At 40.5% G+C, this 125,366-nt stretch overlaps 2 protein-coding genes across 3 annotated transcripts; both read right to left on the reverse strand.

Moving 5' to 3' along the window:
• Window positions 1-61,310: 61,310 nt before the first annotated feature.
• On the reverse strand, window positions 61,311-105,560 carry STK31 (serine/threonine kinase 31). Its single transcript, XM_067470259.1, has 24 exons — window positions 105,359-105,560; window positions 101,708-101,749; window positions 101,575-101,627; window positions 101,255-101,353; window positions 98,723-98,797; window positions 94,555-94,713; window positions 92,275-92,615; window positions 91,730-91,907; window positions 89,203-89,309; window positions 88,375-88,534; window positions 87,709-87,831; window positions 85,007-85,189; window positions 82,101-82,217; window positions 81,026-81,145; window positions 80,176-80,307; window positions 76,640-76,741; window positions 76,110-76,190; window positions 72,288-72,413; window positions 70,543-70,668; window positions 68,616-68,702; window positions 68,247-68,396; window positions 65,874-65,999; window positions 65,304-65,372; window positions 61,311-62,100 (listed from the first exon to the last, which is right to left on the reverse strand). Exons 2-24 carry the CDS (start codon window positions 101,736-101,738, stop codon window positions 61,783-61,785), a joined length of 3,063 nt encoding a protein of 1,020 aa, XP_067326360.1. The 5' UTR covers window positions 101,739-101,749; window positions 105,359-105,560; the 3' UTR covers window positions 61,311-61,782.
• A 3,070-nt stretch (window positions 105,561-108,630) lies between these two features.
• On the reverse strand, window positions 108,631-121,361 carry FAM221A (family with sequence similarity 221 member A). 2 transcript variants are annotated; one of them, XM_060782086.2, is made up of 7 exons: window positions 121,134-121,359; window positions 118,576-118,749; window positions 116,695-116,885; window positions 112,786-112,992; window positions 110,737-110,850; window positions 109,950-110,038; window positions 108,631-108,727 (listed from the first exon to the last, which is right to left on the reverse strand). In XM_060782086.2, exons 1-7 carry the CDS (start codon window positions 121,196-121,198, stop codon window positions 108,665-108,667), a joined length of 903 nt encoding a protein of 300 aa, XP_060638069.2. In that variant the 5' UTR covers window positions 121,199-121,359; the 3' UTR covers window positions 108,631-108,664. The 2 variants fall into 2 exon arrangements, with proteins under 2 accessions (XP_060638069.2, XP_060638070.1); XM_060782087.2 differs by lacking the exon at window positions 110,737-110,850 and having other exon boundaries at window positions 121,134-121,361.
• Window positions 121,362-125,366: the final 4,005 nt, after the last annotated feature.

Raw genomic sequence — 125,366 nt, forward strand, 5'->3', positions numbered from 1 at the left:
AGCTTCCTTCATATTTTAGAGAATGGGAATCCCCCCCCCCTTTCTATATCCATGTGCCTACATTAGTATGGCTTATGTGACACTTTTAGTAACACACTACTGGAGACCCTTAGCAGAAACTCACAATGTTCTACCTGAGAAGCAATTTTAAAGGTGTGAATAATAACTTAATAATAATAATAATAATAATAATAATAATAATAAGGGACTCGGGACAGCTTACATATGGTACAAGTGCCCAAAACAGAACATAAAATAAACACACAATACAATACAATAAAGTAAAATATATAGCATATAAAACAACAATTTAAAACTCAGAACAACTCCCAATAACCTTTGGTGACAACTATCGTAAGGCATGGCAAGACTGTAAACAAGACAAGGGAATGGGATAGTGCAAATTGTAACTAACAACCAAAGGCATGGGTTTAAACTGCAGTGCTGTGTCATTTACTGCAGACCATTGGAGCTAGACATTCTCAAAGGCTTATTTAAACATCCAAGTCTTAAGATCCCTAGAGAAGGAAGATAGTGTGGGGGCCTGCCTAATCACCCTGGGAGGACGTTCCAGTCATGAAGACAGGCAGGGCCCGAACCGTTTAGAGCTTTATAGGTAATTACCTGCACTTTGAACTGAGACCGAAACTTATAACAGCCAATGGAGCTGCTTTAATAGAGGCTCCAGTTAGTAGCCTGGCTGCCGATATTTGCACCTATTGCAATTTCCGATCCATCTTCAAAGGCAGCCCCACCTAAATTGTGTTGCAGTAATCCAATTTTTATGTAACTAAGGCATGGACCACTGTGGCCAAATCCAGCTTTTTGAGGTACAGTCATAGCTGGCACACAAGCTTAAACTGTGTAAAGGTCCTCCTGGCCACTGCCAACACCTGAGCTCCAAGCATCAGCGTTAAGTCCAGGAGAACCCCCAGACTGTAGACCTGTGTCCTCAGGGGAGTGTAACCCCCTCAAACACAGGTTGCCACCCTATACCACGATCAGCCTCATGACTAACCAGGAGGACATCTGTATTGTCTGGATTAAGCTTAATCTTGTTAGGCCTCATTAAACCCATCACAGCTACCAGGCACTGGTCCAGGACCTGGTGGGCTTCCTTGGAGTGTGGTGGAAAGAAGTAGTAGAGTTGTGTGTCATCTGAGTATAGATAGCACCGAACTCCAAAACTCCGGATGACCTCACCCAGCAGTTTATATATATATTAAAAGGCATGGGGATATAATGGAACCTTGTGGGACCCCACAGGTCAATGGCCAGGGATCCGAGCAGGTGTCCCTGAGCTTCACCAACTGCGTGTGATCCTCTAGGAAAGAGTGGAGCCATTGCAATGCAATGCCCCCAAGCCCCATTCCATTCCAGTCTCAGTTACTCCTAATCTCAAACTACAATATACACAATATGGACAAGGAGACAGATATAAGACCTCGCCACAATCCCAGATGCTAACTCTGATCGTTCATTTATTAAGGAAGTGTCATCATATGATCTAATCATATCAACCACAATATTAGATCATATGATCTAATCATATCAACCACATTATACTTCTTCATCTTATAACGTGCTATATGCCATCCTCTGTCAACAATGCCCTTCAGCCTTTTACAAGGGGCTATTGGCCCAATGTGGAATGTAGAAACAAGCCAACCCCTACACCAGAGGATAAATTAACATAAACCCGAAATCAAGAACCAGGATACACAAAAACCAGAAGCAGAACACCCTGGTCTTCCTGGGCATTTTATCCCTGACCTCCAAACAGCTATCCTTAAACAAAAGGTACAAAGGAAGATTGGAAACAGAAATAGCAGAATTAGTATATATCCACAAACTCCAGTCCATCAACCACCAGTTGAACAGAAACAATGGTTTTCTGACAGGCTCCACTTGCCCAATGTCATCCAGTAGTTTTCAATAGTTGAACAGGAATTCAAACCCTAGTCCTCATCCAACACCCAAGCCACTATAACTATACCATGCTAGCTCTCATACCTATTCAGGATTTACACATTTATTTTGTTGGTTTGGTGTTGTTTCTCTGTTATTTTACTTACATGAATTCCTGTTGCTATTGCCTTTGGCTTTTACGACAGAATAAATCTAAATCTAATCTTTCTCTCTAAAAAAAAACCCCTCTTTCTGACGGAATCAGAGTGTATAAACTGTGCCACAACACTTTGGGGGGTATCTTTTTCACCTTCTTGATATTATAGGCTTCGACAGGAGCTCTCCTGGGGTGTCTAGGCTTTTTTCTTTTCTTTGTTTAAATCTCTGGAATGAAAGTCTACACTGAACTTCCTTTAGTAAAGAATTTAAATCAGAACAGAATGTTGCAGGAAGGCTGTGAGAGTTTCCCAGAGGAGGTTTGCCCTGGGTGGTTATGGTTTTCTTTCACCTCGTGTTATTGCCTGAGGCTTTGGCTAACATTGAGCAGCTTGCCTTTAGCAATTTAGACTCCTTAGGATCACTGTAATGTTCTGTAGCATCTTGGGGAAACCTTTGAAAGAAGAAGAAGGGTAATGTGTCTATGTGTATTTTCCATTATAATATCCTAAGAAGAAAACAGAATATTATCTTGTTATTTTAAATGCATTGTGTGCTCCACCACTGTATTACGATGTGAATATTACGATATTCACATTTACTGCCATATGTGCATAATTTCGTTTATAAATAAGTCCCTTTGTGACCTAAAAAAGATAACAACAACAACATAACAACAACAACAACACTTTATGTATATTCTGCCCTTCTCCCCGAGGGGACTCAGAGCGGATTACAGTATATAGACAGACACAGGCAAACATTCAATGCCTTGTTACAAATGGCATACACAAAGACTTCTCCTTTCATTTCGGTCTCGGAGGCGGTGCTCATCCCCGGCTCTGGGGGAGGTGTTCTTTCTCCATTTTCAAGCCGAGGGCCTAAGTCCATAGACACCTCCTGGTCGTGTGGCTGGCATGACTGCTTGGAGCATCTTTTTCACTTTTCCCGCCGAAGCGATGCCTATTTATCTATCACATTTGCATGTTTACGAACTGCTAGGTTGGCAGGAACTTGGGCTAACAGTAGGAGCTCACTCCATCATGTGGATTCAAACTGCCGACCTTCAGGTCAGCAGTTCAGCAGCACAAGGGTTTAACCCATTGTGTCACCGTAGCCCAATAGCATTCCCAGACTTGTTTATCATTCTGAACTTTCATATGCAAGGCAGAAGTGGTAGTGGTTCAACAAACTAAAGAACTTCAAACCATGATTTGTTTGTTGTGATATCTGAATTCAACACTCTGACTTGTTTCTCTTCTATCAAGCATAGGACAAAGCCCATGGTTTGTTTATCTGGCTTGTCAGGGATGAACACCCCAGAGTGGAGATTTGGACATCACAATAAACCATCTGGTGACCTCACAACCTCTGAGGATGGCTGCCATAGATGCAGGTGAAATGTCAGGAGAGAAGACTTCTAGAACATGGCCATACAGCCCGAAAAACTTACAACAACCCATTATCCACATTTTTTAAAAAAAACTGTGTGTTGGGAACACAAAAGGATTACAAGCATTTCAGAAATGTGTGAATGTATGTGTGAGAGAGAGATGGAGAAAGGGAGAATATGAGGATGTTGGCACATCATGGCACCATAGCATTGTAGTGACAGATGTACTCCAAAACAGGATTGAAAAGAAGATGGGATTGGGGGACAGTGAGCAAAATTTTGGCTTCTCTGAAAAGGCCCAGTTTTGGAGAGGTGGGGTTGAGAGTGGTCATTTGGCAATGGATTTTTTTATATAAAGTAAATAGAGTTTAAAAGTTTCTCAATTACTTTACCAACTGTAAGGAAAGTGGCTTCTCCCAAATCACCGGTAGGCAAAGGGGCATCTAAGACACATCCAAGCACTGATCCCCCCCCCCAACAAATAGCATAAAAGATCAATTGAACCACCCCCACAACAACAACAAAAGAACAATGATGTCATGTGGCAAGTCTATTATCTTGATGCAACTGTACTTTAGCTGCTTTGAGCAATAAGGCTCTGGGAGATACTGAATCCCCTCTTCCTAGATCATTCATAAACATACTGAGCTAGAGAGATATTCTTTTGAGCTTTAGTTTGTGTTTGTTTGTCATGAGCACCTCCAGGATAATTTCACTGGAAGAAAAGGCCACCTTGAAACCTCTTCCAGGTATACTTATATCCACATGACATATTCTCAATGTTATTGGCACTGGCCAATCAATATGTATGCATGCTAAGTGCATGCTACTTTTGAAAGCACCTTTACCATTGCTGCATGAATCTCTAGTGCAAGGGCAGTATGAAATGGCTTTTTCAAACTGTTACAATTCAGCAACAATTAAGAGGCTTGGAAAATGCTCTTTTTTGAGACCTCCTCTGCAAAGAGGCTTCTGAGAATTCAGACAGGACAAATTACACTTTATTAGAGTCCAGAGTGATCTACAGGGTCCAATTATTGTCTCAAAGAGAGGCAAAAGAAAGTACATGCTGGGCTGATTTCCCAACAATTATTGCCTTCCACCTTTCAGATGCATTTATACTGCATTTCAGTTATTTTTCCATTATGTTGTGTCACAACAGAGTGGTTAATGCAATGACCTTGTTTGCATCTTTAAAGCGAAGATCAGATGGGAGTGCGAGGGCAGAGAAAAAGATTTCACATGCATGATTTCTCCAGATAATCATTACATTTATGGTTTAGTATCTCTATTCAGTTTTGTCACAGCGGGCTCATTTGCTTTTTTTGGTGACATTTGCCCTACTGAGCTCTCAAACACTACTATAAGTGTCAGCGAACAGATTTATAATGCTCTGAGCTTGATTTTTTGAATAGCTTTAGCGTAACTATAAAGAAAGCCAACTCAGTTCTACAGAAGGACTTAAAAAATAAAAGAAATACTGAACAAATGCTATCTCTTTGGACTTATTTGAGTGTGTTGTGTGTATGTTGCCTTCAAGTCTTCTGTTGACTTATGGCAGTTTTCTTAGGCAAGGAATACTCAAAGGTGTTGTTGTAAGTTCCTTTCTCTAAAATATAGCCTACAGCACCTGGCATTTCTTGGTGATCTCCCATGGGCAGCCTGCTCTTGAAAGGGCTATACAGTGTTCCCTTGCTACTTCGCGGTTCACTTTTTGCGGACTTGTTGTTTTGTGGTTTTCCTTTCAGTCTTCCCTCCCTCCCTCCAGCCTTGAAAGGCTTGCCTTCCTTTCTTTCGCTCTCTCTCTCTTCACCTGGCGAAGGGAAAGGCGAGGAGAGCTTGCTTCCTTTCCTTCCTTCCTTCCTTCCTTCCTTCCTTCCCTGACAGCCCTTTCCTTCTCCTGCCACCACCACACTGACAGGGAGGCGGGAGCCGCAGGGGTGGAGGAGGAAGAGGAGGTGGAGAGGAAAGCAAAGAAGGAGCATGTGAGCGGGAAAGGAGGAGGGGGAGGAGGAGGAGGAGGGGTAGGGAAGGGGAGGGGGAGCCAGGTACGCGAGGAGGAGCCAGCAGGAAGTGTGGTGTGTAAGTGGAGGGGGGAGGGTAGGAGGAAGGGAGGGAGGGAGGGAGGGGGAAAGAGGAGAGGAAAGAGAAGGCGAAGTGATTGAGTGATGAGAGAGGGGGGGGAGGGGGAGAGAGGACTGAGCGGAGCCACTCCTAGGAGGGAGTGGTCCTACGCCTCATCCCTACTTTGTGGATTTTCACTTATCGCGTGTGGTCCTGGAACAGAACACCCGCAATAAGTGAGGGAACACTGTATGCAACATTGCAGCAGGACTTTCACCTTTGGCGAATCGCGCTATTATTTATTTATTTATTTATTTATTTGCTATATTTATATACCGCCGTTTCTCAGCCTAGCCGGCGACTCAACGCGGTTTACAACATAATATAACAATCAACAGTAAAAAAGTTAAAAGCATAAAAAACATAAAAACACAATTCATACATCAATACCAATCCAGTTCGACTCTTAACTAAAAACGTGATCCAGTTCGTCATCCATGTTGCCAGTCCTTTAGTCAGTTACCATTCGTTGCATTGGGTTAACCAAATGCCTGCTTAAACATCCAGGTCTTCAATCTTCTTCGGAATATCATCAATGAAGGGGCTGATCTTACCTCCAAGGGCAGGGCGTTCCATAGCCGCGGGGCCACCACAGAAAAGGCCCTGTCTCTCGTACCCGCCAGCCGCACCTGTGAAGCAGGCGGGATAGAGAGCAGGGCCTCCCCAGAAGATCTTAGGGTCCTGGCGGGCTGATAGGCCGAGATACGTTCGGATAGGTAAGTTGGGCCAGAACCGTTTAGGGCTTTAAAGGCCAACGCCAGCACTTTGAATTGAGCCCGGTAGCAGATCGGCAGCCAGTGGAGCTGGTGCAGCAGAGGAGTTGTATGCTCCCTGCGCTCCGCTCCCGTTAGTATCATTGCTGCCGAACGTTGGACTAGTTGGAGCTTCCGGGCCGTCTTCAAAGGCAACCCCACATAGAGAGCGTTGCAGTAGTCCAAACGGGATGTAACCAGAGCGTGGACTACCGTGGCCAAGTCAGACTTCCCAAGGTACGGGCGCAGTTGGCGCACGAGTTTTAACTGTGCGAATGCTCCCCTGGTCACCGCCGAAACCTGGGGCTCCAGGCTCAGCGATGAGTCCAGGATCACACCCAAACTGCGAACCTGCGTCTTCAGGGGGAGTGCGACCCCATCCAACACAGGCTGTAACCCTATACCCTGTTCGGCCTTGCGACTGACCAGGAGTACCTCTGTCTTGTCTGGATTCAATTTCAATTTGTTCGCCCCCATCCAGACCGTCACAGCGGCCAAGCACCGGTTCAGGACCTCGACAGCCTCCTTAGTAGCAGGTGGAAAGGAGTGACAGAGTTGGACATCATCCGCGTACAGATGACATCGCACTCCGAAACTCCGGATGATCTCACCCAGCGGCTTCATGTAGATGTTAAACAACATGGGAGACAATATTGAGCCCTGAGGAACCCCACAAGACAAAGGTTGTGGGGTTGAACAGGAGTCTCCCAGTAACACCTTCTGAGACCGACCCTCGAGGAATGAGCGGAGCCACTGTAAAACAGTTCCTCCAAGACCCATTCCCGCGAGGCGTCTCAGAAGGATACCGTGGTCGACAGCATCGAAGGCCGCTGAGAGGTCCAGAAGCACCAACAGGGACACACTCCCCCTGTCGAGCTCCCGGCGCAGATCATCCACTAAGGCGACCAAGGCTGTCTCAGTACCGTGCCCCGGCCTGAAGCCAGACTGTGCCGGATCCAGATAATCCGTGTCTACCAAGAATGCCTGGAGTTGTGAGACCACCACACGTTCCAGGACTTTGCCCAAAAAGGGGAGATTGGAAACAGGCCGGAAGTTGACGAATTGAGTGGGGTCCAGTGATGGTTTCTTCAACAGCGGTTTTATTACAGCTTGCTTTAAGCTGGCTGGAAAGATGCCTTCCCGGAGGGAGGCATTAACCACCACCTTCACCCACTCGGCCAATCCCCCTCTGGCCTCCTTCAGAAGCCAGGATGGGCAGGGGTCTAGGATGCATGTGGTAGCTCTCATTCCTCCAAGCACCTTGTCCACATCCTCGGATTGAACCAATTGAAATGAATCCATCAAAACCGGACAAGCAGATGCTCGTGTTACATCCTCAGAGACTGCCGTTAATATGGTGTCCAGACCAGAGCGGATCAAAGCGACTTTGTCTGCAAAGAACTGAGCAAAGGCTTCACAGCGAGCTGCCGAGTCATCAGGGCACCCATCCTGAATGGTGGGTTTTAACAGGCCTCTGACAACTCGAAACAGTTCGGCCGGACGGTTCTTTGCAGACGCAATAGTGGCCGCAAAGAAGGTCTTCTTTGCGGCTTTTATTGCCGCGGCATATGCCCTTAAGAAGGACATAAACCGTGTTCGATTTGGCTCGCTCGGATTCGAACGCCACACGCTCTCTAGTTCCCTCTTCTTTCGCTTCAACGCTGCCAGCTCCTCAGTGAACCAAGGAGCTGGTTTAGCTCGGCTACTTGAGAGGGGACGTTCTGGAGCGATCGTGTTTATTGCCCTAGTCATCTCCCCATTCCAGAGAGCGACCAGGGCATCAACAGGATCACCAACCGAGGCGGCAGGAAATTCCCCAAGAGCCATCAGGAATCCATCCGGATCCATAAGCCTCCTGGGGCGGACCAACTTAATGGGTCCTCCACCTCTGCAGAGGTTAGGGGGTGCAGGTATCATGGATGCTATGACCCCTGCATCCATGATACCTGCCTTTCTTCTATGAAACAGTGATTTTTTTAAAAAAAAATTGCCTGAGAGAACACTTTTCTAGGAATCTCTAGAGCATCCTGGTAACTTTATAACCAACTTCAGCTGGAGAATCAAGGAATTCCTATGGAGCTGTTCTCTGTAGGAAACTCTAAATCCTCCAGCATGAGTAGACCACTGCTTCTTAAACGGTGAGTTCCAACACCAAATGGGGATTCTGGGGACACATCTGAAGAGATCCTAGATAGGCCCCCTTCCTCAGGAAGACAATGACTACTGATAATCTTTTTTCCAAAAAAAAACCCCAACATATATTCATTTCCTCATACATTTTATTAACGGGGGAAAATCCCTTTCTGTCAGAGTAATTTTTAACACCTTTAGTATGGGGCATACTATGCCCTATAGTATTTGTATTTCTTAAAGTATCTCCCAGACCCTGAGATTAGATTTTGTGGGTGCTACAGAAAAAGACATTTGAGAAGGATTTTTTTTCCGTGTCAGGAGTGACTTGAAAAATTGCAAGTCACTTCTGTTGTGATGGAATTGGCTGTCTGCAAGGACGTTGCCCAGGGGATGCCCAGATGTTTTTGATGTTTTATCATCCTTGTGGGAGGCTTTTCTCATGTCTCCGCATGGGGAGCTGGAGCTGATAGAGGGAGCTCATCTGCGCTCTCCCCGGATTTGAACCTTCAGTCTTGCTGTTACAAGGGTTTAACCCATTGTGCCACGGGGGGCTCCTATTTGAGAAGTAATGGTGGCAAAGGTCTGTTCCATGAACCCAAACTCTTCTCTACTCACAGAAAGATAGTTAGTGTGAAAGCTTGTTGCCTTTATTAGTTTTTCTGGAAGTTAAGGTCAACAGACACATCAGCGGGAAAAAGTTTCCTTTTAATTAGAAAGTTGGGTTTTCAGCTTAGTCAGTGTTTCATGCTGTTTGGGTCTGCTATATTTTCATGTTCCTTTGCCACTTGTTGATGAAATTCTCTGACAAAGTAAAGCTGACATCAAAGCTTTGGTTCAAAAGTTACAATAAATTCTAGTTTAACTCCCTGGCTAAACTCCAGTAAATTAATTTTCTTATCTTTGCCCTTCAGAAATGTGCAAGAACTAGCCTTTAGAGCACATATCTTCCATCAAGATCAACTTGTGACCAGAAACCATTTCTCTTCTGCTACGGTGACAGTGGGGGGCAGAACAATTTGATGATATTCTTCAATGATCATCTGTAGCATTTTGGCTCTGATACTACATACATGCCAGCTGTAAACAGCATTAAATTCCCTTGGAATTGACAAAACAAGATCTCACCAATGAAATGTATGTACTACAAAGAAAAGACAAACACATACAGAGTCATCCCAGCGTATTTTGCTACCCAAGTATAGACGTCAACTGAGCTGGACATGAACTGTATTACATATGCTTGCTAGTCTATTTATGCTAGTTTAGAAAGTAGAACACTGGTTTTTAAAGTGGAAATTTATCCACTTTAAAAAAGTTACAGTTGTACTATGAGATCATGGCATCCCAGAAATTAGTTGTAATATTTAATGTGTAGATGCAATTCTTTTCTGTTTCTCACAATTAACTTGGTATTTGTTACCAATGGGAGAATCTAAATGCTACATAAGATGACAACCTTTTCCTTCAAACCACCAAACTATATCCTCCACAACTCAAATGGTATGGGAAGTGAAAATACAAGCCAACACTTGAACAATGTGATATTTCTCCACCACCACTGCATTATAAGAATAACTAAGAAGTTGCTGTTATACCGCAAGAAGAATTGAGTTATCTGATATTAATATATATTCATTATCATTATCAGAATACTAGCCTTTCCGCATCCATAATGTCTGCCCTACACAAACTTATGCAGCATTTTTACACACACATAACTGTACTCATGAAATAACCAAATAATTCAAATGAAGCTGCCTAGAAGTTGCACTGTTTTTAAAAGTTTTACACTTATATTTTAAGATTGCATTAAGAATTTTAAAGGTTTGTTTAAAGTTTTATCTTTGTACTGTTTTAATTGCTTTTATTTGTTCATTATATTGGAATCCATTGCAGGCTGAAGGGGAGGGGGGAGTGATACAAAAATATAGAACATGGCAAAGGACTGTCCTGAACTTCTCACTTCATGTAGAACAAATATCAATAACCTTCTTGTATGTTATATATTATTTCCATTTCTTTGTGCGTTTCCAGACATTAGTTTTCCTAGGATATGTTACAGCATAACATATAAATATATAATAATATCATTAATTGATATGTAGAAGAGGAAATTTCAGCAATGTTACCCATAATATCAACTATGAACACTTGAACAAGTCCTTGGGAAATAGTAAAAGTGATCTCCATGACAATTTCCATATCATGACTAAGAACACAGGTAGCTGTCATCTGATTCCCAAATAACCTAATGCATAGATTGGACACAAGCCAACCCATAAGGAAGCATGGATTGACAACACAAAAGGTTGATATAAAAGGGTAGATTTCATCCATCTTGGGGTCCTTTCACTGTGTCTCATAACTGATGATCAATGATTGTATATTTATGCATAAATTCACAACTGTTTCGTTGACTTTTTGCAATACAGATTTGATTGACTACAATTACAGATTTGCAACCTCAGTGAAGGCTTCCACTTTGTTTTCTCTGTTTACATGAAATCTAAACAAAATTGTGGCACTTAGAGATAAAGACTTGGAGCTAATATGTAGTAACACAGCCAATTTATTGCAATGATGTATGGTGACTGACAATTTAAACCTTAAAGGCATTGTTTCTGTGAGTTGTTTCTGATGATATACTGGTGTTATCACCCAAACCAACTCTCGTGTTTCTCCTTTTGCTAATGTCTGGCACAATGTATCCAAGATGCTTAAGGGGTCTATCTGCCAAGATCAAAGCCCAGCTTTATGAAACAGCACATGATTTTCTGAATATTCATATCTCCATTATCATCATAAATACAGAAGCTTACAACTGGGCCTTGGCCCAAAATGGAAGAGCTTAACAATGCCACCCATGCACCAAAATGTCCCATCTGTATAGCTAGGGCTACATTGACCCTGAATCCAGGGATCCACTGCGCAAATGATTACGAAGAGTCCAGCAGTGATATTGAGCTACCAAGAGATATCACAGAATACACATATATGCACAGGCAGCTAGGCATGCATGTACATGATCACAGGTAGCGGGTGCCAGTTGTGTTCCATATAACTGAAGTAGTCTTTCTGTCTAGAGCAGGAAAAGCAAGACCATTTAATCTATAAGATTGTATTATCTAGCTCTACCACTGACTGGTCCCTTCACATCAGAGTAATTTCCAAGTTAGGCAATCATTGGTGCAGCTAAACTGTAGAATGAATACAGTTCGATGGTGCTTGAACTACCGTGGCTAAATCCTATACAATCAGGGAGCTGTAAATCCCACAATTCCCTAGCACTGAGCCATGGCAGATAAAGTAGTTTCTACAGTAGTAGATGTACAGTAGTAGTTCTACAGTGTAGATGCGGCCCGTATTGATACAGTATTCAGAATTGTGATCTATGCTGTAGATCGAGGTGGGCAACTGTAGCCTACCATATGTTCTAGCTACAATTCCTATCAGTGTTAGCTATCAGAGGCAATAATATCAGATCCATTGGAAGTGCTGTTTAACAATTTCTAGAGGACCATGACCAGCTCACCCAATTATAGATGATATAATGTCAGACTCATAACACAATAACCTATAGTATTGGATTCCGTTTTAAAAAAAATAGATGTATTGAAGTAAATTCCTTAATGTTATGCTATACTTTGACCATATGTTTATCACATGAAGCATGGTTATCAGATAAGGACTATTAACCCCACTTACCTCCATATAAACCCTTCAAGGCCTTGAGATCAGTCCCAAAGAGAGAGAACTGGACTTCAGTGTTAATAGGCTCACCCCAACCCAGGCTTCGAACTGTCAACCTTTTGATTGGCAAAATTTACTGCAGCTGGCAGTTAATCTATGTGCTAAAGCATGGCCCCTCACTTGTAGGATTGCTACTATTTGAGCAAAATCTTCATATTGTATTTTAATCATGTGTATTGGTATTGTTCACCAAAGCTGTCATGTATAGTGGGATAGTTTCTTTCAGGTCTACAGTAATCATAGCCTCTTCTCTTAGGACCTTATCACATTTGCCACCAGAATCGCCATGGATCATATTTTCAGACCCCAACATTGAGCTAAGGGGACGCCATTTGATGCTGGAACCCACAGTTTTAAAAGCAGTGAGCTAGACAACCAATGTCGAAGGCTTCCATGGCTGGAATCACTGGACTGTTGTAGGTTTTTCGGACTACATGGCCATGTTCTAGAAGCATTTCTCCTGATGTTTCACCTGCATCTATGGCAGGCATCCTCAGAGGCTGTGACATCCTCACAACCTCTGAGGATGCCTGCCATAGATGCAGGTGAAACGTCAGGAGAGAATGCTTCTAGAACATGGTCATATAGCCCGAAAAACCTACAACAACCCAGCTAGAGAACTCTCCGCTACAAACTAAGAAAGATGGCCACAGTCAGTAACGAGCCTACAACTCAGAATTCATACAAGAGAAATAAATCATCCAAAATGGGTTAGTATAAATCATTGAGACTAGTATAAATCATTGGAGTGATTTTAACTGAAGCTGAGTAGGTGGCAACAAGTGATATTCTGTCACTTCCTCTTCACAATGCACAGGCTCTTCTCAGAATCTTAAGCACCTGAGCTCTAGGAGTTTTTCTATTAAGAGTCTTTCTTTCAGCACACCTGGTTATATAGATAAGAATGAAAACACTTATGCCAGACTGCAAACAATGACACAATTAAAAAATAAGGTGAGAACAATAGCAGCCCGAGGCTCGGCATGAAGGGTTTGACCTATTTTAACCCAATCTGATGGTTTCAATGACCCCTGCTGTGGATACCAAGGGCACTGGCTCTGAATTTCTCTAACTAAGTCTTCCAAGTCTCCTTAACTGACTTTGGGACCCTCCCTCTGCCCCAACAACTTGCGCAACTCCCCAGCATGGTCTTGCTGGTAAGTTGACACATTTCCACCCATGTACTCACGAGATTGGGAACGGTTAGACCGTTGGTCGTGCACGAAAGCTATTCCAGCGGTGAGCAGAAGGCGGGGAGGATCACGTCGGGGTCACCAGATGTAGCGACGATAATGAAGACAGGCAGTCAAGAGGGTGAAAGTGATCTCAGAAGTTTATTGACTAGCCAAGCTGTTTATATAACCTTCTTGTGCTCTTTGCAAAGCTTGCATAGCAACAGTGAGTTGGATTACATAATTGCCAAGTGATTGGTTGGACCCTCAAGGGTGAGGTAATCTACAGGTGAGGTCAGCTATAGGTGAGGTAGCCTACTGTACCAGTCCGAGGTCATGATGCCCTTATACTTTGCCAAAATGGTGTGAAGCATAAGTGTCAGGGGTCTGGAATTTGTCAATGGGCGTCCAGACTAGAATGGTGTGCCAAATAAAAGTCCAGAGGCGCATTGTCACTTTAATGGGACATAATAATGTCATCACTCCTTCACATCACCCCTTCAGAGAACATTTTTAAAGTTCATTTGACATGACAGTTCTTATGTCTTATCATCTAGAATCTATTGATGAAAATAAATTCCAAGTTGTATCACCACCATATTTCCTAAATTTGAAATACACTTCCTGCTGAATTCAGAGGGCTATTCCCAGAACAAACATGCCTAAGATTGCACAGGTAATCCTGTAGCTGATGCTGTCTTTCCATTACAGCTTACAATGCTAAGCCAAATTTCTTACTGTAAGGCTCTACACCAGTGGCTCTCAACATTCCTAATGCTGCAGCCCCTTAATACAGTTCCACATGTTGTGGTGAACCCCAACCATAAAATTATTTTCATTGCTATGTAATTTTGCTACTGTTATGAATCATAATGTAAATATCTGATATGCAGGATGTATACTGGTGGGGTTGATTTTGTCATTTGGGAGTTGTAGTTGCTGGGATTTATGGTTCACCTACAATCAAAGAGCATTCTGAACTCCACCAACAATGGAATTAAACCAAACTTGGCATACAGAACTCCCATGACCAAAAAAAAAAAATACTGGAAGGATTTGGTGGACATTTACCTTGAGTTTTGAAGTTGTAGTTCACCTACATTCAGAAAGCACTGTGGACTCCAACAATGATGGATCTGGTCTGTAGCAAACTTGGCACAAAAAGGGGAAAATAGAACTTGACATTTGGGAGTTGTAGTTGCTGGAATTTATAGTTCACCTACAACCAAAGACCATTCTGGACTCCACCAATGATAGAATTGGGCCAAACTTCCCATACAGAATCTCCATGAACAACAGAAAATATGATGGTCTTTGGCACCCCCTTGTGATCCCCCCCCAAGGGTCCCAACCCCTAGATTGAGAAACGTTGCTCTACGCCATTCTGTAACGCCCATCATTTGGCAGCAAAGCTTAGGGTTATTGCTCCGTAATTATTATCTTTTTTATTTTTAAACAACCATCTTGCTGCAATCACATTAAAATGAGTCAACTGTCAAAAGCAAGATACTTAACGAAGACATTTGATGCCATCACTCATGGAGAAACGCTGATTTTGGTTTGGACTCATACAATGGTAATAAACCTTCATTGATGTTTCAAAGGAGTTTACAAGCACAAACAACTATAAGGTTGATGATGGCTGAGTAAAAGCAATGGAGGAAGAGAAGTTTCCTTTGTCGCATGGAAATTAAAGTGCATTATCTTCTCTTCATTACACTGATGCACCTGATCGCTAGTTAGCTACATTTGGCACCTGCTCCGTTGAGCTTTCTGTCCTTTTTGTTAATGCTACAGAATGAATAACCTTTCTATGTCCTCCGCCCCTCCGCATCAGATACTAAGAGCAATTTGAGGTGAATGGAATGCAATCTGCTGTATTTTGTGTAATACTTTTCAGGCAAGTAATTTAACTGATGACTTTTGTTTTAAGCACAAAAGTCTGAACACAAGATGTGCATATACAGCTGAAGCCCCTTTCTGTGGATTTCAGCTAATGAGAGTCAATTCCAATGTGGCAATGAGCATATCTGGCAGGAGCGGGAGAGAATATACTTATGAAATTTTGCTTCAAAGATATTTGGGGATAAAGCAAAGGGAAAGAGGGGGAAAAGCCACTGTCACAATTAGAATAATTGTGACATACATATATAAAATGTTCTGACTTCTGCCAAACTGAAGGCATCCATCAATCATATTCTATCGGCTTTGCACAACCAATGCCTCAAACTAAAAAATTGTTAAGAAGGAATGAGTCATTTCTCATCGTGCAAACTTTTGGGTTTTATGACAGCATTAATTATCTATTCAAAAAGAGAGAGAAATAGAATAATATGATGCCTCCTCCAAAATGAGGGAAGTTATCTAGTTCTAAATGTTGTCAAATTCTGGAAAATGGAGAGGCAAGTTCCAGGTAGGTCTGTGCAGAGGTGCAAAGGCCAGTGTTTGTATAATTCACATTTGTTGTTTGGTAAATTCTGGGTTTTGCTTTGATCCTATCCCTTCAAACAAAAATCATGTTTGAAAATTCCTTACACCATTAGCAAGTGCAAACATAACATACCATAAACACACATTCGTGCTACAGTCAACATAACTTTGCTACTGATTGGAATTCTGATTTAGGTGGTTTCTAGATGATATGTATGTAATACAATCACACCGCTTCATTCCTTGAATTTTACACGGAGACCATATTTATTTATTTATTTATTATTTATTTATTACTGTGCTTATATACCGCCGTTTCTCAGCCTAAATCGGCGACTCAACGCGGTTTACAACACAACGACAAGCAGCAATATTCCATTAAAAAAGCATAAAAACACATACACAATACACAATATTATTGGGCCACCAATAACAGTCCAATGCATCTCTTAATTGTAATCGCAATCCAATTTCGTCGTCTGTGATTAACCAATCCTTTGTTCATTAGTTTCGTTGCACCAGATTAATCGAATGCTTGTTTAAACATCCATGTCTTCAACCTTTTTCGAAATACCATCAGCAAAATACCATCAGCGAAATACCATCATATATCTCGATGTAAGCCTCTTGATATTTTTCGGGTTTTTCTTCTGTCTTTTGAGGGTGTAGTAGAATTTTATTAAGGATGAAAAGATTGACTCATTACTTAATTGGTAGTTGAGCCTGTATGAGAGACTTCGCTGCCTAAAACAAAGCAGCAAATGGTTCCTTTTCTCAAAGTCAAAGGACTTCATCAGACAGAGCGAGGGGAAAGCAGAAGAAACCATCTTAACTTGTTCCCTTCCATCATTCCCCATCTTTTGGGACAGCCAGCCATTCTACATTCTTACCCCTCCTTCCCCTGTCTTTCCCCTGCTTTCTCCCATCTGGAACCTGTTTGGAGCCAGGTAACACCCAGCTCCCCAAGATGTGCTACGGGCTCTGTTACCCTGCACTTTGAGCCCCATTAACTCCACCAGAAGTGCCCTCATGCCATGTGATGGCCTCCATAGGATTCCCATGGTGTTCTGTGTCCTAAGAGCATGGAAATTGAGCCCAAAGACAATGGGATGTATTATCCTAGTCTATTTTAGGATGGATAGTGTTGGAAGGTGCCTATAAGAATTTTAACAATAGCATCTTCAGCTGCTAGCGGTCTAGTCTCTTTTTGAGGGCACCCAGAAAAACATCCAAAAAAGAGACCCCCACCACTTCTCTGGTTCCTTCTAATATTCAGTTGGAATTTATCCTCCCACCCACTTTCTTTAAATCTTGTTCCAATCCTCTGGAATAGCTTAAAACAAACCTGCACCATTCTGTTACAGACTTTGTATATTTAGAAAGTAGAATCAGTCCAACTCCTTCAATCTTTCCTTATATGCCTTGTTCTCTGTTCTCTTATCATCCTGATTGTTCATCTCTGAACCAGTTCTGTAGCCTTCTTAAGATGTCCACAACAGAATGCAGAACTCCAATAATTTTGTCCAGTTGCCTCTCAGTTTTTGGAGCATGATATGCATATGTGAACATATCCAAACACTTTCCAAAAAAAAAAAAAGAAATGAGAAAATGTATTTAGAAGGTTCCCATAAAGGAGGAGTACTAGATCATCTGGAGAGGAAGAGGACTAGATCATCTTAAGATACAACCTCACCCAGAAGCTAGTAACCAACCCTAGCTCTGCAGGCTTTTATAATTTTAATACGTTATCTTCTTTAAATGGTATTATGGTTTAAATGTTTATTGAATATGTTAATTATTTTTCTTTCTTTTTTGATTTTGTTATTATAGGTTTTTATTGAAACTGTTTTATGTACTGTTTGAGTTGGTCTGTTCACATTATTTTTATGTCATTGAATGTTTGCCATTTTTGTTTGGAAACCACACTAAGTCCCATAGGGAAGACAGGGCGGGTTATAAATAAAGTTATTTATTTATTTATTTATTTATTTATTTATATCCTCAAAAAAGTGAGGTTTGCAATAATTAGGGACTGGACAGGTTTGGTTCCACTCTATGTGCCTGGAAGAAAAGGCCTTGGGAAAGACTTGAGCACCTATTATTAGACAGTCATAAGCATAAGTATCTTTGACACATTCAGCCTGTCAACTCATTTCCATTTCAGGAGGTGCCTAAATGAAAACCTCTGCCTTTCATATTGGGAGATGTTCTCCAAAAGCAGGAGGAGGAGGCATTGCACATCACCCACAGCAATAAGAATCCAGAGTGGCTTAATCTCCTATTTCCTCTCCATAATGAGCATGTCTACATGAATATATTCCCCTTTCCTCTCAGCCGTTATCTGCAGTTCAAGACAGCACAAAAGCCTCTGCTTGACTTCGATAGTCCCCCCCTCCAACTCCTCTTAATATTTGTCCAAAAACCTGGGTAGTGGTCTCCTATAACTGTCAATCTAAGAAGCCCAACAAGTCTGAAATTTGTCTAAGCCTCTGCTGCTGGCAATGTTGTCATGCTCTGAGTAACTTTTCCCATTCCTGTTTTCCATAGCCCATAGCTACCAAGTACCAAGGCGATCTGCATTCAAGGTCCTAAAATAAGAAGTACATGTTGTTAGAAGTGAAATTAGAAATTATCAACAAGATCTGTACATGTGTCTCTATGGCAGGCATGGGCAAACTTTCTAGCTCGAGGGCACATGGTGGGCCAGAGCGGGGTGGGCGGGCCAGAGGGAGGGGGTTCTCCCCAAGTCTCCTCCCTGCCCTTTCCTCCCCTTCCTCTTCTCTTTCGGAGGCAGAAAGAAGAAGGAAAGAGACAAGGAAGGATAGAATGGTGAGAGAGAAGAGGGCCTAAGAAAAGAGCCCAAGGGGCTGCGTCCAGCCCCAAGGCCTGGGTTTGCCCGTACCGGCTCTATGGGGTAAAAACATGTAGTTAAGATGTTTTTATTATGTCCTAGCTTTCACCTCAACTTGGTGGATATATTCAGGTTTATCTTCACTTCCTCTGACCTCACTCTTCTGTTCAACTCTCCATTTAGTTATGTAGCTAATGGTAACCAACCATGTATTTTCTCTCTGCTGTTATGATATAGCTCACTCTAATAAGCTTTCTCTGCCTCACTCCCTACAATGACAATGATATTTTTGTTGATGAGCCTAATTGCTGGCTAACACTGGTAAATACAGAAACAAGGAATTTGGACCTCTCTTTGGCACAAAATGACATGTTTCTAGTTCATATACAACACAAAGAATTATCTTACAGTCTAACAATATTTGGAAGGCAGAAGCTTCGCCTGCTTTATATATATTTTAAAATTCTTCATGTATGGATTGAGTGGGCTATGGGTGGTAAATTTGCTGCTCAGTTAATTTACAGATTTTTAAAGTTAAGACACTCTAAACTTAAGGGTATTAAGGTGAACTTTCTAAAGACGATTTCATTTCTTGTCTAAGAATTAGTGCCCTACAGCATCCAGCAGGCTGCGTATTTCTGCTGGTTAATCTTTTGTTTGTTTATTTGCTTTCTTCATCTTTCCAAATACCTCAAATCTGTGTCTCTGAAGAAATCCACTTTTAAACTCCTCTTATGCCGAAAGCTGGTGTTCAATAGAGGTTGTCTACTTTAACCCGTCCTACTATGCTAATTCTCAGGCTATCACAGTTGTTTCTTTTCAGATGGAATACAATATTTTAGAGACTTTTCCTCCTTTAAAAGAGGCTCCTTTCTTGTTTTGTGTGAATTATTTTTTCATTTCAGAAGCAACTTGAGAAACTGCAAGTCACTTCTGGTGTGAGAGAATTGGCCATCTACAAGGACGTTCCCCAGGGGACACCCGGATGATTGATGTTTTACCATCCTATGGGAGGCTTCTCCATGTCCCCGCATGAGAAGCTAGAGCTCGACAGATGGGAGCTTACCCCACTGGATTGAAACCGCCAACCTGTTGGTCAACCAATCCTGCCACACAAGGGTTTAACCCATTGTGCCACCGGGGGCTCCTTTTGTGTGAATGCCCAGCATATATTTGGGATGAAGATTCTAAACTCTTATACAAACCTTTGGCATTGGATCCAGAACCCTCTGAATATTTTAGACTTCATCTACCTCATTTCTTGAACAATGCTCACAGCAGTAAGATATAGTGTTAGCTGTTTTCACAACAACTGGAAATTTAACGTTCCACTGTCCTTATCTGTTTAAAAGACAAGAAGGTACATGGTTTTAGGCAGGCCCGTAGTCAGAAAAAAATTGGGAGTGGTTGAAACTTTTTTTCCCCCCAAGATGACTTGAGATCTGGCACAAGATCTCAACAAGGCCCTGAAACAACCACCATTATGCAAAAGTTCTTCACAGGTAATAGGTCCTGAATCATTGCTCCCTCTTCAGTCACAAAAGACAATAGTTTCCACAATTGGCAGTTTATTTCTGTTTTCTTCTGCTTTCTTCTTATTACCTTTATTATGATGATGGGTTACATCAAGATGTTTTCCACTGTAAATTAGCAAGAATTATTCAACCAAGTAAAAGTTGTTTTGATGGTACTCTGTTTTTGGGTGTCCAGTTAAGACTTCGATTGCATTTTCCCATTGCACAAATGATTTAGCAACCAATGCACCAAACTTCTTATGAGCACTTTTACCCCCAACTTCTCCTCCAAGCACCACACAGTAGTACTACTACTTACAGAGTGCACCTTGTACATGACATGAGTAGGCTAACTTGGGGAATCTGCCAAATCATTTGGGTTGAAATCTTAGATGCCTCTTCTTATCCATAGGAAATCTATATTCTGGCAGTGGAGTCTGTGGATTTTGCACAAATCGAGCTTTCACTCAGTCATCAGAAACAGTTTTGTTCATATAAAGTCCAATGACACAGCTTCTTCTCTTTCCTCCTGTTCCATTGTTTCTTTGGCAGGTTTCCATTATGGTCGCTTCCACTATGTTAGTTATGGCTGCTATTGCAATGTAAATTGCTTAAAAGGTGGTAATAATCATGAGAATAATCAAAATTTGGTTGAGATAGTGCTTGTAGTTCTGGAGGGACTCACATTTTTGCTTCTCATAGACTTGGCAGGGGAATTTGGTTAACCCAGTTAAAAATCATGTGTAAACCAGTGGGGTTTTTTTACCTGAAAATTTTCGGGAGTGGTTTGAACCCCTAAACTGCCCCCTTGACTATGGGCTTGGTTCTAGGACTGTTGCAAAGAATGACTATACTGTGCGCTTCCACATAGTATCTATAATTTGGGAGATAATGGGTTCAAAAGGGGGTGGCCAGATGACGTTTGTGCTAAATGCACACTCAATCACAACAATGGAGGGAATACCCATTTCAAAAAGGTCCCCCTTTATCCCAGTTCCGGGTGAAAAAAGCATCCACACCAGACCATAATTCTGAGTTGGCTTGACAAAAGCAATTGACATGACCAGGCAACTGGCAGGGGCCTCACCTTGGTGGGGGCTCATAAAGAGGCCAAAGTGCTCCCCTCCAGTGACAGTAAAGAAGACCAAAGTGCTTTTCTTTCATGACAGGAGGGAAGAGCTACTGCCACCCTTCTCTCATTCACTTCCTTCCTCTATTTGGATGCAAACCACACTATGGGATGACACCTATGTTAATGAGCAGGGAAAGAACTGCTGGTGTTCTTCCTGAACACAGTTTCCTCCAGAAGCCACTGCAGATAGGGCTATTTAGTTGAGTAGTGGATGAATGAATTTTATTAAATGTTAGGGAACTGCTGAGGCACTTAACTGGGACTATGAAATGGAAGCAGTTAGAAATCAGTGCCCTGTTTTGAAAGGGCAGCAGGAACATTTATCTTTTGATTCCTGACATTTAATTATGAGCCTACCTGAAGCAGTATCAAAGCAATAATACTCTGAGCAGTAGAGCCTTGACTATACTAATTTAAACAAGAGGGACATATGTACATGAAAAAGACGGAAGTACACAAACTCAGTGTGAACCCATGAGAGAACATGGGGAAATTACTATGTATGAAACTCAACCATTGATCTATTGACAACAGTGCTCCAGGGTTGCAGTTTTTCCATAGTTCTACTTGGAGATGTCAGGGAACAACTGGACCAACCCACAATCTTTTACTTCTGAATCATAAACTCTGCCACTGGGCTACTTTTCCCCAGTCCATTCGTCATAACTGCAACACACACACACACATCTGTTTAAAGGGAATGTTCCTATTTTCTTCATTTTTCTCCCTGTTTCAGAATCAGGATTTGCCTTGTTCTATTGGGCTAATTTTTGGGTCAATCAGAAAGCAACATTATTTCTGAATAATGGTCTATATACAAGTTGGCTCATGTGCCAATCAGAAAGCCATACCTACCCAAAGCAAAAAGGAAAGAATAAGAAACTTTACAATTCTGGAGATATATTATTTAAATGTTTAAAACCAGAGATCCTATTATTCCTTTCTGTATGTTTAATCAGTAATTGTGCTGGCAGAGTGATGACAGGGAAACATATTCTGAGACAAAATATTCCACACCCATTCCTGTTTGGGAACTATTTTTTCTCCATTTAGATGCACTCTTAAATGTAGGCTGCTCCGAGAATTACCAGTCAGAAGACATTGCATGGCTATTCCATTACTCCCGTCTTAACAGATTCTCCATGATAAGGATGACAAATTTCTGAGCCCCAAGGGGCCATGTTCACCATCTCCCAGAACAAGGCAGGGAGGTTGGGCTACATCACCACAGGGCTTATGGCCCTCCCTTTGTTAGTCTTTGATCTGTGATTATTTTAAAAACAAATAGCAAAGAAGTTGGGTGTAACCATAGTTTACATTTATGTCCAATTGCTGATAAAATTCTGCAAACAGGGCAAGGTGATTGTCCAGTAATGGGTGTGCCTGCACAAATACTTGGAAATCTTATTTTTGCACTAATGACCCTATTCTCTGCAAGATTTGGAGACATGTAGTCCAAAACCAAATTTTTCAACTTAGGACCTCATCACAAAGGCCCATGGATTTACCGTGCATCATGATGGGGCATGGAGAACACATCGCTCCATGTTCCACATTGTGCGACTGATCCCATCCCATGGTGGAAGCATCGTAAGGCAATGCTTGCTCTCCTCTTTCTGGATGGAACCTGACCAGAAGTACACATGTGTCATGTAATGGGCTCTGTCCTGAAAGGGAGGAACAAGCAGCTTACAACAGGGAAAGTGCCCCATCTGATGAGATAGTAGTCATCCTTTATTTAAGAAAAAAGGGGGGAGGGTAAAGAGAAATATCTACAGTACATTCAGAGGGTAACATATAATGGGGCATTTAATTCAGAAAATGGAAAGAAAGTGCTTGAAAACAGAAAGGGCAACATTTGACAATAAGATTGCATCAAATATGGAAAGTTAGATCACTTGTAACATTTAAAATAGGGGCAGCTGTCATAAGAATGGCCCAGGGCTGTATTTCTTAGTGAATTACATACCAATGGAAAAGGTTATACACCACTCAGCAGTGAAACTAATTGATATAAAATGAATTTAAATTATAGGGATGAGAAGAATATATGTAGCTTTATGGTCACCAGAATGTCTTTGGCCACTACAAAAGTCAACAGGTTTATAAGAAGGCTAAAGTATTTTCAGATACTTAGCATACATTCGTTTCAATTTCCTGCCATTCAAATTTTCAGTCAACTGAAAGTTACAAACAAAGGATGCTATGGGATTCTGTAGACCAGTGGTTCCCAACTTTTTTTGGCCAGGGACCACTTGACCAGGGACCACTTTGGCCAGGGTCTACTCTCCAACATTAGTACCAAAAGAGTTACAAATTAGTTTTTGGTCAACTTTAGAGTGTGTTTGGGGTGCTGATTCAGAAAATTGCATTGGATAGACCTCATCAGTTCTAGTTTCTGATACAGAACATATGCCATGGTCAGTGACAGGGAAGGAGTGGCAGACAGTGCAAAAGAAGTGGAAATAAAAATAAAATAAAATAAAATAAAGAGGAAGGAGGCTCACAAACCAGATTTTCATCTTTGCAGTCCACTGGTGATCTGCGGCCCACAGGTTAAGGAACATTGCTGTAAACCAACTATATTATACACCTTCCATGAGATTTAATCATTTTCAAAGGAGTGAGGCTAGGTATCAGTCAGTTTCCCCTTTAACTTTATTTTGCATACTAAAATGAGACATAAATAGTTCATGAATTCAACAGTAAAAGGCATCATTAAACACAAGCCTGACAAATTAAATCCAGCAGTTCTATTACTAGGCAACCTAGTAATGCAACATTTTTTCCATTTTCAAATATTAAAATGACAAAACAAAACTTTAAAATATGATAAATGTTAGGGGCTTGCCTCTTTCTTTGATAGCTTACAGGATGATATTAGATGCAGCAGGTGTTTCCAGGAGGACTGTGTCTGGCACTATAACCATAAGGCATTCTACAGTTATTTGAACATGTTCAATAGTAAGATAAAAAATGAAAAAAAATGGTGAGAAATGATTATGAAAGGGAAAAATTATGTCATCTGTACAATCTGCACTGTGTTGCATGGTTATGCCCGTTTCCTTTTGAGTGGAGACTCTTGTTTCAGACATCCTATCAGGCCTGAAAGTGAATAAACCTCTGTTCATTGCCTTCAAACCTGGTCTGCATGTTATCATTTGGCCACCAAAGTAGCAAAATCCAAAGTAGCAAACCCACACCCGACTCTTAGCGGATAACTGAATTTCAGATTCAATTGGGTTTAGACATCTTTCTTGCTTTGATTTATTGTTTCTAACCAACCAAATACCGTTCTGGATTTTACTGAAATACACACATTTGTTGAGGCCTATTCACACCATAGACCTATAGCACCCTTATTCCACCATAACTGCCATGGTTCTGTCCTATGAAATCCTGGGATTATCAGTTTCAAGAGGGGAATTTAAAATTCTCAGTTTTCATCTAGTGCAGTGGTTCTCAACCTGTGGGTCCCCAGGTGTTTTGGCCTACAACTCCCAGAAATCCCAGCCAATTTATCAGCTGTTAGGATTTCTGGGAGTTGAAGGCATCTGGGGACCCACAGGTTGAGAACCACTACTCTAGTACCTCACCAAACTATAAACTCCAGTATTCCATAGATGGGTCCTTGACAGTTAAAATGGAATTATAGTGTCACAATTCTTGTAGTGTGAAGGGGGTCCTCTATCTATTGGTAGTCCACGCTATCCATTAAACCAGTTGTTGAATGGCGAATCAAAATTTGATAAATCCCATGTGGATAAGACTACTTGAGTAGTCTTATCCCCATAGTAAGATTACTAATTTATTGGTAGACAGGTCAATTTACTAGTAGACTTCTTTTGAAAGTATGGAACCTATTATAGATATATCTAATATTTTAAGACACACAGAATGGAACTTGCCACATTCATAAGAAATAAATCGATTTCATATCAGTGGGCACAATTCAATGAAAAAAATCAATTCATTTAGTTTACATCAAAATGGGCAGTTCTTACTGCAAAAAATAAAAGCATTAAAATCAAGATTTAAAGTACACACACTTGGATTTTAGAAAAACTATTAGGAGGCTGTAATTATATGCCTTTCAGTGGTATATCCATTTCTCACAGTTTTCTACAAGGCAGCTACTACACAGTTCAAGATGTTCCAGACATAGTAATACTTCTTGTACAATTCAGAAAATGATAATTCCACCGTGACAATGAAAATAAAAAAGCTGCTTGTGGTAAGTTCTTATAAAGAAGTCAGCTGCCTTTTTAAAGCATTGGGGAGAATTGTCAAAAGAAAAGAAAACAAAAATTAGAGCTAATAGTTACATTAACAGTTGAGTTTCCATATCTCTATTGCCCAAATCAAAGCAGCCTAATTAGAATATCATGCAAATTACATGCTAATTATTTGAATCAAGCACATTCTTGGGGCATCTTTAACCTGTTACCTCATGATTACTCTTGGCATATACCAAAAAGAAAAAAAACTGAGGAAGAAGCAGTTGAAAGATACCTATTTCATTCTGTTGTTATCAAAAGAGAAAATGTCTTTCTTGCCTGTTCTGTGTTCTGTCTGAGCCCCCCCCCCCCCAAGAACACAGCAATGGGAAATGGTTCAACCACTTTCATTGAAACAATTTTCACAATTCTTCAGAAGAGAAGCCGTATAATTGTTAAAATCACAAAGCCCTTTTCTCCTTATTAAGGCACAATCATATTCTACTTCCTTGGAATACATATTCTTATACACAAAAACGTTTAACACTGAGTAGATATAATTGGGACTGATCTGCAATCATTTCTCTCTATATATATGTGTGTGTGTGGTAAATGGATCAATGAATGGGGCTCAACCTCATCCGACACAAGTCCTCCCCCGTTTCCACACACCTCTAAGACATTTCAGGAATGAAACTACTTCCTGTTGTCATCCATGGCATTTCATCCCTGAAATGTAGTAGAGGTGTAGGGAAAGGGGGGGAGGGGGCAGGAAATGGGGAGAAATAGTCTTCTGAGCTCCTGATACATTTGGAAATAGGAGAAAGTGGGGGAAAACACGTGAAATGGGATCTGTCAGATTCAGCCATTTCAGTTCAGTGAAGTGGAGCAATGGGTGTTCCTATGGACAGTCTTCTGGTGAGCAGCAAGGATCCAAGTCTTATCCCAAGTCCTTCCATATGATCTTTTTTAAAAAACATTATTTTAATAGAAGAAATTGAGCACTTGAAGGATAGACCCGCCGTGATATGACTGTATTTTCTCCTTCAGAATTATGCTATGCTTTTACAATAGCACTATTTTAACCCTTTCTGAGACACATTGCAGTCACTTCAAAGGTCGGTAATCATTACTTACAACCTTCCTTACATTATAAGTTATAAGTGTTCTTTTAACCTGGGTGGTCAAATTCTTATTTTGAAAGAGATACATGCATTCTATTTATATATTTTAACCTAATATATAAAGTTTTTATATTGGAAATCATTACTATTAGATATCTGAATTATAATGACGTCCTGCCTTGAATGTTACATTTCCCCAGAAGAAACCTGTAGGCTTGTGCATGGATTTGGCGTGGTTGGTTCCCTTTGGCCAGTCTGGCTTGTTTGGCTTGGCTGGATAGCCATAACAGGAAGGGCCCAGCCATCACATTTTGCCATCCATAACGGGACCACATAGCAGCCAATCATAGCTCTTCCTCCCCTATTTGGCATTGCAGTTGCGTCCTGGCTTCAGTATATTTTTTGGCTTGGCTTGTGGCTTGGCCTCTTTCTTGAATCTTTTTTATTTTCCTTTATTTTCTTGATTCTTTTTATTTAGTGGGACTGACTGGGAGTTGGGAACGTGTGGGACAGGTGGGTGGGGTGCGTGCGTATGTTTGGGGGCTTGGACAGTCACCCTTTTAGCTTCTTTTTCTCCTCCTTTCCTCTCCTTCAGAAAATACTTCTAAAAGATGAATAATAATATTAAGAGTAATCCCAGAAAACAAAAAGAAAATCCACATTTTCAGAAAACTACTACACCTAGTTACCTCTCCTCTAGAGTAGAAAGTAGAAACAACTTTAAGGAAGCATTAAACCTGAAGCAGAAAGGCATGAGGGGAGAAGAAGGCACCACTGCAGGCAGGGTCTGCAGTGCAAATTAAAAGAAAAGAGAGGACTTTTAAAAGGAAGCTCAGAGAGATAGCTCCAGGTCTATCATTCTTTCTTCCCTAGGAAGTGGGAAGCCTCCTTAAAATGCCTTGGAAAGCTGTGTGCAGGAAGAAAGAGAGCATGCCTGCAGCGCCTATAGCACCTGTCTCCTCTAGAGTAGAAATAAACAGCTTTAACAAAGCATTAAACTGGTATTCTCTACAGCAGAAGGGGAAAGATCTCAGAAAGAGTGGTATCCTAACCCTGATGTTTTTAATCCAGGTTTTAATGAAGGATATAAGGACAAACAATGCCTAAAATGACGGGAAGGGGAGCCTGGGAAGTCCCTCTCCCATAATGGTGCTTTCTTAACCTCGTTGCTGAAATCCAGGCTCCCTTAAAGGGAAAAAAAAGAAAGGGTCCCAGGAATGGAAAGGGGAGCCTCATATGTTCCCCATTGCCACCAATGGGCTGGATCTAGCCGTATTTTTTGGGTGCAGAAAGAAAATGGCTATCTGGCTACCTGCCCATTTTGGGAGATGCGCAAAAATGGATATGAGGGTCTACCACAATTTGGGCAGCAGAAACTGATCAAGGTCAGCCAAAGAGCACAAGCCTAGAAACCTGCAGGCTTCTGGGTCTCTGGTGGCTGTAGGATTCTGAAATTCCTCCTCTAAAGTACTACGAGGTTTCAGAGTTCCGCAAATTCAAAGATTTCACTGATTTAAAAAAGAATATGGAGTGTGTGGGGACTGCAATCACCCATGTGATAATTCCAAATGTGAGACACAACAGGGGAAAAGGCTGAGGAACGTATGCATCTGATGGAGATTCTAAAATGGAATGATCTGTTTTTAAATGGAACACTTCAATAAACTGTGCTAAGAAGATGCTTCCCACTCCTTTCCAAAGCTCATCTGATGAGGTCCTTAGTCAATCTGGTGCATTTAGAGGTCCTGTTTAAGGAATCCCTTCCCCTTTCTACTCAACAAGAGTTCAGTTTCAGATATTCCTGACATTCTGAGTTACTAAACCAACAAACCTCAATTCATAAACTGATTGAATACACCTATTCATGTCAGCTGGTAGATTATGAATAGAGAGATGCACATCTAAGCACTATAAATTCATCGGCTTTTGTCACTATATGATTGCCAGATGTTTCCACATGTTAAATTTATCCTTAATCAGAAAAAGGGAGAAGGAAGCGGAGAAACTGCCAAAAGCCAACCAGAATTAATTAAAAGGGGAAGGGGTAAATTTAGTTCAGCACATTAATGTCTGTGGCATTTCTAATTAATAAAAGAAAAAATCATAAGTACTAAAAGGCTAATTAATATTGTTATTTAATCCCACATTTATTCAGCAGCAGTTGATATTAGGACAAGACTTATTCCATAAAAGTGATTATTGTAATTTGGGGCTTGATAGGATGTCTTAAATTAGATAAATTCAATATATATAGCCAATAACTATGGGCAGATCTAGACTAGCAAAAGATGAGTAATATTAGTTTAGCATGAGTTCTTGTTTGAGATATCCATGGTCTTACTAATCTCAGCATTCCTACTGAAATGTGCACAGACTACTTGTTTAGTAATTAGTTCTAGAAACCTTCCTGACATCAGTGTCAAGCTGAAGACTTATCTGTTGCCCAGGTCTTCTTTTTTGCCCATTTGGAAGATGAGGTCAATATCTGCAGCAATTTACCAGTCTTTTTATTGCACAGGAGCTGCTAGGAGCATGACCTGAAAAAATGCAAAGGACTAGTAGCCACCTTAGAAAGCATATTATGAAAGAGAAGCAAAATTTACTGTCAATCTAATTTCTTATAACGGTGTTGTTTGCTGCCCATGGTTTTGGAATGTTCTACCTCATGTACCAAAATAATGTGATTGTCTTTAAATTTCCCCTTGGATTTAATTTGGGTTGTTTTTCCTCCAGTAGCAATATTTCTTGAGCCAGTCCTGAGTGAGTTTATGCCATTGAGCTGTGGTCCATTGTCACTCCCTAGAACAGTGTTTCTCAACCTTCCCAATGCTGTGGCCCCTTAATACAGTTCCTCATGTTGTGGTGACCCCAACCATAAAATTATTTTAGTTGTTACTTTATAACTGTAAATTTGCTATGGTTATGAATCGTAATGTAAATATCTGATATTCAGGATGTATTTTCATTCACTGGACCAAATTTGGCACGAATACCCAGTATGCCCAAATTTGAATACTGCTGGGGCTGGGGAGAGATTGATGTTGTCATTTGGGAGTTGTAGTTGCAGGGATTTATAGTTAATCAAAGAGCATTCTGAACTTCACCGATGATGGAATTGAACCAAACGTAGCACACAGAACTCCCATGACCAACAGAAAACACTGGAAGAGTTTGGTGGGCATTGACCTTGAGTTTTGGGGTTGTAGCCCACCTACATCCAGATAGCACTGTGGACTCAAACAATGATAGTTCTGGACCAAACTCACGAATACTGAATATGCCCAAATGTGAACAGTGGTGGAGTAATGAGAAAATAGACCTTGACACTTGGGAGTTGTAGTTGCTTGGATTTATAGTTTACCTACAATCAAAGAGCATTCTGAATCCTGCCAATGATAGAATTGGGCAAAACTTCCCACACAGAACTCCTCTGCCTTGAAGGCTCATGTGTGGGTCTTCCTCCGGCCCCACACACTCTCCCCTCCCTGCTTGGAGTCTCAGAAACAGCCCACCCCTTAGCTGAAGGGCTGGCTGAGAGGTCGGCCAATCATAGAGGAGGAGGGCTTTTGGTGGGAGAATTGCCAAAAAGGAAGAGAAGGACAGGCAGAGAGATTTTCAGCCTTCTCTGCCAAAGGGGTTCCTAAGTCTATTAGAAATATATGCTTTCTGGTTGTCTTTGGCAACCCCTCTGAAACCCACTCGCAACCCCCCCCCCCGGGGTCCCAACCCCCAGTTGAGAAACGCTGCTGTAGAATCATCACCATATTCTTCCATATCCACATTTCTCAATCTTCAAGGGCACATAAATAAATGTATTTCCATAACCACATATAAAAGCATTTTTGCCCCTAATTGTGTTTGCTTAATGCCTGTTCTTGCATCACGCATTTATTGACCAGGCACACATGTACAGTGTTCCACCAAGCCTAGTATGTCTGACCACTAGAGAATAATTGACATAAGTGTGGATGACTTTTAAGCCTGCTCTTTGGGTTTGCTATGGAAGAGAAAATGGTGCATTAGCACTCTCTTTCCTGGAAAAACATTCATTGTCAGTTTCAGCATGCGGCAGGCAGTGTATCCCTTTGCTGCTCACTTTCTTGTATTTACTTTTGGTTCATTAGATTGAACTGTTGCATACTGAAGTACATTTCGACTGATGTATTTTCTGTTCCCCACAACTGATTGCTTTAAATTACAAGACAAAGAAAACAACTAGATAAAAAGGACCAACTCCTAATGGGGAAACCCTTCCAGGATTCATAAGGGAAAATTAAATTAATTTGTTTCTCTCTAACAACATTTTATATAATTCGCAACCATCTGAAAACCTTTCAGCCAAAGCCTGAAGCTAATCTATGAGCAGTTTTTCACAGAATAAAGAGTTTGAACTAATTTAGTTAATGCACTACAGTTATAAACAAATATGAGTCATATGGGCATTAAAAATCAGATAGATGAAGATTTGTTGAACAAAGAAGCAGCTACAGTAGAGAAAACTGGTAACTCTGGAAGAGAAAAAGAATGTATTAGCCAGGTCTAGAAACACCTATAAAACACATATGAACACCCCAGTTCAGAAACAAACTGAAACCTAATGAAGATCTTCTAATGCTGAGAAAAATATAATAAGGAACTGGGCTCCAAATGTTCTGAGCTGACTAAACTGATCTCATCACATGGGGCTAAATCAGTGGCATATGCCAATGTAGCCCTGGTCATCCATTGAGCCAGCCAGCTCCTATCAGACGACGACGTGCCAGCTCTGTGGTTGAAGAAGGGTGGAACCAGTGTACTGCTGGTGCAGCAACACAGGAGGCCTCCCATGTTACAATTGACTTGAACTGGGGAAGCCGCACACACCACACTTCCCCCCCATAGGATCAGCTGCTGGAGGAGCCCAGCGATGCGGGGCATGGGGTGGTGGCTTCCACACGTCCCGCAACGAAGTGGGACATTTTCAGCAGCTGTGTGACAAGGTCATTGTCACTTCTGTAATATTCCATTTATTTGCAGATATGTAGATTGGATTGAGCAAGAGTAGGTTTTCATAGCCTAAGACACTTCAACAAACATTGATTTCCTCATCAGCTTTCCAAGGGTATCACAACTGCCATAAATAGGATTCTTGCAGCTCTTAAGAGTTGGCAAAAGATTTTTGATAGTTGGTAATATTCAGCTGGTGTGCTTCAACAGAAGCTAAGAGTCCCAACAAGGTGATGGTTGGAGATGTTGCATGATTATTCCCTTCCACCCAAGAGTATAGGATAGATAACATGTGTGAATGATTAGATTTTATCATTATTTGTTTTTAATAATTTTAGAGGGAGCTTCAAAGAGATAAAAGGGCTGGTTATTAAAAACTAATAATGATAAAACCCAAACATTCATAAGTCTGGTTTGCTGCTTACACATGTTATCTGTCCTATACACTCTCCTTTTCTTGGGGGAAAGGGGATAATCATGGGGCATCTGCAACCATCACCTTGTTGGGGCTCTTAGCTTCAGTTGAAGCACACCAGCTGAATATTACCGACTATCAAAAATCTTTTGTCTTTAAGAGGCATTGCTTTAGAGGTGGAAGAATCCCAAGGGATTGTCCAGACTAACTCTGTAACTAACTCTGTAACTTGCAGGCTAAGTACGGCATGATCTCTGTGCCCACAGGACCAGTACTCAAAGTTTCATCTATCTGTACCCACAAAAATATGCCTTGTCTAGGAATTTTCTAGGTCCTTCTGAGAACTCTATGGTATGCTCCTGGCAGAAGTCATTCATTTCAATAGGTATTGTCGAAGGCTGTCATGGCCGGAATCACTGGGTTGTTGTAGGTTTTTATTATTTGAGAACACAGAAATGCTGCACCACTCTAACAACCACCATGCCAGACTACACAGAGAAGCAATTGAAATCCACAAGCATGTGGACAATTTCAACAGAAAGGAGGAAACCATGAAAATGAACAAAATCTGACTACCAGTATTAAAAAACTCTAAAATTACAACAGCAAAACAACACAGAAATGCTGCACCACTCTAACAACCACGTCAGACTACACAGAGAAGCCATTGAAATCCATAAGCATGTGGACAATTTCAACAGAACTGAGAAAAAACAATCAAGGACATCTAATCACCTTTCAACAAAAGATTGCCCCAGGCACTGCCAGGCCAACAAATGCTAATCAATGTGGTCAGTTGAAACATTCACACCTAGCTCCAACAGACAAGAGTTCTTTGTCCCACTCTGGTTATTCCACAGATATATAAACCCATTTTCCTAGTTCCAACAGACCTCACTTCCTCTGAAGATGCTTGCCATAGATGCACGCGAAACATCAGGAGAACATGGCCATATAGCCTGAAAAAACCTACAACAACCCATTTCAATAGGGTTCAATATTATCCATGGTTTTCTGTTTCCTCTATAAGTTCAGGAACATATCCCCCTGCGGATGGAGGGTGGAGGTGGGCCATAATGTATGTTCCTTACTCCCACATATGTAACACTAAACAGCATGTTGGAGCAAGCTTCAGCCCTAAAATCATTGAAGGAGGTCCACATAACAGCAAGCAATATTGACAAGACCCTGGAGTGGGATAGTGTCTTGGGGTAAATCCGCACAGCCCTGTTATACTACTTTGATCCTACTTTAGCTGCTGTAGATCAAGGGACACTATGTACCTCCCCAAACTACAAATCCCAGGACGCCATAGGATGGAACCTATGAGACATACAGTGAAATCAGGCTAAGAAAATTGCGTGATGTGGCTACTCCCTACAGAAAATCAGAGTAACTGCTTAAAATTCACTGGCGGAAACTGAGACCAGTTCTCAACTCTACAGCACTAAGGACTTGTTGCTGAATCTGGGTGTTTTTCTTTCTCTGCTGTGTCAAAAGCTGATGTGTTAGCACTATGTGTACTGATATTACTAAGTGGCTGCATACATGAATGATTTTGACTTTTAAATTGCTATAGCTAAAAGGGTGAAAAATCTCTGGGCAAAATTGTCCTTCGATTGCCCAGGCTTCCTTTCATTTCCAGTTAGATGATGGCTCTGAAATGTAAAATTGGTTTGCTTTTATTCATCAAGTTATTTGCGGGGGGGGGGGGGGGGAGGGATGAAAGAAAAGAAATGGGCAATTATCATTACACAAAATAGCAACCACAAAGCTAGGAAGCATTATCCATACATTAGTCAATTAAGTTTAACCTTTGCTTCACCAACAGCTCATTGCTACACTAATGTCCTGGGAGATATTTGAGAGATAAGCCCCACATGTGCTCTTTTTTAAAAAGTCCATTATGTGGAAATATATTACTCATCCTGATGAAAATGTGTACATTTGTCAGCTAACATGGGGGACAAGTCAATTTTTTCATGTAGCTTTTCACTCTAATTGAAGCAATTTAATTGTTTCTTAGTCTCAAAAGGGAAAAAAAGGTTTCTTTTAATCAAGGGGTCTTTAGATTTAATTATTCTGCTTTACTCAGGGAAAACAGTGGGGGAATGTTTTCTTGGATGATCTGTTGACACTTGAGTAGGCTTTAAGTGGTGTGACAAAATCCTTAACACTGAAAACCATGAGCAGACCCCAGAAAAGAATAGTAGCAGTCAATCACCTCCTTTTGTTTGAAGGGAAGGTTAGAGCCGCAGTGTTTAGAGTCAACCCATACATTAAAAGTGACATTACAACCTCTGAGCAACGTATGTATGAATGAGTACTATGACCAGCAGGATTTGCAGCCTCCACTTTTGCCATTTTAAAAGTTGCAGGGAACAGTTGAGAAGAACCAACAGAAGACTGTGGACTTTGAAAAGAAGCAGTGGAGAGGCAAATGTCAAAGTGCAGAAATATATCACATCCAGGTTCATCGGTTCAGGCACATTTCAGGCCCTGAGTTTTTCTAGCACTGAGAATTCTCCCTTCACCACCGAAACAAGGAACTACACACGGAATACCTTGTTGTAACCTGGTCACCGTGTAGAACTCTTCTCTTACCCAACCTTGGATGCTACAAATAATCCTTCGAAAAATCTACAAGTGACCATTCCCTTCTTAACCAAGCTGGAATACAGTGTCCCTCACTCCATGGCACAAATTAGGAAAGGGATTTTAAAGAAAGACAGCTCCCTCCACTTTCTCTTCCTCACAGAGGATCTGGGGATAATGGGATACATCAGGTTTGAACTAACCTTGGTAATTAGTGAGAGGCGTTTTAGGCTTTTGATACAAGAGTAACAAAATTTCATCTTTCTATTATTATCTATATCAATGGATGAGGATGTTGTGTGATATGTCTTGGATTATTTAACAATATGTTAAGTAGTAGTTACATTTATACAGTCTTACAATTACAAACGGTCCTTTGAAGACCACCATAAGGCTGATGAGGCCCTTGGTGAAACTGAGTTTTACACCCTGATCCAACGGATGAAGAAAGCCACAGGGATGGGGTGACAGATCATAGAATCATAGTTGGAAGAGACCATATGGGCCATCTAGACCAACTCCCTGCAATGCAGGAAAAGCGCAATCAAAGTACCCCTGACAGATGGCCATCCAGCCTCTGTTTAAAAGCTTCCAAAGAAGGACTGTCTGCCGCACACCAAGGCAGAGAGATCCCCCCGCTGAACAGCTCTTACAGCCAGGAAGTTTTTCCTCATGTTTAGATGGAATCTCCTGTCTTGTAATTTGAACCCAGTGCTCTGAGTCCTAGCTTCCAAGGCAGCAGAAAACAAACCTGTTCCCTTTTCCTTATGACACCCTTTCACACATTTATACATGGCTATCATGTTTCCTCTCAACTTTCTCTTCTGCAGGCTAAACATCCCCAGCTCTTAAAGACACTCCTCATAGGGCATGGTCTCCAGACCTTTGATCATTTTAGTTACCCTCTTCTGGAAACCTTCCAGCTTCTCAATACCTCTTTTAAACTGTGGTGCCCAGAATTGGACACAGTATTCACACAGTATTCTAGGTGAGATCTAACCAAAACAGAATAGAGAAACACCATGACTTCCCTTTATCTAGACACGATACTCCTTTTGATACAGCCCAAAATCCCATTGGCTTTTTTAGCTGCTGCATCACACTGTTGGCTCATATTCAACTTGTTGTCGACAAAGACTCTAAAATCTTTCTCACATGGACTGTTGTCTAGCCAGGCATCGCCCATTCTGTATCTTTTTGATTTCATTTTTCTGCCTAAGTGTAGTATCCTACATATGTCCTTGTTGACATTTATTTTGTTAGTTCTGGCTCATCTCTCTAATCTGTTAAGGTCATTTTAAATTCTGATCCTGTTCTCTGGAGTATTAGCAATCCCTCCTTATTTGGTATCATTTGCAAACTTGATAAGCATGTCCCCTAAACCTTCACCCAAGTCATCAATAAAGATCTTGAACAGAAATGGGCCCAGGATTGATGGTATTATTGATCCTGATAAGTCCTCACACTTTGACCTTGTGTGCCTTGGCCCTTCTACAACCCCGTTGAAAGGAACTGATTACATAACTTCTAAAGCAGCAGAATCTCTAATGCTGTAGCTTTGCTTGCCTGGGACAAAATACTGGTATACAGAATGTACCAATGTCAATGCAGCTTCTGATTATGCTGAATCACAATTTAGTCCTATAAAAACATCTGAAGTAATGCTTTAAAAAAGAAGAAAACATCTACAATTACCCAGCAGCTCCTTTTCAGAACCAAATTTGAACATGAGCCTATGTTCCTAAATCTCGAAAATAAAATATTCTTTTGAGGAAACCTTAGTCTCATCATTACATCACTTAGTATGAAGACAGGGCTGACCTTCCCATTAATAGTTCCAAGACCATCTAGTGAGACAGCCACCCATTTCCCATAATGTACAAATACATCATTTCAACAGGCTGAGTATCATGATTGAGTTCTCATTGGACCCTATACAAAAACAATCTGTAACATGAATACCTATTTACTGTCTTCATCCTGCATTATTTACCATCTCATGTTCCAAATCGTTATATACAAACCACCAGTCAGTATAACATGGTGGCTGGGATGTATTTACTTTAGAAAAGGAAAGGAAATGATCTAATGTTTGTACAATAGAGTCTCGCTTATCCAACATAAATAGGTCAGCAGAATGTTGGATAAGCAAAAAATGTTGGATAATGAGGGATTAACTACCTTATACATTCTGGCTGTCTCTGTGTCTATACTACTACTACCACTACTACTACTACTACTACTACTACTACAACTTGGCTTTAAGAATGGTAGCTGTGGTTGCATAAACTATATGTGTCCAGCCAAATAAATGGAGAAACCTGTTTACCATTGACACCCATCCAATTCCAAGGTAGCAGAGAAGCTAGAAATAGCCACAATGAAGGATATTAAACCATTTGAATATTCTCTAATTAATGCCTTTTAAGATTATGGACATTAACAGTTGCCATTTCCTGGCATTTTGGTGCTTGAATGAATATGGAAGTAATGTGTTAAACTGAAAGCTTGTGCATTGAAGGCATATGAATGAATAACATTAAAATTAAAATTGAATCATTCCATGCTGTGCCTTTCTTGTTAACTATGGTAGTGTGAATTCTTGGCTCAACAGTGTAGGTCCATAATAACTTATGTGATGGTATGCCCGAGCCTTTGGGGAAAACTATATTGCCTGGCTTTACTCGGGGGCTGACACCTTCTGTTAAAACCCTTAGCAGACAGAGGCACTTTGAGGCAAGAGGAAAAGATAACCAAATGAGTTTACTGAAACAAGATGAATAAAAGGTTAACTCCACCTGGGACTATTATAGAATATCTTAAAACAATATGTTACAAAATAAGCATTGGCTGACTGCATATCATCTCTCAGGGTCTTCTGCCTCTGCTGCAGAGCGATGGTTAAAAACTGCCTTAATCTTCTTTTCTGTGAAGCTTAGGTGGACCAAAAGCTTCAATTGTCTTTTGGACTGTTGGTATAAATACTGCTAAAGGCAGCAGCAGAAGCAGCAGTAGCAGCCGCAGCAGCAGCAGTAGTAGTAGTGCCAAGAATGTCTGTTAGATTGCTAGGCCTAAGATTCCAGACAATATCCAGGCCTCTATAACTCTACTGTAGAAAAGAGGAGTCCAGCAAAGAGGTCTGTAGGGAAATGGAACCAACTGAGGCCCCTGGGGGGTATTTAAAGCTCCACACAAAAAACTAATACAGAGGACGGTCTCTACACTATTGGGAAGGCCTATAAACAGGGGAGAACTAAAGTAGAGGAGAGGAGAAGGCAGAGCCAAGACTTCACAACTTAACTATGGGTCTTAGCACACTACACTGTTATACTGCTTTTACTCCACTTTAACTGCCATGGAAACATCTTTTGGAATCCTGGCAGTTTGGATGGGATTTTAGAATTTTCATCCAGGAAGCTCTTGGAACCCCCTAACCTACAATCCTCAGAATCCCATTATAATATATACTATCTTATATTATACTAATAGTATAGTGTGACTTGGTGAGGATCTATAACATTTTCATCACAGAAGGTAATGGTTTCATTCACACAGATTTGCACTTAACCCAGTCTACCTTTCTGTGTTGGCACAGAGCCTGAGAATGTGAAAGATTTCAGTGCTGTTTCATAGCAAATAAAGGATTCTCTTTCACTGCTACTTACACACTGGATAAAATGAACAACTTTGTACTATCCTGATATCTTTTAAAACATCTTTTCACTGGGTAAAAATGTAACCAAAATCGTGTCTTAAAAGAAAGAAATGAAAATCGATTGGAATCACAAGATATTTGTGTCTTTGTGCCTAATGCTGATCTCTCTTGTATATGTCCTGTGGTCAGATGTACGAAGACTGCCATAAACTCGAGTACAATGTGACAATTGATATTTAATCTTGCAGTGATACCTTTATTAAGCTAACAAAAAAGGGAAATGCTATAGTTTCTATTTAGGACATACATTCAATGTAGTTTTGGAAATACAAGGAAGGAGAAGGAATGTAAAATGGAGCCTAATCCAATGCAACTACTCTGAAATATTCCATTTTGCCAATGAAATTTCTCTTGAATAAATGTGTGGAGCACTGATTCCCAAATTTTGCTCATTAGGCTGTTTTGGACTTCAAGCCCCAGCCAATTTGGCCAACAGTCAGGATAATACACTTAAATAATACACTTTATTTATATTCCACTCTATCTCCCCAAGGAGACACAGAGTGGATTGCAACATACACAGATAGGCAAACATTCAATGCCTTTAATACAGTGAAATAACAATGTCACACAAATCCACAGAACAAAGGCAAAGGCTTCCCCTTTCATCTCCAGCTTCTGGAGATGGTGCTCAACTCCGACCATGGGGAGGTGCTCTTTTTCCATTTCCAAGCTGAGGAGCCTATTGTCCGTAGACACCTCCTGATCGTGTTGTTGGCATGGCTGAATGGGCGCTTTTATTACCTTCCTGCTGAAGCGGCACCTATTGATCTCCTCACATTTGCATGTTTTCTAACTGCTGAGTTAGAACGTGGAGACAGTGACAGACTTTGTATTTCTAGGAACAAAGATTACTGTAGACAAGACTGGAATCAGGAAATCAAAAGATGTTTACTTCTTGGGAAGTAAATAGTGAAGAGTAGAGACATCACACTGGCAACAAAGATCCGCATAGTTAAAGCAATAGTATTCCCCATACTAACCTATGGATGTGAGAGCTGGACCATAAGGAAGGCTGAGCAAAGAAAGATAGACACTTTTGAACTGTGATGTTGGAGGAAAATTCTGAGAGTGCCTTGAACCACAAGAAGATCAAACCAGTCCAAACTCCAGGAAATAAAGCCCGACTGCTCCCTAGTGGGAAGAATATTAGAGGCAACAATGAAGTACTTTGGCCACATAATGAGAAGACAGGAAAGCTTAGAGAAGATAATGATGCTGGGGAAAATGTAAAGAAAAAGGAAGATGGGCCAACCAAGGGCAAGATGGGTGGATGGTATCCATGAAGTGACTGGCTTGACCTTGAAGGAGCTGGGGGTGGCCACAGCCAACAGGGAGATCTGGCATAGGGTAATCCATGAGATCATGAAGAATCAGAAGCGACTGAACAAATAAACAACAATAACAAATTGGCACAAGCTAGGGTTAACAGAAAATCAGAAGACGCTTACTTCTTGGGAGGAGAGCAATGTCCAATCTCGATAAAATAGTAAAGAGTAGAGACATCACACTGGCAACGAAGATCTGCCTAGTCAAAGCCATGGTATTCCCTTTAGTAACCTACGGATGTGAGAGCTGGGCCTTAGGGAAGGCTGAGCGAAGAAAGATAGATGCTTTTGAGCTGTGGTGTTGGAGGAAAGTTCTGAGAGTGCCTTGGACTGCGAGAAGATCCAACCAGTCCATCCTCCAGGAAATAAAGCCCGGCTGCTCATTGGAGGGAAGGATACTAGAGACAAAGTTGAAGTACTTTGGCCACATCATGAGGAGACAGCAAAGCCTAGACAAGACAATTATGCTGGGGAAAGTGGGAGGTAAAAGAAAGAGGGGCCGACCAAGGGCAAGATGGATGGATGGCGTCCTTGAAGTGACTGGACTGACCTTGAAGGAGCTGGGGGTGGTGACGGCTGACAGGGAGCTCTGGCGTGGGCTGGTCCATGAGGTCACGAAGAGTCAGAGACAACTGAACGAATGAACAACAACAGGGTTAACACCGGGAGCTCACCCTGACCCATAGCTTCAAACTGCCAACCTTTAGGTTAGCTGGAGGACCAAAGTTTGGGAACCATTGGCATAGAATATTACATCCTAAGGCTCATAGTTTTTACATTCCACATTAAAACAGGCTGATGTGAGTAATTTAGTGGCATAAAGCAAAATTAAAAACAAATACAACTGATGAAGGCAGCATTTTCAGTTCAGCTGTCACTTCTTCATTCTGTCATGATTAGTCATTAGATTTAATTTTTATTAAAACAAAAGCACACTGTAATTATATGTATACCTGCTTGCTTACAGAAAAAAGTGATTCCATTCCCCCATCCCTGAACATCAGTACTTAATGTCATGAAGTTACCTGGTTTGTCACTTGGTTGGATTGACAGCAATGTCTCTATGTCTTTTCATCGAGAGAAAAATATAAAAAGATTTGAGTTGCTTGTGGGTATTTCTTAATTAGATGTGCATATGGGCATTAATGCAATTTGGAGAGGAAAAGGCTGTCACTCTTGTCCAATTTTAGGTTTGGAAATAAAGCCACTTGCTTCCGATAGAGGATTACACAAGAGAACTGGAATAGATAAGCCATTTTAGGTGAGTGGTGGTATTTGAAGCCATCAATGTTCCTTCTGTTATGGACTACTCCATAGGATTTCAGTCAAGATGTTGAATTGTGTAGTTTCTGGATATTTATTAAAGAGTGGTTCTCAACCTTCCTAAGGCTGTGACCCCTTAATACAGTTCCTCATGTTGTGGTGACCCCCAAGCATAAAATTATTTTCATTGCTACTTCATAACTGTAATTTTGCTACTGTTATGAATCACAATGTTAATATCTGATATGCAGGATGTGTTTTCATTCACTGGATCAAAATTGGCACAAATATCCATACGCCCAAATTTGAATACTGGTGAGGTTGGGGGGATTGCTTGTCATCTGGGAGTTGTAATTGCTGGGATTTATAGTTCACCTATAATCAAAGAGCATTTTGAACTCCACCAACAATGGAATTGAAACAAACTTTGCACACAGAACTCCCATGACCAACAGAAAATACTGGAAGGGTTTGGTAGGCATTGACCTTGAGTTTTACTCCAGGTAGAGCAATGCTGGAATAAAGAGTTAAAATAAGTGTTCTCTGTAGTAGAAAATGTCTTTATAAAAACACTGTTAAGAGAATTAAGCCAGCATGCTCTGAGAGGTGGCAAGAGAAATCAGTTCCATTAATCCTGTTTTTTCTTTTTTCTTACAGTAAACAGGTTCCAGATCTCTCTGCCAGATATTAAACAAAATTCAATCACAGGAATAATGCAAAGATATAGGAAACCAGGACAGGAAACCTAGAACTATGTTAAGCTTGGAGAAGAGAAGGTTAAAAGAGGACATGATAGTCATGCTTAAATGTTCGAAAAGAAGTCAGATTGAGGAGGGAGCCAATTTGTTTTCTCCAGATTTAGACATTAGGATATGGAGCAAAAGATTCAAACTATAGAAGATTCCTCCTCAACTTTAGGAAAACATTCCTGAGCTGGTGACAGTGGAAGTGTCTTGGAGTCTCCCGGTAGGAGTGCTTTAATTGTGTATTCCTGCATGATTCTAAAACTGTGGCTAACTTCCTAGGGGCCCCAGGTCTTGGTTGGTTCATCAGTAGACAAGTAAGTCCAGTTCAGAGTAGCAAGAGTTGAAGATTCATTATAGGCATGTAGTTTCAGGCACTAAAGACACCTATTAGTCTTTTTCTTGGGCTGTTTGCACTCCCTAGAATTGGTAAGAATATTTTAGCATCTGGTTTCTTCTCATAGTACCTCAGCACCGTTTTTATAAATAAGCAGAAACTAAAGGCAAATTGAAACCCTTCCCTGGTGTCAAACTGCATTCATTCTACAGTGTAGATCAGGCATGGGCAAACTTGGTCCCTCCAGGTGTTTTGGACTACAACTCCCACAAGTCCTAACAGCTGGTAGGCTGTTAGGAATCATGGGAGTTGGGGTCCAAAACACCTGGAGGGCCCAAGTTTGCCCATACCTGTTGTAGATGCACCCTAAGTCCCCCAAAGAGCCCCAGCTTTGGACTACAGCCCACACTCCACCATCAGCAGCAGCATGTTCATAATGGCAGTTGTAATACTTATTTTTTTTTATTTTTGGTCTATCTGCAGAATGTCATCAGGGTGGCTGTAACTGAGCAAAAGGGGCCAAGTCAACTCTTATGGCTTTGAAAGCTCCGTAGGCAATAAACTAATGCTTGTGTGAAATTCATCCTGCCAGTCTGACAATAGGAATGTGTGAAAGAGCTCAGTGAACGTCACATCACGATCCAAAACAGCTGCTGGCATCCAGTAGTGTCACACTACCAGGAGCAATGTAACCACCATGACTCATTTTGTACACATAGGGCTGCAGGTGTTGATATTTACAACTTGTTATGGTGTCTACAGAATCTAAGTAATTGTTAGTGAATAGTGGCAGGTGGATTGCAGCCATTTATATGGAGAATTGCAACAGCCCCTTTCATTAGACCATCTCAGTATTGTTTGCTTTTTTGGCATTTATGCTACTTTGTGAAGAAAAAGATGCTTTCAGAAGTATTGGTTGGGGGAAGAAGGATTCTACACTGACAACTCTTTCCAAAGGGAGGTGAGAAGTATTTACAGATTCCCTCTGTGTTCATCTGTTTCACTTATTGAGGTAAAATCAGTACCTGCAGGGTCAGTGCTACTATTAGGTAGAGTGATCCTGGATCTACACTGCCAGATAATCCAGTTTCAGAATGCAGATTAATTACGTCAAACTGGATTATATAGCAATTTAGGCCGGATCTACACTGCCTTATATCCTGGGAGCTGATCCCAGATTATCTGCTTTGAACTGGATTATATGAGTATACATTGTCAGATAATCTGGGATAAGCAGATAATCTGGGATCAGATCATGGGATATAGGGCAATGTAGATCCAGCAGTAGACTCATGTAATACAGTTCACTGCAGCTAATCTGCATTCCAAAACTTGATTCTATGGCAGTGTAGATCCAGCCAGAGATAGCTGTTTCAGGTGATTGGGGGACATTTCCCTCTTCAATGGAGGAGAACATCTGGTAAGTTCAGAAAGAGTCCCCTTGCTGGGCATAACAAATGCCACATCTTGCCTCATGCAGCCCCCAAAATGCCTCCCTATTTTCATTCCCAAATGCTCTCTGCGGAGTGGACAGGACATTTGATTCATTATTAGAATATTACAATTTAAGGATTTAATATGTTCAAAGACAATAGATAGGGAAGAAAATGAGAGCGAGTAGCATTATATATCTTTGAATTGTTATTTTACTGACACAAAACCACAGTATGTCACAGCAAACAAGATATATATGCTGGATTTCATATCACAAAATCACAAGTCGAACATTTCCCAAGTGTCTAGGACTGTGTGATGTATTTTCAAATGATGCGCACGGATCCAAGTAAAGTGGCCTTTTGCAGTTGACAGATCGGGATTTTGTTAAAGTTTATTGTTTACAAATGCCCGCTGAGATCTTTTGGCACGGCACCCAGTGTTTCAATGACCACTGGGACCACCTGTACTGGTTTATGCAGTTTGATTTTGAGGTCTTGATAACGGCTGAGTTTTTCTTGTTGTTGTTTTTTTTTTCAATTTGGCTGTCACCTGGTATGGCGACATCAATAATTCAAACTTTTTTCTTTTCCACAATCATGATTATTGTGTTCCAGAACGTTGTCAGTCTGGATTCAAAAGTCCCACAATATTTTTGCATGTTCATTTTCTCCTATCTTTGCAGGTTTATGATCCCACCACTTCTTTACTACTGGCAGGTGGTACTTGTGATATAAATCCCAATGAATCATTAGGACCACAGAGTTGTGCCTCTGTTTGTAGTTTGTCTGTGCAATTTTTTTTTTTTGCAGAAGGTGAGGATATGATCAATGGTTTCATCAGCTTCTTTGCACAGTCTGCATTTTGGGTCAGCAGCTGATTTTTCAATTCTGGCCTTAATTGCATTTGTTCTGATGGCTTGCTCCTGGGCTGCAAGAATCAGGCCTTCTGTCTCCTTCTTCAGTGTTCCATTCATGAGCCATAACCAGGTCTTCTCCTTATCAACCTTTCCTTCAATTTTGTCAAGGAACTGCCCATGTAATGCTTTGCTGTGCCAGTTGTCAGCTCTGGTTTGTAGCGCTACCTTGTTGTGGTGGGGAGCTTAACTGCTCCTCAGATGCCGAGAGCTGTGCTGGTGGTAGTGTAACTACCAGTAGGTCCAACCTAGTCAGAGAGGTCTCAGCTGAGGAGTGAAACTAAGAGCACCTAACCCATTAGCACTATGGAGAAACAAACCAAAATGAAATCTTTACTGGCTCGGTCGACACCCAGGATATAAAGGACCGCGGTGGATGCTGCTGATTCTGGACATCCTTCGACAAGTGGGCTACAGAATCAAAATAGAAATGAATAGTCACAGAAGCAACAGAAATATACAATGCCAGAAAACCGCAGAGTTATGAAATGCTATTACAAATCAGAACGTCAAAAGCATGACTACCAAAAAAGGATGTATTGGTTTTGGAAACAAGAGTACCCTGACCACTACTACTACTACTACTTATTATTATTATTATTATTATTATTATTATTATTATTTAGAGTAAATGTGGTTTGATGCAAAGAATTCAAACATGGAAATATTTTTAAAATCCTGCATCTTCCACCAGGATTTGTGAGAAAAATAGTCCAGGATAATAGAAACTTTGTTGGATAAGTATCAATTTCCTGACATGTTTGTCCCATGGGGGAGCCCTGACACACCTTTGATTGTATCTCAGGGGGAAATGCATTTAAAAAAAAAGGATAATTCTGATTTATTCTGAAACATTGAAAAGAATCTTTATATCCTTTGGCTCTCTGCAGAAAAATAAAACAAATCACTACGGTCCTGGTCAGGGGCTACTTCAAACACTTTCTGTGCTCCCTTTCTCTAAAGATTTCATACTCTATCATTGGCAACATCTGGAGCCAAGAAGCACCAGGCATTTAAGTTATTGGCCTCAGTAGCAATCAAACAGACAAAACAAATCATTCTAAGTGTCACCAATACCACTATCTTTCTCCCCGAATTAGGTCTAGAAACCTGATGTTGTTCTGGGTAAGGGCAATTAAGGAGGTTGAATCAGGCAAGCGAGTTGTTTGCCTGCAGATATGGATATATGTGCTGCTCTGTGTCACATCTGTGTATTTCTCAGAACAACTAAAAGAGGCGCTCAATAACAAAGAATGCAGCCAAAACAAGGCATCCAAAGCGGAGCAAGCAGGATCTGTATCTTGCTGCAAGAAGACAAATAAACACATTTATTACCCACCATTTGGAAGAAGCATGAAAACACACAGAGAGGGAGTTAATCAATCATACCGCTCCATTAGCCGGCACAGCACTTGTGTTGATTCTAAGTGATTAATATAATTTTGCAAACTAGTACCCATTTTTTTTCTCCCAGAAGGTAAACCCTAACACAGAAGAGACATTTGAAGCCAGAAGAGTTGACATGATGAACAACAGGAAAATGAATGCCTTCAAGATAATTGCCTTTAAGACAATTAACGACCATTTCACTGCACATTTACTGCCCGGGTTGGAAAGTACGGTTCCTTAGTTTACAGCTCACATCAATTACTGAATGACCAGCTTGGAGTCATGAAATCAGCATTTGCACGGAAACAGTTCCTGAGGATGTCCATCATTGGTACAGAAGGGAGCATTACAGCTACTGTCCTGGGCCGTTGACTTGAAAATAGGAAACTATCCCCAAAAGGGAGTTTGTTTTCTTCACAAATTTGCTTTGTATCAGGTGCTAGAGCAGAGGTAGGAATCACATGGTGGCTTAGACTTATAACTTCCTTAAGCAAAGCTGTGAGTCATTTCTTTCCTGTCACTAGTTGTTCTGTTCTGTTCTTTCTTTCTTCTTCTTTTCTTCATCTTTCTTTTTGAATATATTACTAGATATTTTTTGTATACTTGGAAATTCTTTACAAATAATACAATATAGCCTCCATATTCAAGAGTAAAATGTTCCTGGACTTACAGTCAAATTTACTTCAGAGTTGCCCTAGAGCAGCATTTCTCAACTTAGGGGTCTCTTTAGGCTTTTTGGCCTTCTTCTTCGGAGCAGCCTCGGGAGGTAAGGAGGATGCCTCAGGCCCCTGCGGAGGCCTCGCAGGCGGAGGGGGAAGCAGGGCCCGTTCGTATAAGGCCGCTTTAAGACGCGTCTCACGGTTCCTCCGCGTCTGTGGAGTAAAGGCCGCACAGATGGCACAGGTTTGGGAGAGGTGGATTTCTCCCAAGCAGGCAAGGCATAACTCATGCCCATCCGTGTCTGGTAACACGTTGGGGCACTTGGTGCACTTCTTGAAAGAAGTAGTCGCCATTTCAATAGTTGCCCGTGCCAGTTTGTCAAAGAATAGTCGATCAGTCCAAAATTCGGGGAGCCAGATAGCAGAATAGTCGAAAGTCAGTCCAAGTCAGAAATATCCAAATTATCACAAGGTTCACTAGCTGATGCCTATCTCTCGGCGGAAAAAAGAGAATTGACGGTTGGTCCCGCCCACGGACCTTATATACTCGGGGGGAGGGGGGGCGGGACTGGGGAGCAAAATGTTTCTTTTTAAGTCTAGAAGGTTCCGAAAGCTGGGCCTGCGCTGGCGCAGGAATACCATAAGTGCGATTTCGCAGTTGACTACGACAGGAAAACAGTATTTTCTGTTGGTCATAAAGGTTCTGTGTAGAAATTTTTTCCCAATTCTATCGTTGGTGGGGTTCAGAATGCTCTTTGATTGTAAGTGAACTATAAATCCCAGCAACTACAACTCCCATATGTCAAGGTCGGTTTTCCCCAAACTTCACCAGTGTTCACATTTGGGCATATTGAGTATCTGTGCCAAGTTTGGTCCAGATCCATCACTGTTTGAGTCCACAGTGCTCTCTGGATGTAGATGATCTAAAACGCCAAAACTCAAAGTCAATGCCCACCAAATCCTTCCAGTATTTTCTGTTGCTCATGGGAGTTCTGTATGCCAAGTTTGGTTCATTTTCATTGTTGTTGGAGCTCAGAATGCTCTTTGATTGTAGTTTAACTATAAATCCCAGCAGGTACAACTCCCAAGTAATAAACTCAATGTCCTCTCCAACCCCATCAGTATTCAATTTTGGGAGTATTGGGTATTTGTGCCAAATTAGGTCCAGTGAATGAAAATATTATTTATTTATTATTATTTACTTTATTTGTATACCGCACTATCTCAGCCCGTATCAGATATTTACATTCTGATTCATAACAGTAGCAAAATTGCTGTTGTTAGCCGTTCTGCGTCCCGTGTCCCGTCCCGTCCCACCCCCCACCCCCCAACGGAGGTAGAGAAGAACGGGATATAAAAGTTCTGAATAAATAAATAAAGAAGTAACAATGAAAATAATTGTATGTCTGAGGAATTAGATTAAGGGGTTGCGGCATTAGGAAGGTTAGTAGTCACTGCTCTCTAGGAATTTGATAGGTCTTCCAGGGCAATTAGTAACTTCAGAAGGGGGCATACCATATAATCACCCGGAGGACCTAGAAAACTGCTAGAGAAAACATTTTTGTTGGGTGCAGGTAGGTAAAGCCATGGGTTCCACTCCATAGATACAGGGTTCGTATTATTATTTTTTTTGGGGGGGGGGGGTCATGTGGTGACCCATGGACTATGTGCAACCCAGTATGGTCCTGCACCCACTACCGAATCTAAATGGTTGTGGCACCTTCCAATAAATTTTCTAGTGAAGGAAGACTTTCACTTCTACACTTCATTGCAGAGCTAGAATGAACTGTTTTGAATGTCTTCCTCTCTTGCAGACATATGTGCACACAAATGGCCTGTAAGGTGATCAGAAATAACACATTATTGATTGAATGTGGTTATCTACAGTGGCAGCCAGGTTAACACCCTCTATTCCTCCAGAGGAGCAGAAAATCCAGTGATGTAGTCCTAGAGTCTCCACAACAGCAGAAAAATGTCCAGAATATGGGCTATACTCTATAAATGAAACACACAGAAGCAGTCACATTAAAACACGCAATCTTGAGGATCAACAATAAGTTGAGTCTTGGTAGAAAATACATTAGGGTTTCCAGCTGTTCCTTATTACCAGGGATGTCCCTTATCTGAAGGAGAAAAAGCTTATAGGGCTGGCAGTTGTTCCTTATTACCGAAATGTGGCTTCCCACAGGGAAATAAATAGGTTTACATCTGTTAGAGTTAACTGCATGGATCCACAGCTTATGACTCATTTGTTTCCCTCACTCAATCCTCCATAGTACTTTACCTGGTGTCTTAGAACACAACTTCCAAATGGATAGGTTTGGGGTCTTTTTAACGATTCCTTTGTCTTTTGCCTTTGCTTGCCCAGGGCTATCCTGCCACTCCCTCTCAAGGCAAGTCCCACAGTAGAAATATGTCAACTGTACACACTGTGACTGACTGCCGTTATGATCTAACTTTGGAGAATTAGTTACTGCAATTAATGACTAAAAGTGACTCCCCTCAAAAAAGTGTTGCCATTAAGACTCGTATCACCCCAATGTGTTTACTATTGTGACACCCCCTGGCAAACAGTCATCCTACAGCTCTGGTAAGTGGGAGCTGGCAGCAAAAGGAGGGATCCAATCTTGGTTGCCTTTCCTCCTCAATCCATCCATGGAGCAATAGCGGTTCTTGGCCCAGACCAGGGCCCCAGAGATCCCCGGATTTGCAGACGTGGGGGGGGGGGGACGACCACTTTTCACACCCAGGGGTGAGAAAGGCGATATAGAAATACTTTAAATAAATAAATAAATCAGTATAGAAGAGGAAGAGGACAATGACGCTTTCACTTCACCCTGCCCGTCAGGCAGTGCTAGATACAAAATCTCCCTTCTCCCCCACCTCCATGTTTGTAATGTGCAGAAAGTGAGAGAGGAAGGGACAGTGGAAAAAGCAGTAGCAAGTGGAGAGGCATGCTCACCTTTAATTCTCTGCCTCCGTGAATGGCACACTGCTGCTTTCTTTCCTTCCCTCCCGCTGTCCTATGCTCCCTTCCCCTTCTGCTGAAGCCTTCCTTTCCTAGCCCAGCCAGCAGCTCTTCAAAACCCGAAGGTACGACAGCACCCCAGCTCCACCATTGTCCACAGTGGATCACCAGCAGTGTCTTGGCTGGTGGAAAGGGGCAGCCAGAGGGTCTTGAAATGCACAGTGAGTAACCACCTAAATCAGTTTCACTCAGTTTTCATGGTGTCACCTGGTGAAGTCTGCATCCACACAGACACTTCTCCCAAACCACTTCTTAAACCAAGGAGATCCTCAACAACAAAAACTCCAACAAGAAAGGTGCTACAGATCAAGTAATTGGAATATATTTGCTGCATAGTTATGTGTTGAGACAGGCAGTTGCAGGAGGACATAATAGTCTTTCCAGCTGTCTGTCTCAGTGTGCCCCCACTACCGGTAAGAAGTAGGTTTTGGGTATTTGGCATCAAGCTGGGGTGGACGTGGTGGTGGATATTACTTATGCATCAATGAATATGCATGTTTCTCCCAGGCTGGTTCTGTCCGTAAAAGAAACCTCATTCCTTTTGCTACTATCCCTTCCTTCCTTTTTAAACATGTGGTACCTTTGTTATTTGTATTGTCGAAGGCTTTCATGGCCAGAATCACTGGGTGTTGTAGGTTTTTCAGGCTATATGGCCATGTTCTAGAGGCATTCTCTCCTGACATTTTGCTTGCATCTATGGCAAGCATCCTCAGAAGTTGTGAGGTCTCACTACTCTCTGCAAGTCGCTTCTAGTGTGAGAGAATTGGCCATCTGCAAGGACGTTGCCTAGGGGACGCCCGGATGTTTTGATGTTTTATCATTTTTGTGGGAGGCTTCTCTCATGTCCCCGCATGAGGAGCTGGAGCTGACAGAGGGAGCTCATCCGCGCTCTCCTCGGATTCGAACCTGCGACCAGGTTCTCAGTCCTGCCGGTACAGGGGTTTAACCCACCGCGCCACTGGGGGCTCCATATTAAACTAATATGTCTAAAATAAATTCAAAATACACATATTGAAAATATATCCAGAAAAATCTCAGTGCCTAATCATTTCCTATTTCCTGGTATACAATGGATTTTTGCAAGTTCCACAACTCAAAGGGAGAGGGAATAATCAACCACAATGGCATCATCGTATAATTTGGTAAGTTAGGAGCAAAGTTTTCTTGTTTCAGAGAAGTTCAGAACAACAATATAGAAGTATCAAATTAGATTTTGCAATGAAAAGTTCAACGGGAGGGGGAAAGCTGCTGACGTTTTCTTCTGAGCAATAATCTCTCCACAGATGTGAGTGAGAAGTCAAAAGGGCATATGAATGCAACCCTGCTGACAAAACTACTCCCTGGTGCACAGTTACAGCCCCAAGCAGCATAGGCTTAATTTCTGAGAGAAGTCAAGTGAGACACATACCTAGAATGTTATTTTATTTGAATACAGGTGCATTGTGAAGTTTTAAACAAATAGAAGTAGTTCTAATCAACAAGGAATAAATATTCAAAAAATTTCAGTCTAGACTCATCCTGGTTCCATTATCTATTTCAAATGCATGACCTCAGGTTTTTTCATTTCAAGCGTTTAATGAAGCTGCCAAAATGTCTGAAGACCACACAAACATGCGATTTTTTAAAAAAGCCATTTTCTGTACCCACAACTTCTTATCCCCCAAGTAGACTTTTTTCCAAAACAGAAGCCACCTCGAAAAAGGAGGAGCTATGGTTTACAGAGGATCAGGTTGGTATGTGTGGAGATGGGAGCAACCTCCAGTTTCCCATCTATTATATTGAGAAGGACTGTCTCCATGCATGAAAAAGAAACAGTGGTCAATGACTGAGAACAGCCCTGAGTCCAAGTAAACATATACTGGAGCAATCTTTGACTGACCATTCGTTAATTCTGCCAGTGTCCAGAAACCTAGCAGAAAGAACACCATACAACTCGAGCTGGTGCCGGCAATGCAGTAACCTGTGGAGAATTGTATGCATCTTATGATGGGAAAAGAGTTGTGCTGAGCTAATGGCATGACCCTGGAGAAATAACAAAGGTAGCACAGACTGGAAACAAAGATGAATCATGCCTCCAGGCAAACAGAAGCAAATAGAAACCAACGTATTCTAGTTCCATTTTTATGAGTTTGTGAACCAACTGCATGGCTTCAGATATTTTAATAATCTCAAAATTGCATCAAGATTTTATGCTGAAACAGACCTCTTTTTAGTACATTTCATTCCATTCCATTCTGTCTCACTTCTAAGAAACCAAGGTCAATATATGTATTGGACCATATTAGCACTTGTGATTAGAACCAACTGTAAGCCATTATTATGTGTGTGTATATCTTCAAGTTGCCTGCCAACTTATGGCGGCTCCATGAATTTTATAGGGTTTTCTTAGGCAAGATATTCTCACAAGTGGTGTCCCATTTTCCTCCTCTGAAATATATCCTACAGCACTTGGTATTTGTTTGTGCTCACTCATATAACTACTAACCAGGGTTGGCCTTTCAGGTTACCCTCTACACTGTTCATAATTGGTGGCAGAAAACACGAATTGACTTCGACAACAGACCACAAATAATAGTTTAAATGAGAAGGTTTTTTTTTAAAAAAAAATTTTTCTAGTTTGCTGTTGAAATTCAGCTATGCATTTTGATACTAATTTTGAACAGCAGTTTTGAGGGGTGGCTGGAAGCTATGAAAATTGTTAGAAAAGGGGGCGCTACATGGTTTACATCCTTTGGGCTTGGTCCCCATGTAAGCCACCCGAGTCCTTTCAGGGAAATGGTGCGGGGTATAAGAATAAAATTATTATTACAGTTAAACTTCTTTACTGTACAAATCTGGAGATGCTTGCATGCCTAGATTATTAGGTCCTTTACTAAACCATCCCAGAGAAAATGCGTGCACACAAAATGACCCATTTAAAGACAATCCATTTGGAAATCCTTCTGCTTGCAACAAACAGCAGAAAAGACACAATTCGTACTTTGCTGCCCTCCTCCCTTCCATTGCTTATTCCCTATCTAAAACCAAGGTCTTGCTTTTCACACTCCACTTGAATAAACTGACATTGGAGCCCCCGGTGGCATAGCAGGTTAAACCGCTGAGCTGCTGAACTTGCTGTCCAAAAGGTTGGTGAGGTGAGCTTCCACTGTTAGCCCCAGCTTCTTCCAACCTGGCAGTTCAAAAACAAGCAAATGTGAGTAGATCAATAGGTACCGCTCCCGTGGGAAGGTAATGGCACTCCATGCAGTTATGCCGGCCACATGACCTTGGACATGTCTATTGACAACCTGGCTCTTCGGCTTAGAAATGGAGATGAGCACCACCCCCTAGAGTTGGACACAACTAGACTTAATGTCGAGGGAAACTTTTACAGTATAGCTGACATTTGGACCTTCTGTTAGGTGAAGATCCACATAAATTGAGACTGCATGAAAAACAGAGAATTGGAGAAAAGAGACCGAACCAGAACTAGAGATAGTTCACAATTAGGATGGGGTGGGCAAGAGGACAGATCCAGATAAGACTTTTCATCTCAAAGCTTCTCATTGTTAGTACTGTGGAAAGTGACTCAGAGGTAATTCAGGCTTCTCCCAACTCCCTGGCAGTTTTTGTTGTTATTATTTGTTCAGTCGCTTCCAACTCTTCGTGACCTCATGGACCAGCCCACGCCAGAGCTCCCTGTTGGCTGTGGCCACCCCCAGGTCATTCAGAGTCATGCCAGTCACTTCAAGGACACCATCCATACTTCGCACTTTAACAACACAACCGTTCAATGCTAAGGGTTCCTGACAAAATGGAACTGTAGAGGAGAGTCTACTGAACAAGCCAGTACCTGCTGCATACCAGTACTGCCAGCTGTTGAGGAGTTACGAAGGTGGAGGCATTACTTTTCATTCAACCCTTGTAGAAAAAAGTAAAATCCCAGGAGAAGCCATAAGACTTCAATGCTAACACTCACCCTTCACTCATTAGTGTGATGAGATACTATCTAGGAAACAAGGTTTTAGTCTTACATGATGGTATGTGAAGTGAGGAAGACAACTTCCTGACAAGAATGTGAACAAACTTTATTGTCTTTCTGACTTCACAAATTTATTTTATTAGGAAACATTCGAACGTCTATCCTCTGTCAAGTATCTTCGATAAAGTGACATCCCGGGGCACATGATGCAAACCATTCTACCAATTTCTAGCAATGCAGATCTGTCCATTTGGGCTACACCAAACATAGGGTAGTTTTTGTGCCCAAATTTATCAGACACAAGCAGGGTCCAGCTTTATTTGTGATGCCTGTTCATGTCCTGCTAAGACAGTGGTTCTCAATCCTAATGCTGCGACCCCTTAACACAATTCCTTGTGTTGTGGTGACCCCCAATCATAACATTGTTTTCGTGGCTACTTCATAACTGTAATTTTGCTACTATTATGAATTGTAATGTAAATATTTGATATGCAGGATGTATTTTCATTCACTGGATCAATTTTGACACAAATACCCGGTATGGCCAAATTTGAATACTGATGGGATTGAGGGGGGAATTGATTTTGTAATTTGGGAGTTGAAGTTGCTGGGATTTACAGTTCACCTACAATCAAAGAGCACTCTGAACTCCACCAATAATGAAATTGAACCAATCTTGGCACAGAGAACTCCCGTGAGCAACAGAAAATACTAGAAGGATTTGGTGGGCATTGACCTTGAGTTTTGGAATTGTACATCATCTACATCCAGAGAGCACCGTGGACTCAAACAATGATGGATCTGGACCAAACTTGGCATGAATACTCAATATGCCCAAATGTGAACACTGGTGGAGTTTGGGGGAAATCGACCTTGACATTTGGGAGTTGTAGTTGCTGGGATTTATAGTTTAGCTACAATCAAAAAGCATTCTGAACCCCACCAACAAAAGAATTAGGCCAAGCTTCCCACACAGAACCCCCAGGACCAACACAAAATATTGTTTTCTGATGGTCTTTGGCAACCCCTCTGATGTAGGCCAACCAGGATAGCTCTTAACCTGATGTCAAGAAATGGTAGCTATCTGCCCAATAATGAGCAGCCAATAATGAGCAGATATATTCTTTGCCCAAATATATCCTGACTGATATATTTGGTCAAGTAATTTCCCATCAGGTGTTTCCTGTGTTTGCTCCATGTTTCATCCTTTGCTAGGGGAACCAATATATAAACTAATTTCTCTCCCCCCCCCCCCCCAAAAAAAAAAAGTCTGTATTACCATCAGTGGATGCTATGATGTCTTGGGCCAGGCTTCTACAAGCTAATATCGTCAGTCAATAGTCTTTTAACAAATATTACTTTGGCTGATAGTTATGGGTCACGTCTAACCACAGTTACTCATAAAGTTGCATAAAAATTCAAGAAACTTAAAATTTGGGGTTCTGTTGCCTCCGAACATGCAGCCCTCGTTATTTCAATACCACAGTTAAATCAGATAGACAGCTCACTGCATGAATCCTACACCCTTTAGAATTTATAGGTACACATAACCACACCGTGTGCTATATAATTAGAGCAGAAGTAACACGCTACGGAGTACTCAGTGGGAAGGCCTGGTGATGCAAAGGACTGTTACAGGTTTCAGTGCAACTATATTTTTCCTTGCATGGTACAATTACACCGCTACTATTGGTTATCGAGATGTCTGCCAGTGCCTACAGCTAATCCTCCAGGGAATTAAGCTTATGTAACAGATTTATATTAGCATAAGCTTAGAAGCTTAACTAAGAGGGAAATATACTGACTCCATAAATTTATAAGAAATATAGGCACTAGAGGTGTTCCATATGCAATTCATAGACCCAAATCTTACTTGGTCCCTAGACTTGGCTAAAGAATGATGAAAGGACTCACTTTTAAGAGCCTTCTTTCACAAGGCTCAGTATTAAAGTCTGTTGTTGACATCATAGAAAAGCCACATGCCCCAAAACAGTTGAAGTGAAGGCTACTTGATGTAATGTTTTTCAGTTGAATGCTAGTGATATAAATAACCTAATAGTAGACATGCCAAATGGATTCAGCAATATCTCCTACATTCACATGTCTATGTAATCTTCATGTATATGAAAGGAGCCCCCAGTGGCGCAATAGGTTAAACCCTTGTGCTGGCAGGACTGCTGACAGAAAGGTCAGCAGTTTGAATTCGGGAAGCAGGGTAAAGTCCTGTCTGTCAGCTCCAGCTTCCCATGCGGGGACATGAGAGAAGCCTCCCAAAGAATAGTAAAACATCCGGGCATCCCCTGGGCAACATCCTTGCAGATAGCCAATTCTCTCACACCAGAAGCAACTTGCAGTTTCTCAAGTTGCTTTCTGACACGAAAAAAATGCATATGGAGTTTTCATTTGTTGCCACTGTAAAAAAAACTTGGGAAATAATTTATTGGGAGGAGTGTTAGGAAGACTGGAAATATTAACATTTTTGTCATTTTATTACTAAACTATTATCTGCAATGAAAACAAACTAATACAAACTGAAAATCTCAATAAGCTCTGGAAGACACATACAAAAATGATTGCAGTGCATACAACCTGTTCAGTAGTTCATCCCAACTAATCAAAAGGATGGGGCCCTTAACTTGATGGATTTCTTTATAGCATTAAAGGGAAAAAGAGGTCACTCCCACAATTTGGATTACATATATTTTTGCCATCCTATGTGCTGACATGCAGAAATCATAAGGAGCAAGTTTTATGAATCATAAAACGCACCACTGCAGAGAAGGACGTAACTGGTGACTCAGTCTACAAAGATTTCTATTCTAAACGACCACATTTACATCTTTTATGTATTCCACTGCTGTGATTATAATTTGTGGTTTACACTCATGACACAAGCACAGGAAAAGAGCTTTGGAGAAATAAAAATGAATTGCAATGCATGATAAATAAATTCCTATCACCATCACACACAAAAAAGCTTGAGCTCAGATGAATTATGAAAGATTTCTAGGTGTTAACCAGCATAAAATTGTGACTGTGGCTTCATAGTTAAAGTCATTCCTCCATATTTGTTGCTTTCACTGTTGCAGTTTTGATTATTTGTGGATTTGATTTAAAATGTTCTCTAGGAAGTTCTGGGCCCCCCATTTCTATTCTGTGGTCAGCTTCCAGTGGAGGTTGATCATAGGAAACATGCTGTGAGACCACAAACTCCTAGAGAGGTATTATCTGAGGTAGAAAAAATAGCAATTTCTTTATTCATTGTTACTTACTTTTACAGGGATCCTGTACCCCTAACCTTACTGAATGGGCTGATTGTAATTCTCTGCTGCATGTACCCCAGTTAATAAGTAAATGTGTTCCTAGACTTTGTTTCTTTAATGTAATATTTATACCACGGACATAAATATTGGAAAAATAGAATAGGTTCCTACTTTTTTAAAAAAAGAGCTGTTGAATACATTTCATCAAACGTTTTATGTAAAACTAATATGCACATGTGAAATTAAACAAGATCAGATAAGCTTTGCATAAGTAGACAAAAGCACCCAAACCTTCTATAGACCTCACAACCTCTAAGGATGCCTGCCATAGATGCAGGCGAAACATCAGGAGAGAATGCTTCAAGAACACGGCCATACAGCCCCAAAAACCTAAAACAACTCACTTCTATAGACCTCTTAAAGACTTCTCCTAAAGAACATCAAGAAAAAGTATTTTCTTTCATCAGCCTCAATTTTTTTAATAGTCTCCATTTTGGTCATCAAATCTATAAGCCTGTCCTTTTTCCTGGGAGTAACTATTCTCTTCTTCTAGTTCTTTTTCTGTTCATACATGCTCATTAAGGCATTCTGATGAAGCTGCTGTTTCCCTTGTCTTTTGTAGCCAGGCACGAACAGCTACACTAAGATTGGCCCTGCTTTTTCCCCAGTTCAAACTATGTTACTGGATTTACTGAAGATACACTGCCGCAACACAACATCAGAAGACTGACAGAGGAGAAGGAAGAAAAGAGAGCTGGGCAGGTATAAAATACCGTTGAAAAAAGCAACTTTGCTACCAGATCTTTGATAAGTGAAACATGCTCGTAGTAATTTAGTACTGCTAGCTGTATTATTTAAATAAAGAAGTGAAAAATAGTAAGTCCAACCTTTTGGAAAGCATGAGTATACATATAAGCATTTTAAAGGATACACTCGCAAACGTTTAATGTGGAATTAAGGACACACTCACCCCCTTCCCCTTCTGGTGTACACTATTGGTCCTTGCACTGTTGGAAACGCAACAACGCTTCGCACTAAAGAGTAAAGAGTCCTCACAGTGGGCAGTAGAAAATAGGGTTAGACCTGAAGAGGCCTTCCTCCTTTGTTTACTTATCCTGCTCCCTCTGTGATGTAAACTGACAAGTCTTGGGGATTTTCTACAGCTCTTCTGCTTTCCAGAATTTGCTTTCAACTTTCCAAGATGTAGCTTGGTTAAATTTGCTCCCTGAGTAACTTTCTTATGTTAGAATGGAGTTCCTACAATAAAGCTGAGTTTCTTTTCTCTAAGCCATTGGTATGTTTGCTTCTTAAATCCAGATCTCAACTGCTGATCCGCTGAACACACTTTGGCATGCACAAGGAAGAAGCCCTGGCTTTTCCAATTTACTGTACAGCAAAAACACGCATATGCTGATCTATGGTCATTTGCTCCCAAACAGATCCCCCCATATGGACAAAACTAAGATAAATAAACTTATTTATTGTACATTGTAATTTTAAAAAGTACCAGGGTCAATCATTTAGCACTGGTATACCCTGTGTTATTTGCACATATATCTAGAACAGTGGTTCCCAACCTGTGGTCCACGGACCACCAATGGTCCCCAAGAATTAAATATGGCTTGTGGCCTCACTGTTTCTATACCATTGCAACAAGAGCAACCAGTCTTGCAAAACCTTTATAAAAATGAATAAATAAATAAATGAATAAATAATAAACTTTCGTTATACCTGCCACCATTTCCCCAAAGGGAACTTGTGGCAACTAACATGAGGCCAAGCCCAAAATTACAGTACAGTAAAGTAAAATGCAAACAAGCAAATGATAACGTCAAAATAAGATACATAAAATAACAAAATGTATAATAAAGAACACAAAATAACATGGTGGAAGAATAAAAGCACAATGGTCGTGCCAAATGCACAGGATAAAATTGGTAAAACCCTAGGTGAGATAAGTAAATGGAGTAGTATAGTGCTGAGCCAACGGGGATGTCGGGAGGGGAGAGGCTGACTACCCATGAAAGGCACAACAATCCTGACTGTTGATTCTCCTCCTCCTCCCTCCTCCTGTGCAGAGCCATTCCATGTGGCACCTGGAAGCGAGGGCAACTTGGTGTCTTCATTTTTAGGCCTGCTCCTGGAGTTATTTGGGGTGCTGATTCAGAAAATTGCATTGGATAGACTACATCAGCTCTAGATTATAAAAAAAAAAAATTGTGGGTCAAGCAGATAGCGACTACGGGATGGCACATGTTCTGTATCAGAAACTAGAGCGGATGTGGTTTATCTAATGCAATTTTTTGAATCAGCACTCAAACCAAATCTAAAGTTGACAAATAAAACAGGTGTGTAACCCTTTTGGTACTAATACTGGAGAATGGTCCCTGGTCAAAGTGGTCCCTGGTCAAGTGATCCCTAGTCAAAGTGGTCCCTGGTCAAAAAACAGTTGCGAACCACTGATCTAAAATGACAGAACGTTCCAAATATATACATATTTCTGTCTCTACACATATAACACTGAAAGCAAAGCCGAACGCTATAGTGGAAAGTGGATGAAAACTCACTTTTGAATTGCTTTATAATTCAGTGGTGTTTGAAATATTCTAATCTGCCTAATAGTGCTGCCACATTATGACTACTTTCATCTGTTTTGTTTGTACTTCTTTAAACATTGTGAATCATCTTTCTGGAAGAAAACTGGGATACAAGTCTGACAAAGGAAGGAAGTGAGAAAATATAAACTGCAAATTAAACCTACTTATATTTCTACAAAATTTTATCATAGTTGCAAACACTTAGACATTTCTCAGATGGGTTGCCAAATCCAAGTGACAAGTTTCCGTACTTTAAAAGCTGCATATTTTTTAAAGAATAAATTTTGCCTAATGCATCTTTTCCCAAGATAAATGATGCAATAACAAGAACAGCAAAACAGAGTTATTATATGAAAAGCAAGGCAAAAGAACTGATAAGATCCAATCAAAAACTCTCAATTTAAATACAGAAACTGATGTTTTTCATGACAGTGAAGCAGTGAACCTCTTTCAGGATTTCTGTAAGTTTCCAGGAGCTCTCCATGGTGCTGAATCTCTTTAGTAAAAGGTTTCAGCACTTTGGAGAACTGGTTTTAAGGGCTGCCTTATCCACTATTGGTTCAATCCTGTGATTTTCTTTTCTTTGCCTAGGCAGTAGTTAACCCATTCATGGATGATTCTTCTTCCAATGACAGAGACAGAACCTAGCCTTTGGTCATTGTAATAATCGCCAAAACATTGAAGTTCCACTTACAGTACATTTCACTTTAAAATGTTCTTGTACTTTTCTTATTTATGGGAAGATTGTAACAGATTAACATCATAAACCAGGACACACCAAGCTCCAGATGCCATTTGCTGCCCCAAATAAACTCAAACCCTGGACATTTCCAAAAATTGACTTTGTTTGTTTTAGGGGGTGAATGGACCAATACAAGGTGTAGGATGGATTACTGAAATATCTTTAAAGAAAATGAGTATTTTTTCGCCCATCCAAAATTGAAGAAGGCATGACTTTGCTGCCCAAATGTTACTAATATGGAAAGCAATCAGGTTTTCAATACTGTATGTTGCAAAATATGCCCTGAACAATTAACTGCATTTGGAACCAATTCCATTTTTTTACCATTAGCCAGTTGCTAATGGCACAAGTGCACAGGAATCCACGACTGTACGCAAGTGTGTATGTGAGTAAAATGTGAGTGGAGAATTTAAGCACTGGGACAGTCATATATTTCCAGAAGCAAATAGGGCTCCAATCACCCCATTTGGATTTACTCACCAGTTTCATGTGGAAGCCTGTTAAAGAAAAGCAAGTACGTAAACAAGATATCAGTTGACAATCTTCAACTGAACAACATAAATATGTCCATATATACACTTACACATGGTGCCTCTGACCAAAAATCTCTTTTGCCAATTCCTTAAATAGCACTAGCTAACTTCAACAACTGTCACAGAAGTCATTCTCCACTGCTCCAGGACTACTATTCAATAGTACCAAAACAAGAGCAGCACCTAGTGGTCAGATGTAATCTGAAGTGACACGGAAAATAAAAAGTTAGTGTAGTTTATAAGCCAGAGAGAAGCGATGTGGTGTAGTAGTTTAGGTTATGGAATATGACTCTGGAGACCAGGATTCAATGCCCTGCTTGGCCATGGAAATCCATTGGTTGGACTTAAGCAGATCCCACATTCTCACCCCCAGAAAATATTGTGATAGGTATGTTTCAAGGTTGCTGTAATTCAGAAATGACTTGAAGAAACAGGAGTGAAGCCTCCATGCCTAGCTGCTTAAACTGTCTAAGAGAAAAAATCCAAACTTCAAAAACATAAAACGATTGGCTTGCTCCAAAACTTTATTCAAATAAGCCTAATTACTTAAATGTTGTCTTTCCAGAAACAAACTGATTTGGGGGGGGGGGGGGGGGGGAGAGAGAGTTGTCTTGGAAGTGTACAGAGTCAAAGTGAAAGATCACAACTGTTTTCAGCAACATTTATGTCACATAACAAGCTGAGTTATTTAAGAGGGCTTCAGAGCCTTTGTCAATCGCTGTTTTCCCAATCAGAATCAGTTGACAGAAATCTTATGAGCCTCCACCTACTAAGTTATTGTTGGCCCTAGTAAGCATAGCAAATAGTGAGGGATGATAGGAGTTGTACTCCAGTATCTTCTGAAAGTCAGAAGTTGCCAAGTTCAACCCTAAAGGAAAGATGGGAGAGGAACAACTACTAAATTTGTCTTTAAAATGATACCTAATTGGACCCAAAAAGAAACCATATTTTAAGGCAAACTGGTAAATTCACTAACTAGGAAAAGGAAGACTGCCATTTTTGAAACGCAAGTGAAAAGAACTGCAGAAGAATTAAACATTAATGAAACTGAATTCACAACTCCAATGTGAAAATCAACTGTCCAAGATGCATCTCAGTTCACTAAAAAAATATGCAAAACCAAAGCATGAAACAAGTACATATAAACTTTCTAGATAAAGTTAGAAGTTTAGAAAAGTTGCCTTTGGGGTTCTGAAATTATGCTCACAAAATTAAATTGTGTTTAGTCTGAATTTACCATCTTGAGTTCTATAGTCTCTGAAGCTACAATTTCTCTATCCTGCTTGTCCTCGGACACAATTGCAGTCTCTTCTGTTATTGCACCTTCATTTTCACATTCAGCTTGTTCATGTCCCAAAGGAACTGCAATTTCTGTATCTTCTGTTCTTGCATTTTCATTTCCACATTCAGCTTGTCCATGTTCCTGTGGGAGTGAGATCATCTCAGGCAACAGGAAACAGTCATCATTCAGCACCTGCTCCGCAGTCATTCGATTATTAGAACAGAGGAGGTTTGTGAGCAGAGATTTAACTTTATCATCCTTAAAAAGAAAAGAAAAAGCCAAGGGCAGAACTGTAAAATGAGATCATTAAAGACAAGAGAAAACAGTGAATAATAATAATAATAATAATAATAATAATAATAATAATAATGTTTATTTATATCCCACTCCCTCTCCAAAAGGACTCAGGGCGGCTTACAACAAATAAATATAAAACCAAGCAAGAATAAAATAATACATAATACATGATAATACAGTTCCAGCTTGTTTCCTGCCTATGTCATCAGTTGGGAGCCTCTCCCCCCAGCACCAACTGCTGCTCTGGGCCAGAGTGAAGAGAGAGGGGGCCAGGAAGACAGTTCCAGCTTGTCTCCTGTGCTATGCTAATAATATAATATAATATAATATATTGTATATATATAAAATATTTATAATATTATAATGTAATACAATATAATACTTATAATAATAATACAATATTATAATTACATATTTTATATTACATGTAATATTACTAATAATATTACAGTACAATGGTATAGTACAATACAGTAATATATAATAGTGATATTGTGCTATGCTAATAATATAATATATTGTATGCATATATTATATTATTAGTCCCCTTCAGGGTGAGAAGGGCGGCATATAAATGTAGTAAATAAATAAATAAATTATCCATAATGATAAAATCAAAACCATAAAAAACAGTTATCAACAACTTGACCACAGATGCTCCTCAACCCAAGTTACTCAGGTGAAGCTTAGTACTATAGCAGAAAGAGGGGTGGGGGTATGCCAGGATACCTCTGTGGCCTAGGCTAGAAACCACACTGGGTCAGGAAACAGAAGTTCGGGTTGCTGTTGCATTGTATGTGTACCCTTCCTTGAAAATAGCTTGGCAGATTCAACAGTGCAGACTGCAGTGTCTCAATCTCCGAGTGTTTATCTGATTCATTCCATCTTAGACCAATGATTACACGAAGAGTGAGAAACCTTTGGGGGCAAGATATTAGCCACTACCACCTCAAATCTTGTGGCCCAAAGGATGTGAGGTGATAGACCCATGCCTACTTCTGTTATTGGATTCTTGACCAACACATCTCCAACCCATATTTGGCCTGGGTGATTTGGGCTGAGAAGGGCGGTATACAAATATATAGCAAATAAATAAAGAAAGAAAGAAATATTATTTATACCCCGCTCTATCTCCCCAAAGGGTTAGGGCTAAAATAATTGGTATACAATTTAAAATATACAAATATACAAACATCAGAAGAGAATTAAACACAAACAACACTAAACATTCACAGTTAAAATCAATTAAAACATATTCAGTTAAAAACTACAGCATCTCCTGACTAGATCTTAAACACCTTCATCTTTAAATACCTTCCCTGGACAGGGTTCCAGGGTCACAGGGCAGCCACCAAAAAGGCCCATCTCTTGTTCCCACCAACTGAGCTTGAAGACCTAAAGACCTGGGTAGGTTCACACAAGGGGATGCAGTCGGCCAAATAGACTGGACCTGAACTATCTAGGGCTTTAAAGGTAATCCACCACTTTGAATTGTGCCCAAAACGGACTGGCAGCCAATGGAGCTGCTTCAACAGGGGGGTTGTCCATTCCCTGTAGCCAGTCTCAGCAAGCAACCACAAAGGCCAAATTTGGCTTCTCAGTTATAATTGTGCAAAGGCCCTCCTGGCCACCGCAGATACCTGGGCCTCCAGGTTCAGCATCAAGTCCAAGATGACCCCAAAACTGCAGAGCTGTGTCTTCATGGATTCCTATTCCCTGATCTGCCTTCCAACTGACCAGAAATACCTCTGTCTTGTCTGGATTAAGTTCCAATTTGTTTGCTGCTCCTCCACACCTTCCACGCTCCTGCATTATTTTGGCTCAGTTTCATCTCTGGTAAAGTGTTATGTACAAATAATGTATGTATAAACAAAGTCTCTGACAAAGAAGCTATTTTTGCCAAAATTATTTATATTTGCCCAGCTCTCTTTCTTCATCCTCCCCGCCCCTCCCTGTCCTCAGTCTAGCTAGAAGTTTTTTTAGCAGCATTGACACTGATGAAGTAGGGCTGAAGAAATACAGACTTTCTCTGCTGTGTCACATATCTGCAGTAATTAATGCAATGAAACTGAAACCTGGAAATATGGAATCTGCTCTAGGCAATCCTTCTGTAGGTGGGCATGCTTGCCTAAAACAGATAATGTAAGCAACAGCAACCTCCAGGACCCTTTACTGAGTATGTGAGAACAGCAAACCAGAAAGAAAACGGCAGGGAAGATAATCTCCCCTTCCCAGCTACCCAGGAAGTTTAAAAAGGTTAGATCCAGAAATTTGGCCACAAGAATGAAAATTATTTTTAAAGTGGAGAACAATTAAAATTATCCCATTTTGGAGGAAGCCTTCAATTATAAAGATCAAGTATTAGTTACCTATTAAAGGTTTACCTGACTGGGGTGTTTCATTTCACATCAGCATATTGCTTAAGTAAAGGTAAAGGTTCCCCCTGACATTAAGTATAGTCGTGTCCGACTCTGGGGGGTGGTGCTCATCTCCATTTCTAAGCCGAAGAGCTGCCATTGTCCGTAGATGCCTCCAAAGTCATGTGGTCGGCATGACTCCATGGAGAACCATTACCTTCCCGCAGAAGCGGTACCAATTGATCTACTCACATTTGCATGATTTCGAACTGCTAGGTTGGCAGAAGTTGGGCCTAATAGTGGGAGCTCACCCAGTTCCCCGGATTCAAACCACCAACCTTTCGGTCAGCAAGTTCAGGAGTTCAGCAGTTTAACCTGCTGTACCACCTGGGGGTATATTGCCTAGTTTTTAATAAAAAGTTTCCTCAAGCACTTTGAACTGCTGTTCTTTTTTGTGACGTAGGAACCTGTCCATATTCTTTCTGTGATGTTTCTGCCTCTGGTATCAATTTTTCTATTAAAGAAGTAATGCCTAGGAATTCATCCATTGTGTTATCTGAATTATAGCCATGAACATATTCCAATGACCTAACATCCTATTAACATTATTCATACTTTACAGTGATGTTTCAATTTTCTTTAATTTCAGGGGAGGGGGGATGATACATTCCCTATACTAATAGCTGTGGCATTTTAAGTCTTCTTGTACCTGCTCAGTTTAAATATCTAAAGATTTATTTTTAAGTCCATTTGCCAGTTCTAAAGTATTACCTGAAATATTTGAAGAAGGTAAGAAGACAAACCTACCATTATAAGGCCATCCACTTCAGGAATCCCATCCCTGTTTATTTTAAACTCTTGGTTTCCAATAAATAGCTGCAAGTTTTAAAAAGTACAAAATCACTTATAGAAAGCATAAATGCAATTTAAAGTACACAGTCAAAACTGGGTAAAATAGTCAAGTTATTTTTAAAGCAAAATATATAAAGGAATGCCCTTTATTTGTTGAATGGAGTGCTATGCTTACAATTATGTTTCTTCACTAAGAACTAGTAGCATACAGGACTAGCATAGGAATTATTCCCAGAAAAGTGTCTGCAAGTTTATTAAGATACGATCAGAAGTGAAAGAGAAACATAGTGATGGCCTTTTACAGTTCATAGAATTGACAAACATCATAATCCTAAGATCAAATATGTTTCTGAGAAAAAGACAAAGCTTAGGAACAGTCATAAATGTAGTTCCAGACAGTGAAGTAGCAGTCAGGCATTTTTAAAATGTTCGGATAACAGCAGTTCTGCTCATCATTTTCATAATAATTCAGAAACCAGAAATCAGATTCATTTTAAACACATTTAAAAATGTAAATTTACATACCCAGCAAAGGAGGCAACCAAAAGCAAACATATCTGAAGCTGGAGATGGTGGCTGTCCATTTTTTACTTCAGGGGAAATTAAGTTGAAACCATTCAGTGCCACATAATTCATCGCAGCACGCTGATTCTAGAACCAGTTAATAATTACATGTTGGAATTATATGACGGAATTTCCTGACATCTACAAAAAGCCAATATCTGTGCTTGATTCAACAGCAGGTCTGAAACACATCATTCCTCCCAACGTGATCATGAAAGCAATCAATGACATCTAGTTGACACTGGGCACAGCTACGACTGCTCTAGGTGGACTGAACACTAATTTTCAGGATGATTTACTCTCATAACTACCCACCAGCAGAGTACTATTATAATGATGAAGTGTTATTTGTCAAGTTAGCTGTAATTGGTCTTGTGGTACAATTTTTCTCAACAACCTATCTTTTACTTTTTTTTTACTTTTCACATACAGATACAACAACAAAACCAAAATTAGTAAAGTGAGATTTGAAGAGATAACCGAAGACATCTCTGACATTTGCTCTCTTCATTTTGACCATCAACAAGATAATCATTCTTGGTTTGGTTTGTTAGTCATGTAGTTGTCTCTTCTGCACATTATTCTGATTTTAAAAATGGACAGTGTGCATTCCTTGGGCTGGACCAGGGCCCCAGACTGAACTAGAGCCCCCCACGATTTCGGATTATTTCATCATGTAGCTTGGCCTTCTAATACACATATAACACTGACCAACAGTCATTTAGGTGCCTCAAATGTAGGTCCTGTTTCTGGATATATTTGACCTGCTGATTCCAAAAATGGTACCAGTTTTCCCGTCGGCTCTAGTTTTTGATATACAGAACATATGGCATATACCAGTTGCCATCTCCTCACCCACAGAAAATCATGATAATAATGTCAGAAATACTGAAAAATAACAGTGTATTTTTAATTACAAAAATATTAGTCAAACACTGAAGGGGTTAAATTCCAATGATTAAGCAAAACCAATAGGGTGATAATATAAGCAGGTGTGACTGTAGAATGACTAGCCTCTGTGTGAGAAGCCTGTGTGTTAGAGCCTCAGTGTCTCTGTGTTAGTCCTGTGTAAGGTTCCTGTGTTTGGCTCTTGTGTAAGCGAAGCTGAAGCAGCATACCAGCATGCAAGAAAAGCCAGTGAGTGAACAGAGAAGCCAAGAGCAAAAAAGAAAGGAACTAAGAGCAATAAACTTATCTGAGTTACAAAAGACTTTATCTTGTAAGTGCTGAAACTGTTATTTTTGTTACAAGAAACACCCTACAAAGGACATGAGAAACTGGTCTGTGAGTTTTTGTTCTGTTGATCGTTTTGTGGCTGCTGGTGCTGGGTTACACTGCTATAAGAGGACTACTCTGCTGTACATTTATGGGGAGGGTCCACTCGCCCAACAAACAATACCTAAGAAACTAGACCTAATGCAGTCTATCCAATGCAAGTTTATGAATCAGAACCCCACATAACCCAGGTACAGGCCTAAAAACCAAGACTCCAAGAATGTTTGTTGTTATGCTGTGTAATATACACAATCCATGGCAAGGTTCTGCTTTCTAATATACCCTCTGCCCTTCTCATCTAAATCTATTAGCTCTTGAATGAGAGGTCTATTAGATCCTGAATGTGACATTTGTCTGTGTGCCTTCCATGACCCAGCTCCAACTCCGCACAAAGCCATATCCCATGAGTTGCACGTGTAATTCTTTGAGCTTTAAAGCCAAACATTACTATGTTGGATCACAGCTTCCATAATTGCTCTGCCTGCCTGGGAGGTACCATCCAAAATAATAGATTTTCAAAGGTTTGATTAAAGTCTTAAACTAGAAGATCCCACAAAAAAATCAGGGCTGTCACTACAGAACAAGACACAATGGGGACACGGCCCCCAAATAAGAATTCTGCACCCCTGAAGGAAACATTTCCTTCAAATGTCTACCACTAAAGAAACTTAAAACTTCAATTGAGCCTTTAAAAATACAGCTTAGCATCCAAATAAAAGAGACAGAAAATTTTTCAAAGGGAGTCTGAACAAAGTAATAGAACAATCCCAGTTATGAGTGATTTTCAAAATTTTACTCAGGAACCCTAAGGAAATTTTCTGGAGGGGGGGGATCAGATACTTACTTATATCGGGGGCAGATTTATAGAGATGATGACAGAAGAAGACTAGACTCCTCTTTACAAAGGACTTAAGGGCAAAGCAGCGAAGTCAAAACAGCAAACCAGCCCGAAAGCTCTTGGATTTTGCAGTCTTGAAAAACAGAGGACTTCATTGTCACCTGAATCAGTAACACTGATACGGCCCATCTATTTGCACTGAAGAAACTAGTTTAGCTCACCTCTGATTTAGAGAAGTCAAAATCTCCAACAATTCCTTGTTTTCGATTTACAGCAAATACATTGTTTTTATGCAGTGACCCATGAACTATATTAGCGCTGTGTAGTGCATGCAGACCACGGGCTACTCCTTTCATTACTTTCAAGCTCTCCTGGTTAAAATGAAGAGGAAAATATCTGTAAGAAATTAATCCCAAGAATGTTCCCACAACCTTAGAGTTCAAATTCTGAACTCCAGTGCATCACACAGCAACTCTCACCATTGGCTATGCTGGTTGGGGCTGCTGGAATTTGCAGTCCACCCAAATCAAGAAGTCTGCACAATTCCCACCCCTATACAAGAGGCTACACACAAATGACATAATACTTACATCTGGAGTTAAAGGAGCAGTACTCTGTACTATGCCCAGGCTTGCTCCACCATAATAAGGGACCATCAGATATGCAACAGGATCAGACTTTACAAACAGAAACAAAAATGGTGTGCTCAGGCATGAAAAGGAATCAATAAGACATCAAGATTCTCAACATTTTCACATTCATTGGCAGCCATGTGTAAACATGTAGAGCAATCACTTCTGTCGCATGGCAGGATTGATCTTATTTTTCTATCCCACCACTGCCACCAATTAATATGTAGCGCACACCCAGGAAATACAGGCAGAAGTCTTCAGCATTTGAACTTAACAGAAAAACATTTATTTAAAGATTACTCAGGTTCACATAAGCTAGACGGTTACACAGTATCTTCTTGTTGTTGCTACAGTTAACTCTTCCGAAAACATGAAACCGTTACTATTGAAGGTTAAGAATGGCTCATCTTCTGCCACCTTAATGTTTGTGGTTTCCTTTCTTTTAAAACTTGGTTTCTTTTTCTCAGTCCCTTGACTGGGTCACTTTAACCTTACAGTTTCTTCACTTTACTTATAATTCAACTGAATATTTACTCTTTGACAAGCACTTTTCACCTCAGTCTTTCTGACTGACTTTAAATCCGAATTCCCACTTTTATTACTTCAGATTTGACACTGAAGACACAATAAAACGATCGGGAATCTCTTTCCTCTAGCAACCCAGCTAGATTATACTTCAAAGTGAATTACTTTGACTCTTAAAATACCAAGGCTGGAGATTAAACTGGTTATACTAAACCGCTGAGTCGTGCCCTTACATAGCTAGGCCCAGCCCTTCCTTTTAGCACTCTGGCTAAAGACTTAAACCCCCTTTGGTTTGGCTTCTCAATGAACCCATCTTCCACTTTGGTTCACTCACCAAAGACTGATTTTTTAAAATGCCTGCCCCCGCCAAGTGACAGCTCTGCCCCTTTTTCCTCTGCCTGGAGGCCCACGTCGCCATGGCAACGCGTAAGCTAAGGCGACGCATCAGCTGGCCTGCACCCATATCACAACATTAACAAACATTTTAAAAACCTACATTATAATTAGACATTTCGTAACACCATGTTTACAAAAGTAAGAGGAAACATCCTTAAAGAAGTATGTATGATATTAACTATGCTGTCAAGTCGGGTTACCTGTTGTTATGCAGTAGTTATGCCTTTAAGATGACACATATGCCTTCGACGTTATGCGCCTTCATATCAACTCCACCTAACTGCAACCTCTTCCTTGAATTCTCTCAGTAAGATTTATTCATAGAAGATTTGCCATTGCTTTCTTCTAAGGCAGCAGGTAAGACTTGCCTAAGGTCTTCCGGTGTGTTTCCACTACTGAGTGAGGATTTGAACTCCTGGAGCCATTGTTCAATACTCAAACCACTATACCGCACTGATTCTCAAGGATTACCTACTGAAACTAGTACAGCTTTACCACTAGCCTGGCTTACATTTCATCTTAAACCATACTATCAAGCTTCACTTTTTTTTCTTCCTTTATTCCAGTAAGAAAAAAAGAGAAAAACAACTGAATGCATTCAGAGAGTTCTTTTTTAAAAAAAATATCTTTATTGAGTGTATTTCAATAATTACAACCAGTTAAAGCATTCAGAGAGTTCCTGAAGAACTGTCTGATGGAGTGCAGTTTTGTTCACCCCTCACTCTTCCAGTATAGCAAGAATAAAATGAAGTTGGCTGAATAGTGCAACAAGAGAAACTCCGATTGGCAAGAAGAGCCAAGTTAAAGCAACCAAATAAATATCAGTACATCTGCTTATTCATGGTGAAATAGATTTTTTGCAACAAAAAAACTCACCTATTTTGATGTATCAAACCAACATTTGTCCACTGTACACAAAACCTACATCTACAAAAGAAAAGGGGTATGATAGCTTATAAATTACCTTGCATAGAAACAAGAACATCAGCTGCATTAGACCAGATTCCTCTTTCATTTCTCTCCAGACTTTGTGATACTTTGCTGCTGTTTCTATTACTTCTGTTTCAGTACTTATATCCACAGCGTAACCCTAAAAAAAGGTATTTTTGGACTTGAAACGTAAGTGCACATCTTGATATACTTTTACCCAGTAAATAATTGAATGATAGGAAATCTTTACCATTTCATAAGATTTCATAAGATTTCATTCAGAATGTAAATATACAAATTATCTAGAATTCTTGTGAACACTAAATACTTGTTAGTTATCAATACAGCTGTAAGTTTCATTTAGCAGCTACTGCATTGCAATACTGTTATGCTCCTTCCTTTCCATACAATGGCAAACCCAAGAGACTGAAATAAAAGAACTGGTAAATGAAGATTCCAATCCATTTACTATATACCGTATATACTCGAGTATAAGCGGAGTTTTTCAGCCCTTTTTTTAGACTGAAAAAGCCCCCCTCGGCTTATACTCGTGTCAAAGTTATTATTTTAATCTGTTATTGTTGTTGTTGTTACATTTATTATTTTACATTAATTATTATTATTACATTTACATTATTTTACTCTATTATTGTTATTATTACAGTTATTATTTTATTCTATTTATTATTATATTTATTATTTTCCTCTATTACTATTATTGGAAGGATATGTAAGTACATTTACATTGAAAAAGGTTAGAATAATGGTTTAATCAGAGTTGGACATTCTTATCTTAAATTACAGTTTTATATAAATATTCAAAAATGATCAACTTACTGCATTTCCCACCCTCAGCTAATACTCGAATTAATACATTTTTGGTTTTGTGATAAAATTAGGTGCCTCAGCTTATATTCGGGTCGGTTTATATTTGAGTATATATGGTAACTCAACAGCCCTTAACCTTTTTGGGTTAATGAAGCTCTTTAAAAAAACGATGACAGGTATTAATTTATAGACCCCCTAAGGATCCATGGTGTACAAGTTAAGAACCACTATGAAAATAGTTTCCAGATATTCAGCTTCGAGCTGAGAGTTCCTTTCCATCTCTAAAAAGGACTATAAACCAAAGATCTGGCCACTTTTTGCTCTCCAGGTATACTGAATTCTTACTTCCAACAGCAATTATGGCCCACAATTATGGCCCATTCCTGCTCTTAGATAACAGAACAATGAGTTTTTAAAGTAAACGGTCATCAGAAACCGCCAGGTGTCATGCTTTAATCTCTAAAAACCAGACTTAAAATTGTTTCTTCAAAATTCTTAAGTGCTTGGCCAATCAGGCACCCAAGTATCTGATCCTGGCACCTAGGAACCTGAAATATGAACATACTAATGATAAAACACTGGCATCTGAGAAGCTTTCTGATCAGTTAATAGCTGGCTTTTTTATGCTTGTTGTTTATTCGTTCAGTCCCTTCCGACTTTTCATTACCTCATAGACCATCCCACGCCAGAGCTCCCTGTTAACTGTAGCCACCCCCAGCTCCTTCAAAGTCAAGCCAGTCACTTCAAGGATACCATCCATCCATCTTGCACCTGATCTGCCCCTCTTCCTTTTTCCTTCCCTCTTCCTTTTTCCTTCCATTTTCCCCAGCATCACTGTCTTCTCCAAGCTTTCCTGTCTTCTCATTATGTGGCCAAAGTACTTCATCTTTGCCTGTAATATCCTTCCCTCCTTTTTATGCTAACAGCCTAAAAACAAATTAGGAAATGTACCTTTAGGATAACTTTTTGCCCTTGAACTTCTGAGCAAACCAGAGGGCGCTTTGTGCTCAGTTCCTTCATTGGTTCAGCATCTAAAAGATCACGTTCCAAACTAAATGTAAGAAGCCCTCCTGAATTCTGAAAAACACAGAGAACATACCAAATGCTTTATGAATCTCACAATTGCACAGTCATAAACTTGTAGATCTCAGAACAAAATCATACTGACTGTACAGAATAAATAAACCAAGCACAGGCCAAAAACAAATGGCTGCAGGATATTATTATTACTATTGTGTTTATTATTATATTTATTCATACCCCACTTTTTCTCTCCAAAGCGGTTAAGCACAAAGAGTAATGCTCCACCTAAAAAACCCTGTGAGACCCATATCTAGCAAATCATTAAACAGAACCTGGACATTTGCACTTCTCAAAAACTCTAAATTTACATAACTTGGAAGGTACAGAAGCAGAGATTACTGTATGAATACCTTCTTTAAGGTTATTAGATAGATTTGTTGCTGCTGGTGGTGCTGTATACAGGTGTATCTAAGTAAACAAAGTAGATGTGTTCCCAAACTTTTACTTCTTTATCAGAAAATCTGGTACCAGAGGTAGAACATGGAAAAATAGGAATAGATACCCATGCCATAAAAAAGAACTCAATATGTTTCAGTTAGCTTTTTACCCAAAACATTGCAAGCTGCCTGGAGATCATTTGCAAAACATGCAACCAGATTATTATTCTGCTTAATATGGGGGGAAACCGCTTCCTTAATTTGGAATGGTGTATTTTAATGCCAAGTTATAGCTCCCTAATTTCCAGCTTAAAGGGTTCTAGGTCTTAAGGAGATGATGTAAAGAAATGTGGCAACCCAATATTGTTATTGTGCTTCCAAAGCCTATGACTTAAACACTTACGCTTAAACTCATAGATTAAGAGTCAAATGGAGTCTATGACTTAAACACATAGATTAAGAGTCAAATGGGGTCTGTATCTACAACTTCGAACTTGCCATTAAATATAAAGCATTGATTTAAGACAAAACCTAGCAAATTGCGAACCAAGTACAAATCTGAAATGTTTAATTGGCTGTTCAGCAACTTACTAGGGTCAGTCCTAAAACACTATACCTAGTCCAGACATAACAAAAACCGTAGCTTCTGAATATTTGCACAAGAGAAAATAAAAGGAGCCTGGAAAGCACAAGATTTTCAAAGGTTTCGCAAAGGTTTCTTCAAAGGGTTCTCCTTATTATATGCAAAACTGGCCTATGTAATATTTAAAGGTTTTGCTGCATAAACAAGCTTGCCATTTGATCCATTTTGTCTATTAGAACAACTGTTCAATTTCTACTGATAATATGCTGAAGTCCAGTTGTCAACAACAAGACAAACAAGCAAAATGTTAAAAAATGCATTATTGAAAGCCATGGTGGAGATTTAGAAAACAGAGAGTTGACACAAGAGCTATGTTTTGGGACATGGCTATAGTTCTACACATTAAACAAATCTGAGTAGCAATTTGGCCTAATGGTAAAAGTGGGAGGATGAGAAGCATTCAAGAACTGTGTAATAATAATAAAACTATTCAAGTAATTTCCCACTTATGTTGATGCTAAGGATAATTAATTCAACACTTAAGAAAGGCTGAGTATCCCTTATTCTCACATCATGACAGTTGTTTTCTGGTGGTTCTATGTATCCAAACTTTGCTTCATGCACAAAATTATTGAAAATATTGTGTACAAGGTGTACATGAAGGGCAGGTTACATATTCGTAACTGTTTTTTTTAGTGGACCTCTGTGAAGTCACACATGTGGGTTTACTGCGCTTGCGAAGGCCCCAATGAAAGTTTTCCAAGCTCTAGATTTTCAATTTTAAAGGTGCCCCGCACCAGCGGCTCCCCAGTTCCCAGGGAAGCTGGAAAGGAGGAGGCTGGCAAAATAGAGAGGAGAAACAGGCAGGATTGTGTGACTTCAGAGGTCCACTCAAAAAAACAGTTACTGTCCTTCATTGTCTCTGTGAATCACACATGTGGAGACTAACAAGCTCAGGTACCAAGAAGTGAGATATGCTACAAGAAAATAACTTTATTACAGAGAAGAAACACTGTAAACAAAGAACTAAGAGGTAATCAGAAGCCAACAAACCCAGAGGCATGTGTTACACCTTGTATATTTACTTTTTTATTTATGTAGTCCCAGGCTCAAGCAAACACCGCAAGACATCTTTGAATGGGGGGGTTGTGAGGTGGAGTAAGGAGGACAGTTGGTTGGTAAGGTGGCAGGTCTATGATGGAATCTGTATTGGTATTAAAGCAAGATTTGGTATTATCCTCTGGAACACCAAACCCAACACCTAGGGTGAAAGGAGGTCAGGGCCATTGTCTTGGGGTTTGAGAGTGTCACCAAGGAGGCGGTGGTGCCCCCCTCCTCTGGCTTCTTTGGAAGGTGGAGGTAAAACATTATAATGTTGGGGTTGCCACCTTGGTTGAGTGTGACAGAAATTGGGTTGGGTTTGCATCCCACATTTCCCCTACAAGGGTTTTAAAGTCCTTGTTCGATTTTAGTTTCTCATCTGTGCCTGCATTAAATAGGCCTCGGGCAGTGGTTCTTAACCTTCCTAATGCTGAGATCTCTTAATACAGTTCCTCATGTTCAGGTGACCCCCCAACCATAAAATTATTTTCATTGTCACTTCATAACTGTAATTTTGCTACTGTTATTAATTGTAATGTATATATCTGATATGCGGGATGTATTTTCATTCACTGGACCAAATTTGGCATTGTATGCCCAAATTTGAATATTGGTGGGGCTGGGGAGGGGCACTGATATTGTCATTTGGGAGTTGCAATTGCTGGGATTTATAGTTTTCTTGGGTTGCATGTAGCTCAGCTCCTTTCTGTTCAAGCAAGCGTATTAGGAAAATCCTCATTGATGAGGAAGATGGTGGTGCCACTGAGATCAATGGCATCGACGCAACCAAGGCTTTGGTATACAGAGCTATCGATGGCACTGGGTTTTTTGTTGAGCTCAATTTTGAATTTGATTTCTTTGAAGTCTTTGAGGCTTTGGAGGAGGCTACCAATGGTGTAGCCAAGGTACAAAGAGCCAGGATTTGCTGGTAAAAGATTGCTTCGCCTCTATATTTTTTCTGGCTTGAGCTGTGAACACCTGACAGTGCTGACAGGAGCTGACTTTGTAGTTCTCTCCCAGGTACTGGAGGCACTTGAGTGTCCATCTGAGTCCAACGTTTTTGCAGTGCATTGCCCGCCTCTCTTAAAGGGAGTAGTCAACATAACAAGCTAGATTCCATAATGAGCTGCTGAAGGCAGACAAAAAGGAACCGGGGAGACACTGGTAGGGCCACCTTTATGCCTCCAGTGGATTTGGTAGGGTTAGTGACAAAATTTCAAAAGATGAAGCTTGGAAAACTTCTGTTGGAGCCTGTGCAAGCATAGTAAACCCACATGTGTGATTCACACAGGCTACAAAGAAGAAACCTCATTTCATATGTAGACTTAGGTCCCATTTCCAAGAGACCTCATTATGCGCATATATACAGATGTAGGTATTCCGAAATCCAAAGCACTTCTGGTCCTAAGCACTTTTGATAAGGGATACCAGTACTCAACCTGTACTTAATAAAAATAGCAATTATCAATACATAATTATTGACAAGGTATCATGAATAATAATTGCCATACTAAAACATTGAATAATAGCTGAAAATATCTGGTTATTGTAGTCCTGCTTTATTTTATATTTTGACAACAGAAAAGCTAGGCATTTCCTTAGTTCTTCCCTCCTGGAAACAGAACTTACCATATATTTTGGTATTTCAGCTTCGGGATGAAGGAGTGGCAGCTCAGGGAAGCATGTCTGCACCAGATGAGTCAGTGTCTCCTAAATGAGAGAGGAATCTTGCAGTAGCCACTCAGCATAAAAGTGACACAGAGCAATACAGCAGAAATTAGGCTGATGTTCACTCTGTGGCACTTCCAAGTGTTGAATTTATGGTGAAGACTGAGAAGTGGTGGATAATCAGTTACCACTTTGTATTGCCCAATGCCAAACATTTAAATATTTTATGCAGTGTTTTAAAATGATTGCTGCTGCTGTTGTTGTTGTTATTTTAGAGGTAGAGGTCAAAGATAGCAAAGATCCCCTTCAGAAGGGCCTCTTGGAACCAGGCTTATGGGGACGGAATGCAGAGCTTGCCTGCAAACAATATGGGAAGCACTACAGGGCGTATCTGTCCATGGGTCAAACTTAACCCTCTTCCGAATTATATCTATCTTTACACGATCCATTCCACTGATTCAGAGAAAGGATATCCAGGTTTGAATACTCACATATTCTTCTTGTTCCTTGGATATTTCCTGAAAGATATTGTTTCGCAGTGCAATGATTTCTTCTTTTATCTTTCTCACTGTGGACTCACTGTAATCATCAGACTAAAGGTAGATATTTTAAAAGTTATTATCTCAAAGAATTCATATGTCATCAATATCAGAGAATATAACCTTATAGTATGACTGAACATCAATGCAACTTCATTTCATTAAGAGTTCTGCATTTCAAATCTATTTTCCAATTGTTCATCTGCTGAAATTAATACTAATTTTATTTTCTTTGGTTTGCTTGTTGAAAAGGACAATTGAAGTACTGGGAAGCAGTTTGGGGATTCAACTATGTGGCCAAATTACTCACAATACATCTTCCTCAAAGACAGAAGAACTGACTGAAAACAATCAATTTTCTTGTTTCAGGATTTGTTTACAAGAAAAAATGCCAATGGCACAAATGCAGTGCTGGTACTCAATGAGGGGCGGGGGGAGGGGGGACTGTCAAATTAAATAGGTTAGGAAACATTGGTCTAGATTAGAGTTTCTTAAACCTTTATACTCACAACCCTTTTCAGTCAGAAAAAAAATTATGTGACTCCGCGTATCTTGATAACAAACCAGCATTTGCAAGGCTTACTAAATAGCCTAATCTTTCTTTTATAAAATACAGCTGAAGCATTTTCTGCAGTGTCTACTGTAAACACCACACAATAGTTTTGTGTAAATTTCACAAATAGGCACTAGGTGATGTTCAGAAACCTTCTACTGTTCCCAATTTTTTCAGGACCCCCACATTGAAGTCAGAAGACTCCTTTTGAGGTCGGGACCCAGAGTTTCAGAAACAATGCTCTTTATCAAGGATGGGCAAATGTCAAAGGCTAGGGAGCTGATTTAAACCTCCATGGGATGTTGGGATGCACCTCAGCAAAGAAAATTTAAAATTGCCCCAAAATAAGGGGCATTCCCCTATATTTTAGGTCTCCCTGGGATATTTCAGAAGCAGTTATTTTTTAACAGCAGCACAGGGGTAGCCATTCATTTCTCATCTTAAAGAAAAACCTTTTGTGGGCTTCAATTGATCCTAGGTGACAAAAATGAAGGGAAATGATCCTCACACAGACAAGAGTGTATTTGGAACACTATTTGCAAAAATAACAATAACTCTGTAGTACTGCATGCCACCCATGGTCTTAACTTTTCCCACACAATCCAGACCATTCTGGGAAGTTCAGTTCTGATTTAACTGAAGGTCTCTTGTACCTGATGAACCATCAGAGTCAGGTAAATTTAATTTCTAGGACGACAACTACAATAATCCCCCAGGCAGCATTGTCTGGCAATTTCAGAAACCAGAATACAAAAAACATCATTCCCGAGTTTTATAAAGTCTAAACAATTTGACAACAGGATCTAATACTTTTTAAAAGGAAAACAAGGACAGGCTGGAATCCAAAATGTCATTCTACACTTCTGAGTGATGGTGTGCTTGAACATGTCATTATATTCATCCTTTTTATAGGTAACTTTCCAATCTTTGCTTCCAAGTTGTCTATCCAGAATAAAAACAAGTAATATTGTGCTAACCTGTCCAAACGTATCTCCCTCTATGTACCATCTCAGAGATTAAGATCATCCTGGGAGGTCCTACTCTCAGTCCCACCCCCTCGCAGGTGCGACTGGTGGGGAAAAGACACAGCGCCTTCTCAGTGGTGGTTCCTTGACTCTGGAACACCCTCCCCCATGAATTTAGATTAGCGCCCTCCCTCCTGGCCTTCAGAAAAAAAGTAAAAATTTGGCTATGGGACAAAGCCTTTGGGCAGTAAGCAATACAAGGAATGATCAGGGATTATGTGCAATTAATATTTGATATTTGGAATGGCCTTGGACCATGATTTTTTGATTTTGTGATTTTAATGTTTATATCAGTATGTTTTAACTCCATGCTTTAATGTTTAAATGTTGTTACGTTTTTACAATCTAATCAATAGTTATATGTTCTTGTTGTTTTATATTAGGTTTCATATGTATGTGAGGCATTACCTTTGGCCATAAATATGTTGGAAACCGCTTTGAGTCTCCCCTGGGGTGAGAACAGCGGTATGCAAGTGAAGTAAATAAATAATCATAGAAACATGGAATCATAGAGTTGGAGGAGACCTCATGGGCCATCTAGTCCAACCCCCTGCCAAGAAGCAGGAATATTGCATTCAAAGCACCCCTGACAGATGGCCATCTAGCAGGGGTGCTTTGAATGCAATATTCCTGCTTCTTGGCAGGGGGTTGGACTGGATGGCCCATGAGGTCTCTTCCAACTCTATGATAAGTCAATACAAAACTGGAATGGCACATACAAATTATTCAATGTACTACAACAACTGAAATAACAAGTTTTTAATGTAAGTTTTTTAGAGAATGAACACTGATGTGTGCTTTTACTGATCTGTGCTACATACGGTCCTCCAAGATAGTTTAAATTGACTGTTTAAATAATCAGACATATCCTGTCAATATATTGGACTATTATGTTTATTAAGAGGAGATTGATATCTCCCATTTGAAATTTATGTGAATACTGACATTTATTTATGATAAGAGACAAGATTTGTACATTTATGTTGTGTACATAAGTAAAAAAAAACCTGTCGCATAGCACATTTGATGTTTCAAATATAACAATAACATACTATTTCTTGTGTCTCAGTTATAGATATCTGTGTTCTAAGTATACTGTGCTTGTTTCCCCCCATATTTGACAGAACTATTCCCCTTACTAAACTTGCTAGATGTATGGTTGGATTACTAGTCATGATGGCTACATGGTGTCTCAAGGATGCTTCTAATTACTAGCTGCAGGAGGACAATAGTAGGAGAACACTACTGTTCCCAAGTCCTGGAAAGTATCTGAGAAACCATTAAGAAAAGCAGGAAGCTGGTCTAGGAAAGCCTTTGATCCAGAAATCCAATTGGATTTATTGCTGGATACTTACATAGCCCTTATACAGTACTTCTTCCCAATTCACCTAACAACTATACTCCTTCTGTTCTTGACACATAATTTTTCATGCGTTCCTCCAACATTTCATCTGCGGTAACTGTGCCAGCAGCATTGGAAAGATTCATGACAACTCTTATTCACTACATCTCAATAGCCCCATGTGGAGTCTTGACAGCAAAACACACAAAAATTGTTTGTAGGTCTATTATTCATGAAACGTAAAGAATATTTTTTTCTGACTATTGATATTCCACTCACTATCCCTTTCTTCGCCTCTTCTATTGAAAAACTATGTGCCCAACTCTAATATTTTCTGAGCATCTGTGTGCTTGCCTTTTTTCTTTCTTGTCTGTTTCATACTTTTATTTGTTTAATCGGGTTTTCTGCATTGACTGCTTAGGAAGTATGTTTTCCTTAAAACAGCGATTTCTCAAGTACCAGACAATATCTGCTTTTCAGACATGGGTATGAATTCATTCCTTAAACAGTGGAAAAGGTACTCTTAAATAGTGAGGTCTGTGAAGGAATCAAAACACTTTCCCCATACTTCTTCCAAGTAGACTTTTTCTGCCATCTTCCATCTCAGCTGACTCTTTAGGCTTTTAATTCTCTTCTTAATCAGTAACAAATTGTCAATATTAGGACTTGTATCCAGCCATTCCGCAAGCTGTTTTCTGAACTGAAAAGAAAAAGTAATCACTAAGAAACAGAGTTAGAGAGCCCAGAGTGAATAAATTAACCCACCCACCCCCCACTCACCCCACAGAGAGGAGCTTTCTGTTCTTTCAGTTACAGGGAAAATTATGTGTACGTATTCCTAGCACTGGAGTATAAAATCCCATGTAAAGTCAAATTTGGGCCTTCTGGAGGCACAGAAAGTTAAATCACTGAGCTACTGAACTTGCTGACCAAAAAGCCACTGGCTCAAATCCAGGGAGCACGGTGAGCTCCCGCTATTAGCCCCAGCTTCTGCCAACCTAGCCGTTCAAAAACATGCAAATGTGAGTAGATCAATAGGTAACACTTCTGCGGGAAGTAAGGGCGCTCCATGCAGTCATGCCAAATGACTTTGGAGGTGTCTACGGTGAATAACGGCTCTTTGGCTTAGAAATGGAGATGAGCACCAACCCCTAGAGTCAGATACCACTAGACTTAATGTCAAGGGCAACCTTTACTTTAGATCAAATTTAGTCCCTAATAAAGCAGACCCATCAAAATGAATGGGACTTGATAGTTACCATTTAAGTCTCCTTGATTTCAGTGGGTCTATTCTAGCCAAGGCTAAACTGTATTTCACCCAAGTCTTTTATGGCCATTTTTTACAATACATTATAGCTTTACAATTCCATTTTTGCTATCATTTCTGAACAAACAAGAAAGAAAATCGACAAACTGACCTCAATACTTTCGAGATGCTTGTGATAGACAGTATCTAACAGCTGCTGCTCTTGGTGGGCCATACGTATAACCTCTACATAAACATTTTGGATTATTTTTTTATCCGTTTCATCTGGTTCCTAAACAGAATTGCACATAGAGGGACAGGCAATATTATCTATTAGTGCATAAAGTGTGCTGATTTAAACATCTAACACTATGAATGTCATTTTAAGACAATATTTGTGAGAACTTATCTATTCTTATTTTTTGCAAATAATAGGCAATAGAAAGCATCCAGTTCTTAAAGTAGTCTCCAAGGAGGGCAGTTCCTGTAATACTGAGAACCATCCCCATCCCAACACCAGATTTTTTTTTAATTTTTTGTAAGGTTGCTTCTTTTAAAGACTCCAGAGGACATAATTCACCCCATAAAGCCCCACCACCACCATTCAGTATCCCACACATTCTTTAAATAACATGGAAGCAATCTTCCAGTCTCTTCTTTTTTAGTCATAATGGTGTAGCTCATAGGACACAGCCGGCAGTTTCTGCAGTTGCACTCTTCTGCCCTACATTAAACCAACATGCACCACTTAATTTTGACCTGATCATATAATACTCTATTACTTGGGATATTTACTAAAGTAAGTTTTGGACAAAATTGCTTCTTACATGACACTGAAACTTTCCAACGCTAACATGCATTCTGTCCAAAACACATGAAGCCTAGAGAACATTTCCTTTTAAAGTTAAAAAAACAGTAATAATGATAATCATAATCATAAAAAACTTTATTTATACCCTGCCACCATCTCCCACAGGGACTCAAGCAGCTTAAAGGCACTCAAAGATGCAAACAGATAAAGTACAAAAATTGCAGAAACAGTAACATAAAAAAATAACAGCCAACATAAATATCTCACTTCTCAAAACCCCAGGTTAAAATCAGTAAAATACAGCAATAGCTGCAGATATTAAAAAAAACAATAATCAATCTGTCGTGTAAAGTGCTTGATGAAATCTATGGGTCCTCACGTATATTCATTAAAGGAATCTAAATATAGCCGAAGGCTTGTTGAAAAACAAACTTACAATGAGGAAAACGTCCAGCTCCTGAGAAATATCCATCTCAGCCTTCTTGAGAACTTCATCCACATTCATACCAACCTCCTCATATTTCAAAAGGGTTTCCCCTTTCATATCAAAGAACTGTAAAAGCAAAGATAATTATGGCGATGAATAATAATAATTATTATTATATAGAGGCAATAGAAAATGGAGGATTTCTTTTAAAATATTAGAGCGATCTTGCTAGCTTTGCTCATTTCCGTAAGCCACTTGCTTAAGTCAATGGGCAATGTCCAATAATATATTCCTTTCATACAACTCTGATAATAAAGCACCTGGTCAATGATGACACCAACACAGTGGCACTACATATGTAAGAGTTCATTGAGGAAGCTACAACAAGCTAAACATTTTTCAAAGGAGTTTTTTGCTTTAATCTGCAGCAATGGTGTTTTTCAATAAGGTAAAGTAAAGCCTTCTCCTTGACATTAAGTCTAGTCATGTACAACTCTGGAGGGTGGTGCTCATCTCCATTTCTAAGCCGAAGAGCCAGCACTGTCCGTAGACACCTCCAAGGTCATGTGGCCAGCATGACTGCATGGAGCGCTGTTACCTTCCCGCAGAAGTGGTACCTATTGATCTACTCACATTTGCATGTTTCGAACTGCTAGGTTGGCAAAAGCTGGGCCTAACAGAGGTAGCTCACCCCGCTCCCTAGATTCAAACTGCCAACCTTTCTGTCAGCAAGTTCAGCAGTTCAGCAGTTTATCCTGCTACGCCACCAGGGGGCCTATTTTTCAGTACAAAATCATTATTTCAACAGAGTTCATCTGTTGATGAACATATGCATACATATGCAACTTCAAAAGCCTAGTGTGCAAATCACTTGAGACCTGCTGGCACAATGCTGTACTTTTATTTGCCAATTTTAATCACAATATGAGTTTCAGCTGCATTGGAAGACATTGTGTGTTGTAGCTGAAGCCCCAGCGACTGGAGAAGTTGCACTGCCTACACGATATTTCTTAATGTTGTTGTTCTGCTGTCAAGGAACTGCAAAGCGCACTCTAGCTTCTACCATCAGTCAGAGGATCCAAACACATCATTATCATCCCTGCCTCCCAGGAAGGACACCATGGCAAAAGATTTGGAGAGGACACAATTTGCCCCTGATCTACACTACTGGAAGTGTAGCTGGTTCTACATTTCTTCTCCCCCCACCACACAATATTTGTACTGTGCCTATTAGATTGTGGGTCCACAGACAGGACCTCTTTTAGGAAGAGGAGGAAATATTAAGAGTAAAATAATGTGATAGATAGTATCACCTCTAGTTTCTTAGACATTGTTATCATGATTTTTTTTATGAGTGAGCAGATAAAGACTGATATACAGCATATGTTCTCTATCTCAAAAACTGGAACTGATGCAGGAAACTGGTGTCATATTTGGAATCAGCAGGTCAAATATACCCCAAAACAGGTCTACTATTTGAGACACCAAAACGTGTCTTCGCCAGTGTTATATACTAGTATATATAGAAAATGGAGCATCTAGATCAGGGTCCACAAACTTTTTAAACAGAGGGCCAGGTCACAGTCCCTCAAACTGTTGGAGGGCCAGATTATAATTTGAAAAAAAAAACATGAATGAATTTCTATGCACACTGCACATATCTTATTGTAGTGCAAAAAAGACTTTAAAACAACACAATAATTAAAACGAAGAACAATTTCAATAAATATATGTCTATTAGTATTTCAATGGGAAGTGTGGGCCTGCTTTTGGCTGATGAGATAGGATTGTTGTTGTTGTGTGCTTTCAAGTCATTTCAGACTTAGGTTGACCTTGAGCGAGGGCCGGGTAAATTACATTGAAGGGCCGTATTCGGCCCCCAGGCCTTAGTTTGAGGACCCCTGATCTAGATATTCTGCTACAAGTCAAATGCTGCAAAGCACAGACTGTAATGGAAGCTTCCTGGGTCATCAGGCTGAAGGTGATGAAAGAGTGTTCCAATCAGCTGCCTCACTCTGTGAAGTTGCATCATAGGAATGAAATGTTCTCACTCCATGTGTTAAGTTCCTAGAAGATTCCCACAAATAGACAGTTGAAAGTGTGGCTCCAGAAAAATGTTGAGACCCACATTCCCATGTGCATTTTGCTAAGGAAGCACACTTGCAAAACCACATACGTGGCCTTCACTGGTGAGCACACTAAAGTAGGGCATATGCATATATGAATATGCATTACTATATATCTAATGCAATTATCCAACCTATTTGTCCATTTTCTAGTAGATGTCAGTAAAAAATAATGAAAAATGGTAGAATTATGGAACCTGCATTAGGTTAAAAAAAAGTTAGTGCAAAATTCCAGGCAAAGTTGGGGATATTTAATATTCAGATTCAAGAAGCACATCCCCCCTTCTCTACATCACCATTGTTTGGTGTTTTCCCTATTTCTGTTTCTGTCCTAATCTTTGACTAATAATAATAATGCATTTATTACCAGCCTCTTCCTGCGGCTCGAGGCAAGATCCAACATCAATAAAACAAGAGATAGAACACTATTTAAAACATACAACAAGACGCATAGTTAAAATACAAGTTAAAATCCACAGCTAAAATGCAGATTAAGTCAACAGAAACTGGATTCTGCAGTGAGAGTTTCACCTACTAGTGATTTGGTCATAGCAGAAAGAAATGTCTACAGATCACAGATTTCACCTGTGGTCTGCAACAGTACCTCTTCTCCCCCCCTCCCCCCCCCCCCACAACTGCTTTTGAAAGAAGCAAATCATTACCATCATTACACTGATTTATATATCACTTTTTTCTCTTAAAGAGACCTGCAGCTTGACCCCCCAGATCATGCTGCTGAAAGCTGAACTTTTCTTTTTTTTGTTTGAGACAACAGAAAGTCACCTCTACCTGAAATATTTTCTTGAAACCCATCACAAGATTTAGCAAGGAACCATCTGTGGAATTCCTGACCCGGTTGAATTCCTCCAGCTTTCCATTCTTCCACTCAAAGAACTTCTCAAATGCATCCACAGAACTTTCTACTTCATGATGAGCATAACCATATGCAGACTTCAAAGACTCCTGCAATGTCTACAGAATTAGGAAGGAAACACCATCAGGGTTGGGAGAGAAATAAACCATGAGGAAAGTACACACACATACACACAAAAGAAATAATACATTATAAAATGAAGCAAAAATTAGCCCATCCATTCTCTAGCATAATTTAGGCAACTATCTCTAAAAGTACAAAGCAGAACAACAATTGGTGAGAAAAATCATTTTTATTGTATTGGGATTCATATAGCAAGAACCCAGAATGAATTTCCAAAGGTCTGGAGGAACCTGGTAAAAGGTGAGCCCTGGGATTTGGTTCCAGAACTTCCCATGGATATTAAAATTTGTGGATTCTTGTCCCAGTATGTGCAGTGGTATAGTAAAATGGTGCCTCTCTATATAAAATGACAAACTCAAGGTTCACTCATCTTGCTACATTTGCTTTTTTTTTACTTTTGTGAAATATTCATAGATTTTATTTAAAATGTTCTCTTTAAAAATATCTACCCTCCAGTGTGATTCTGTGGTCAAGTTCCTACAGTCATAATGTGTTGTTTTATGTTTTATACAGACTTTTTATAGTTTACTTGCTTTTAAAATAACTTTTAAATTTGTATCCTGACTGAAGTTTTGGATAATTTTTAAACTGGACTGTTTTAAATATGGTATCAGTCACCCTAAATCCAAATATTGGGGGAATAGTAGTATATAAACAAATAGATGAAGAGAGTAAGAAGCAACAAGATAAATCTCAGCATTGTAAATATTTCTGAGAAAGGAAATGATAGAGATGTGGGTGCTTTCCCTGAAGACTAAAATGTGAGAACTGTCATCTTCAGTCATGCTTATACACATCCCGAGAGAAAATTGTGAAAAGTTTTAATAAAAATTCAGAATTCAAACACCTATTTTCAAAAGCTAATAATGGCACACTAAATCTATGGGTTGACAATATCAAGACACTGCAAAGTACTATTTTCTTTCAAGAAACAGTTGCAATGGCTTGCAAAAAAGCCTATAATTGCCAATGCCAGTTGCATCACCACTCAGAAGTATAACCAAAATGCTCAGATGATGCCATCTTGTGGACACAAGTACATATTACTTTTGCTTTTCTTGTGCCTTCAAGTTGATTGTCAATTTATGGTGACCTCATGAATTTCATAGAGTTCCCTTAGTCAAGGAATACTCTGAGGTGGTTTTGCCGGTTCCTTCTTCTGAAATATAGCCCACATCATGAAGAGGGGGGATATTACAGACCTGCTTGATCACGTATGCCAGTAGGTCATCTCTGAAAGCTGATACTTTCATGTTATAGAAATATTCAACTAAACCATTGCCAATGCACTTTAACTACTATGGCAACATCCTATAAAATTCTGAGGATGAGATCCTATTGCCCTCTGACTGAGATTTCTAAATGCTCCTCCCTACACTGTTAACCTGAGATTCCATACCAGTTAAAATAGGCTCATAGCACAATATAATACAATCTGTTGTCGAAGGCTTTCATGACTGGAATCACTGGGTTGCTGTGAGTTTTCCGGGTTGTATGGCCATATTCAAGAAGCATTCTCTCCTGATGTTTCACCCACATCTATGGCAGGCATTGTCAGAGGTTGTGAGGTCTGTTGGAAACAAGGAAAGTGGAGTTTATATATCTGTGGAATGTCCAGGGTGGAGAAAGAACTCTTGTCTGTTTGGATCCTATTATCTCCGCAGAAGTCTACCGTATACCATGCAACTGTGGACAACTCTACATAGCGAACACCAAACGCAGCAACACGAATCAAGGAAAGGCACTGCAGACTAATTCAACCTGAAAAGTCAGCCATAGCAGAGCACTTGATGAACCAACCTGGACACAGCATATTATTTGAGAACAAAGAAATGCTGGACCACTCTAACAACCATCATGTCAGACTACACAGAAAAGCCATTGAAATCCACAAGCATGTGGATAATTTCAACAGAAAGGAAGAAACCATGAAAATGAACAAAATCTGGCTACCAGTATTAAAAAACTCTAAAATCAGAACAGTAAAGAAGGAACACTAAAAAAACAGGGGAAATCCAGACAAGAAACAATCAGGGCCAACTAATCACCTACCAACAAAGGATTCCCCCAGACATGAAGCAGCCATTCAATGCTTATCAAAGTGGCCATGTGCAAGATTCACACTTGCCTCAAACAGACAAGAATTCTTTCTCCCACCCTGGACATTCCACAGATATATAAACCCCACTTGCCTAGTTTCCAAAAAACCTCACAAGCTCTGAGGATGCAACCCAGAATACAATCTACATATCCGCAGGATGGGATCCATGGTTTCATTTATCCATATCTGACAAACTATATATTTTCTGGGCACTTTCTAGGTTCCACAATTGTGACTCTTGATTTTTTGGATCAGAAGTACTTAATTTCAATAGGGTTCGCCATTATCTGCAGAAATGAATTACCTGCAGACATGGGGATCGTATTGTAACTATGTAGTGTGAAAGTGCATCTATGTGCTGATGATAGAATAGTGCACAACACTGTTACCAACCTTCAGTTCTTCTAAGCGTTCCAAAAGGGGCAAGTCATTCACTTCAATGATGAATTCTTCTACGGCAGAGTACAACTTCTCTTGCATTTCCTTTCTGTGAAGAATTAAGCACTGAATATTGTCCTATAAACAAAAGAGAAAGAAATCAGGACTATACACCTGAAACTTTCTAGTTTTCACCTGAAGACAAGTGACTCCGCAGAGCAAAATAAGAAAGAACTATTCAACTTTAGTATAATCCATTTGGGAGAGCACCAGAACTCCTAAGGCTCTAAACCCCAAATGCTTTAATTTCTGGTTCCTTTTTTTTTTTGGGTAGATCATGCCCATCACTGGCATATACCTCCCATTCTGAGTTCCTCTGGAATTGAATTTAGGCTTTGGTATGAAAAAGCTTTCTGTCCTTCTTCCAGAAGAATGCTTTCCAGATATCTAGCATTTATAAACATGGCCCAAAGACCCTTTTCCAAGAACAGAACTTTTCCACACGTTTCTTTTTTCTTTCAGGACTTCCCGCTTTATGAGACTCTAAACCTAGCTTAATTTTATCACACATTATTAGGTGTATTGCAAAGTAATGCCCAAAATAATTTTTTCAAACTTTAAAAACAAGCAAACAAAAAAAAAAAACAGCCTGTAAGGAAAAGAGCCACGCATTCTACACACCACATCTTTGCAAAGACGAATTTCCGTCTGGGCAAAGTTATAGTCTTTCCAAATCTTCTCCAGTTTTTCCAAAGACAGGGGAGCCACAAGACATCCTTCTCTCACCACCTTTACCACTTCTGAAAGATTTTCTCCAAAACGAGTACCCACATTTCCTTGCCTTTGTTTAAACATGTTTTAAAACAAAGAAAAAAGTGTTAAATTATATACATTTTTTTCCTTTTTCAATGCATGGCCAATAAAAAAAAGATCAATACATCTGTCACAAACTAAAATGCAAATTATTTCCATTCACTTCCTTTGTAATATTTACATTTACACCTTTGAATCCTACACCCAAAGGTGTACACCTATATCCAGAGAGCATCTGTGGACTCAAACAATGATGGATCTGGACCAAACTTGACACAAATACTCAATATTCCCAAATGTAAACACTGGTGGAGTTTGGGGGAAATAGACCTTGACATTTGGGAGTTGTAGTTGCTGGGATTTATAGTTCACCTACAATCAAATAACATTCTGAACCCCACCAAAGACAGAATTGAGCCAAACTTCCCACACAGAACCCCAATGCCTTGAGCCTCCCTCCAGCCTCGCACACTCTCCCTCACACCATTAGTAGCAAGTAATGCTATTTTATCCACCAAAAGAGGATTAAATAGTAGTCAACTTTACAAACTATTTTAAAGGACAAAATAAGACTTTTCAACAAACAATTTCAGATCAAAGTTTAAGAGTTTGGCAAAAAGCAAGCTGATGTGAATTGCCAATACTAGAAAACCCATACTGGAAAAGGAGTTCTGTTCAATAGCATTCACAATATACCTTGCTTCTTTCAATTTTTCAAATTTGCCAGCCAGATTTCTCACTGTAGTTCCTACATATGTAGGCAGAACTTCCTCTACATAATCTTTGAAAGCTTTCTTCTCTTCCTGCAATGGATTAAGATTGAAAACCTTAGTCTGCTATTATTAGACAGTTTATCTCGATCAACAAAGCGAAGACAAAACTTATCTTGAAAATACTGATACACACATTTAGACATAATATTATTAATAATTAACAATAATAATAACTTTATTTATATTCCGCCCTATCTCCCAGAGGGCAAACATTCAATGCCTACATAAAACACATAATACTAACATAAAATCCCAGAAAACCCCCACATTAAAAAATAACATTAAAGCCTAATATCAAATTAAGACCTAACATCAGTAAATTAAATATGACATCAATAAATTAAACTACACGTAATCAGACCAAATTCTCTAATAACATAAATCTAAACAAAACATCCACATTAGTGTACAACAGCCAGTAAAGGTTCACTAAGAGACTAAGATAAGGGAAGTTAGCTTTAAGCGTGTTTTACAAACCAAGTTAGGGACAAAACTCCCACCATGGGGTGAACCATGTCGATCCACAGATCTGAAAGGCAGTTTTGCTCCTATTTAAGCAGCCTACTCTAAACAGCTGCCCTTCAGATATGCTGGACTTCCTCCCAACATTCACAGACATCATGTCCAATGGCCATGTTGACTGGCAATAACAGGAGTTGTAAGATGCACATCTGTAAAATGCCTGATTGGAGAAGCTTGCCCTACAATTTTGTTTTCTTACACTGCCATATAATCCAGATTATCAAAACAGATAATGCACATCAAACGCTTTGAACTAGATTATATGAATCTACACTGCCATATAATCCAGTTCAAAACAGATAATCTGGATTTTATATGGGAGTGTAGAAGAGACCTCAATCAGTCAGGAAGCCCTGGAATTGCCCTAGGCTCATAATCTGGTCTTTTGTTTATTAGAATCTTTGCTTGGAATTTTTAGATGACGACTGTTGTGCTAGAGCAGGCCTGAGCAACCTGTGGTCCTGGAAGGCGCAGGCACTTTGGGCCTGCAAGCTACACACGTAATCGCTTTCCAAGAGTGCATGTGTGGCTTAAAGGCCCAAAGTGCCCACACCAGCTAAGAGGCACTCAGCTGCTGGCCTTGACAGGCGTAGGCACTTTGGGTCTGCAAGCCACACACACACTCTTCTTGGAAAGAGAGTGCATGTGTGGCTTGCAGGCCCAGAAAGCACCTACGCCTGCCAGTGCCTTTCTGGGCCTGCAGAGTTGCAGAGCAAGGCCGCCAGCAAACATGATGGAGAGCAAGCCCCGGCAAGCTGACAGCTAACGCGGCAAGTTCCAGTCCCACACCAAAGATCCCACTGTGGGTCTGCTCCTAGCTCCGATGAAGACACCTCAGCAGTGGCATAAGGTAGCTTTCCCAATTGAAGGGGGAAACGGCAGGAAGAAATGGTGGGACAGCTGGCTAGTTTTACCCCTCTAACCCTAAAACCGAGGAGAAGGGTAACATGGGAAGCCACGGCAATGGGACAAAAATATTCATTTTTTCAGACCTGGGACAAAAAAAAGCTCATTTGGAAAGGCGCCCGTTTTAGGGAGATGCGCTCAAAAACAAAAACAGGGTCTTATGAAACAAACAGAATCAGATAGTGATTCTATACAAATGCACAAGACTACTACAAATCATTCCTGTGGATGCCAAGTCACTATTAAAACCGTTTGTGTAGGGTTTGTCACCAAAATAACTCAGCTGTAATTCAGATTATTCAGCCCTATTTGAATCCCACTCATTAGTGCCACACCTACCTGTAATAAACTGCACTGAAATTGTATTACTGTCCACACCCCTAATTTGAATTAGCAACATTTGAGCAGTTTACCCAGGAGGAAGCTATTCTCCTCTCCTCTTCTCTGACTCCCATGCAGTTGGGAGAGAATGCAAAGGGATAGGAGGGAGAGTGGGCCTCCATTTGCTTACTCAAGGATAGACTGTCTGTCTCCCTTCTGAGCAGATATTGTGGTATTCACAAAAATTAAAGGTGCGTGTAATATTGCAGTATTTGCCCTTGCAAGGAGTGAACATGGAAATGGAAATGATGATATTTGCCACCCAGCAACCTGTCCCACCCTTTTCTCCCAAAGTCAGGCTGATTTAGACTGTACATGTGTAGCAAAACACAGCAACGGATCAGATCCTTGTGGAAACTATGGAGCAAGAAGTGAGTTTTGGTATATCCCAATACAGCCTAACAGGCCCGCTTTCATTCTCAAAGGGGTCATATGTTGTGAGTAAAGATCAAGGCAACTACAAGATGTGTATGATAAGTTTATCAGTGTAGACAAGGTGTTTTTGACTGTCTCACATGCAAGCACTAACTAGGAACGATCCTGCTTAGCTTTCAGGATCAGACAGAATCTGGTGTCTTTAGGGTCTTTACGCAGGCTCACTAGTCTACTGGTTAAATAGTTTTTGAGATGCAACAACATACCTCTAAATCATTAGAAAGCTTCTGAATTTTTGATTCCAGCTTCTTGTTTTCCTCTCTGATAGCCTGTTTCTCCTCATTTAGCTTTTCAATCTCCTCCATTAGTTTCTGATTTTGTTTCATTTTGTCTAGACTAGTGTTTGACAATCTTCTAAAGCCAGGAGGCGTCGTTTTCTCCCAACTGAAAAACAAAGGCAAGATTCACCAACAAATGTCACCAGTAGGCTTTAAAACAATTATCTGAACTGATATGAGAGTGGACATCCAGTAAACTGTAGCAATAAAGACCTTCCTACACAGTACAACTATAAGCTAAAGACTTGGGAACCATAAGCATGTCAAAATGGATTGAGTCTATTTTCCCATGTGCCATTGTGTTAAATTTATGTGAATCTTCAGGAATACAGCTGTGTCATCTGCAGCCTAAACTGCTCAATCCAAAAAAGTCATGATTTGCAACAATTCAATCTCACCACTCCTTAAAAGCATCCATCATATAGAATTTTTACTCATTCTTCAAAAATGTTATCTGTTCCTTTCCCACTTACTTTGTTAACGGCACACGGTTTCTATTACCGTTCTCATTGCTACTATTCTGAGATACAGCGTAGTCTCCAAAGCCTCCTTTTATCGGGCTGTTGCCTTTCACAGGAGGGTTTAAAGCTGGAGAGTTGGCATTCATCCTGAGCTTATATGAAGAAAAATCCTTTTCCACATCCATGTTTGTGGGAGATGTGCATCTTTTGGCAAATCCTTTCTTGGCTATTTCCTCCCCCACATCCAATAGGCCACACTCTGCATGGACCAAAATGGCACCATCTTGAGCAGTGGCTTTGTATCTTGTCATCATCTCTTTGGATGTAATCAAGCTATTCAAAAACTTCCGGCCCTGTAAAAAAAAGTGCAAAAGCATAATGAGAATGAAATTTATTCCAAACTGAAAAATCAAATAACTGCAGATCAAGAAAGAATACAATGGTAGGAGAAATTGGGACATAGATTTATTTACTATATTTATACCTCGCCCTTCTCACCACGAAGGAGACTCAGAACGGCTTACAAGTAGGCAATAATTCAATGCTGCATATACAGAACTTACAATAAAATAAACATATATATTAAAACTATAAAAATTACAAACATCTTAACATAAAACCAATTATAAAACCACATAATCCAAAATCATCGACCCCACAAATATACATCCTGCCTGAACCTAATGGCATTTGCCTTCAGTCATCAATTCAATATAATTGTGAAAACTTTAAACATCCACTGAGCATTGAAAAACATGGCATATTTATTTGTCTTGTCCTGAACAAGTTGAGGATACAGTTAAAATGCATTTAAAAATACAAACATTTTTTTTTAAAAAGAACTTGGCATTATGCTAAATGTCCTTTGACCAGAAGCTGGAGACTTGGAAGTGCCTCTGGTGTTGCTGTGAGAAGGTTCTCCATTGTGTATGTAGCAGCACTCAGGTTGCATTGTAGTAGATGGTCTGTGGTTTGCTCTTCTCCAGACTCGCATGTCATGGACTCCACTTTGTAGCCCTATTTCTTAAGGTTAGCTCTGCATCTTGTGGCACCACAACACACCTGTTCAGCGCATTCCAGGTTGTGCACTCTTCTGTGTGCCCAGAAGGAAATGTCTCATCCAGTCTCAGCCACTAACAGGTTTTGGATTTTAGCCTGCCACTATTGGACACTTGTTTGCTATGGTGTTCCTGCAAGTATCTCTAGATGTTGCAAAACTGATTCTTGATTTAAGGCGGTGGCATACTGGTTGATATTTGAACAGAGGATGGGCTGGAGATGTCAATGCCTTGGTACTTTCATTGCTGGCCGCTACAGATGTCAGGTAGTGCAATACAAGCTAAACAGTGTAATTTCTCCAGTGGTGTGGAGCGCAGACATCCTGTGATAATGCGGCATGTCTCATTAAGAGCCTAACATGGGCAAGAAAAGTTACCAAGGTGATGAGACCACAGTTAATGAAATAACTCTAGGTCCTGAGTTATTTCCAGTGCTTCACTTTCTGTAATGTTAGAAATCTAGGGAAGGAAGAAAAAATCTCAAGCGGAACAGAATTCTTATTTGGGGCAATGCCCTCATTTCACCCCTGGCAGCTAAACTCCTAGAGGAACATCGTCCAGTCCTGGAAGAAATGTCCAGATTTCCTAATACAACATCCAGTTGTGGTGAACACCATGTGTATACATTTGAAACTGTAATATATAGTTTAAATTATTTGTTTGAAAAAACAAAACTGTTTCCAAATCTCACTCCTACAGAAAATCCTGTTTTTGCTTGAGAAAAGAGTCAACACTGAAGGGTCATGCCTATGGTATTCTTAGTAGCTGAAGACAGATTGGATGTCAACTACTTTTTTTTCTATTCTTTCTTCTTTTTTATGTTCCTTTCTCTTTTCTTTCTTTTCCTTTGCACTTGTGTGTTTCTATTCTATACTTCTTATATTGATTCTCTTTGTAAACTTTTAATGTAATTTTTACAATCTTGAAATAAAAATAAAAATAGATAACAAAAAGAAAATCCTGAAAAATTGCACTGGTTTTACCCAATACTGTTAAAAGCCCAAATGGAAATTGTTGGAAAATGCAGGCACTCTCTCTTCCTCTCTCCTCTCTGAGGTGTAACAGAAGCAGTAGTAGTAATAACAATACATTTATTACCCACCTCTCCTTGTGGCTCAAGGAGGGGTACAACATTGGTAAAACAAAGAGATAAAACACGACTGAAACACAAAATACACAGAGTTAAAATGCAGATTAAAGTAAGTATATATGGTAGGCGAGATATCTTACTCACCTGGTCAAACTGATTTACATCGTGATTAACAAGCATCTGTAATCCCCACAATCTATATTTCTTTGCCACACTAGGAAACTGCAAGTTTTCTGGAAGTTCTACTATTTCTGATCGAACGAGAATTTCAGAGTTCCCATAGTCAATATATAATACCTGGCACTGAAATAATAAAATGGAAAAGAAAATTATACAATACAGTTTTAATAGTTACATCCAATACGTTGTTGAAGGTTACATGAACGGAATCACTGGGTTGCTTTGAGTTTTCCGGCCTGTATGGCCATGTTCCAGAAGCATTCTCTCCTGATATTTCATCCACATCTATGGCAGGCATCATCAGAGGTTGAGGTCTCAACCTCTAAGGATGCCTGCCATAGATGTGGGTGAAACGTCAGGAGAGAATGCTTCTGGAACAAGGTCACAAAGCCCAGAAAACTCACAGCAACCCAATTGCATCCAATGTTTACTCAAAATTAATTTGTAATGCATTCAGTTGAACATGATGAGGAAGAACTATGTAACAAGGATTAGCAAAATGTACCCTCTATCGTGAAAAATCAGTTTAAAAAAATATCAAATTGGTATATTGTGATATAGGAAAAGATATAAATGAGACTATTTATATATACAGCTGGTCCTCAGGATCCACTAAGGCTTAGTTCCAGGATTCTCTACTAATACAAAAATTCATGAAAGCTCAAGTCTCATTATATATAATGACACAATACAATGGTGTTGCTTACAGAAAATGCCAAATAACTCAAAACAAGGAAGGATCTCTGAAATGGTGGAAGGCTACAGATGATTTTTCCCAAATGTTTTAGAGTTGTGGTTAGTTGATCCTGTGGATACAGAATTCAGAGATATGTAGGGCCAACTGTATCTGTGTGAACATACTTCTGCTCTCTGTCTACTTGGGAATTTGTCTTTGTCCCCCAAAGGAAAGAGAGAGAAATTGGTAACAGCAAACCTTGATGTTTTCAGGAATGGGGTTAACCACTGCTTCTTTGGGTGCATCTACACTATAGAATTAATGCAGTTTTACATCACATTGACTGTCATGGCTCGATGCTATAGAATCATGGGAATTGTAGTTTAACAACCTTTAGATTTCTCTGCCAGCGTATTGGTGCCTCACCAAACTATATGCTGCAAGTCACTTCTGGTGGATCACAACCTGGGATCAAAACCAGAGACAGTGAAGACACCTGCCCTTGCACTTTGCTGCTTTACTGCTGAATACACATGCCCAGCATGAAATACATCTCACCATGTTAAAACAGTGGATGTGGCTCTTAATGAGCCATGCCATATTATCATAGGATGTCTATGCCCTACACCACTGGAGAAATTATACTGTTTAGCTGGTATTGCACCACCTGACATCTGCTGGAAAGTAGCAGCCGATAATGAAAGGGCCAAAGCAGTGGTATCTCTGGCCCAACCTCTGTTTGGATGTTATCCAGCACACCAATGTCTTAAATCAAGACATAGCTTTTTAAGATCTACAGAGGTACTTGCAGGAATACCTCAGCAAGCGGGAGTCCAAAAGTGGCAGGCTAAAACCTGGAACCTCAATCTGTGGCTGAGGCCAGATGAGAAACTCCATCCTGGGCACACAGAAGACTGGGCAACTTTGAAGGTGCTGAATAGACTGTGATCTGATACGAGATGCAGAGCCAATCTTGAGTCCATGACATGCGAGTGTGGAGAAGAGCAAACCACAGACCACTTACTACAATGCAGTCTGAGCCCTGCCACATGCACAATGGAGGACCTTCTCACAGCGACACCAGAAGCACTCCAAGTGGCCAGCTTCTGCTCCACACTCGCATGTCATGGACTCAAGATTGGCTCTACATCTCGTATCAGATCACAGTCTGTTCAGCACCTTCAATATGTTGTTGAAGGTGCTGAAGTCATTGATACTATGCAGAAGTCATTGATACTATGTATATGTTTAACTGTTAGAATATATTTGAGTTGGTAACAGTAGCTAAAACTAGAGTTAACTGGTTTGAATGCAGTGAGGTTGCCAAGGAGACCAGGCAGGAGAATGAGAAGTGGGCGGAGCCAAGTAGAAAATGTTTTGTGCGTCTTTGGAAAAGAGGCAGTTGGCAGTTGAGAGTGTGTGTGGAGAGTGAGGCTTGAACAGCCTGAGAGAGCAGTGTGTGTGAATAGCTGGAGGTTTTTCAGTCTAGGAAGGCTGAAGGGAGAAACCTAGCCAGTTTCTTTAGTTGAAGTAGACTAAAGGAAGCTCGTTAAGATCACTAGTCAGGGAAGGACTAGAGATCAGGGATTTGATCAAGAAAAGATCAAATTGGAAAGCTATTCACATTAGGAAACATTGTTTATTAAAGTGCTTCACCTCAGTAAAAGTTAATCACAAGTTGTGTCATCTAGAAGAGTGGACTGTATTGCAAACCAAGTGTTATTCAAAGTTCTATAAGTTATTCAAAGTTATTTAACACCCTGCAACCATACGCTTTGTACATAATAAACTTGTTAACTTTTGTTGAAGACCGTCTCATCTCCATTAATCTGTATCTGTGGAGCCAGATCTCATCGGTAGTACCACCAATACCTCACGTTGGTGGCAGTTACCTTAATTTATAAATAATAATTGGCCTCCCCTATAATAAATTCTTATACACAATTGAGGCCTGAGATTAATTACATCCATAATCATCCACACCTGTATAATTGGTGGCAGAATTTAAGAACAGTCTGTACAATTGGTGACAGCGGGTGGGATCTTTAAAGTTAAAATCCCTATACCCTGTCTATTGTTGGAATTGCACCTGCACATACCCCTTTTCCCAGAATCTCAGGTTTAATTTCAAAACTGCATAAACTAGTGCAGGTTGACTATTCCTAATCTGAAATACTTGGGGTTAGAGGCGTTCAGGAATTTGAATCTGTATCCGCATACATAATGAAGTATCTTGAAGATATGACTAAAGTCAAAACATAAAATTCATTTGTTTTATATACTGCACACATGCAGCCTGAAGGTAATTTCATACACAATATGTGTAATGTTTGTGCATGCTGAGCCATCAGAAAGCCAAGCAGTCACTATCTTAACCACTTAATGTGGACAACTCCAGAATTTGGAATTTTTCAGAATTCTGGATAAGATGCTCGACCTGTAATAACCAGTTCATGCTATCCACAATTTCTACCTAAATATAAAATGAAGGCCTCGTGACATCCACATCTGAATTAATTTATAGTGAGTTTTCTGCATTCTTCCAAACCCTAATTTCTGTATAAGATGTCTGGGAAAACCTAAAGGTTTGTACATTATTTTATGGTATGAAGCAGGTCTCAATAAAAGTATCACCAACTGTGTGTTTTTAGTTTTTCAACATGGACCAGCAAAATATTTTTTTGTTTTCTAATAAAGATTATACGAGGGTGGGTCAACAAGTTCTGCCTCCTGTGTCATAAAAACATTATGAATGAGCATATAGCACCAGAAGTTGCTAGAGATCATAGTCCGAACTATCCTCTACACAAAACGACTGTTTAACATAGTCAATATGAATTTGTACACATTGTTTAACCAGGCATCAAAACCATTTTTGAAAAATTCAGGGTTTTGCTTTGTGACCCATGATTTTAAAGATTATTTAACATCATTCAAGTCATTGAATCTGAAACCATGTAAGTTGACTTTTTGGACCTTTGAAAGAGACATCAAAATGGTTTTGATGCCTGGATTAAACGATTGTAAAATGTGTACAGATTGATAGTGACTATGCTGAATGGTCGTTTTGTGTACAGGATAGTTCAGACTACAATTTGTATCAACTTCTGCTGTTATATGTTTTTATGACACAGGAAGCAAAACTTCTCTTATATCTGTGCTGAGATCCAACCATGATAAATAAAAAGTAATGAGCCTAAAACTAATAGTTAATTCTGTATTTTTTACTGAAGTGCTCTGTACCCTATTTAAACAAATTCATATACATATTGAATAGTGCTGAAACAAGGACAAGACAATTTGAAATCATGGACATGAATGACATTATCAACTATGATTTGAATTCAAAAGCCAAAAAGTTTTTTTAAAGTAGCTGCACCAATTGTACAGACTGTATTTTCAAAGTTATAAAGAAAAGAAAACCACATAGCTATCCATTCAGAAAGTGTATCTTACCTTTTCATCATTGACAACCTGCAGTATTTTACATCTGTACCAGCACTTATCTTCGGAAAAGCATCCTCCATAGATCTGCAGATCAGAACAAATTCAGACAATTTCATAAATGTTTGACTGATTTACACAATAGTATAAAGCTACCAATCAATCTATCTCACATGTGTCAAACTCGAGGTGTGTGGGCCAAATCCAGCCAGTCATGTAATTTTATGTGGTCCTGCAGATGCTGGACTACTCCTTTAGTAGTCCAGCATCTGGCTGACTGCTGCCTGGGTGTTGCTCTTTATTTACTATCCTGGACACAGTATACTATTTGAGAACACAGAAATGCTGGACCACTCTAACAACTACTATGTCAGAATACACAGAGAAGCCATTGAAATTCACAGTTTCAACAGAAAGGAGAAAACCATGAAAATGAACAATATCTGGCTACCAGTTTTTTAAAAACTCTAAAAACAGGACAGTAAATAAAGAGCAACACTCAAAAACCAGGGGAATTCCAGACAAAAATCAATCGGGGCCAGCTAACACCTCTCAACAAAGGATTCCCCAGGCAGGAAGCAGCCAGGCTTTGAAGCTGCAAGGGCATTAAATGCTAATCAAGGTGGCCAATTGCAACATTCACATTTGCCTCAAGCAGACAAGAGTTCTTTCTCCCACCCTGGACATTCCACAGATCTATAAACCTCACTTGTCTAGCTTCCAACAGATCCCTCAACCTCTGAGGATTCCTACCATAGATGTGGGTAAAACATCAGGAGAGAATGCTTCTGGAACATGGCCATACAGCCCGGAAAACTCACAGCAACCCAGTGATTCTAACCATGAAAGCCTTTAACAACATATTACTGTTGTTGTTGCTGCTGCTGTTATCCTTTATAATGTTTAATATGTTTGTCCAATACAGAAACCAGTGTGAAGCTCTGAAAGCTTGCATTATGTATTTTGTACATTTTGGTTGCCACTCTTTTGTGGGTTTTGAATATTGATGTACTTTGCAACGTGGCCAAAAAGTCTACTCTTGAATATGATCATTCTCAAAAAAGCGGTGATTTCAAAGGCTCAACACGAATTCCTGTGTCTGTTCCTCAAAGAGTATTTCACCCCTCAACTTGTCTTGCAACGTGAATTCAGAGACACCCCTGCTAAGATTATCTGATCATCAAAAGATACAAGACAAGAACCAGACGTGTACATATGATCCTATCTCTTCTGTTCCAATGCTCTCAGGAAGAGAGCTGTCTCTGTCTCTGAGATACAGTAGTAGCAGAAGTTGTAATTGGTATTTTCATCCCTTTGCTCAGCAAGCATCCACGAACATCACATAGTTTTCAGAGAAAAGAGAGCACAGAAAGAAATGAAGTGCTGTTAGCATCTCGTGAGTTGTACCCAAGCCCAATGGAATATCCCATTTATCCCAGGCAGCATAGTGTCCTGCTCTGAAAGCTGAAGTGCCAGACAGGGCTGTCATATGAAAAGAAATCAAAGACACACACAATTTAATTCAAATGAACTTTCAAAATTCATATTCTAAGAAGTGTAGATTTTAAAATGGCATATGTTAGATGTAATACTAGAACAGGCTTTCTCCACTTTTTTTTTTTTTACCCTGGAGGAATTCTTGAAATAATTTTTGAGTCTCAAAGGAACCCTTAAAGTCATTATTTTAAATCACAACCTCACACAGAACACCTCTCACCAAATCAAATCAAATTTAGTCATAGACCAGCACAGTTTCATACAAACTTAGTATGTTTAGTACATTAAAATATAAATACTGAAGCACAATAGGGGAGAGGGAGCGGAAGGGGAAATAGGGTAAAAACATACAATGCACAAGTCTATCAGCAAATTATAGATTCAAGGGAGATGATTACTGGATACAGTTAACTTTTGGGACCTACTGACCTCTCATGTAAACCTAGGAGACCCTGGTTGAAAAACTAGGATGAAAAACTTTGGGAGATTCAGATCCAAGCCTCCATTAAGCCATGAAACTTTCAACATGTCCTGCTTCACAGGGCTGTTGTGAGAATAATGTGAGGAAGAAGAAAGCTGCATGCACACTCTATAGTGTGTGTTGGTAGGATGGTAGGATAAAATTTATTTATTTATTTATTTCGAGGTTTTATATACCGACCCTCTCACCTTCAAAGAGGGATTCGGACCGGTTCACAACATGTGTTAACATACAAAAAATATACAATAACAACACAATGCCACTTCATTACACGATTAAAATATCAGCACCATACACATTAAAACATTATCATCCCAGTTAAAAGAGCCAAATCGTCCGACACCATCACAATCCCATTCATCATCCTCCTTTCATGTGGGCAAAGAATTAAATCAGTTGTCAAATGCCTTTGTTCCACAACCAGGTCTTTGTTAGTTTCCTGAACGTCATGAGGGAGGGGGCAGTTCTGATCTCTAATGGCAGGGAGTTCCAAAGTCAAGGGGCCACCAAAAATGCACTTAGAAATTAGCTATGGTATTTGCATAAACACAGAAACACAAACCTACCTTCGCAAGATCAGGGCTGCCAAAAACTGGGCTGGCTTGAGGACAGATGGTGGCTAGGTCATAGCTGATCTTCACCATTTCATTCTGTATATTAATATTCTGAAACAGCACAAGTTAAAATCAAAAGGCAGTGCTCTGACGAAAAGGCTTTTATGCAAATTACTTGAAGGACGCACGGCCAATACAAAAATGCTTTTAAGACTATAGCTAAAGATGTGCTTTTACCAAGTTTAATCACTAAGGACAATTCTAGCTTGGATCAAACTCCCAGGGCTTCAGTTACTCCAATTTTATTCAGAAACCCATGATTCTGACCTTACCTGTGCCCAAAATGTTATGGCATCGTCCACGTGACAGCATATTACACATTCAACTGTGGGCAAAAAAGAATTGGAGTCAATTTATGTATTTCAATACTCAGAAAATAAAACTTGATTCTCTTGGTACATATACCTTTATTGTTGCAATCCGAGTCCCCATACATTTTGGCAGAACCTAAAATGCAGAATAAAAAGTTTATAAAACCAGGAGTTTAGGTTAAGTGTCAAGACATTGGAGCGAATCAGCACCCCCTTCTTTCCACAACACCTGATGTGATCAAATCAAAGTTGAGGTCAGGACACCTGAGTCAAGATTGTTTCACTCCTAGGGTAAACAAAAGCTGTACATCAGGGACAAAAAACTCCAGTACTACCTGGTACTAGGTATTAAGCAGAATGGTTTTTAAATTGAGGTAGGGATTATTATTATTATTACAGTATTAGATACACAATAAGATCAGTACACAGCAAACAACATCATTATGGTGGTTTTTGTATTCAATCACAGGTCAGACACTTCCAAAGCGTGTGATGTATCAGCAAATAATGCATGCAGATCCGAGTAAGGTGGCCTTTTGCAGCTGACAGATGGTAATTTCGTCAGCACCAATTGTTTTTAAGTGCAGGCCAAGGTCTTTAGGCATTGCACCCACTGGGACCACCTTTACTGGCTTGTGCCAGAGTCTTTGCAGTTCTATCATGTAAGCTTTTCCAGTTGCTTCTTGTCAATTCTTCAGTCACTTGGGATCGCAACGTCAATGATCCATACATTGTTTTTTTCCATAATCATAAGGTCAAAAGTATTGGGCTCAAAATTCTGTCAGTCTGAATTCTGAAGTCCCAAAGTAGTTTGACGTGCTCATTTTTGTAACTTTTTCAGAATTGTGATTGTTTTATTATCAACATGTTTACTATTATATTTCTACCCCATTTATTCTCCCCACAAAGGAGACTCAAAGCAGCTTACATTTAAAGCATTTCAATTCAATTTAAAATCCACAAATATACAAACAGTAAAACAGAATTCAACTATCTTAAGAAATTAACAGTACAAATCCATAAAATGGCTTAAAAACATATTCAGAGCTAAAACCACAGCACCCCTTGACTTGATCTTAAAAACCTTCATCTTTAAACATCTGCCTGAATAAAAAGGTTTTTTTGTGGCCTGCCTTTCTTCCAGTATGGAAACCTGAAGTGGAGTAGTTAACCACTGTAGAACTTCAGGAAGCATGAGATAAAGGGATGAATATAGCCAAAGGCTTCAGGTAGAATCTGAGGATCAACCTAATATCATCATGATATCCAAAGGTTAAGAAGGCCATTTGAATCCGTTATGTTGTATCAGTGTGGTTTTATCTATTTCGTTGGGGTTTTAATAAGGGTTGAACAGCACTTGCTAAGGTTTAGGGTTTGAATTTGTTCTTAATTTTTATATTGTGTTTTTATGGGCTGTAAGCCATCTTGGGCCCTTGCTTAGGGAAAGGCGAGGTACACATTTCATAAATTAATAAATATTTCCTTCCAGCTTACGGTGGGTGATGGTACTTGCTTTTTGACAGTGGAATGCACTGCCTTGGAGTGTAGTGCAGTGGTTCTCAACCTGTGGGTCCCCAAGGATTTTAGCCTACAATTCCCAGAAATCCCAGCCAGTTTATTTATTATATATATATATATATATATATATATATATATATAATTTACATACATTAACAACTTACAATTTAAACAGAACACGAAACACTGAACATTTTACAAACACATAACCCCACCACCATGGCCCTTTGCCATACATTTATGAGTCAACTAGTAAACAAATATCATATCCAAAATTTCTGACCAACAAGGTTGTATTGTTTTTCCTTCTCACTCTTTAAAATATATCTAATAAAAACGAACCAATATGAATCAAATTCTGATCTTTTAATTTTCCCCCTGAACACCCTTGTTTCAATTGATAGTTTGTCATTTAACACTACATTCCATACTTCCCCATACTATGCTTCCAGTGTGAGATTGGTTACTATCTTCCAATTCTTTGCCATTATAAATCTCACCACTGTGAGTAAAATAATCACCCATTCTTTCTTTTCCATTAGTAATGCTAACCTAGCATCCGGGGTGATGTTTAGTCCTATAATGTTACCTATTTCCATAAATATATTGTTTCAAAAACTCTTCAGCTGGTGCATTCCCACCATATATGAAAATATGTCCCTTTCTGCATGCCACATCCCAACCAGTTTGCCAACTATTAGAATTTCTGAGAGTTGAAGGCCATGCATGGCCCTTCCACACAGCTGAATAAAATCCCACATTACCTGCTTTGAACTGGGAGATATGGCAGTGTGGACTCCGCTAACCCAGTTCAAAACAGATATTGTGGGATTTTCCGCCTTGATATTCTGGGTTATATGGCTGTGTGGAAAGACCCCAAAACATTTGGGGACCCACAAGTTGAGACCACTGGTGTAGTGGATCTCCTTCTCTGGAGGTTTTTAAACAGATTGTATGGCCATCTGTTGGGAATGCTTCAATTGTGTGTTGCTGCATGGCAGCGGGTTGGACTGGATGGCCCTTGGGGTCTCCTCCAATTGTATGATTCTACAGATAAATCTGATCAAACCTAGGGCCCTTCCTCACAGCCCTATATCCCAGAATATACAGACAGAAAATCCCACATTATCTGACTGTGGACTCAGATAACCCAGTTCAAATCAGATATTGTAAGATTTTCTGCCTTGATAATCTGGGATATAGGGCTGTGTGGAAGGGCCCCCAGAAAATCAAGGCAGAAAATCCCACGTTATCTGAGTGTGGGCTTAGATAACCCAGGGCCCTTCCACACAGCCATACTATATCCCAGAATATGAAGACAGTAAATCCCACGTTATCTGAGTGTGGACTCAGATAACCCAGTGCAAAGCAGACATTGTGGGATTTTCTGCCTTGATATTCTGGAATATAGGGCTGTGTGGAAGGACCCTTAGAATGCAAATAACAGAAAAATAGACCTCCGGAGTAATATAAAGGGGGTTTATCTTCACTTTCCTCAATATGTTTTTCACCTCAGCCAAGACTCAGTAGTATATATTTGCTCAGCATGGCACGGCGCAGACTCAGGGTGCATCTACACTGTAGAATTCATGCAGCTTGACAACACTTTGACTGTCTTAATGCTTAATGCTGTAGGGGGCTGTAGTTTTACAAGGTCTTCAGCCTTCTCTGCCAAAAGCTACTCGTGCCTCACCAAACTACAACTCCCATGCTTCCATAGCATCAAGGCATAGTCATTAAAGTGTTTCAAAATTGCATTGACTCAACAGCGTGGATCAGGCATGGGCCAACTTGGACCCTCCAGGTGTTTTGGACTTCAACTCCCACCATTCCCGACAGCCTCAGGCCCCTTCCTTTCCCCCCTCAGCCGCTTAAGCAGCTGAGGGGGGAAAGGAAGGGGCCTGAGGCTGTCAGGAATGGTGGGAGTTGAAGTCCAAAACACCTGGAGGGCCCAAGTTGGCCCATGCCTGGTGTAGATGCACCCTCAGTTCTCCTAATGCAACTGAAGCCTAAGGAAAGTGACCTGAGCATCCCCTCCTCTGGCAAAGAAAGCTGGTGCCTCCCCAAACTACAACTCCCTGGCTTCCATAGTAAAGTGATACCAAACTGCATCAATTCTACAATGTGGCATCAGTGTTTTCCCCTCAAACTTTGTTCCTCAGGGTGTTTTAGACGTCAGCTCCCAGAATCCCTGGCGAAGGCTGGAACTTGGAAGTCTCATTGTCACCTGGAGGCCTCGAGTTTGGGACTCCTCCCACTTGCTTTGGTTCCTCACAGTCTGGCAAGGTTCCTCTGTCTATCTCCTCCTCTTCTGCTGCTGCTCAAACCCACATCCCAGGAGTGGGCACAGGCCTCGAATGAAGTCAAACAGCAGCCAGCCCAGAAGAGACCAAGACTTAGAGCGTCGGGACGAAGGAGGCCACGCCCACCATGTGGCTCCCGCCGCGCGCTCAGGAGGGCAAAATGGCGAAAAAAGGGACCAGCAAGGGGGAATCTGCGCATGCGCGAGCTCTCCCCCCTCCTCCCCTCGCTCCTTAAAGGGACTTCCTCCTGTACTGCTCACTGGCCAGACCTGCGCCCACATTGTAGAATGAATGTAGTTTGAAGCCATGTGAACTGCCATGGCCCAATGCTAATGTCTTCTTCTATCTATCTAGCTAGCTATATAAATAAAAATGTAATTAGGGTCTTGTAGGTTTCTTCGAGCTATACGGCCATGTTCTAGAGGCATTTCTCCTGACGTTTCGCCTGCATCTATGGCAAGCATCCTCAGAGGTAGTGAGGTCTGTTGGAAATAGGAAAATGGGTTTATATATCTGTGGAATGACTGGGGTGGGGCAAAGAGCTCTCTGCTGAAGCTAGGTGTGAATGTTTGGATGAGCCATGTATCCAAATGGGAGCAAGGAGTGGGGCAAAGAACTCACAGGGTCTTAGGAAGGCTGGGTTAATATTAATGCCAAGAAATCCTGTTGTAGCTCCCAATATGGCATGAAACTCACACTTTAAGCCTGGTTTTGTGATTAAAGAAGTGAGCCTTTGTATGCAGCCTTAAGTGTCCCAGTTTGGGAGTTACAACCTGGATCTACAGTGCCTTCAACTTTTCCACAATTTGTTAATACCTGGAATAAATATTACTATTAATCCCCTTTGTTCTGGCACAATCTACTCAGAAATCACCAAAGTGTTAAGTTCAGTGCCACATAATCTCAGATTAAGTACAGCTTTTTCTGGGAGGCCCCAGAATTTGTTTGTGGGAGGGCAGCTGTGAAAGAACAAGGTAAGATCCTGCATTGTAATGATCCATTGGTTACAGAAGTTAGGATTGTCCATGCCGTTGTATTTCCAGTTGTCTGTGTATGGTTCTGACAGCTAGACAGTGAAGAAGTTTTAGTAAGAAGAAAATCAACTCATTTGAAATGTGGTACTATGAAACCACGGGGTATCGTATTTTTTGACATATCATGAGAATAAATGATTTACTAGAAAAGATTGCTTGATAAAAAGGCAGCAGACAGAAGTATCACGTTATGTATGGATAGATTCAGCACTGAGCATGTAATGCAGTTTCTAACCCATATTGAAGAAAGTGGTTTCGCTGTATAGATGATTACGTAAGATTTTCTAAAACCAGTTAGAGTCGGATGGTGATGACACAAACCACAAAGCACTGGTGCAGATAAAAGGCTTTCTCTTGTGTGCCCTAGTGGAAAGTTATTGTATGGCTGCCACAGTTTGAATCTAGCTTCAAACTGCATTAACTGGTCAGTGTAGATGGGGCCTCCCTCAAGGAAACCACCACCTTGAAGTTGTAAAACTTGATCAGTATGGTTGATTTTTTTTTATTTATTTTTTTTGGTCATGTCAGGAGTGACCTGAGAAATTGCAAGTTGCTTCTGGTGTGAGAGAATTGGCCGTCTGCAAGGACGTTGCCCAGGGGACACCCAGATGATTTGATGTTTTTATCATCCTTGTGGGACGTTTCTCTCATGTCGCCGCATGAGAAGCTGGAGCTGGTAGAGGGAGCTCATCTGCCTCTCCCCGGATTCGAACCTGCGACCTGTCGGTCTTCAGTCCTGCCAACACAGGGGTTTAACCCACTGCGCCACCGGGGGCTCCTAGTACTGTTGATGATATCTCCTTCATGTAGTTACTAAAAGTCAAAATCAACATGTTTACTCTTTGCAGAAAGGCATGGGGGATGCACAACAAATTTGAGATCAACCTTGAACTTTCTGGCCCTCTTGCAAAATATTATGGTTGGCACAAACCCAAATGCTCATTACCCACCTCCACAGTGAAGCATATTAGTGGTAGCATCATGTTATGGGGATATTTTTTTTCGGCATGGACTAGGAAACTTATCAAGACACTGGACAAGATGGTTGGAGACAAATGCATGGCAGTATGGAATAGCTTCTGTATTTCAAATGGTTAGAACACCAATTCATTTCATTTCCAGTGTGGAGAAGTGAAGATGTATGTTTACTGAGAAACTAAAACTATTCCATTATTTCTGCCAAGCACAAATGTATTTTATCTTGACTCCGTCAAGGAAAATAAGAGAACTTTCAAATTAATAGTCCTTTCTACTGTCTGCTATATGTTGAATATATCAGGGATTCTTATACTTTTTCTGCTCATGCCCCCCCCCCCCCGAAAATTGTACATGACACCAGCTATTTAGGCATATAAAATAAGTACACAAATAAAACATATATAAACCAGGATTTGCCAGGTTTGCTATACAAGCTGGTTTTTCTTTTTGTGGAGAACAGCTAAAACATTTTCGAACTCTCCACTGTAAACACAAAACTAAAACTGCATCACTGGGGGTGCTGATGTTTTTGCTTTGAATACGTTTTAATCAGTTTTGAAGGATTTAAAATGTTTACTTTTTAATATTAATATTTGAAAGCGGGGTTTAAGTAAACATAATAACAAAACTGCATCTTGTTGATTCGTGTAATTGGGTGGTGTTCAGAAACCTTTTAGCTTTGAACTGATTTTGTGACCTCAGCATTGAGCTATAGAGACCCCATTTGGGGTTGGGACCCACAGTTTAGGAAGCAGTGGATTAAATAATGTCCAATCCTAAAAAAGAAAGGGAGAATATCCTAATGAATTTTCCTAAATCACCTGAAGTCATATAATTCAGTTGATCTTAAAAACTAAGCAGGGCTGGACTTGGTTAGTACTTGAATAGGGGGCTCCCATGAAATACCAAGTGCTATAAGCTATATAGAGAGGAAGCCAAACTTTGATTGAAACTTTGATGAAGTGACCAATAAAGGAACAGTTAACTTTAAGGCATGCACACTCCAGGAGAAGCTTTCCTATCTTCAACTCTGGAGTTCTCACTGCATTGCAGATGTCAAAGAGATTGTCTGAAAATACGCAAGCACTGATTTGTATTGCCAATACAACACAGTTAAAAGAAACAGAAATAAACTTTAATAATAAATGAAAACATTAAAATGAAAAATGAAAACAGCAATAACGTGTGATTCAAAAGCATTTTTTTATTTATTGCTTCTCAAGAATTCTTTGATGGCAAAGGACCTTTCCCTTTCTGTGTCACAGCCTTCTGTTGTTTTAACTGCAATGGAGAAAAATGCACAAACTTTTTAAAAGATCACATCGTTTATTTAACCCAAACTCCTATAAAACGGACTATTTCTCAGATTGAAATGTATTAGTTTCCTGATAAATTACATTTTACCAGGTCCTAGCTATAATTGCCCCAAAATAAGTCAATCTTTCCCATCAGCACTCAAACACATGTCAGTTCGCATCGTGACCCTCTCTGAACTGCTATGTACCTTCTGCTTTCCTCTATTCCCAGATGCAATTGGCTTTAGCTAGAATATATGCCATGTTACATTGCTGTTCTGATAAGCATAAAGAATATATTAAATGAGAAAAGGAACATTTGCAATAGCAGAAACAAGTTCCTTAAACTAGCACAGCTGGAATCCATTCCTGGAAGCCTTAATTTTTCAATTGTGTCTATTTCAAACAACTGTGATAGATTTCACTGACCTGTCATACAAAATACCTAATGAAGTACTGGAAATACCTCTTGCCGGATATTAGGATACAGCCATAGACAAGCAATGTAGTGAATTAACATCAAGCATATAGGATTTCTGGGTGCTAATATCGTCTAGAAATCTCATGGGATTAGGTAGGGATTGAAGATAACACTGAAATTACTAGTTCTCATGCTCAACTATCATAGCCACTACAGAAATTATGAAGGGTTAGCCATGGTTAGGGCTTGTATAGGAGACCAGCAATGAATACTAATAAGCTTGATAAATCATCTTTTGAGTATTCCTTGTTTAAGAAAGCCCTGCGAAAATCATGGGGTCACCATATGTTGACAAGTGGCTTGAAGGCATATATGCACATGCTCCAGATGGAACCACTTGGGTAGCTATTTCTTTTAATAAATTTTATGTAATTAAGCACTGGGGGAAGTTTGTTCAGTTGAGCTACAGCTGAGACATGTGCATTGGTTTCTTAATAACATTCCTATTCATTTATATAAAGGTAATAGCAAGACAATAGCATATAACTATAAATTAACCTAACCAAATTTAAAAAGATAAACATAAAAAATTTAAACGTAAGATATAAAAAATTAAACATTGATAATACAATAACATTTATATTAAAATGACTACATTGCAATATTTTCTGAGATATAATCTGCCAGCGTACAACCAAGTTATATAGACCATTAAAAACAGTACATTAAACATTTTTTCATCTATTAATAACATGTTTGTTTTTAAATTAGGTATACACACACTTACCTTTGCTTGATACTGTCTTTCAAAATAAGCCATGTCATCTTCCTCAGGTCGCCTTAAACTGGTGGCTTGCATTGCTGTACTTGTTCCACCTTAAAAGCAACACAGTATTTTCAGCTCTTTTGATTTTAAAATGCAAGGACTTTTCAAGACATACCAGTTTTCTCAATGAATGCTCATCATGAGCTTTTCTAGAAGTCTCATTAGTTTGCAAGGAAAAAATCTAAGAATGCAAGTATAATCTTTGTTTTAATTTGAAGAAATAATAATAAGAATATTTGTAAATAAAGCTCACCCGATTTTAATTTGTTGTATTGTAAAATAGGTTCTTTAATTATTTTAATGGTTTAAACGGGTTTTTTAAAAATAGTGTTTGGTTTAATTCTATTTTAATGTTTACAATCTTTAGGTTTAGCACTGTTTGCGACTGTTGAGTCTCTATTAAGAGAAAAAAATAGTATGCCGATAGCAACAACAACAACAACAACAACAATTTATCCTTATTCCATTTCTATTTTTAGACCGAAATGTACTAGGAAGTACAACAGCCCATCACAAAAACCTGTAGAAGCATGACAGCAATGGAATACATAAATACACTGTTTGTTTGTTTTTTATCAGAGTGCACATATTCTAAAACCTTCTATTTCTTCTCTCACCAATTCCCTGATCTCTAACTATACAAGCTTCTCCATAATCTTATCCTTGCAAATATTTTTTTGGGCTAGAGGCTCCTTCCTTCTCTTCATTCAGGAACTGAAATAGCTCAAAAACTATTTAATGTCCGTACCATCTGTTAACTGCGACTGTGCTTGAGCAGAACTGGAAGGTCCTTGCAGTGCTCTTAAAAAGGGATGATCCATATTGGTTACAGGAGTTTCAAGGAACTGAGTAGAAGGAGCTCCTTAAAATGAAACATAAAAACAAAAGGAACATCTCAGTTTACCACTGGTCAGGTTTACTAGCCATAAATTTTAAAATAGTGCTTCAATAATATCATTGAACAAGTAAGTACAAGGACTTACTGGCAGATGATAGGATATATTGCACCACAAATTGAAAAAGTTGGAGATGTTGATATTATGGACAACATTGTTAGCTACAGTACTAATGCCATCAGAACAAATATAGGAACACAGCTGGCCTCTGGATTGATTACACTACCCGGGCCTTTTCTTTTATCTTTTTATACACAGCTTATTATTGCTAATTAATTTTAGGTCAGGAGAGCCCTCTGTAAGCAATCATAAGTTTACTACCAAGGCCATAAGTGTTGTTAATGCAGAAATACTCCTTAGCAGTATACATAAGATAGAACAGACCAGTCTTCCTTCTCCATGTCAGGGGTGCTTTGAATGTGATTTTCCTGCTCTTTGACAGGGGGTTGACTGGATGACCCATGAGGTCTCTTCCAACTCCATGATTCAAGGATTCTATGATTCCATCCACAAGTTTGATCAGAAAATGCTGGGCACCAGAGCCTTAAAGTTGAGGAGATGAAAGTTTCTCCTGGAGTGTGCCTGCCTTGAAGTTACCTGTTGAGCCTTAAAAATGCTGCTAAAATATGAGTTTTGTGATTTCAGATCAAGAAAAAAATCCAGTTTACTGTGCCCTTCAGCTCCCAAGCCCTGTTATAAATATTTGAATAAACATGGCAATATCCCTTTAATTTTTAAGAAAGAAAAATCAGCATATTCATAAATGTACCTGATTTATTATTTATTTTTTGTCGTGTCAGGAGAGACTTGAGAAACCTGATAAAAGGCACTCTTTGCCAGAGCTATTTTTTCCCAGGAGCAAATGAGATTTTGAAGAGAATCAGAATATTACTGTACTCAAATGAAGCATAGCAATTTCAGGATAGCATTAGAATTTCCCTTCAGCATACTCTATATTTTCTTTGGAATCAACTTCTGTTAAACTCAGCAATCCGCAACATAGTTTAACTTTATGAAATGTCTCCAGCTTTATGTGTTTATGATAATGGCAGTTGCAACTGGCTGCTTAAATGTGGAAATACAGATCCTGGTGCCATCTACATATGAGCAACCCTCAATGCCCAAGCGATCAAAGACTACTCCTGATGGCTTTATATTGTATCAACACTAAGACAATACGTTGAGCATCAAAGAGATCAAAATACATGATATTGGATGTCCATCTCCAATATGACATTTGTGAGTGAAATTTTAGCATTTGTTGTAATACATGAGATTGAAGTACCATGCTGCTATTGGAAAAAGTCTTTTGTTGTTTCAAATTATAGAAGTTTAATTTGAGTGAATTGTCCAAAACATTTTTGATGTACCTCTATGACAGTGGTTCCCAACCATTTTTTGACCAGGGACCACTTGAACAGAAACCACTTCAAGCAGGGACCACTCTCCAACATGAGCACCAAAGGGTTACGAATTAGTTTTTGGTCAACTTTAGATTTGGTTTGGTTATTTGGGGTACTGATTCAGAAAATTGCATTGGATAGATCACATCAGCTCTAGTTCCTGATACAGAACATATGCCATCCAGTAGTCATCATCTGCTAGCCCACAGAAAACCATATTTAATAATCTAGAGCTAATGTGGTAGTAGTAATCTTTTATGGGTAGTCAGCCTCTCCTCTCCCAATATCCCTGTGACCTTGGCACAATAAGAGGGTTTTGCAAGACCAGTCGCTCTCGTTGCCACATGGTTTCAAGGCAACAGTGTAGTAATGATGAGGCTGCGGGCCTTGTATTTTTCTTCTTGCAGACCACTTATGGTCCACAGACCACAGGTTAGGAACCATTGCTCTATGAAAAAAAGAGTGAAATCACCTTATATTTCAAGTCCTAGTTCTTACCTATCCCGCTGTCATCTAGTCTCATGTAGCCTTCTGCTAGTGAACTAAAGCCAGTTAGTCCTCCCATTGCAGCATAAGGGACATCATGCCCCACTGGCTTTCCTTGGGCCAAGCGCTCCTCTTTGGTTTCCACCACTGTTTCATGAGCATATGTTGGTTCCCCACATCCACATGTGAAGCAACTGTGAAACCCTGAACATTTGGAACCTAACACAAAACATATTTTAAATAAATTAGACTATCACTTTCCATTCAATGGTACTTCTACTTGAGAATTCTCTGACTGTAGCCTACACTGAAAAAGCCTCTTAATGTGATGCACATAATGCTTTTATGTTAAGCCGCTTTGAGTCCGCTTCAGGGGAGATTAAGCAGGCTATTAAGAAGAAGAAAAAGAAGAGGAGAAGGGGGTGATCAGCACTGGGTGCAGTGTCTAAAGACCTTGGCCTGCACTTAAAAACAATCAGCACTGACAAATTACCATCTGTCAGCTGCAAAAGGCCTCCCTGCTTGGATCTGCATGCATTATTTCCCGATACATCACACAGTCCTAAACACTTGGGAAATGTCCGACGAGTGATTAAATACAAAAGCCAGCATAGTGATCTTTCTTGCTGTGTACCAATATTCTTGTGTATATAATAACAATCATAATCATAATAATACTCGAAGCTAGGCTAAACATGGTGAAAATGTGTAAGAAAGACAAGATTGTAATTGGTTTCCCGAATACAATTCTGCATCTGAAAAACATTGTGGGATAGTACTACTAACATAAAACATCCTTTGGCAATTTGTAGATAGCTTCTGCTTCTCCAGATGGTAAAAACTATGACTCTTACGCCTCCTTGAAAAGCCTGTGATCAGACTCCCAAGATCGGTCTGCAGTACAGATTAAGAAATCATGAGCATGCAAATGAACCAAATGTGAAGCATTAAGAATGAATGTTGAATGAATTTTCTAACGACAAAATTTGAAGCCTTCAGTCATTTCCTTTGTCTATTTGTGGTTTTAAGCACAATATTTAAAGAACAAATGGAAATATTGTAAGCACAATATTGAAAGAATAAATTAGTCCCCTTGGGAAGATAGGATAGGATAAAATACAGTTTGTTTATTTATTTATTTATAACTAGCCATCCCTGCCACGCGTTGCTGTGGCCCACATGGGAGTTCTGTGTGGGAGGTTTGGCCCAATTCTGTCATTGGGGGCGGGGGGGCTCAGAATGCTCTGTGATTGTAGGTGAACTATAAATCCCAGCAACTACAATTCCCAAATGCCAAGATTCTATTTTCCCCAAAACTCCACCAGTGTTCACATTTGGGCATATTGAGTATTCGTGTAGAGTTTGGTCTAGATCCATCATTGTTTGAGTCCACAGTGATCTCTGGATATAGGTGAACTATAACTCCAAAACCAAAGGACACTGCCCACCAAACCCTTCCAGTATTTTCTGTTGATCATGGGAGAACTGTGTGCCAAGTTTGGTTCAATTCCATCGTTGGTGGGGTTCAGAATGCTCTTTGATTGTAGGTGAACTATAAATCCCAGCAACTACAACTCCCAAATGACAAAATCAATTTTTTTTTTAGTGAAGGACATACATTGGGTTGTTAGGTGTCTTGTGTCCAAATTTGGTGTCAATTTGTCCAGTGGTTTTTGAGTTCTGTTAATCCCACAAACGAACATTACATTTTTATTTATATATATGTATGTATTTATTTACTAGTCATCCCCTGCCACGCATTGCTGTGGCCCAGTCTGTGTATATGTGTTTTGTGTGTTTATATATTTGTGTTTATGTGTATATATATGGTTTTGTGCATGCATTGTAATGTTTTGGTCTTTTTGCTTTGCTTTTTAAATCTCTTTGGCTGTGTTTTTAATGTTTTTATGAGAGATGGTCACTTGTTGGCCTGATAGGTGTCTTGTGTCCAAATTTCTCAATTCGCCCAGTTGTTTCTGAGTTATGTTAATCCCACAAACGAACATTACATTTTTATTTATATAGATTTACAATATTTTAATCCCACCCTTCTCAAGGCCAAAGGCGACTAAAGGCGGCTTACAGATTGGCACCCATTTGATGCCATAACAGTCCACAATATACAATTAAAACTTTTAAAACAACATTATAAAACAATATAAAAACCATTAAAACACACAGTAACCTATGTCTTCCTGTTAATCTCATTTTCCATGTTTCAAACTTACATAATCCCGTGTTTGTCTATTGCACTGCATTTCCAAAGGCTTGTTCAAAGAGCCAGGTTTTTACTTTTTCACTATATCTATATATATAAATTTGTTAGGGGCATCCAACGAGGAAACAAAACTCAAAAAACCCCCAACGAAACTTAAACAAAATTCCCATGCCCATAACACAACCCACAAGGTACAAACATATCTACTCAAAATGAAAAACAACACAACAACACACTCACAAAACGGCAAAACAACAAAACTCAAAAATCCCCCAACGAAACTTAACCAAAATCCCCGTGCCCATAACACAACCCACAAGGTACAAACATATCTACTCAAAATGAAAAACAACACAACACACTCACAAAACGGCAAAACAACAAAACTCAAAAAAAACCCCAACGAAACTTAACCAAAATTCCCATGCCCATAACACAACCCACAAGGTACAAACATATCTACTCAAAATGAAAAACAACACAACAACACACTCACAAAACGGCAAAACAACTGAGCATGCGCATTGGCGCCCAGCCGCAAGTTCCCTGGCGCGCGCACATGGCCTTCCGGCCAACGTTCCCTCTGCGGAAACCATGCCCACTCCAAGCCCCACCGCGCCGCTTCCCGCACACACACACACCCTGCCGCACACACACACGCAACCCCACGCTCCATCACTCCCCCCACCGCCGCACACACACGCAACCCCACTCCCCCCGCCGCCGCACACACACTGGCAACCCCACTCCCCCCGCCGCCGCACACACACACGCAACCCCACGCTCCATCACTCCCCCCGCTGCCGCACACACACACGCAACCCCACGCTCCATCACTCGCCTGCCCCAATCTTACCTCCTTTTACTTCACGCCACCTCCAAACCCCACCCCGCCCCTTCCCGCCCTGTCAAAATCTAGGAAAGACAGGAAGGAAGGAAAGAAGGAAGAAAGAGAAAGGGAGGTAAAGAAAAAGGGGGAAGGAAGGAAAGTTAGAGGAAGAAGAAAAGGAAAGAAAAGGAAAGATGGAAGGAAAGAAAAGAGAGACAGCAGAAGAGAAAGAAAAAGGGGGAAGGAAGGAAAGAGATAGAGAAAGAAGAGGAGAAGGAAAGATGGGAAGGAAGGAAGGAAGGAAGGAAGGAAGGAAGGAAGGAAGGAGGGAGGGAGGGAAAGAAGGAGAGAAAGAGGGAAGATTGGCCACAGCAACACGTGGCGGGTAAAGGTTGTTATTTCTATTATTATTATGATGATGCTATTGTTCCTATGAGACCCTTTTAGGGGGAATGGGAGAGGTGTCAGGTCCCAGAGGCAATGCATTGCATTATTGTTATTGTTATGATGGTGGTGAAATAAAAGGAAATAAAAAGTGAAAGAAGGAAGCAAACAGGGAGGGAAGAAAGGCAAAGGAAGAAAGGGGGAGGGAATGAAGGAAAGAGAGAAGGATGAAACCAAGTAGTGAAAGAAGGAAAGAAAGAAAGAGGTAGAGAAGGAAGAAAGGAGAGAAAGGGGGAGGAAAAGGGGGAAGGAATAGGTAGGGACCTCTCTTTCATAATAGTCCAGATATCTACCTCAACTTTGATAAGTTTTACTATAGGCCACAGCAACGCGTGGCAGGGCACAGCTAGTTCACTATATAGTGAAAAAGAATATATTCAGTCACTATATTCAGTTAAGGCATGCTTACTTATAGCTAAACCATACTTACATATGGTACATGGAAACCCAGGTGCTGGACTGTGCTGATCAGCAAAATGCTTACATCTACAGCGGATGGGATGAGTGCCATTGAGAGGGACAAAGCTGTAAGATGCACATAGACATCGGCTGACCTTACAGGGCAGAGAAATAGGGCGTTCCTTTGGGATCACATCAAAATCTGTTTTGTGCTGTTTATACCTGGGAAAGGTTTTTAAAAACACACACACATTTGCAGACATTTTAAAATTCCTAACTGACACTTTAATTTTTCAAATCAATGTTTTCAAATCTATTATAGAGGGAACCAGGGACAATGAATTAGCCAGTAACGAACTCAACTGTCACGTATCCTCCAATACATGGCAAGGATTTGGAGCAGGAAAAAAGGGTAACATGTTTAAGATTCACTCATTATACTGAAAAAGATTCATGCTATTGCAAATCTGGCTTTGAAATAAGAATTGCCATTCTAGTGGAGAATCCAAGAATCCCTGTCTAAATCCCCTATAATTTAGAATGAGGCAAGGGATCTCTCATTTTGTGCTAAGTTACCAGAAAAAGACTTAAATTTCCAAAGCTACAGACTTTTGAAGGAAACACCCTGGTACAATTATTTCGAAAATACATTTCAGTGTTATTCCGAAGGAATTAGGCTTTAATCCCAGAAGAAAATCCTCTTAAGGTTGATTCCAATACTACATTCCACTATTAAGATGTTTAATGAGTACGAAACATGGTGAAAAACAGCTAAAGGTAGAAATCATATCTTGTGTTGAAAAGTCCAAAGTGAATTTAACCAATATGTTTTTCAGGAACTCAGCAAAAGTTCTAAGACTGGAATCCTCCAAGTCAGTAAAAGTTTGTACTCCACCAAAGGGAGAGTAAGCAATCAAAGTGAACTTTTAGTAAGCACAGACTGGCTATGACAGAGGAATGTAATGCCCCAGTAACATTTCTTTTCACTACCTGTGTGCAACAGAGTTGTTACTAATAATCAGATAGTAGAAATCAGCATGTGGGGCCATCTATAATGCTATAGAATTGCTTGAAAATTCAGATTAGAATACAGCTGACCTTTTTTTAAAAAAAAATCAACAACACTACAGAAAGAGTCCTGAAGTAATAATGAAGACTCGGGGATAAATGTTAGTACCGCAAAAGTACTTCCTCAAGAGATTTGTAAAGGTCCCTTCCACACATCAGTATAAAATCCACATAGAACTGGATTGTATGGTAGTGTGGACTTAAAAAACCCAGTTCAAAGCAAATATTGTGGATTATCTGCCTTGATATTCTGGGTTATATGGCTGCGTGGAAGGGCCTCAGTTTAGAACTGCCTTAGAATATTCCAACTCAAGCATGTTATCTACAGGGTTGCTGTGAGTTTTTCAGGTTGTATGGCCATATTCCAGAAGCATTCTCTCCTGACGTTTTGCCCACATCTACGGCAGGCATCCTCAGAGGTTGTGAGGTCTGTTGAAACTAGGCAAGTGGGGTTTATCTATCTGTGGAATGTCTAGGGTGGGAGAAAGAACTGTTTGAGGCAAGTGTGAATGTTGCAGTTGGCCAGTTTGATTAGCTCTGATTGTTTCCTGGGCCAGCTAACACCTCCCAACAAAGGATTCCCCCAGGCAGGAAACACCCAGGCTTTGAAGCTGCAAGGCTACTCAGTGCTAATCAAACTGGTCAACTGCAACATTCACACTTGCCTGAGACAAGAGCTCTGACTGAAAAGGCAGGGTATAAATAAAGATAATTATAATATTAAACTACCTGACTGTCTCAGAAGTTCTCTAAGATGTAAATTCTCAAGTTAATTATAGTATCTGTTCATATGAAATGCTTCTATTGAAGAGCAAATAGCATTGTATAAAACACAAAACCTTACCTATGAGTGCAAAAACAAAGGGTTTCAGGGCCCACAAGTTTACAATCCATGCCAGTTGGGGATCTCCAGCTCACATACAATCGGTTTTGTAAACGCATTGGCAACACCTTTTTCTTGTATTGTTCATATTCTTCAGGGGTAAAGAGTTTTCCTCCATCATCTTCACCTACAATTCTGTAAAAAAAAAGTGTTCACTTCCACAGCATTTCCATTACATGGACTAATTCATGTTTACTTTGCTTTCTGTTACAATTAATTATATTTCTCTATAATTTCTGCATATAATTATATTTTAATTAAAATTAAGAACTAACACCAAATGCACCAATACATGAAAAGTAACACTGAAATGGCTGTGACTTGAGACATAGAATAAACTGGAGAATCTTGGAGCAAAATGTGGAGTCTGAAACATTTGGAAATTTGGTCTTATGCTCTTAAAGCACCAGATCCTGCCTCATCTCTGAAGCTAAGCAGGGTCAGTTCTGGGATAGTACTTGTATGGGAGACCGAGAAGGCGATATTTCAGAGGAGGGAACTGGCAGAACCACCTCTGGGTATTTCTTAGCTGAGAAAACCCTATGAAATCCATGGGGTTGCCCTAAATTCACAGACGATTTTAAGACATACACACAACTTTCCTCACCACTATGTTTACATGCCAAGTTATGAATGGATCAACAATGTAGAATTAATGCAGCTTGATACCACTTTAATTACCGTGGCTCCATGGTATGAATTTATAGGGAACTGTAGTTTGATGGGGCACCAACATGCTTGACAGAGAAGGCTTAAGACCTTTTAAAACTACAACCGCTTTGATTCTGTACCACCGAGCCATGGCAGTTCAACTGGTATCAAACTGCATTAATTCTGTCTATTCATCATACGCTGGGTCTGTGATTCAACCAGCCATGCTGAAAACAGAAAAGGACAGAAAGAAAGGGAAATACGCTTCCTTCAACTAGCACAGCGTTTCTCAACCTTCCTAATGCCGTGACCCCTTAATACAGTTCCTCGTGCTGTGGTGACCCCCCAACCATATTTTTTAATTTTTGTTGCTATTTCATAGCTATAATTTTGCTACCGTTATGAATTGTAATGTAAATATCTGATCTGCAGGATGTATTTTCATTCACTGGACCAAATTTGGCACAAATACCAGATACACCAGAATTTGAATACTGGTGGGGTTGGGGGGATTGATTTTGTCATTTGGGAGTTGTAGTTGCTGGGATTTATAGTTCACCTACAACCAAAGAGCATTCTGAACTCCACCAGCAATGGAACTGAACCAGACTTGGCACATAGAATTCCCATGACCAACAGAAAATGCTGGAACGGTTTGGTGGGCATTGACCTTGAGTTGGGAGTTGTAGTTCACCTACATCCAGAGAGCACTGTGGACTCAAACAATGATTAATCTGGACCAAACTTGGCATGAAAACTCAATATTTTCAAATGTGAACTCTGGTGGAGTTTGAGGGAAATAGACCTTGACATTTGGGAGTTGTAGTTGCTGAGATTTATAGTTCACCCACAATCAAAGAGCAGTATCAACCCCAAACTTCCCACACAGAACCCCCATGACCAACAGAAAACATTGTATATTCTGACAGTCTTCAGCGACCCCTCACACCCCCTTGCGACCCCCTTAGGGGTCCCGACCCCCAGGTTGAGAAACACTGAACTAGCAGGTCCTTCCCATCATTCTTTATACAGGTAGGCTACATCATTATTACTGTATAAGTGTCTTCAAGTTGCATGTCGACTTATGATGCCTCTATAAATGTCATAAAGCAAGGAACAGAGGTGGTTTTGCCAGTCTCTTCTTCTCACGTTTAGTCTGGTATGCATAAGTTATGGTGATGAAATGCTTTCCAAACATGCCAAGAGGCACTCTCTTCCTTATGCAAGACTGAATGTTAACATTCCAGGAGAGGAGTGACCAGTGGGGTGCCACAGGATTCTGTCCTAAGCCCAGTGCTGTTCAACATCTTTATTAATAATTATGGGAGTTGAAGTCCAAAACACCTGGAGGGCACAAGTTTACCCATGCTTGCGGGACAAAGCGCCATGGATTCAAACTGCAGGAAAGGAGATTCCACCTGAACATTATGGAAGAACTTCCTGGTGATAAGAGCCAATGGAGAGTGGAATCTGCTGCCTCAGCGTCTCCTTTTCTGGAGTCAGGATGGCCATCTATGCAGAGTGTTTTGATTGTTTATTCCTGCATGGCAGAAAGAGGTTAGGCTGGGTGGCCCTTGGGGTCTCTTCCAGCTTGAGGATTCCTACCAAAATCAGGAGTGGCGAGAAGCCTTCATTCCTTTTTCGTTATTTTAGCTTGGTATGAATAGGTTGTGATGGCGAAATGCCGTCCAGACATGCTCAGAGGCGCTCTCTCTTTACCCACAAGGCTGAATGTGTTCATTCCTCTCCAAATCTGGACCGGGAGGGAAGGCTCGCTCAGAGTCAGCCCGCCATTCAGGTGAAGGCGGAAGAGGCCTAGCTCGCCTCCCCTGTCCTTTCCCGTGCCATTGCCAGGCCTCAGTGCTCACCTTTTGTACTCCAGGTATTCGTCGATGGCGGCGGCGGCCCCCGGCTGAAGCGTCAACCGCTCCATGGCTCCTGCCCTGAAAAGAAGAGGACGAAGAATGCTGGCGATGCGGGGAAAGGGCCTCCTCGGGCGGCGAGAAGGAGAGGGCGGCCCGAGAGAGAGGAGGAGGAGGAGGAGGCGGCCGGCCTGCCCTTCTTCCCTTCTCTCTCTCTCCCCGCCAGGCGCGCCCCCGTTGCTAAGGGTTACCAAGGGCCTTGCTTCGGACGCGCACCCGCCTGTGTCGGGACAGCAAAGGGATTGGGAGACTCTCCACTGTCCAATTGGTGCAGTTTAAAACCGTCTTAACCGCCCTTACTCAATCCTATGGAGTCCTGGGAGGTGACAAAACACCAGAGAGAAGTCTGAAGGCCTTGTCAAACTAGGACACTGTGATCCCATCACATTGAGGCACGGCACCCCCTCGATGGACTGTCACCTTGTCGTGGTGAGGGGGCTTGCGTGTTCCGATGAACCTGTGGGCACAACAACTGGAGTCGTGCACTCCCAGGAGTGGCCGCGGGGGAGGTCCCAGACCAAGCACAGTCCGAAGACCCAAAGACCTCAACGGCGGAGCAGGCGGAGGATAACATGACACATGTTACAACGGCTGCGAAGGCGGAAGAAGGCTGCAACAGACTGAGAAGCCATGGTCATTGTGTTAAACTACATCACCAGTGGAACCTCATCTGTGAAGACTGTGTGTTGTTCAGTTGTGCACTGACCTCCACACATTAAAAAAACCCACGCACAGGCGTCTTCCAAAGAAAATAAAAACCAAGCAATCAAAGTCCCATGGCGATCAGCGAGTGGCGACGGAGGCAGGACTGTGAAATCTGGAAGCCCCTAGTCACAGACTGGCACATGGGCGGTGGGTACGGACTCAGTCGTTCTACCTCAAGGTCCGAGGCAGTTGAGTAGTTCGGCAGCTGTATCCACGACTGAGCAGCCCTATTGAGGACCCACTCTGCTCACAAGCTTGAGGGGGCTAGAAAAGGTGCCCTAAACATAGTCTGCCTCACTTATCCCTGACTGGACTGCCGCGTCCAGTGGGGTCACCATCCTGCGGCCAAAAAAGGAAAATGAACTTCGGTACGTGGAACGTACGGACACTGATGGACAACAGTGACAGTGAACGCCCCGAACGCAGAACTGCCATCATCGCAAGGGAGCTGGGACGCTTCAACATCGACATAGCAGCCCTTCAGGAGACCCGGAGAGCAGGAGAGGGACAGCTGAAGGAAGAAAAAGGAGGCTACACCTTCTTCTGGAAGGGACTGCCCGAAGAAGACCAAAGAATGCACGGAGTTGGCTTCGCTATAAGAAATGATCTGATGAAACATCTGTCCGAAGCACCCACTGGCATCAACGAACGACTCTCCACCCTCCGAATTGATCTTGCCAAAAACCAACGGGCAACCATCATAAGTGCCTATGCACCAACACTAGACGCTGATGAAGACATCAAGGAGAAATTCTACTATCAGCTGGACACTGTCCTATCGGGGATACCTAAGGAGGACAAAATCATTCTCCTGGGGGACTTCAATGCAAGAGTCGGGCGAGACTTCGACCTGTGGCCAGGCACCATAGGAAAAGACGGGGTTGGAAACAGCAACTCGAATGGCATCCTGCTTCTCACCAAATGTGCGGAGCACAACCTTGTCATCACCAACACGCTCTTCCGCCAGAAAAACAAGTTCAAGACATCATGGAAGCACCCCCGGTCAAAGCATTGGCACCTCTTAGACTATGTAATCACACGCGCCAGAGACCGCCGTGACGTACTCCTCACAAGAGCCATGACAGGTGCTGACGACTGCTGGACCGACCACAGGCTAATCCGATCCACGATAGCTATCAAGATCGCCCCCAAGCGCAGACTCCAAGGAAGAAAGACAAGGCGCAAAATGAACACCCAAGCCCTTCAGGAGCCCTCCAGACGAGCCCATCTCCAAACAGCACTCAAGGACCATCTACCCACAGTACACCCCGAAAATGTTGAGGAACATTGGAACAAACTGAAGACCTCCATCATCCAAGCCTGCGAAGAAACTATTGGATACCAAGCCAAGAAACATCAAGACTGGTTTGACGAAAATGACATCGAGATCCAACAGCTAATCGACAAGAAAAGGAAAGCCTTCCAAACATGGCAGAGAGACATCAACTGTGCTGCTAAGAAAAAGATCTACGCCAGTGCAAAAGCTGAGGTCCAAAGAAGGACAAGAGAACTCAAGAACATCTGGTGGACAAAGAAGGCTGAAGAAATCCAACACCTGGCAGATACCCATAATGCTCAAGGATTTTTCAAAGCCACAAAGGTCATCTATGTGCCAAGAAACCATGGCATACAGCCTCTACGCTCATCAGACGGAACCAAACTCCTGAAGGACCAAAAGTCAATTGCACTACGTTGGAAAGAACACTACCAAAGCCTCCTAAACCGCAGCTCCAGTGTGGCCGAAGAGGTCCTCTCACAAATCCCGCAACAACAAACCAGGGATGAGCTTGCAGCACTGCCTAGTTTGGAAGAAGTCAGCAATGCCATCAGCCAACAAAAGAACAACAAAGCCAGCGGACCGGATGGGATCCCTGCAGAAATCTTTAAAGAGGGAGGACCTGCGCTGACACACCAACTCCACCAGCTCATAGAAAAAGTGTGGGTGACCGAGAAAATCCCAGCAGACTTCAAGGATGCCACCATCATCACCCTCTTCAAAAAAGGGGAAAGAACAGACTGCGGAAACTATCGAGGTATCTCCCTTCTAACCGCTGCTGGAAAAATCCTCGCAAGAATCCTTGCAAACCGCCTTCTGCCCCTCTCAGAAGACACCCTCCCAGAATCCCAGAACGGCTTCCGCCCCTCCAGAGGAACTGTGGACATGATCTTCACTGCACGACAACTCCAAGAAAAATGCAGGGAACAAAACCAACCTCTGTACATGGCATTCATCGACCTTGCAAAGGCATTCGACACAGTGAATCGCAGCGCTCTCTGGACCATCCTCCAAAAAATCGGGTGCCCAAGCAAATTTGTGAACATCCTGCGGCTCCTCCACGATGACATGATGGCAACAGTCTTGGACAGCAATGGCTCCCAAAGTAACCCATTTAAGGTGGAATCAGGTGTCAAACAGGGATGTGTTATTGCCCCAACTTTATTCTCCATCTTCATCGCCATGATACTACACCTTGTTGATGGGAAGCTTCCCACCGGAGTGGAAATCATCTATCGGACAGACGGCAAGCTATTTAACCTCAGCAGACTGAAAGCCAAAACCAAGGTCACAACAACATCTGTTATAGAACTCCAGTATGCTGATGACAATGTTGTCTGTGCGCATACAGAAGAAGATCTACAAGCCACTCTCAACACCTTTGCAGAAGCATACACAAAGCTTGGCCTGTCACTGAACATCGAGAAAACCAAAGTGCTGTTCCAGCAGTCACCAGCCGCCCCCTCTCCAATGCCAGAGATACAGCTTAATGGTGTAACATTAGAAAATGTCAACCATTTCCGCTACCTTGGCAGCCACCTCTCCACCAAAGTCAACATCGACACCGAAATACAACACCGCCTGAGCTCTGCAAGTGCAGCATTTTCCCGAATGAAGCAGAGAGTGTTTGAGGACCGGGACATCCGTAGGGATACTAAGGTGCTTGTCTATAAAGCTATTGTCCTCCCAACCCTGCTATATGCCTGTGAGACGTGGACTGTCTACAGACGTCACATGCAGCTCCTGGAACGATTCCATCAGCGCTGCCTCCGGAAAATCCTGCAAATCTCCTGGGAAGACAAGCGGACAAACGTCAGCGTGCTGGAGGAAGCAAAGACCACCAGCATTGAAGCAATGGTCCTCCAACATCAACTCCGCTGGACAGGCCACGTTGTCCGGATGCCTGACCACCGTCTCCCAAAGCAGTTGCTCTACTCCGAACTCAAGAATGGAAAACGGAATGTTGGTGGACAGGAAAAGAGATTTAAAGATGGGCTCAAAGCCAACCTTAAAAACTCTGGCATAGACACTGAGAACTGGGAGGCCCTGGCCCTTGAGCGCTCCAGCTGGAGGTCAGCTGTGACCAGCAGCGCTGCAGAATTCGAGGAGGCACGAGTGGAGGGTGAAAGAGAGAAACGTGCCAGGAGGAAGGCGCGTCAAGCCAACCCTGACCGGGACCGCCTCCCACCTGGAAACCA

This window comes from Anolis sagrei, chromosome 6 (genome assembly GCF_037176765.1).
Source record: "Anolis sagrei isolate rAnoSag1 chromosome 6, rAnoSag1.mat, whole genome shotgun sequence".
In the NCBI taxonomy this organism is placed as follows: domain Eukaryota; kingdom Metazoa; phylum Chordata; class Lepidosauria; order Squamata; family Dactyloidae; genus Anolis; species Anolis sagrei.

Excerpts from the sequence above, each read along its gene's own strand:
- FAM221A (XM_060782086.2), bottom strand. The coding sequence starts at position 121,198 with ATGGAGCGGTTGACGCTTCAGCCGGGGGCCGCCGCCGCCATCGACGAA. Across the intron at positions 110,851-112,785 it reads ACTAGATGACAGCGGGATAG|GAGCTCCTTCTACTCAGTTC; the intron begins GTAAGAACTAGG and ends TTTCATTTTAAG. Across the intron at positions 108,728-109,949 it reads AAAGACAGTATCAAGCAAAG|TTAAAACAACAGAAGGCTGT; the intron begins GTAAGTGTGTGT and ends TCTCCATTGCAG.
- STK31 (XM_067470259.1), bottom strand. The coding sequence starts at position 101,738 with ATGTATGGGGACTCGGATTGCAACAATAAAG. Across the intron at positions 88,535-89,202 it reads GAAAAATTGAAAGAAGCAAG|GCAAGGAAATGTGGGTACTC; the intron begins GTATATTGTGAA and ends GTTTAAACAAAG. Across the intron at positions 70,669-72,287 it reads GGCAAAAAGTTATCCTAAAG|GGTTACGCTGTGGATATAAG; the intron begins GTACATTTCCTA and ends ACCTTTTTTTAG.